This window comes from Pleuronectes platessa, chromosome 19 (assembly GCF_947347685.1).
Source record: "Pleuronectes platessa chromosome 19, fPlePla1.1, whole genome shotgun sequence".
NCBI classification, from domain to species: Eukaryota; Metazoa; Chordata; class Actinopteri; order Pleuronectiformes; family Pleuronectidae; genus Pleuronectes; species Pleuronectes platessa.
Window position 1 is genome coordinate 12,247,424 of NC_070644.1, and position 121,896 is coordinate 12,369,319.

Genomic DNA, 121,896 nt, shown 5'->3' on the forward strand with positions numbered 1-121,896 from the left:
TGCGCTCTCACATGCGCATCCACACCCTGGACAAGCCCTTCGTGTGCCGCTTCTGCAACCGCCGCTTCAGCCAGTCGTCCACGCTGCGCAACCACGTCCGTCTGCACACCGGCGAGCGGCCCTACAAGTGCCACGTGTGCCAGAGCGCGTACTCGCAGCTGGCGGGCCTCAGGGCGCACCAGAAGAGCGCGCGGCACAAGCCGGTGGTGTCCAACGCCGACGTACCCTCGCGTGTCACCCCTCCTCCCCCACAGATGACGGCCATGGTCCACCAGCACCAGATGCCCCTGGTGCACCACATCCCCACCATGGTGCTATGATGACACCACCAAAGAGGGACAGTCGCTCAGAACAGCGTTGCACTTTAGATTAGAGCTGTTGGGGAGAAAAGGGGGGGGCTCCTGATGAGACAGGTCTTTATTAAGGAAATAAATGAGTTCATGTGAAAGTAAAACGTCACATAAAGACATTTCATTTGTTTTTTTATTCCAGCAGAAAGACGTTTTAAAGGGGCTTTATTGGGAAACTGAAATGTACTGAAGAAACACCACTGTCCAGATTTTGTTAATAATTATCAGTGTCTGATCTTATGAAAATGTGTCAAATATCAAATGAGAGATGAGATATTTTCTACACTTTTACATCATGTTTCTGATCCTCACCAGCTCAGGTGAACAGTTCCTTCAGTCAGAGGTTTGTCCAGTTTCCACCTCGTCTTCATCGATCCACACTGTAAATTCAACATTTGTCACTTTAACCCTGTACAGACTTTGGAGAACGCCGTTATTGTAAAGTTGTCTTGTATTGTATGCCACTCTACATGTCAATGTAAATACACTTGTGCTTTTTTCTATTTTAAATAAACGATATGACGTGATATTACACAGAGTGTGATATTGGTTTGTGATTTCTAACCGACGTAACTGCTGCATCCATCCAGGAATTATGAAGGAAGAGAAGGAAACATAACCAATCCCGAAACAGACTGATATTCATTCTGATAGTGCAGCTCCAAGTTGAGTTAATCTGATCATGTTGTCCAATTCAATTGTTTACTTAAGAACTAACTAGAAGCTTTCTTTAAGATGATATGCTTAAACTCTTTATATAAAACTTCTATCCACTTTATAAATCTGTATTTATCTGTTCTGTTATTACGATTTCTTGTTGTATATACGTGCAAGGGATAAATCTGAATAATATTTCCATTCATTTTCTAAACTGCCTTTCCCATTTAACATCTCAGTGGATGGAGAGCCAGAATCAAAACCTTTTTTTATTTGTATAGTCCATATTCACAAATCACAATTTGCCTCATAGGGCTTAACAAACTTTACAAGGAGCGACAACCTCTGCCTTGTTATAGCAGCAAAGGGAACAGTCAAAAAAAGACACCAGAACAGTAATAATAAGTACATGTAATACTTATATGAATGCAAGGAATTATAAAAAAATATTCTAAATACAATTAGAAAAGAATAGAATAGGATAGAATAGATTGTCTTGTTGTCTTTGTGACGGCCCTGATCTCCTCAGGTCAGGGTCAAAAGACAGAAGGTAAATAGATTCATACAAGTGTGTTTGAGGCAAACCACAACAATTAAAGGAAAACCACAAAGAGACAAACAAAGAGACATAATACAACTCAATAAGAGACAAAACAGAAAACCATCTCTGAATCTGTGGCTCTGGTTCTTGTGTAGGCGTAGGGTGCATCCTTTCACACGTCTGTGCCCATAATCCCAAGTGTCTCATAATCCGTCCACAGTCATGAGCCTGGCATCTTGCTTAAGGCGTATTCTGTCTCTGCCTGTAAGAGTAGTGTTTAACCACCCTCAGGAATCTCTCCTCCTCACTACGTTTAAAAAAAAATCTTATTTCTTACTTTACCTAAGGCCTATTGTGCAGTTTATTACTTGGAGTAGCCACACTGCCATTGCTGGTTTGTGGTGTGTGTTTGTGGATGTTTAAATGATGATGCTTGAATAAACTGCTGGATGGGCCAGAGAGGAAAGATCAGTTTTAAGTAGCACCATATTCAATTTACAGTAGTTTTAAGTAGGGTTGGGTATGGCGAGGGGTTGGTCACCTATTAATCCAAAGGTCGGTGGTTCGATCCCTGTGTGACCTTATGCATGACGCCGAGCCCTAAGTTGCTGTGCGAGTGTTACACAATGCACTATATGAATGTACATGTATGTTTGAATGATGACCTGTAATGTAAAACACTTTACAGATCAGAAGAGTGCAGTTCATTTGCATGTGTTAAAACTTTAATAAGAAGAATCACAGCATTGTGAAGTTAGATTTTTTTTTATTCTATGCAAATTATGTGCAAACAACTGATGATTTATATGATCAAATTAATAAATATATATTCAATTTTATTGTATTATATATATTTTGTATTAAAACTGACGGTGAAGTGACGACTGACTTCAACGTTCTGTTTTTCCTTTAATCTGAGCAATCTCATATCAAAGGATACAACAGAACTTTGAAGTCTGTCGTTACTTAAGCATCAGTTTTCAGTCAGTTTTCAGTCAGTTCTCTTCGGAATACTTGGCTCGTTGCACCTGAACTCTGTTCTTGCTCCTGAACTCTGTTCTTGCACCGGAACTTGTTTCTTTGGATTTGCCTTGAAGAGAACTACGATTGATTTGAATCAACATGATCCCAACACACGTGGACTTTCTCGGCGCTGCCTCCTACGAGGCCGTCAGCTGCGTCACTGCAAACTTTCAAGCCTTCGTGACGGATCTGAGTCACGAGGACTTGGACGTTGAGGAGAACCTGCAGGAAATGGTGGAACTCATTTTCAAGAGGGCCGTGAAGAAACCAGACTCTGCTGCAGTCTTCGCGGAGCTGTGTCAACACCTCTCAGAAGTAAGTGATGCATCTATGACTGGAAGCTACTTTATCCTGTTTCTTACTTAGTTGGACAACTTGTATTTGTATGCAGGTTTTATCCTTAATTGAACACACTGATCACTATGTATGTATGTGAGTTACATTAGTGTTAATATTCCTTTATGGTTTTCTCCTCTTCAGGTGGAGTTCCAATCCTTGTCTGACTGGTCAGCCAGCGTCTCCTTCAGGTCTCTGCTGGTTAAACACTGCCAGGCAGAGTTCAGGAAGAGCTTGGAAAAGGAGGGCATTGTTCAAAAGAGTGGGTCCTGCCTGAACCCAGTCCAGGACGTGAGGGTCATCGACCGGCTGAGGGAAGAGCAACAGAACACCAAACCTTCCGGTCGCTTCCTCAATATGCTGAGGTTTATTGGGGAGCTGTTCCTCTCCAAGGTGCTGGCAGAGAAATCCATGCACTGCTGCATCAGGAGGCTGTTGCAGAAAGGAGACGGGCCGTCTCTTGAGGGCCTCTGTCAGCTCCTCCAGATGATCCAGCAGGACCTGGAGGTGGTGACGGAAAAGGAGGTGATGGACACCTACTATAACCAGCTGGACCATATCGCAGAGAAAGGGAAGAGGGCACCAAGGCTCTCCCTTTTGCTGAGGGAAACAGTGAATGCCAGGAAGATGGCATACTCCACCCCCCACTAAGTTTTTAATGAAAACTCATGTGGGAAATATTACTTGAAATAAATAAAATGTTCATATTTAATTTGTTTTTTTTCCGGTTCTTCCTCACATTTCAATTATTAAAACATACGTGGGAACTATAACTTTACATTTCCCCTTTTCCCAAGAATCAACAAAAACCACTGAGGACTGCAGAGTTCCTGGGACAATATTTGACAAAAGTACAATACTGAACTGTTTTAGACCGAATCTAAATGAGAATTCAAGTAAAATAAAATATTGGATCTCCTTTCAGATTCAGCTGGTTGTGTTAGATAGTTTTCATTCAAGCTGTGAGCATATTCAATATAAGCCTCTGGACTGATATGTATAAAGCAACAGCATGGTGTTATTTGACTAGGAAAGACTAAATGCATCTTTATCTATCTCTCTATCTATCTATCTAGCGATCTATCTATCGATCTATTGATCTATAGTAGTATTTTTTCCACATGATGGCGCCAGATATTCAGGAAAAGAGGGTCTCGGAGGAGGACCCTCTCCCTGAGGGAGTACAGTCAGATAAAGAGATGAACTCAGAGGCCATTTGTTTAATTCATTGGATTATTATATCACATTATAGGTATAGTTAGTAAACATGTGTCTATGTCGTACTGAAGAAACACCACTGTCCAGATTTTATTAATAATTATAAGTGTCTGATATTATGAAAATGTGTCAAATATCAAATGAGAGATGAGATATTTTCTACACTTTTACATCATGTTTCTGATCCTCACCAGCTCAGGTGAACAGTTCCTTCAGTCCCGAAAACAGACTGATATTCATACACTTTCTGATAGTGCAGCTCCAATCTGATCATGTTGTCCAAATCATTTGTTTACTTAAGAACTAACTAGAAGCTTTCTTTAAGATGATATGCTTAAACTCTTTATATAAAACTTCTATCCACTTTATAAATCTGTATTTATCTGTTCTGTTATTACGATTTCTTGTTGTATATACGTGCAAGGGATAAATCTGAATAATATTTCCATTCATTTTCTAAACTGCCTTTCCCATTTAACATCTCAGTGGATGGAGAGCCAGAATCAAAACTTTTTTTTATTTGTATAGTCCATATTCACAAATCACAATTTGCCTCATAGGGCTCAACAAACTTTACAAGGAGCAACACCCTCTGCCTTGTTACAGCAGCAAAGGGAACAGTCAAAAATAGACACCAGAACAGTAATAATAAGTACATGTAATACTTATATGAATGCAAGGAATTATAAAAAAATATTCTAAATACAATTAGAAAAGAATAGAATAGGATAGAATAGATTGTCTTGTTGTCTTTGTGACGGCCCTGATCTCCTCAGGTCAGGGTCAAAATACAGAAGGTAAATAGATTCATACAAGTGTGTTTGAGGCAAGCCACAACAATTAAAGGAAAACCACAAAGAGACAAACAAAGAGATATAATACAACTCAATAAGAGACAAAACAGAAAACCATCTCTGCATCTGTGGCTCTGGTTCTTGTGTAGGCGTAGGGTGCATCTTTTCACACGTCTGTGCCCATAATCCCAAGTGTTTCATAATCCGTCCACAGTCATGAGCCTGGCATCTTGCTTAAGGCGTATTCTGTCTCTGCCTGTAAGAGTAGTGTTTAACCACCCTCAGGAATCTCTCCTCCTCACTACGTTTAAAAAAAAATCTTATTTCTTACTTTACCTAAGGCCTATTGTGCAGTTTATTACTTGGAGTAGCCACACTGCCATTGCTGGTTTGTGGTGTGTGTTTGTGGATGTTTAAATGATGATGCTTGAATAAACTGCTGGATGGGCCAAAGAGGAAAGATCAGTTTTAAGTAGCACCATATTCAATTTACAGTAGTTTTAAGTAGGGTTGGGTATGGCGAGGGGTTGGTCACCTATTAATCCAAAGGTCGGTGGTTCGATCCCTGTGTGACCTTATGCATGACGCCGAGCCCTAAGTTGCTGTGCGAGTGTTACACAATGCACTATATGAATGTACATGTATGTTTGAATGATGACCTGTAATGTAAAACACTTTACAGATCAGAAGAGTGCAGTTCATTTGCATGTGTTAAAACTTTAATAAGAAGAATCACAGCATTGTGAAGTTAGATTTTTTTTTATTCTATGCAAATTATGTGCAAACAACTGATGATTTATATGATCAAATTAATAAATATATATTCAATTTTATTGTATTATATATATTTTGTATTAAAACTGACGGTGAAGTGACGACTGACTTCAACGTTCTGTTTTTCCTTTAATCTGAGCAATCTCATATCAAAGGATACAACAGAACTTTGAAGTCTGTCGTTACTTAAGCGTCAGTTTTCAGTCAGTTTTCAGTCAGTTCTCTTCGGAATACTTGGCTCGTTGCACCTGAACTCTGTTCTTGCTCCTGAACTCTGTTCTTGCACCGGAACTTGTTTCTTTGGATTTGCCTTGAAGAGAACTACGACTGATTTGAATCAACATGATCCCAACACACGTGGGGTTTCTCGGCGCTGCCTCCTACGAGTCCGTCAGCTGCGTCACTGCAAACGTTCAAGCCTTCGTGACGGATCTGAGTCACGAGGACTTGGACGTTGAGGAGAACCTGCAGGAAATGGTGGAACTCATTTTCAAGAGGGCCGTGAAGAAACCAGACTCTGCTGCAGTCTTCGCGGAGCTGTGTCAACACCTCTCAGAAGTAAGTGATGCATCTATTACTGGAAGCTACTTTATCCTGTTTCTTACTTAGTTGGACAGCTTGTATTTGTATGCAGGTTTTATCCTTAATTTAACACACTGATCACTATGTATGTATGTGAGTTACATTAGTGTTAATATTTCTTTATGGTTTTCTCCTCTTCAGGTGGAGTTCCAATCCTTGTCCGACTGGTCAGCCAGCGTCTCCTTCAGGTCTCTGCTGGTTAAACACTGCCAGGCAGAGTTCAGGAAGAGCTTGGACAAGGAGGGCATTGTTCAAAAGAGTGGGTCCTGCCTGAACCCAGTCCAGGACGTGAGGGTCATCGACCGGCTGAGGGAAGAGCAACAGAACACCAAACCTTCCGGTCGCTTCCTCAATATGCTGAGGTTTATTGGGGAGCTGTTCCTCTCCAAGGTGCTGGCAGAGAAATCCATGCACTGCTGCATCAGGAGGCTGTTGCAGAAAGGAGACGGGCCGTCTCTTGAGGGTCTCTGTCAGCTCCTCCAGATGATCCAGCAGGACCTGGAGGTGGTGACGGAAAAGGAAGTGATGGACACCTACTATAACCAGCTGGACCATATCGCAGAGAAAGAGAAGAGGGCACCAAGGCTCTCCCTTTTGTTGAAGGAAACAGTGGATGCCAGGAAGATGGCATACTCCACCCCCCACTAAGTTTTTAATGAAAACTCATGTGGGAAATATTACTTGAAATAAATAAAATGTTCATATTTAATTTGTTTTTTTTCCGGTTCTTCCTCACATTTCAATTATTAAAACATACGTGGGAACTATAACTTTACATTGCCCCTTTTCCCAAGAATCAACAAAAAGCACTGAGGACTGCAGAGTTCCTGGGACAATATTTGACAAAAGTACAATACTGAACTGTTTTAGACCGAATCTAAATGAGAATTCAAGTAAAATAAAATATTGGATCTCCTTTCAGATTCAGCTGGTTGTGTTAGATAGTTTTCATTCAAGCTGTGAGCATATTCAATATAAGCCTCTGGACTGATATGTATAAAGCAACAGCATGGTGTTATTTGACTAGGAAAGACTAAATGCATCTTTATCTATCTCTCTATCTATCTATCTATCGATCTATCTATCGATCTATTGATCTATAGTAGTATTTTTTCCACATGATGGCGCCAGATATTCAGGAAAAGAGGGTCTCGGAGGAGGACCCTCCGAGGGAGTACAGTCAGATAAAGAAATGAACTCAGAGGCCATTTGTTTAATTCATTGGATTATTATATCACATTATAGGTATAGTTAGTAAACATGTGTCTATGTCGTACTGAAGAAACACCACTGTCCAGATTTTATTAATAATTATAAGTGTCTGATCTTATGAAAATGTGTCAAATATCAAATGAGAGATGAGATATTTTCTACACTTTTACATCATGTTTCTGATCCTCACCAGCTCAGGTGAACAGTTCCTTCAGTCCCGAAAACAGACTGATATTCATACACTTTCTGATAGTGCAGCTCCAATCTGATCATGTTGTCCAAATCATTTGTTTACTTAAGAACTAACTAGAAGCTTTCTTTAAGATGATATGCTTAAACTCTTTATATAAAACTTCTATCCACTTTATAAATCTGTATTTATCTGTTCTGTTATTACGATTTCTTGTTGTATATACGTGCAAGGGATAAATCTGAATAATATTTCCATTCATTTTCTAAACTGCCTTTCCCATTTAACATCTCAGTGGATGGAGAGCCAGAATCAAAACTTTTTTTTATTTGTATAGTCCATATTCACAAATCACAATTTGCCTCATAGGGCTTAACAAACTTTACAAGGAGCGACAACCTCTGCCTTGTTACAGCAGCAAAGGGAACAGTCAAAAAAAGACACCAGAACAGTAATAATAAGTACATGTAATACTTATATGAATGCAAGGAATTATAAAAAAATATTCTAAATACAATTAGAAAAGAATAGAATAGGATAGAATAGATTGTCTTGTTGTCTTTGTGACGGCCCTGATCTCCTCAGGTCAGGGTCAAAATACAGAAGGTAAATAGATTCATACAAGTGTGTTTGAGGCAAGCCACAACAATTAAAGGAAAACCACAAAGAGACAAACAAAGAGACATAATACAACTCAATAAGAGACAAAACAGAAAACCATCTCTGAATCTGTGGCTCTGGTTCTTGTGTAGGCGTAGGGTGCATCCTTTCACACGTCTGTGCCCATAATCCCAAGTGTTTCATAATCCGTCCACAGTCATGAGCCTGGCATCTTGCTTAAGGCGTATTCTGTCTCTGCCTGTAAGAGTAGTGTTTAACCACCCTCAGGAATCTCTCCTCCTCACTACGTTTAAAAAAAAATCTTATTTCTTACTTTACCTAAGGCCTATTGTGCAGTTTATTACTTGGAGTAGCCACACTGCCATTGCTGGTTTGTGGTGTGTGTTTGTGGATGTTTAAATGATGATGCTTGAATAAACTGCTGGATGGGCCAGAGAGGAAAGATCAGTTTTAAGTAGCACCATATTCAATTTACAGTAGTTTTAAGTAGGGTTGGGTATGGCGAGGGGTTGGTCACCTATTAATCCAAAGGTCGGTGGTTCGATCCCTGTGTGACCTTATGCATGACGCCGAGCCCCAAGTTGCTGTGCGAGTGTTACACAATGCACTATATGAATGTACATGTATGTTTGAATGATGACCTGTAATGTAAAACACTTTACAGATCAGAAGAGTGCAGTTCATTTGCATGTGTTAAAACTTTAATAAGAAGAATCACAGCATTGTGAAGTTAGATTTTTTTTTATTCTATGCAAATTATGTGCAAACAACTGATGATTTATATGATCAAATTAATAAATATATATTCAATTTTATTGTATTATATATATTTTGTATTAAAACTGACGGTGAAGTGACGACTGACTTCAACGTTCTGTTTTTCCTTTAATCTGAGCAATCTCATATCAAAGGATACAACAGAACTTTGAAGTCTGTCGTTACTTAAGCGTCAGTTTTCAGTCAGTTTTCAGTCAGTTCTCTTCGGAATACTTGGCTCGTTGCACCTGAACTCTGTTCTTGCTCCTGAACTCTGTTCTTGCACCGGAACTTGTTTCTTTGGATTTGCCTTGAAGGGAACTACGATTGAATTGAATCAACATGATCCCAACACACGTGGACTTTCTCGGCGCTGCCTCCTACGAGGCCGTCAGCTGCGTCACTGCAAACTTTCAAGCCTTCGTGACGGATCTGAGTCACGAGGACTTGGACGTTGAGGAGAACCTGCAGGAAATGGTGGAACTCATTTTCAAGAGGGCCGTGAAGAAACCAGACTCTGCTGCAGTCTTCGCGGAGCTGTGTCAACACCTCTCAGAAGTAAGTGATGCATCTATGACTGGAAGCTACTTTATCCTGTTTCTTACTTAGTTGGACAGCTTGTATTTGTATGCAGGTTTTAACCTTGATTGAACACACTGATCACTATGTATGTATGTGAGTTACATTAGTGTTAATATTTCTTTATGGTTTTCTCCTCTTCAGGTGGAGTTCCAATCCGTGTCCGACTGGTCAGCCAGCGTCTCCTTCAGGTCTCTGCTGGTTAAACACTGCCAGGCAGAGTTCAGGAAGAGCTTGGACAAGGAGGGCATTGTTCAAAAGAGTGAGTCCTGCCTGAACCCAGTCCAGGACGTGAGGGTGACCGACCGTCTGAGGGAAGAGCAACAGAACACCAAACCTTCCGGTCGCTTCCTCAATATGCTGAGGTTTATTGGGGAGCTGTTCCTCTCCAAGGTGCTGGCAGAGAAATCCATGCACTGCTGCATCAGGAGGCTGATGCAGAAAGGAGACGGGCCGTCTCTTGAGGGCCTCTGTCAGCTCCTCCAGATGATCCAGCAGGACCTGGAGGTGGTGACGGAAAAGGAGGTGATGGACACCTACTATAACCAGCTGAACTATATCGCAGAGAAAGAGAATAGGGCACCAAGGCTCTCCCTTTTGTTGAAGGAAACTGTGAATGCCAGGAAGATGGCATACTCCACCCCCCACTAAGTTTTTAATGAAAACTCATGTGGGAAATATTACTTGAAATAAATAAAATGTTCATATTTAATTTGTTTTTTTTCCGGTTCTTCCTCACATTTCAATTATTAAAACATACGTGGGAACTATAACTTTACATTTCCCCTTTTCCCAAGAATCAACAAAAAGCACTGAGGACTGCAGAGTTCCTGGGACAATATTTGACAAAAGTACAATACTGAACTGTTTTAGACCGAATCTAAATGAGAATTCAAGTAAAATAACATATTGGATCTCCTTTCAGATTGAGCTGGTTGTGTTAGATAGTTTTCATTCAAGCTGTGAGCATATTCAATATAAGCCTCTGGACTGATATGTATAAAGCAACAGCAAGGTGTTATTTGACTAGGAAAGACTAAATGCATCTTTATCTATCTCTCTATCTATCTATCTATCTATCGATCTATCTATTGATCTATTGATCTATAGTAGTATTTTTTCCACATGATGGCGCCAGATATTCAGGAAAAGAGGGTCTCGGAGGAGGACCCTCTCCCTGAGGGAGTACAGTCAGATAAAGAGATGAACTCAGAGGCCATTTGTTTAATTCATTGGATTATTATATCACATTATAGGTATAGTTAGTAAACATGTGTCTATGTCGTACTGAAGAAACACCACTGTCCAGATTTTATTAATAATTATAAGTGTCTGATATTATGAAAATGTGTCAAATATCAAATGAGAGATGAGATATTTTCTACACTTTTACATCATGTTTCTGATCCTCACCAGCTCAGGTGAACAGTTCCTTCAGTCCCGAAAACAGACTGATATTCATACACTTTCTGATAGTGCAGCTCCAATCTGATCATGTTGTCCAAATCATTTGTTTACTTAAGAACTAACTAGAAGCTTTCTTTAAGATGATATGCTTAAACTCTTTATATAAAACTTCTATCCACTTTATAAATCTGTATTTATCTGTTCTGTTATTACGATTTCTTGTTGTATATACGTGCAAGGGATAAATCTGAATAATATTTCCATTCATTTTCTAAACTGCCTTTCCCATTTAACATCTCAGTGGATGGAGAGCCAGAATCAAAACTTTTTTTTATTTGTATAGTCCATATTCACAAATCACAATTTGCCTCATAGGGCTCAACAAACTTTACAAGGAGCAACACCCTCTGCCTTGTTACAGCAGCAAAGGGAACAGTCAAAAATAGACACCAGAACAGTAATAATAAGTACATGTAATACTTATATGAATGCAAGGAATTATAAAAAAATATTCTAAATACAATTAGAAAAGAATAGAATAGGATAGAATAGATTGTCTTGTTGTCTTTGTGACGGCCCTGATCTCCTCAGGTCAGGGTCAAAATACAGAAGGTAAATAGATTCATACAAGTGTGTTTGAGGCAAACCACAACAATTAAAGGAAAACCACAAAGAGACAAACAAAGAGACATAATACAACTCAATAAGAGACAAAACAGAAAACCATCTCTGAATCTGTGGCTCTGGTTCTTGTGTAGGCATAGGGTGCATCCTTTCACACGTCTGTGCCCATAATCCCAAGTGTTTCATAATCCGTCCACAGTCATGAGCCTGGCATCTTGCTTAAGGCGTATTCTGTCTCTGCCTGTAAGAGTAGTGTTTAACCACCCTCAGGAATCTCTCCCTCTCACTACGTTTAAAAAAAAATCTTATTTCTTACTTTACCTAAGGCCTATTGTGCAGTTTATTACTTGGAGTAGCCACACTGCCATTGCTGGTTTGTGGTGTGTGTTTGTGGATGTTTAAATGATGATGCTTGAATAAACTGCTGGATGGGCCAGAGAGGAAAGATCAGTTTTAAGTAGCACCATATTCAATTTACAGTAGTTTTAAGTAGGGTTGGGTATGGCGAGGGGTTGGTCACCTATTAATCCAAAGGTCGGTGGTTCGATCCCTGTGTGACCTTATGCATGACGCCGAGCCCCAAGTTGCTGTGCGAGTGTTACACAATGCACTATATGAATGTACATGTATGTTTGAATGATGACCTGTAATGTAAAACACTTTACAGATCAGAAGAGTGCAGTTCATTTGCATGTGTTAAAACTTTAATAAGAAGAATCACAGCACTGTGAAGTTAGATTTTTTTTATTCTATGCAAATTATGTGCAAACAACTGATGACTTATATGATCAAATTAATAAATATATATTAAATTTTATTGTATTATATATATTTTGTATTAAAACTGACGGCGAAGTGACGACTGACTTCAACGTTCTGTTTTTCCTTTAATCTGAGCAATCTCATATCAAAGGATACAACAGAACTTTGAAGTCTGTCGTTACTTAAGCGTCAGTTTTCAGTCAGTTTTCAGTCAGTTTTCAGTCAGTTCTCTTCGGAATACTTGGCTCGTTGCACCTGAACTCTGTTCTTGCTCCTGAACTCTGTTCTTGCACCGGAACTTGTTTCTTTGGATTTGCCTTGAAGAGAACTACGATTGATTTGAATCAACATGATCCCAACACACGTGGGGTTTCTCGGCGCTGCCTCCTACGAGGCCGTCAGCTGCGTCACTGCAAACGTTCAAGCCTTCGTGACGGATCTGAGTCACGAGGACTTGGACGTTGAGGAGAACCTGCAGGAAATGGTTGAGCTCATTGTCAAGAGGGCCGTGAAGAAACCAGACTCTGCTGCAGTCTTCGCGGAGCTGTGTCAACACCTCTCAGAAGTAAGTGATGCATCTATGACTGGAAGCTACTTTATCCTGTTTCTTACTTAGTTGGACAGCTTGTATTTGTATGCAGGTTTTATCCTTAATTTAACACACTGATCACTATGTATGTATGTGAGTTACATTAGTGTTAATATTTCTTTATGGTTTTCTCCTCTTCAGGTGGAGTTCCAATCCTTGTCTGACTGGTCAGCCAGCGTCTCCTTCAGGTCTCTGCTGGTTAAACACTGCCAGGCAGAGTTCATGAAGAGCTTGGACAAGGAGGGCATTGTTCAAAAGAGTGGGTCCTGCCTGAACCCAGTCCAGGACGTGAGGGTCATCGACCGGCTGAGGGAAGAGCAACAGAACACCAAACCTTCCGGTCGCTTCCTCAATATGCTGAGGTTTATTGGGGAGCTGTTCCTCTCCAAGGTGCTGGCAGAGAAATCCATGCACTGCTGCATCAGGAGGCTGTTGCAGAAAGGAGACGGGCCGTCTCTTGAGGGCCTCTGTCAGCTCCTCCAGATGATCCAGCAGGACCTGGAGGTGGTGACGGAAAAGGAGGTGATGGACACCTACTATAACCAGCTGAACTATATCGCAGAGAAAGAGAAGAGGGCACCAAGGCTCTCCCTTTTGTTGAAGGAAACTGTGAATGCCAGGAAGATGGCATACTCCACCCCCCACTAAGTTTTTAATGAAAACTCATGTGGGAAATATTACTTGAAATAAATAAAATGTTCATATTTAATTTGTTTTTTTTTCGGTTCTTCCTCACATTTCAATTATTAAAACATACATGGGAACTATAACTTTACATTGCCCCTTTTCCCAAGAATCAACAAAAAGCACTGAGGACTGCAGAGTTCCTGGGACAATATTTGACAAAAGTACAATACTGAACTGTTTTAGACCGAATCTAAATGAGAATTCAAGTAAAATAAAATATTGGATCTCCTTTCAGATTCAGCTGGTTGTGTTAGATAGTTTTCATTCAAGCTGTGAGCATATTCAATATAAGCCTCTGGACTGATATGTATAAAGCAACAGCATGGTGTTATTTGACTAGGAAAGACTAAATGCATCTTTATCTATCTCTCTATCTATCTATCTATCGATCTATCTATCGATCTATTGATCTATAGTAGTATTTTTTCCACATGATGGCGCCAGATATTCAGGAAAAGAGGGTCTCGGATGAGGACCCTCCGAGGGAGTACAGTCAGATAAAGAAATGAACTCAGAGGCCATTTGTTTAATTCATTGGATTATTATATCACATTATAGGTATAGTTAGTAAACATGTGTCTATGTCGTACTGAAGAAACACCACTGTCCAGATTTTATTAATAATTATAAGTGTCTGATATTATGAAAATGTGTCAAATATCAAATGAGAGATGAGATATTTTCTACACTTTTACATCATGTTTCTGATCCTCACCAGCTCAGGTGAACAGTTCCTTCAGTCCCGAAAACAGACTGATATTCATACACTTTCTGATAGTGCAGCTCCAATCTGATCATGTTGTCCAAATCATTTGTTTACTTAAGAACTAACTAGAAGCTTTCTTTAAGATGATATGCTTAAACTCTTTATATAAAACTTCTATCCACTTTATAAATCTGTATTTATCTGTTCTGTTATTACGATTTCTTGTTGTATATACGTGCAAGGGATAAATCTGAATAATATTTCCATTCATTTTCTAAACTGCCTTTCCCATTTAACATCTCAGTGGATGGAGAGCCAGAATCAAAACTTTTTTTTATTTGTATAGTCCATATTCACAAATCACAATTTGCCTCATAGGGCTTAACAAACTTTACAAGGAGCGACAACCTCTGCCTTGTTACAGCAGCAAAGGGAACAGTCAAAAAAAGACACCAGAACAGTAATAATAAGTACATGTAATACTTATATGAATGCAAGGAATTATAAAAAAATATTCTAAATACAATTAGAAAAGAATAGAATAGGATAGAATAGATTGTCTTGTTGTCTTTGTGACGGCCCTGATCTCCTCAGGTCAGGGTCAAAATACAGAAGGTAAATAGATTCATACAAGTGTGTTTGAGGCAAGCCACAACAATTAAAGGAAAACCACAAAGAGACAAACAAAGAGACATAATACAACTCAATAAGAGACAAAACAGAAAACCATCTCTGAATCTGTGGCTCTGGTTCTTGTGTAGGCGTAGGGTGCATCCTTTCACACGTCTGTGCCCATAATCCCAAGTGTTTCATAATCCGTCCACAGTCATGAGCCTGGCATCTTGCTTAAGGCGTATTCTGTCTCTGCCTGTAAGAGTAGTGTTTAACCACCCTCAGGAATCTCTCCTCCTCACTACGTTTAAAAAAAAATCTTATTTCTTACTTTACCTAAGGCCTATTGTGCAGTTTATTACTTGGAGTAGCCACACTGCCATTGCTGGTTTGTGGTGTGTGTTTGTGGATGTTTAAATGATGATGCTTGAATAAACTGCTGGATGGGCCAGAGAGGAAAGATCAGTTTTAAGTAGCACCATATTCAATTTACAGTAGTTTTAAGTAGGGTTGGGTATGGCGAGGGGTTGGTCACCTATTAATCCAAAGGTCGGTGGTTCGATCCCTGTGTGACCTTATGCATGACGCCGAGCCCCAAGTTGCTGTGCGAGTGTTACACAATGCACTATATGAATGTACATGTATGTTTGAATGATGACCTGTAATGTAAAACACTTTACAGATCAGAAGAGTGCAGTTCATTTGCATGTGTTAAAACTTTAATAAGAAGAATCACAGCATTGTGAAGTTAGATTTTTTTTTATTCTATGCAAATTATGTGCAAACAACTGATGATTTATATGATCAAATTAATAAATATATATTCAATTTGATTGTATTATATATATTTTGTATTAAAACTGACGGTGAAGTGACGACTGACTTCAACGTTCTGTTTTTCCTTTAATCTGAGCAATCTCATATCAAAGGATACAACAGAACTTTGAAGTCTGTCGTTACTTAAGCGTCAGTTTTCAGTCAGTTTTCAGTCAGTTCTCTTCGGAATACTTGGCTCGTTGCACCTGAACTCTGTTCTTGCTCCTGAACTCTGTTCTTGCACCAGAACTTGTTTCTTTGGATTTGCCTTGAAGGGAACTACGATTGATTTGAATCAACATGATCCCAACACACGTGGACTTTCTCGGCGCTGCCTCCTACGAGGCCGTCAGCTGCGTCACTGCAAACGTTCAAGCCTTCGTGACGGATCTGAGTCACGAGGACTTGGACGTTGAGGAGAACCTGCAGGAAATGGTTGAACTCATTGTCAAGAGGGCCGTGAAGAAACCAGACTCTGCTGCAGTCTTCGCGGAGCTGTGTCAACACCTCTCAGAAGTAAGTGATGCATCTATGACTGGAAGCTACTTTATCCTGTTTCTTACTTAGTTGGACAGCTTGTATTTGTATGCAGGTTTTATCCTTAATTTAACACACTGATCACTATGTATGTATGTGAGTTACATTAGTGTTAATATTCCTTTATGGTTTTCTCCTCTTCAGGTGGAGTTCCAATCCGTGTCCGACTGGTCAGCCAGCGTCTCCTTCAGGTCTCTGCTGGTTAAACACTGCCAGGCCGAGTTCAGGAAGAGCTTGGACAAGGAGGGCATTGTTCAAAAGAGTGAGTCCTGCCTGAGGCCAGTCCAGGACGTGAGGGTCATCGACCGGCTGAGGGAAGAGCAACAGAACACCAAACCTTCCGGTCGCTTCCTCAATATGCTGAGGTTTATTGGGGAGCTGTTCCTCTCCAAGGTGCTGGCAGAGAAATCCATGCACTGCTGCATCAGGAGGCTGATGCAGAAAGGAGACGGGCCGTCTCTTGAGGGCCTCTGTCAGCTCCTCCAGATGATCCAGCAGGACCTGGAGGTGGTGACGGAAAAGGAGGTGATGGACACCTACTATAACCAGCTGGACCATATCGCAGAGAAAGGGAAGAGGGCACCAAGGCTCTCCCTTTTGCTGAGGGAAACAGTGGATGCCAGGAAGATGGCATACTCCACCCCCCACTAAGTTTTTAATGAAAACTCATGTGGGAAATATTACTTGAAATAAATAAAATGTTCATATTTAATTTGGTTTTTTTTCTGTTCTTCCTCACGTTTCAATTATTAAAACATACGTGGGAACTATAACTTTATATTTCCCCTTTTCAATTCAAGTAAAATAACATATTGGATCTCCTTTCAGATTCAGCTGGTTGTGTTAGATAGTTTTCATTCAAGCTGTTAGCATATTCAATATTAGCCTTTGTAGTGATAATTATAAAGCAACAGCATGGTGTTATTTGACTACAAGAGACAAAATGCAGCTTTATCTATCTATCTAGCGATCTATCTAGCGATCTATCTATCGATCTATCGATTTATTGATCTATAGTAGTATTTTTTCCACATGATGGCGCCAGATATTCAGGAAAAGAGGGTCTCGGAGGAGGACCCTCTCCCTGAGGGAGTACAGTCAGATAAAGAGATGAACTCAGAAGCCATTTGTTTAATTCATTGGATTATTATATCACATTATAGGTATAGTTAGTAAACATGTGTCTATGTCGTCGCTGCTGCTGCTGCACTTGTCAGCTCTCAGAGTTTATCCGGCTTCCCAACAGGGAGTTTACAGACAAATCATCATTAGAACAACTGCGCAGCAACACGGACACACATAGATTACAAACTTCACTGATGGATGACTGGGCTTAGAAAAGAAGGCATATCCTCAGTCCACTCTGCTGGGATTTTAAACTGGTGGTGGTTTCTCATCACTGGAAACTGTCCACACGTTCTGCCCTGCACAGCGAGCAACATAAAGACAGTTATACCATCAAAACAACAACAATCCTTATTTCTGATAAGCATCATATGACACGGTTGAGTGATCACCTTTACACTGTGACAGACATCCGGCTGCTGGGCTGCTCGTGTTTGAGGAGACACAGCATGATGAAATCCACCTGGCCACTCTACACAGTGCTGCAGAGAAACAGAGTCAAACAGGCAGAGATGATTATTCTATCTGTTTGTATCATCAGCCACATTGTCAGCAGGTCTTACCTGTCGAGAAAATGCAGAAGCAGGAAACATGATCCAACTATCAGGTTTAACACACTCTGTTTTACACATTAATCCATTTTCATGTTGTAAAAAATCTGTCAAAGCATGAAGCTGCATGTGGGACCAGTTCCCTGGTCCTTAAAACCTGTTGCTACTAAGCTTCCCTATTTAAAAACTCACTTTAATTTGGTCTCATCTCTAAAAAAGTTGTACTTACGACCAAGTATTAGTCACAACATCGCTCCACTTTCAGTTTTTCTCCCCACACGTTCGTCTTGCAGAGCAGGTCTGTTGTTCCTGTGGAGTCTGTGTTGTCAGGAGTGACCACCCACACAACAATGATAATGACACAGCGTTTTCCACTGACAGAGCCTCTGAGGGTCACATGACTGGTGCTCCCGGTTGGAGGTATCTTGCTGCTGCACTGACACATGTGTTGTTCAATCATTGCCCCCAGTGATTAGTTCATGGACACAAAAACAGGGAACACAATTATATTATGATGTTATTTCTGACCCTAAATATGATCACAACAATGTATAAATTAATGATAATGGATATTTTTATTCAATGCAGCCTGCATAGATTTGAATAAAAGTTATACGTTCTCGTTTTTGGAAGGTAATATTTTATATTTAATAGGAGATATTATGATATTATTTTTTTCATTTCTTTAAATTCATAAGTCTTCATTACCTGCAACCTTAAGCAACATGCGCCTGAAAGGCGAAATGAGGTTGTGACAAATGATGAAAGTAATTATTTTAGTGTTTTGTGGTCTTTTGTCACAATTGTTTCAAACATGTTCAGCCTAACCATCATCATTAAAATTGGTGTATGTTTAATATTAATAAATAAATGGAAGAAAATTAGAGGAAAAACACAGTAAATATGATTCATACTTTTCTCCTCAGATGTATGTTGTTAGACGTGTTTAAATCTGTTTTGTGGCACATTTGAATGTAACATTAATGGCAGTTCAACATCTTGAAGCAAAGTAACATTCACTTAAGTACTTACCCTTTTCCACTATAATTCAACACAAACACATTTATTTCTTGCCAGACAAACCATAATGATACAGATTATATTAAAAAATCCACTATTATAGATTCCACTACCTATAGCAGCATATAAAGTAAGTTAAATTATCCCTATAACATCTAGTCATATCATTAATAATATAACATGAATTAATAATCCTGCACAGTACTTACATTTGTCTTATATAATTCAAAAATATACTGATACAAATACAATATTGTATTCAAGGTCACTTGCAACATAGGAGGTTAGCTGAATTGTCACCATCATCTTTTATTTTTATGTTACTAATACTGTATTTATCTTATTAATTATTCTGTAAGACTTTAATACTTACTTAACTTATCATTGTTGTTGCTATTGGAGCTTTTGCTAAACATCTTGAATCTTGATCTGATTCAAAAAGATAAGAAAAATAAAAATCCAGAGGGTTTGAACTTTAAAATACATTTAACCCAGTGATGGTGTTTAACACATCTTTAACAAACACCTTGTTGTTCTTGGGATGATTTACTGGTGATGAACATATTTCATTAACCTCCGGATGGATTGAGTTGGTCTATCTCTTGTGGCATCGAGGCTTCTGTTATCTGTTGGTAGAGTCTGGCTGGTTCGACACAACACCGGAGGATTGTTGTCATTTCTGCGCGGCTAGCTCTTAGCGCTAGCTAGCTGTTCCATTTCACCCTCTGCTTATTTCGATCCAGCAGGTGAGTCTCCGGTCGTGTCAGTAACTTCGCAATGAACTACAGTGGTTAACTACTGCCGCCATGGCGCCGTTTTATCAAACCAACCGCGAGTCGGTGAAATTAAGTCGTCGGACGGAGCGAAAAGTTGAAAACAAATCCAGGCTAATAGCTAGCTTAACGTTAGCTTGATAGGTGTCCGTGGCTAGCTTTGCAATAAACCGACTGGTTTACAACAAACACACTCAAACATCCGCTTGTTATGAGGAGAGGATCTGGTTAATGTTTCCCGGCTCAACACCGAGCCTCAGTAGCTTCCTCTATCTCTCGATACGAGCTTTCACGCTCAGGGACTGAAATGTCCATGTTGGGTAATCTGCGCACGGGAGGTTTGTTTCAGCGAAGATCAGAGTGAACGTGTCCACAGCCACATGAGACCCCTGGTTATATTTATAAAGTGATCGCCACACGAGGCGGTGAATGTCACACGGTTGTTTGAGGTCGCAGTGGAGCTAATGCCACGCTAACATGGATCTGCTCACAATGAGGAACACGTTGTAGAGGATTTAGATGTCGGTGATCTGACATGTTGATGGTATTTTGGGGCTGCACGGCTCAGTGCTGACTGTAACTGCAGGGGTGGGAACTATCAGCTGTCAGACACAGATTACAGAGGATTGACCTCGGGCTCTTCATGTTTGCACACATCGAGAGTTATGAACATTTCTGACTGACTTCATGCCTTCTTCAAGTTCACATCTGTTAGTCAATGTTAGGGCTGGGTTATAAAAACAAAATATATGAAAATAACAATTTCTGTAGCAGTCTAAATGGAGAATTACAATGATAAATGTCACATTATTATTTCGTTGAAGTTTAAAGACAGATTTTTGCTCCTCTGTGAAGGTGTTTGTGGTTTTAAAACTCTGCTTAATGAGCAGATAATAACAAACTCGATAAATAGTAAAGCATTTTGTAAATCTGAGGTCTATCAATTGTGTTATTCTTCCTCAGTCGGCTTGATAAATATTGGGCTCATATTGTGATAATTATTTATATTGTTTTATTGCCCAGCCCTAGATAATATGCTCAGAATTGTCTTTTTAGAAAGGTCTTGATTAAATATGATATAGGCGGCTGCAGTATGTGGTGCTGTTGTGTTGCATCATACATACATCATTAAGAATGGCGTGATTAACAGAAACATCTCTCTCACAACTACATCATCCTTAATTTTCTTACAGTTGGATAATCATATTGCTCCAATGAAAAGTAGTATAAGCTAAAACGATGCAGATCAAGATGGAATACGATTGATCTTGAAGATATTAAAGGAGAAACTGAGTGTGAAGAGGTTAAAATTGCTTCAATATAATATCAATAATGTGTGTGTGTTGTATAGGATGTTATTATGGAGCGTGGCCCAGTTCTGCCTGACAGCCTGGTGTTGGAGATCTTCCTGTGTCTGTCCCATGATGCCGTGCTGACAGCTGGTCTGACCTGCAGACAGTGGCTGGCTGTCTCCAGAGATGAGTTCTTGTGGAGGGATTTGTTCTACAGCTACTACCGCATCCCCCGCTATGTACCCCGACACCCAGGTAAATATTAATAACTATAGGAATTATAAGACAAGTTATGTATTCAAAAAATACACTTTTTAATACAGATGTTTAAAGCAAGGGAAGTTTTAAAGAATTTACAATCTCTCATTTGCAGCGGCGGTGTCATGGTACAGGGAGTTCAGGCGTCTGTTTGACTGCATCCCCTGTGTGGAGGTTCAGACGCTGAGAGAGCACACCGACCAAGTCCTCCACTTGGCCTTCTCTCACAGGGGGCACCGGTTCTCATCCTGCTCCAAAGACTGCACTGTTAAGGTAGGGATTTAAAGTATTGAATAGATTTTTACATTTATCCTGGATCTTATTTACTGACTTTCTGCCAATGTGACAGGTGATTGTGTTCCTTGTTTGGTTACTTACTCAACTGCTGGACTTCTTTCTGGTTCAGTGATAGTCCTGTTCTACATTTTTAAATCTTAGAAAAGTAAGGCACAACAGATCAATGTAAACAAATTATTTAATTCAAAACAGTGCCACTTGAAGTGCTGCAAACATTATAAATAAGAACTGTAAAGAGCTCAGTGTTTCAGGTATAACATTTCTTTCTGATGCTTTGATACTTTATACTAAGGCAACTTTATTTTATTTTCTCAAGCCTTAAACTCTATTTTTTTTATTTGAGTGAAATTATCTTTCTATCATATTTGTGGTTTGAAATGTTGAAACTCGCTGGTGCTGGGCTGTATTGTGAAAGCAACTCGAGTGCCCAACTGGAGACATGCAAGGAACACTTTACCACTGTACTGTTTAGCTTTCATGTTGTTTCCTCATCGTTTTACCGCCCCTCAGCTCTCCTCTTCCAAATTATCCACTCACCTATTTCCAATCCTCTTTTCTGCCTCCTCATGAGCAGCTGTGGGACACGGAGCAACCAGATGGCAACCTCTCATTGGTGCACAGCTCCAGCATGCGGGAGTTCAACTGGGGCTACACTCAGTTCTCCCAGTTCAATGCTGACGACAGCCTGCTGCTCGTGTCGGGGGTTTACCTGGGCCCACACCACTCCTCTTCGGGGGAAATCGCAGTCATCAGTCTGGGTAAGAGTCAAAAGAGGAAATGACTTATAAGTCATTTTCATGTTAATATTAAGACGTTTTTCCCTCTAAAACAAAGTCATTCATTATGTCTGATAACCTCTGAGAGTAGATCAAGTAATAACAGTCTCATGATATGTTTGCTTCTGGGATGAAGAGCAGAGTTTACCAGTCATCTTTCACTTTACTTGCGGAAAACCATCTCTTAGATTGTCCAAATGTGTTGAGGAAGTATATACATATAAGCAGCTATGTTTTAATATCTCTTGTTTCTCCTTTGCGCCATCACAGAAAATTACACACTGTTGTCGCGGGTTAGGAACAAGCCGTACGATGTGTTTGGGTGCTGGCTGAATGAGACCCACCTGATCTCTGGGAACTTGCACTGGATCGGCCAGATGACCTCCTGCTCCGTGCTGTGGCTCAATAAAGCTTTCCAGGTGAGGACAAATATATAAATTAAATTTCCAAATCTCCTTCAAAGTCTTTCTCTCATTCTCAAACTTGTCTTTTCTGCGACAGGATGTCGAATCAGAGAATGTCAACGTGGTCAAGCGCCTTTTTAAGATCCAGAACATTAACGCAAGCACCATCCGCACAGTGATGGTGGCCCACTGCCGTCGTCATGACAACCCGGACTTGGTGCTGGATTATGAGGCCCAGTCTCAGGCTCAGAGGCAGAAAGGGCCACAGCGCCCGCACCAGCCCCTCCTCTTTGACCTGGGAACCTCCGGCAGCGAGGAAGACGACGAGGAAGCAGCAGATGACGAGTCTCAGAGGGAGGCGAGGGCTCAAGGCTGTACCGCCGCCCGTGCCCCTCAGTCCACTATATCAAACCGGGAGCATGTTATACAGGTGAGGTGCGTGGAAACTCTCCTCAACATTTTGTTCCATGTTGTTAAGTATGATATTCTTCATTGTGCCTCTTCTTTTGTCCCTGTCTCTCTTCTTCAACATTTTTTGTCAGAGTCGTAAAAATATCGGGCCCAGGGACCTGGCGATTGAAACCCACGTGGCTAAGATGATGGGCAGAACCCACACGAAAGCACCCGACTGCAGCTTCAAAGAGCAGCCTGAGTCCGGGGAAGAAGACAAAACCTACTTGCTCTTCACCACCGGCAGCCTTACGTACTCCCCTCACCAAATAGGTATAGTTTCCAGGCCGAGAGGAAATGATGACATTAACACTATGCAACACATTTATGAAACCTTGTGAAGGAAGAATCCGACAGACCCTCATGTTGTTCTGCGTTTCCAGGTATTAAGCGGATCAAGCCCGACCAGATGACAACGTCCGGTCCCGTCCTTGGTGAAGAGCGTAGCTCGGAGGAGTTCTTTGATTCCCTGGACCATGTTATTGATATCCACGGACACATAATTGGAATGGGCCTTTCTCCAGACCACAGGTAAATAAACAAACATAACGAAATAGATATTGATTAAAAAACACATATTTATATACATATGTAGCTACACTTTCTTGATTCCTGTTGTCCTGGGTCTGTACCCTCGGGGTTGAATGCACTGGTTGTAAGTCGCTTTGGATAAAGGCGTCAGCTAAATGAAATGAAATGAAATGTAATGTAATGTAATGTAATGTAATACATAACCCACATACCTTTTGTAGTTGTTAGGATTTTTCACCAACGCTCTTCTGTCAATGGGAAATACACTTAACAAAGGGTTTACATTACTGTGGCAGTAGTAGTAATGAATGTCCATAACCTTCAATGAGATATTCAGTCATTCAGCCTTGTAATGTAGCCTCACATTATATTTTCTGAACCTAAAAAGCTCAAAGATCGATTATTAGTACATAGTAAGTATCGACAGTATACAGATGTCTGAGTCTTACTGCAGCTGATAAGAAATGTCTTTTCAACTCTACCTTTTCTCCTTCTCTTTGTTGAGCAGGTACCTTTATGTGAACAGCCGGGCTTGGCCTGCCGGATGCGTGATCTCCGACCCCATGTCGCCGCCTCCCATCGCCGAGGAGATAGACCTGCATGTCATCGATCTGAAGAACTTGAGGGAGGAGAGAAGAAGCCTGCGCGCTCACCGAGCCTTCACCCCCAACGACGAGTGCTTCTTCATCTTCCTCGACGTTAGCAGAGACTTTGTTGCCAGGTGGGACCGTTTACCTAGTGGTCATGTATGAATAGCAGCATTTAGCCGCTGACATGGTGGGAAACCTGTCACCACATTATCACTGCTCATGTTGTACTAAAATCACATATGGCTCTTTTTATAATAATCATATGAGTCACACATTCCAGCTTTACACATTTATAGATTTTCCGTCTTTTATATTTACATTACCCACCTAAAGTAGGGTCGCCAATACCAAAGCTATTATTTTGAAGGGTTTGTTCATGATGAATGTAATCCTCCGATGTAGCCCATATAATGCCAGTTGGAAACACATAATCTGACGGCAGTGTTGAAATCATTTAGTTGTGAAGGCTGTACTGACCCGTGCCTCCGCTCTCCTTCCTGCAGTGGAGCTGAGGACAAGCACGGCTACATCTGGGACCGTCACTACAACATCTGCCTGGCGCGCCTGGCGCACGACGACGTGGTGAACTCGGTGGCATTCAGCCCCTCCGACCAGGAGCTGCTGCTGTCCGCCAGCGATGACTCTACCATCAAGGTGTGGCGTTCGCCGCGCATGGACCGTCTAGCACAGGCCCCCGGGCGGCCGCCGAGGCCCCGCAGCCTCCTGTCGTCCTGGTTGAGCCACAAGAACTCCACTTCTGCCAGCAGCGTCAATGGGAAACCACGAGTCAGGTTGGAAAACACTCTGAGTGGGTGGGAGCGAGGAGAGGAAAGTCAGACCTGACTCCTCTGTGGTGGGAATATATATGCACTCCATGTATATGTACAGTGTGGTTACAGTCTGTGGTTTTGCTTGAGCTCACAGTGTTGTGAGCTACGGCGGCGCTCGGCAGCTGGCAGGAGACGAGATGAACCTCTGTGTTGGACACAAGGGTGCGCTGTTGTGCCAACAAAGGACAGAGCTTTGAATTGACATGTGGAGCTAAGACCTAACTCGCACAAGACAGACATGCTGTTTCCTGAGAGACGGGTTATTTCTGTTTTATCAGTAAGGTGCGTCTGAACAGGTCAGACACCGAGCTCCTGGACCTGAGGTGTAAATGTGCTGCAGAGACGGCACCTGATGATCAGAGGAAAAGTGCTGCACCAGAAAATGTTTTCAGAATTTATCCCCCTATTAATGTAGTTATATCCATTTGATGTTTTGAGTATACACCCGCCCCTCCCTCGTTTTTGAATTATATACCTTTAAAACCAAAAGGGAAAAGACGTTGAGCTGCATGTTCTGCAGTCTGCCTTGGTTTTTAACGACCTCCCTTCCTATTGTTTTATTGCCCCAGTAATGGCCGATCCCAATTCTATTCAACATAGAATTATTGAGTGACTGATTCTAAAAGAAAAAAAAATTTTGGCGTGAAGCATGACTGTGTTACAAAAAGTTGTTTTGTGTAGCCAAAATCTTTTAGGCCGATATTATGTAGAAATGTATTTAAACACCTTCAGTTATTAGTAGCACAAACCTGCACCCAGTCATTTTGTAACGACACATACGGGGAAATCTCAGAAATTCATGATTTCGGGACTTTTTCATTAAAAAATGTGTTTTCTTTCCTTACAACAACTTGTCACAAATAATTTTCCATTTGTTTTCAAGAAGAACTTTTCGCTTCATGCCCGAAAAACTCAACATAGAGTACATAGACGTATGGGCACTGCTGAGCATTTCTTAAAAATTTTGGTCATTTTAGTTGCACTGTTTTCTAATCCCTTGTTTTTGAGGTCATCATTTGAACACTACATTTTAATTGAGCAAATAACCACCATCCTTTTAAATAGTGTGCACTTTAGAACAAGCAATGTTACATTACATATTTAAATGTGTTTTATGTTCAGGACGCACACAGTGGGAGATAATCATCATATTAACATGGCACATATTTAATTCTTACATTAACTAACGTTTTAAAAACACAGTTGAACTATTCAGTTTTCAGTTTTTTTTTTAAATAATAGTAAATCTGTTAAAAGAAAGGATTGTACATTTTATTTTCAAGATAAAATATCAATAGATGGAATTCTTGGATATTTCAACTCAAACTAATGTTGCCCGAGAAGTTATCTGTGTGATACACCTTAACTGTGGCTTAAGAACAATCAATACCTACAATTACTCCTTCAGAAAGTATCTCATCAAGGCCCTTTTACTTTTGTTGATCTCAGTGTATTCTCAGAAAAGCGAACAAAAACTAAAACATGATAAGTGAACCATGAGACTTTGTGCGTCAGCTGCGGTTAAACCATAACACGAAGCCGATACTTAACTCGTTAAAAGATAATGTTTGGATGGAGAGTCCCTGCTGAGCAAGGTGTTCCTTTTAGCTGATTAAAAGCCCTTCAAAGTTAATTTCCTGAGAAATCTCTTCATCAGATCAGTGTCGCCACCAGTTGTGCAGCCTTTTTTTTTACATGTGTGCAATAAGTCTTGAACCCTCTTGTTGGTCCCAACAACCAATTTAAATACTTTTTCATTATCCCCATATTTCTGATCATGTTTACTGCCTCTTCTCCCCTCAAATAAAAAGTCTCAACATGTGTCCGATTAATTTCCTTTGCTTCCCACAGACGTGGGTTGTTGTTCGGGTTATGTCGGGGAAAGTTTGGGGCGGTGATACTTGAGAACTTTACGTCAGTTTTCTTGACAAAAGACATTGGATCTTGGTGACGCTGACATCGGAAAGCAACCAAAGGCAGAGACCTGATACAGACACATAACAATGTGCCTCTGTCACACTGAAACAATGAGTCAGGATTCCTGTTTGGTCTATCAAATGGGCGACATAGGTTATCACAGGAACTGCAGGTTTCCCTACAAAACCATTGTTCATGCAGTATTCTTCCTTTCTAGTAGTTTGTGACATTTTCTCATTTGTCCACTTGTAAACTAGACACTGGTACTACTAAACACAGCTTAGTTGTAAAAGTACCCAATTGCCAAATTGTAAACAAATACAGGCCAGATGTTCCAATCCATGAGTACTTCATAGTCATATGAAAGTATTACGAGTACACAGTAGTTCATTTTTGTATTAGTACTGAACTGACAGCTGAATGACAGGCTGGAGGGAGAACCTTTCAAACTACAGGAGAGAAGGTTGTGATTGGATGAAAAGCAGGAACTGTGCATGTGACGTAAGAGGCAAGTTTCTGACTGAACTGTTGTTCAGCTTCATTCATCAATTATGAAGGGACTCAGAGAGAGACACAGGAAAATGAGTCAATTAGAATGAAATGACATTTATTGTGAACAGGGGAAAACCAGATTTTTCCAACTCCGCCTTCATGTTGATCCCTCAGCTTCACACCAGTAATGTTTCGTGACAGCGACCTGCTCAGTTGTGATGGTATCAATGAACTGTCTGTTCACGCACTGGCACGCAAGAACCAGGTGGAAAACAACCAACCAGTCAGGCTGGTGTGACGGAACAAAAGCACATGTATCTCGATTTGTCTGGGGTGTGGTTTGGGGGGGGGGCGATGCGATGTTATGTTAGACTTTATCTCGACCTCCAGCAGTTTCCTGAGCTCAGAGAGATGTCGGGCTGATGTCGAGTTTTGTTGAATAGACTTCAAAATCAGTGAGTGCAGTAAAAGCAGAGGAGTAAGAGAGAAACTAAAAGGAGGAAATGCATTTTGAGTGACACTTCTTTGGGCTTTTGTTTCCTCAATCACATTCATCGCTTAGTTATTTAAGCCTCAGGTCTCACGAGATGAATGTCTTTGTAGAGAAACATAACCACTGTGTTGCTGAGAAACAGGAAGACGCCCTTCCCCCCCCCCCCCCCCAGCAGGAAGGAACTTTCCACTCGCCCCGGCTCGGTCTGCTGAACCGCTTCGAGATGATGAGGTGTGACCGCTTCTAATCTATGTCGTTCAATCATGGCAGAGGATGTGTATGTGGTTGAAAGAAGCACGTCGTTGGAACTGTCACATTGAGGTTTTCATCAGAAAGGCGGGAACTTATAAAAATAAAATGTTCTTGATGCAATGCTTCAATATATTTACCACTTAAACAGTTTAGACAAGTAAACTCACACACTTAAAAAATATGATATTCTAACTATTGTTTTAACATTAAATATATATTAAGGGGCTAGTTGAGTTACTACAGCCACTAAGATGCTCAGAGTGGTGAAGTGAACAAGCCTGTATTAAGGAGGTATAAAGTTACACATCTTGTTGTAGCATGTTAGCAAGTTAACATTTGCTCGTTAGCTCCCAAACCTAGACACAAAGTACAGTTGAGGCTGATTGAAATGTTTTGCAGGTACTTGGTTTAAAGTGAATAAATTGGACAAATGTTTTATTATTCTAAAACAATTTTACCATTCACATTGATTTACATTTTGCACGAGATGTCTTTAGTATTTGGATTAATGATTAACCAATAGAATATTGATAAAATGGTAAAAGAAACATGCTAATGATTGATCATTGATATTTGACCATTAGCATATTTAAAAAAACTAAAAACATTTGACCATTAGCCTTTCGAATGAGTCATGTGAACGTGTGTTTCTTTTCTACCATGCTACTCTTAGCATTTATGATACAACTTTAGCATGTTTTATTTAAACCATATACATGAGGTCTTTCTTTAAAATACCTTTATTCTAAATGTGACTAAGAACGAAACTCACTGGCAAATTTGCACAATTTGCAAAATCTGTGAAGGAAGCTCGGGAGACTTTCTCTGCAAGGAAGGATCTGAAACCCTATTCACTGAGTCAGTGCTTTGAATCAGGCTTTGTGCAGAGGTGTGGGGAAATGCCTTTCAGCAGGGGCGTTTCTAGGATTGAAAGAAAGGGGGGGCTTAGCCCCTAAGGATGCTGAAAGTTGCTCATTTGGGGCTGCGGATATCCATGTTTCATACAGTTCATAGATTGGTTCAATCAGAAAGAGTGTGATTTTTCTGTTTCTTTGCTTGCATTCATTCAGTATAAGATAACAGAAAAGACGGAATTTCAGGGTCATTTTGAAATTTGACAACACAAATATGAACTGATTATAAACAACATTCTATAGGCACTGATATTGTTTTAAAATACTAGAGATAGATATTAATGCAAAGAATAGAGAGCTGTCGATAGTTATTTGTTACATTTCAAATTTGCTCGTTCACACTCTTGCTCACTGGAGACATTTTCTAACAAAATAGCTAGCTAGCTAGCTTAATGTTAACATAGCTCATTACAATATTCCCTTTCATTTGCCTCAAGTAAACCTAAATTTAAGCAGGTAACAATCGTTAACAACTACAGATAGCCACATTCTGTAACTACCTGTACTTACAATTTCACTCCGTGCATCATTTACTATGAGCTAAACTCCTTGGCTGTAATCCTGCTGTCTTGATGAGAGACGTTACTTGGCAGAGTGAGAAAGCTAGCGCAGCAGCGATGCAGACTCCCCAAGGTCATAGTGCCCGGGCTTTTATTGTTAAGTATGATGAGAGGCTATTGGATTGTAATTTGAAGGGGGAGAAAACATACAAACCAGAAACACACTTACATATGTAGCATGTTAGAGTTATAAATAACTTGCGTTGCGGTCTCTCATTCTGTGAGACAGACCTGAAAGTGTCTCTGCTCATAGAACCACATGTGTCGGGGTCGCCTACGATGGCCCACAAGGGGAATTCAGTTTTTAACCTTTACCCATAAAATAAGGGCAGTTTATTCCACAGACTATTGGTATACAATGAACCAAGTGTCTACACAATGTGTTTGAGTCGAGTAGGGCTGCGTCGAGGACTTGAGTTTTATCAGTCGGCTGATTATTTTCTTGGATCTATAATGTGTGATGAAATAGTAAAAATACATTTTCTAAAGACATAGAACTCATTTTAATCTACATCATGTTAATACAATCCCACAATTTGTTGCTAGAAATCTTTTTCTTTACACTTTACACACGTCAGGTGATAAATTTACATTCTATGAATGTTTAACCAGAAATACATGAAAACAGAAATAGAACAAAGAGAACTCGTATATAGTTTAGAATATACTTGTGAATATTATATAAATATATCATCACTATGAGTGATCAAGACGTATGGTTACTAGTACAGCTGAGTTTAAAATAACTGAGTTAAAGTATAAAGTATAATAGTCTTTTTTATATTGGAAAACTGCTATTTACAAAAGATTAGACTCCAGGTTTGAACTTGTTATTTGTTTGTTAGCAGGATTACGCAAATACTGGAAATTGCAAGATGGTACATATTTTTGGGACAAAATCTCAATGAATTCTTCCTCTTTCTGTAAAATAGTGAGATAGGATCCTTGGTGGAGGTTTGCGCTCCGAGTGCCATTCTAGTTTATTTCTTTAATTCACTTAGAATATATTTAAGGGATAACTGTTTGCTTTAGAGTTACTTTGTAACGTTTAGTCAACCAGCATCTACTCATAAGACAAAACATGTGTAATAAAAGTAAAGGTTATATTCAGTGTAACACTAAGAGACTAGAGATAAGTGATAATTGATACGTTACCCACACGTGATAAATAGAGGCTTATTCCATTTACCTGACACAAAAACACTCAAAGTTGCAGAATTTAACTGTATTCAAAAAACCTTGTATCTAAATGCAGTGAGGAATTCCTGACAGCATATATATATATATATATATAAATATGTATAAAATAATATTTTTTACTAGATTTATTTAGAGCCTGTAAGTTTTTATAATTACAGAACTATTGAACTCAGCAGCTGTTAATGTAACTAAAGCCCAGGGGTCTCATTTCTCACCATTGGGTACGTGATGCTGATGATCAGCTGATATAGATTCTATAGATCTGCGATCTTTGTGCTGAGTACCACACAGATCGAATCCTCCCAGTACAAACACAAGCATATAATCCTAATTCTGATAAATCTTTTACACTGTAAAAAGAACAAGGATAAATATTGAAATAATAGTAACCTTTACATAATAATATTGTTTTGAAACACTTAGTAGAATTTAATTGCATTTTTTTTAGGAAAGTCTAAAGTTCCAGAAAATTGATAAATTGTACTAATTGGGAGGTCTTAGGTTTTAATCATGTTACACTTCCGCCCCAAAGGAATTCTGAGGCACATGGACATCAAGCAGGATCTGCCACACTTTTCAGGGACTGCCGTTTTCCAAAAGGTAAGACCTGCTCAATTACTTGTAGTTAACGAATAATTTTTAACCCAGATGCCATAGCAATTGAACATTGTTTACCGGTCTTGAGAATTATCAAACATGTAGAGGTGTCCCCCCCCCCTGTTGAAGAGCAGTGGAAACAGTGGCAGTTTGCTTTTTGTTGTTTGTGTATTCAGTACTTTCCTGACGTAATTGTGCATGATAAACTTTCCAAAATTGATTATTTCACTTTTGTGACGTTTGTAAATCTATAATAAAATTGTATCTGCTTTATAATCACATCACTCTTACCCCATAAAACCGCTCTTCACCTCCAGCTCACTAACAATCACTCAACAAAGTGCACGTTGCGTTGAGGTGTGCGTGTGCACGGTTTTATGAATTTGAATTTTCTTTTGCGAAAAGCCATTTCCTGCTTTTGTGCGAATGTACACTTTTAGTATGAACTGTTTTATAAATGAGACCCAAGAGCTTTAGTGTTGTTCTTCATAAAGCCTGCTGAAAGCTTTACACACTAACAGAATGCATTGATATATATATTCTAATAACACAACAGATCAACCTCCATAATGTGGGGGTTATACTGTCTCCATCATAACATGACTTTCTTTCAAAAGCATCAATTATAGGATTCTATATATCTATAGATCATGTAATGTTATGGTCACATACTTAATATAGTATGATGCATATTAGTATGTGATATTATTATTAGCATTATAATTCATTTTAGACGTCTTCATGACACTTAAGTGCAGCTTCCACAGCCGGAAATCTATAAGCCTGTGAGGTCGACTATGGCTTTGATGAAAATTGTGTCATCTCTCAAATAGGGGCTCTTGCCGGCCAATTTAGCCAGTGGGCAGAACAACGGGCAGCCACTGGCGATGTTCATCTCACTGATCGGCCGCTGGAAGGATGTGGAGGTGACATCAGGGCGGAAAGCGTCGATAATGTGCTCCCTGTTATTCTGATCCAAGAGCATTAGAGTCACCTGGGGAACAGGAGAACGTATTAATTCATCTGGGATTCAGGATTTAAATGAGTGAACGTGTGAGTTTTGTTTCTCCTACCTTCTGACTGAACGGCCATTTCATCAGAGCGTCATACCGGCCCCTCATGACCACAAAGAACAGCGAAAGGTGCGTTCCCCGTCCCGTTCCATCGCCGTTCAGATACAGCCTCAGACACATTTTGTAGCCGTACTTGCTGGAGTAGAACGCTGCGAAGGCGAAGAAGAATCCAGAATGTAAACAGAGCCTAAAAACAGTGTCATGTGAGAATAGGAGTGACAGGCACACTCCCTTAAGGAAAACAAGGGTGTACTTCAGTGGAAGTCCCCCCGTCCACATGCCAAGAGTTAACATCATGCAAACCACGTGAACTCGGGTGCGTAGGATGTGCAGCATGTACAGAAGAGCTTTGAATCTGGTGTCTTACCAGGTGAGAACATTGCAGGAGTCCGCCCACCAACAGCGTCCTGTCTGCGGCGCGCGAAGTCGGAGACTTTCCAGACAAATATCCCATCGTAGGTGCAGAACTGGAGTTCTCGCAGCAGGTGTTCGGTCTCCGACAGCTGCAAGTCTCTCATATTCAGCGTCCTCTCCAGCTGTCGTACTTTGTTTGACAGATCCTCAATCTTTTCCTGGTCTAAGCGATGTTGATGCGAGAAAGCTTCCAATGTCACAGTGCTGCGCTCCACTTCACGGTTCAAGACACACACTATGTTTTCTAAAGCAATCACCTGTAGAGAAGGTCCAACAAACACAAATGCATTCAGACCCTCATAATAAGACAAAAGTGGGTAACAAAGAGACTTAGATTGACTGGGACTCACCTTCTTTTCCACGTCCACCGACTGTGGGGAGGCTGCAGCGCCAGTGTCCATACTGACTCCCTCCTCAGGAGCCCTGTACAGGCCCAGACCAGAGTCCTCCTGCCACTCGCCGGGACCTGAAGCCTCGGCACGTACCCGACCCACTGACATCACCATGGGCAGCAGCAGACGCAAGTGCTCCATGGTGCTGCTGTGCTCATGGTCACTGAGCTTCCCGTTGTCCAGCTGGGAAAAACAACAGAGCTCATTTAGCTGACACTGTAATCAGGTCCAAACTTAAATTTCAGAAATGCAGGTGTTTCGGTCAGTTTCGTGTTGCCCTGCTGTAATGTTAAGTTTGGAGGGGGTTTTACTTTAGAGGGAAGGAAAGGTGCATTTAACCTCGTGCCTCTCTCGAATTAGATTACCTTATAAAGAGAAGCTATATTAGGAGTTAAGAAAGGAGAACCAAGCTGCAGAGAAAATCCAGCTCCACTTACACAAAAACTTTATTCACAAAAGAAGATACGCACAAGATAAATGGTAGATGGTGCTTTTAATTTTTAACCCTCACTAATCACTCTCCCTTCGAGGGGTGTGTTTTTCCTGCACGAGAGAGAGAGGAGGGGACTTGTTTTTGCTGCCATGTTTGTTTTTTGTTAAGTAACTCTTCAGTTAATTAGGCATTTTCTTTCATATGTAAAAGTCAGTGGTCATTTGCATTGTGTATACAGTAAGAAATGTTCAAATGTCAATAATGTTTATTGTGTTTCACTGGAGGAGGGGAGAGAGAGGGGGTAGAAAAAGCCGGTTGAGAGATCACTGTGTGTGAGAAGGAGGGGGGGGTTCAAGAATCCTACAACATAGAATATATGAATATTTTTTGCTCACCTGTTTAATTGAAAAAAATTACTCAATAAAAGCATCATATTTTATAAACATACATACCACGAATTTGCAGCCCACTTCACTGAATGGACAGGCACTCTTGGACTTGGCACAGATTCGGCTGTGGTCAATGAACTGGAGGTAGAATGGACATAGGAAATGTTACCGAACCAGATCCAAGCAACGCATCGACTCAACTAAACAGAGAACTGGACATTAAACATAGGATTGAGTATAGCATACAAAAGCCAAGGAATTTGTAACCACACAGCTTTTATGTAAAATTAGAGGTTTATTTGAGAAATCGCTCAAACCTTTTCTCTTGGGATCTTTTTCTTGCCACAGTCTTTACATTGTAATGGGAACTTCAGGCAGATTTCATCATGGGCCTAAAACACATCGTGGAGGAGAAAATTAGCTTGTGCACATTCATGGAGACACAACCAGCAGATGCCTTCACTTCAGAGGGTCTCAATCTCTCACCTTGATTTCTTTAAAGTTGAAAGTCATCTTGCAGTATTTACAGTTGAGAGTTCTGGCCTCACATTCTCTCTCATTATGGCGGGACTTGTCCGAGAGCAGGATCGAGGTGTTGCAGGCCTCGCACTGAACTCGATCAAATTCGCATTGGCCTTCATGCTGAGCCTGAAAAATGCAGGACAGCTCTTTAATCACTGCAATCTTACAGTTTGTGTTTCCCACGCAGGGCGTATGAGTTCATTCATTATCTTACATTGATCTTATCAGAGAATGACAGTTGAACTTAAGTGTTCCGGGTAGTTGGGCTGTAGGTTTTACAATAGAGTCATATAAGACCTGTGGTTCTTTTGTTGTATGTTCTTATGAAGGCACTGCACCCTTGTCGATCACTGTTAAAACAACTATTGAGATTAAGAAGTCCTTTATTAGTTTCGCAATGTTACAGCAGCGGAACGACATCACATAAGTAATGTGCAGTGTAATGAGTCCAGTAAAGGCAATATAACCAACACACCCATTTAACACCGGTAAAGCTGCAATGTGGAAGAACACGTTGTTCTGTTCTTACACATCCATTTATCATCTCCACCAACAGGGTGTCAAAGGTAAGACCAGTACAGTGATTTAATAATGCATGTGATATTAACTAATTATGATTGTTATTATCAATGCCTTAGTATTTTAATGTATGTGGTTGAAAAACAGTATACTAAAGAAATTAGATATAAATATATGACTCCAAACATTGTACCTAAAAACAAATGAAAACAAAACCATAAAGCTACTAGAAAATGTGAATATCAAAGAAGCCAGTATTTAAAAAGAAGTCCAGCAATAAATATGGGGAAATAATTTAACTTTTTTTTTTTTTTTGAGCTGGCAAGGCCAAGTCCCAGGAAAAGAAAGGGGGCGGAGCTGGATGCGAGGTGGAGTCAACTGACCCGGAAACGCAAGACCCCTTCAAAATGTCTACCCACAGCAGCACGCTGACGCCTCGCAGCCACAGGTAGGCTAACCTATTTTCGCTTTGCCTGCTCACTATCTGACACGCTACACTGAAATCACCTTGAACTAAATGTCCAAAGTAAGTGTGATAATCTTTAACGGCTGATCAGTTGGATCCCCGTCTCTGCTACGCCACCCTTGCACCACATTCAGCTTCATAACACTTCGATATGGGTGTGGGTGGCTAGCTAATGACAGCGCAGTTCTTTCAAGACGACAACGCCCGAGACCGCATCCAACGAAAAACAAAACATAAGTGTTGATGTGTCACAGACTGTTGTGATCGTTCCATGAACTCTGTGGTAAAACTACATTGCACTTTGAGCCCATTGTTACATAGAAAACAAGCACATCTTGTGAAATGAGGGAATGGTTCATTGGAGAGCGAGGCTAGTCAGAGCCGACTCAGCAAAACGTGCAAAAACAAAAAGATATGCAAACATTTCCTGCCATCACACCTTTTTAATGTTTCCTGCGCCAGTACTCATCAAGGTCACAAAACCACATAGGATGACGACAACAGACCCCAAAATAAAACATCCTGTACACAGAATTTAAGATATGGATCTCATTTACTAAACAAAAACTGACTTACTTGCCCAGCACCGAGATATATACAGAAGAGACAAAACTGTAGACACATGACGCCCATGCAAACACACCAGAAAGCAGCTTTATGATTCTCACAGGGTTTTTCTGTAATTAGTCAAACCACAGTCTGTGTGAAAGACTTGTCTCATCGCCTAAATCTGTTTCTGTTTCCTTCCTTGCAGCCTGTATATATTCAGTAGTTCCCGAAGTTTATTTTCATGTAATGCTCATTTGGTACACGATGGTACTTTCCCGCTGAGCTGTTGTTGATAACTGGGTTAGAATTTAGGGACTTTCCAGGCCTGGTAAGTTTCACTTCCTGTTTCTCTGTAATTTGATCACCCTGCTTAACTTGCTCAACCATAAAGAGAACTGAAGGCTTAAAGGGGAAGGGGAAAAAAACTGAAACTTGTACAAGGTTTAATAAAGGCTTGGTAGAGAGAGAACACAAACTGTTTAAAGCAGTTAACGCATCAACAATAAAATGAAAGTTAGTACTATACTTCACCTCATACTCTTTTATAGAGCCCGTCCAATTGCAGCCTTGGTTCAAACACCTGGCTGGAAGACTGGCAATTTCTCGACCTGCTGCATTGTCTGGAAAGGCCTGGAGGAACAACAAAGAACAAAGAGCTCAGTGAAGCCAGAAATAAAACCAGCAGGCAGACAGAGTATGATGCATTGTCTAAGGCTGTGGTGAAGTATATGACCATCAAAGTCGGTGGAATTTGGGACTGGAGTCATTTCCTTTCAAACAGAGTGGGGGTAAAAGATGGTTTACTGATTACACAGAGGATGGTACACTAACCTCATTACTATGCAGGATGGACATAGGCTCCTCATATATTTCCTCCTGGCGGCAGGCCTCACAAGGCTTTGGCCCAGAACTGATAAACAAAACAGGTTTGTGACTTTACGGTAAAATAAAACAGCTCGTTTCCTGCTGATCCAGAACTGGAACAACTGATAACCGGAATGAATGACAACAGAAGTGACAGGAAGCAGGAAACCAATGAAAGCATGTGAAATATTCCTTATCTCAAGAATCTACGTGTATCAGGTTACTTTCAAAACATCTACTTCACATCAGGGATCAAGTCATATGTCAAACAGCAGTTCACATGACCCAGGCACTTCTTGCTGTTAGACTTTTCATAAGTAGAAACACAAATGTCAGATGAGCTTTTTTACTGTGGTGTGAATGTCTGCACATCCATCCATCCATCCATCCATCCATCCATTATCTATACCAGTTATCATTTGAGGGCAGCAGGGGGAGCTGAAGCCAGCCCTGGACAGGTCACCGGCATATCGCAGGGTCGATCATACAGAGACAAACATCCATCCACACTCACATTCACAGATATGGTCAATTTAAGATAAGACTTATTAATCTTGAAGGAAAGCCTTGTTTATTTAGTCTCTAATCAACCTTAAACCAATCTGCATGTCTTTGGACTGTGGGAGAAAACAGAAGCTGGTGTTTCATTTATGTTTTCTTTAAAACTGTTCAAAACAATAATTTTCTTTCATCTTATATCTAATGATACTGGACATAGCAGTGGCTTGTATTCACAACATAATTAGTGCATTACTAAGCAACCAGTGAGTCAATGAGAGGGAAAAAAAACCAATGGACACCTTTAGCATGAGTGAACCAGATCCTTGTGATACACTGACATCAGTATTAGAGTCCAGTCATCTGAGGGATGAGTATGCATTAAGTAACTGATCTTGGGAGCACCAAAAAAGGAAAAATAATCCACAGAGGCGAGCAGAGATAGGCACACAGGATGGGCTGAAGCATGTCCAATTAGAGAGTAAGCATTAGGGGGTGGAAGGATTTGGGGGGGGGGGGTTGCATGCCACACGGTTGTCGGTGGATCTCCAGTCTACCTGGTGAGCTGCTTGAAGCAGTGTACACAGAAGCGATGGCCGCACTGAGCCTGAACGGGCTTCCTCAGGACCTGGAGACACTGCTGACATTTGTATTTATTCTCCATGGGCACTGAGAGAACACTGAGTGGGATTCCCGGTAAAGAGTTTGCACAGTCCAGCGATATTCGGGCCATCCTTGTCCCTCCACCTGGGGCTCTTCTGTGAAGAAATACGAGACACAGCACATGTTAACAGCCAACAAGTCTTGAGCAATATCCAGAGACAGCCAATCGATCACAATGTTTGCTTTTTTCTCAGACATGCCAGTAATTGTTCATATACCACTAAGTAATTATTAGTTATACCAGGGTGACACCTACTGGGTTGGTTAGATGGAATTTAAACAGCGTCAATGCCCTTTAGCAAATAGTTGCACATGGCGGTTAAGGCTGGGTTCATAACTGCTGTCAATTATGGGCATGCCAACTTGACAGCAGTAATCTCTGGGTGCAACAGCCTCAAAGATGTGTCACTCCCAATTGTATTGTCATTGCACAACAGAACCATGACATTTATAATACTATTCCAGTGCAAACATAAAAGCACAATAATCATAATACACATAACACACTCACACACAAGCTGAGGATCATTAAACAGCTAAAATATGATATGTTGCCTCAGTGAGGCTATTGCACCTAGTACAGTAAATGTTTGCAGAGGCATCATGCCACATTAAATGTACTGGTAAGTGTGTGGGTTCCTGGCAGAGGGACTGGTGATGGATGGGTATGGGTGTGACAAAGTTCAGTTCACAGATGGCTCGGGTCCTACAAGCCAAAGATTTTATAGCCATGAGGCACTTGCCAGATGTCAACAGGCCAAACAGGTAATATGGTGGGATGAATCTTTGGCTGCTCTGCTAAGCCAACAAGAAGGAAGGACAACTCTACATATACCATGGCCATAATACCATATATACAAATATCAAATGGTTTCACGTACATGTTTTAAATGATGTTCGACTGCTCAGTGGACAGTGGAGTTAGTGGAGTCTGTGTTCAAGCACAATCTGCTGAGACATGCTGCTAGGTAAATAGTTTGGTTTTTTGGCCTTATCTGCAACGTCTATGTGAGATGCACGCAAATTCTTCCACCTTATCGGCTGAATCTGTGGGGGATATGCTGATCTGTCACAAAATAGATATGATGGTGACAGGTTTATCTAACGAATCCTTCAGAGAATTTAAAACTGGCAGAGCTAAAGAACAGTTGATGAAACATCGATGCTACGAGAGCTTTGCCAGAATTTGTGTTACTTCAAAGAAGAAGGAAGAGGATGCCACTAAATAGTACAGTCTTACTCAACACATGGATTTCAAAACTTTTGTGAACTTATACACACTTTAAAAATACTACTATACTAAAGCTAAATGCAACCAGGAGATATAGATCAAAACTTCACACAACCATGTGTTCAGTCTGTCTGCGCATAATTTTTTTCTTAGGTAAATGTAGATAAAAAAAAAAAAAGAAGTATAAATGTTCAAAACATTTCGCTACAACCAGGGTATCCAACTATTTAACATTCAACACTTGGGTAGGCTACTGAAAAGTTGGAATTTATTCACTAATAACTGATAATGATGCCTGCACTACCATCTAGTGGTTATTTATACCCCAATGCACAGTGGATCACAAGTGGGTGTCGTCACAAGGAAAAAATGAATTTGTGACGTCACAGTGACCTTGACCCTTGGGCACACAGACTAATTTCATCATGGCTCATCTTGCGTCCAATTGAACATTATAACACATTTAAAAAAATTCCCTGAAGGGGGTCTTGATATATTGTGTTCACAAGAATGGAATTTAATGCCATCTAGTGGAAGTATCAAGTATGACACTGGTGACAATGAAGGCTTTGAACACAAAAAATCGTCCATGTCGTCAGGTGTGCACAGTTTTAATGAGGTATCGCCATCCGGCAGCTTTTCCTTTCCATTTAAACCAAGATGATGCAACGGTGGTGGTAAATGCACAGGGGAGCTCATGTATCAAGTCTTTAAGGGTAGAAAGACAATGTTGCACTGACGTCTATGGCTGAAAAGAAAGTGAAAATGTTAAAATGCCGAATGGCTCATTGGATTAAGATCATGGGGGGCCGGTAAAATCTTGTACTATGAGTTGTACAATAACAGAGTGAACTTCACTGATGTAATGATAAGAAATCAAGCTCAATCAGTAACAGTTTAACTTTCCATTAACACTTTTTAGTTTGTCTCCATTTGACCTGATGCAACTTCGACTCAAAATGCATTCATAATATCAAAATGCAAGTTTCTTAAAAACCCTTATGGCAGATGTCCTCATACAGTTATATGCCACATGTCCTACAAACCTGGTTTTACAGGTTCAGAAAACATCATACAATATATATAAAACTTCATCGTTAAGAGGGTCCTTATGGATTTCAGTTTGCAATGACATGAAAATCCAACCTTTGAAATATTTCTGCTTGTTGGCAGAGGGCTAAAGGTTGCATGATAATGTTTCTATGGTTTGAACTCTGTGCTGTAAAATAATCAAACCGCTTTCTGCAGTGTCTGCACCAAACCACTGATGACTTCAATGATTAAATCAGTCATAGATTAGTATTCAGTGTCACTCAAAATGTCAGTGACATTTGTGGGGGAAATACGACCTGCCTACACATGTTGATTATTATCTCTATATTTCCAACCCACATGTACATTTGAAGTGTTGCTTGGTTACAAAACACACTTTTCATCTTACACAAACTGCCTGGGAGTTTTTTTTGGGAAATGTGCCTGTGTAAGGAGACACCCATGCAAACTATCAGCATTTTGGGATAAACCCTGATGGTGAACTTTTTGTTGCCACAGAAGTAGAAAAAGATTCAAATCCTCTTTTTTGGTGAACTTCCTCTTAAGCCCATTCTCCTGGTTTCGAGAAATAAGAGAAACATCTTCTAAAACATCGTAAGTGAAGTGAGATTAAGTCAAAATATAGAGCAGCAAGTCATTTTCATAAGTGTACTATTATGCGTCACTTAACTCCTCATGCTTATCATGAGACATGGGTCCAAACTCAGCATATGACCAGTAATTAACCCTCATCCAATAGTAATAACTGTGGAACCAGTCAAGCTACAGACAAGAGATCTACAATCTCTCAAGTAAGATTCATTTATAAAAAGTTATGTTCCAAAGTAAGCAATTATCTTAACTACCAATGTTTAATATCACATTAAAAAGCATTTTAACTCTACTTGAACTATTCATTATTACTGACATTTTGTTATCCTATCACAATTGTAAACAATGTTGGTTCATATTTCTATAGTTTTGTCTTGTTTATTCCATTTTTAAATTAATATTACTAATGTATGTAACATTCCGCCCCCTAACATGGAGAGTGAAACAGCAATACTGACTTAAGATCAGTAATTCATTATTCAGCTGCCTTGATCCACTTTAGGTGTTTTCTCATCAAGTTCAAGAAAAACCCCAGCGGAGGTGGTCAAATGTTTGACACCTCACATCTCAGAAAACCCTGACGTGGTTTTAAATACGCTGGAAACTCCTTTTCCCTGTCATACGTTTCCCTGTCATATAACGTACAGAACAGAAATCCGAATTTCAGAAGAAAATGGCAACACTAGTATGATGACACATCTCTCTGTAGAAGACCAACCTCGTTATTTCACAATATCCTCACACATGTCTCTCCTGCTCAGACAGGTTAAGTCTGAACAGCAAGGGTAAAGGAACACTGTTGACATGACAAACACTTGAGCAAAGCAACCAAGCCTCGTTAGATACAAGAATACACCCAAGCTGCTGGCCAGGGAAGTGTACCCACTAAACACTGAGAGGGTAGAAACGAGAAAACCAGTGGGAACAGCTGTTAAACCAGCCAGTCTCATGGAGAAACCATGCGCTGAGTCCCTTTGTCCCACTCCACCATCCTGTTGAGACTAAAGGGAAGCTGTGTGTGAGCACTGAACACTGCTCAACTCTGAGCACTGAGCTGTGTGAACAAATAACAGTGTAAACACACACAGTCATCCAAAGTTACAAAGTTCACAAAGCAGTACGTAGAGGATAAACCAAGCTGCCCAAACCCAACCACTGCCTTTCAGCAAGTCCATTTTAGTGTTTTACCAAATAAATGCTCCAGTCTGAAATCTAGCTCAAACTATTACTAACACACACACACACACACACACACTCTCTCTCTCTCTGTGTGTATGCGTGCTCTCCGCCATGTTCTTGATGTGCCCCTGCAGACGGACACACTCTGTCTCTGCTCTTCCCCTGCAGCAGACCTCTCGTCTCCTCTCCCCCACTCCGCTCCCTTCTCCCCGTGCACGAACCAAACCCTGATAATCTACTCACCGAGCTGCTGAGAGAAGATATTTCGTCTTATAGCCACACGACTGTCGGGACAGTATTTGACACACGCACACAACCAGTTCCTCCCTCTTGTTCCACGTCACGCAGTATAAAAGCTTGAACACTCGCTGTGAGACGCACAGTAGGTCTCGGGGCAGCTCCCTGCGGTTGTCTCCTTGCAGGTTGACGTGTCCATTTTATCAGGTTTACTCATTTCCACCCAACTGACTCAACTTGCTAGTTTTTAACAGCTACGCAACTTTGTGCGGTTTCTTTACCACGAAGTGAGGCGGTGCTTTGCTGTAACTTTAGCCAAACTACTGACAGGTTAGCTAACTGCTAACCGTGTTGCTTGGGGGGTAAGAAGGGGAGCTCGGCTCACCGACCTTGCCGGGGTTGTCGTGTCTTTGCCGGCGGACGGGAACACGTCCGTCCGTCACCGCATGATGAGAAGGGCACGGCAACCTTTACAGGGCTGTTTACGTTTCTCACAGGGTGCGCTCCCTTCCCACAGCTGAGGTGGACGGGGTCGTCTTCTCCTCTTACTCTGCTCTCAGACAATAAATACAACTGCCCACCGCGGTTCATGCCCAATTGCTGCCCCCGGAGTACAAAACGAGCGCACCGTGCCCCGCCGCGCATGCGCAGTGGCGGTTCACCATGTGGCGGAGGGCTAGTAAGCGTTTCCACGGGTTGACTCAGCGACATCCCGGTTTGATCTCGAAAGGTACGAGTTTCTAAACGTGCGATCTGCCTTAGTTTAGAATCAGACAAGAAACTAATCATTTAGCTTCTATTCACCGGACATGTCGGCTTCTTTAAATGTGCATGAATGCGAATGCTAAAGGGTTAGCATAGCACGGTCGTAGATGTCAGACAGCAAGTGGAGTGACTGTTTTTGACTGAAGGGACAGGCAGCGTCTCTTCGAGTGTGAAATATATAGAGTACAAAATGAATACGGTTAACAAGAATTACATCAGATGAACACTATTATCTATTTAATTCCATATTCAGCTGTTTTCATTTTAGATTCTTTCTGTCAATCAGCTGTTCAGTGCAGCCTGTATGAGGGAATATCAGCTTTTTTTAAGACCTTGGTTAACACCATTCAATGTGGTGTTGAATTGTTTTAATATGAGGTAAATAAAAACACAGTTTATTATCATATTGTCCTTTTCTCGTGAAATAAATATGATCAAATAAACTTTATTGGAGAAATTCGCATGTTACAGCAGCAGATTGTCCAGAAGAGCTGGACAAGTGAACAAAAAGTATACAACAGAATAGAATGTTCTATTGAAAAATAAATCAATATTAAAAAACTTCATGACATAACGATACAGAATATATAATGTCCGCCTTTCACTATAGACAGAAATATTTGTTTCGTTGATAAAGTGCAGTGGCAAAAGATGATTTGAACGAGAACGTATAGTACATTTCTGCATTATGTATTATAAATATTGAGATTAATATACATATATATATTTATATTTAGACTGCACGTGCATGCATATTGGCAGGTATGCTATATAATGTGTGATTGTATCATGTAATTTTGCAGTATTTTACTAAATATTAGTATACTTAGTATAACTACAAGCATGTATACCTATGTATAAATTCTGTTCATATAAATATATTTATATATATATTTCAAAAATGTTTCATATGTCGCTCCACCTGTGTCTCTGAAGTGTGCGTCCAGCAGCTGTGCAGCAGCAGCAGCAGCAGCAGTGAGTTTACAAATGGCTGCTTTAATGGGCTGTACACCGGTCACATTCCCACCACCCCCGTCCAGAAAGCCCTGCTGGCCGTTGGGTCAGGTGTGGCTGCACTGCAGGACCCCTACAGACATGGTAAGGCTCAGCAGTCAGGCTTCATTCTCTGTCATTGTTCAAGCTCATCTGTTTTATTAAAGATGCATGGGAAGCATGGAGGAGTTCAACTATGCCTGAGGAATTTGGTTGCTGGTCCCAACCCCATCCGCCCCCTCCCATTTCCTGTCATGATCTCTATCAATAGTCTTTCCGAGATAAGAATACTGTGTCACAAATGACCAGTCATTTCATTTACTATTTCTCTAGCAGTAAAGGCAAACTGAATACTAAGAGTCCAGCTATTTGCCTTGATGACTCAATTATGAGTCATTGTTTCATTATCCACAGGGACTGTACTCAGTTTGTTTCTCAATAGAAGTTTGTGAACAGTTGCTCACTCAGTCGTGCTGTCACATGACGATGAGAATGACTCTAAAAACTCTCATGGGAAAAGCCAGCACCAAAATCTGTCATCTGACCTTTTGTTTGGTTGCAAATCCTGGCTCGGGGTGCATAGTATCGGTCGACCTCTTATATTGCTGGATCCGGTAATTTTGATTCCTTTTTCAGAAGATCCCGTCCGCCTGGTAAACACCACGGTCATTCCAATCCCACACTCAGTTTATAATACAGGATTCTTCATAAATAATTGTTTTCACCAAATCCAGAAACAGACATAACTCGAACACCACCAGACTTGACATTTTCACACATTGGAAAAATCTACAGACAACTTCTACCAGCGGTTTTCGCAGACAAAAATCTAATATGGAGATAAATCTAAGATTTATTATAAGCAACTTAAACATAAACTTTACATGTTGGAGAGTCCTTCAGACAAAACATATTTTGAGGAAATCGATATAAATAGTTTGGCCGAAAGCTAGAAAATCTCTTGATTGTCTCTAATTCTGTGGCACTCTGTGCTCTTTACAGACATGGTGGCCGTGCTCGGAGAGACGACGGGACACCTAGCCTTGTTAAATCTCAGGGACAGGATGAGAAATGACCCTGAAGGCCAAACAATCCTAACGTGAGACGCTGCAGCAGCGCTGTTTGGAAGCTTTCTGATTTAGAACGTCAAACCTTATTTTTTCTACTGGAATCGAATTTCAGCGTTCTCTTGCTGGTTGTTGCAGTGAACGGCCCAGGATCCGACTGTCCACGCTTGATCTGACCACGATGGCTTCGCTGCCCGAAGGCTCCTTTGGGAGAGAATACCTCCGTTTCCTGGAGGACAACGTGAGTGTTTTTCTCAGCATTCAACCCTGGTCTCACATTTCAGAACACTGATTTAATCATTTAAAAAACCCATTGCTTCCGTTTTTGGACATTTCTATTATATCTTCACTTACATAATTGCTATGTCTGTTCTCGCAGCACGTGACCCCTGACTCGAGGGCAGACGTGAGGTTTGTGGACAATGAGGAGCTCGCCTACGTCATGCAGAGATACAGAGAGGTCCATGATTTGTTGCACACCTTACTGGGCATGCCTACAAACATGCTGGGTGAGTGTGACCTCACGTCATCAGAAAAGGCTGCTCACAAAACCAATGCTGATCTGGCATCTATGTTCAGATTGTGTTATTTATTGTAACTACTAAGCCTAGAGAAGCTTTTTTGACATTCTGATGGTTAATTACTGTGTGCATGACGGACATTTGAGTGTTGACAGAACAATTGAATTCTCTCCAGTACTTGTGCCTCTCCCATGTTTCCCTTTCCAGCAGTCTGCAAATATCCTGCTTTTTAAAACCATTTGCTTCACAATGTTGATCTGAACTTTCTGTTGTAAAAAGGTCAATTGAACTGATTGACTGTCAAAATGCCTCTTTCCTCTCCGTTCATCTAAATCATTTTCACGTCTGTCTCTTTCTCCTGTTGTTTTCAGGCGAAGTGGCAGTAAAATGGTTCGAAGCCGCTCAGTTAGGGCTTCCCATGTGCGCCCTCGGAGCTGTGCTGGGGCCACTTCGGCTGAGCACAAGGTACAAATACCTGCGGTTTCACCTCAGTGTCGATTTTAGTGTATGACCAGACAGATGATTAGTAAGATCTGAATAATCAGTGTGATCGGAGGTAGGTAACTCCCTAAAAATCTCTCAAAACCGTTAGTGAAGATACAGGGGATACGTGACACAGTTCAAATTGGCCCACACTTTGAGTCAGCCTGAGCCATTTGTAGCATCTCAGATGTCAGACAATAGTCATGTATTGAAAAGCTCCAGCACAGGTCCCCCAACGTACAGCTGCCCAGGTGTGTGTGGCGGGGGTTTCTGAATTTAGTCATCCGTCTAGCTCAGTACTTCTGAAGCTGGTAGTTTTGAGCGTCATGATGCACATGAAAGGAGCTCTGACACATTGTATCCACACTCGGCAAAGTGAATGTCTGTTCTTTATTTTCAGGAGTAATTGATTAATTGTTTGTTCATGGGGGAGAAAAAACAACCCTAAACATAAAAACATCTCCAGCATTCAAAATTTATAATAGAAGATGAAGTATGAAGCTGCAGCGGGCGAGGATCCTCTGCACGGAGGCTCTCACACGGTCCACCAAGCGTGTCAGAGTGCGTCCGTGGGAAAGTGACTGTAAATGGCAGGTTTAGGATCACAGACCTGTTTTTCTGATTTTTTTTTACCATCCTCACACATTACTGTATATGCCACTACATATCAAGTACATAGTGCATATTACACTATATCTGTAGACCATTGGGAGAAAAGTGCCACAGATACTTCCTTCTCTTTTCACAGAGCCAGAGGTCAGGTTATAGATAAAGGGCCAACAAACAGCACATTGTAGTGTTGACGCTCAGGGACTTTCATGTATAACTCAAATGTCCCAGACAGAGAGGCACCAACTCCATCTCTTTTGCATATTAGACCCATGGCAAGACATAAGGAAACAGTGTAATGTAGGATTTGCATACTTTAAGATTTGCTATTCAATAGGATGCAAACTCTCTATGTCACACGTTACATAGAGAGTGACAGCGATTCTAGCCTTTCATGGAGGTGCTGTTGGAATGGGTGATGCAAGTAGAGGGAGATATACTGGGATGCTGTGGGAGACATCTTCAGACTTGGGTGTGACAATTGCTCAAGTCTACATTAAAATCTTCTGCATAAGACATCAGCTGCTGCCTGAGTTCTCCTTTTACCAGCCGCCAGAAAACCTCCATAACAGACCTGAGTTATTGACTCCAACTGCTTTATCATGGCTGGCGTCACAAAGAACAAAGGGCTGTATATAATTTCTACCTGTAAATCATTAGTCCTTCCTTATTTTTGATTGCTTATTACTTCCCTTGTTCTAGGGGAAGTTACCCATTGCTCATTTGTTTTAATTTCCCTGTTCACTGTATCGTGTTGAAAATTTCCCATCTTATGTCACCTTCTCTCAGCCGTTTGCAGACACTGTTCACGTCTCTGGGGCCCTGGGCGCTTCAGAATGGTCGGCGGGCCCGATGCGTCCTCAGCGTCTTCTACGAGAGACGGTGGGAACAGAACCTCGAAGACCTCCGGCAAGAGCTCAACATCGACCCGCCCCCGGTTATACCGAGTGCATCCAAACAGAGGAGCACCTGAGGAATGGGTCCGGGGATCACCTGCTAAAAGGCTTTTAAACGGCAGACAAACCGTAAATATTGGAGGTGTGACTGTGACACTGTGGATGTTTTAATATGATCCACTGAGGAAATTCCCCACTTGACAAACACTGTCTTGTTCCTTCTTACAATACAGATTGATCTGCCTTGGCGTCACGTCATTTTGAGTGAAGCCATTTTAGCTGATAGACATTTTTTGTGATTTCCTGATGCAGGTGGACAGCAGGTCAACATGCCGCACTGAGCCACCATCTTTTATTGAAACTTCATTTTTGTCTTTAGCATTTAAATTAATTTAAAAACGGAATGATCTTTAATTATGCACTTACCCATATACTGTAATAAGCTTTGAAATATATTTGTATTGCTATAGTTTTATAATCTATTGTAATAATTGGCCAGATGTGAAATGTTTCCTCTTCATTACAGTTATCGTATTATTGAGAAACCGAACAGTGTGCACCTGCAATTGTTTAAACACCAGTTGGTGGGAAACGAGCAGATGCTCTGTTATCTTTTGACTCACTATGTTGTCAAACCCTGGGCTTTCCTTTTTTACAGTGGTAATCTGTACAAAATAAGATCCTTTAAAAACAGGGTCCGTCCAAACCACCTTTAATTTATCTACTTAAAAGCTGCGCTGAAAAAATTGAGTGATTGTTAATTTCACAGCTCAGAAAACATGTGATCTATTAAACACTGCAAAATGGGTTTTCTTTGTTTTAGTTACATTACAGTGACATTTAAAATATTAACACATTTAATATGACACCAAATTAAGCAGTAAAAACCTATTTTTTTACTGCCTCTTTTACTTTATTAATTTTATTGCTTTATCACATTTCAGTAGAAGTGCTTTTGATAGACTGCTGAGGGAAGCATGGCCAGTATGACTGGGCTATTTCAGTCATGAACCACATCACACTGCTGCACCCGAGGTTTAGTCCTGATCACATGTCTATCCCGAGGATATTAAATTCACATTGTGACCACACATTTAAATGCAACAGCTCAAAGTTTTTTCTGCAGGGATACACTGTACCCATAGGTTAATGACTATGATATTACATAACTGATCATGAGTTGGGAAAATCACCATAATGTTTGATTTTGTTCCAGTTTCACCGCAGTGCCAGTTTCAGTTCTATTTAATGCTTTATTGTGGCATTCAAATGACAGTTGATGTTTGTTTATTAATATTTAACAAGTGTCACACATGTGTCCCTAAGTGTGTTATTATGAGTACCTGTTGCTGTCCATGGTCCTGGAGGAACGTTTCCACCTAATACTTTACTTTTCTGATTTAACAGGATCTGTCAGTGCTTCATATTTATCATGTCGGTCCTGAAAGTTACATTTGACATTTGCCGCCCTCTAGTGGTTTTATGCATAAACTACTGAGAAGAGGCAGAGGTGTTGAAGTCTACTCTGAAATAACCCATCAACCAACATAATAAAATATAAAGTCGGGTTTCCAAATGTAAGAAAAAAGGCAGAGCTTGACAACAATAATTGAATTAACTCAGATTTTAATGGCATATTTGTAGATAATAGAAAAAAATATCTGGAATGTTGCAAAGTTAAAAAAAATTATCTTTGCAAGTATCTGTGCATTTCCTTTTGGCCAGTTATGTGTTTATCCTTTATGTTTATTCTTTTTGTTTTTGTGTGTGCATGTGTGAACCATTATTGGTTTATTCTTGCAACATTGTATTCACAGGCCTTTTTCTCTAACCTTTAAGCCCCTATATATGTTGAAGAAAAAACATCTAATATAAGTTTGAGACCGGGAAATCAAAGTTACGGGTTTTTGTAAACAAGGAACACCAACCTCAAACTTTTAATTTCAGATTGAGACAAAACTGAATGAGAATTAGTGTTTATGAGTTACAATCATTCTGTTCAGACGTCTTCCTGCAGAGTGCCATGTAACTGCAGGTAAAACTAAACCCTGCTGTTTCATCACAGAATGCACAAACACTATGATTTTCATCCCAAAGAAAATGTTATATTAATAAAACAAATGACAAAAAAACAATCAGTTAACTGAGAATATGCCACATAACATTTACAGTAGTCCTTGATCAACCAGTGTAATCAATATTTTCTATAGCATTAAACAGATCAAAGTGATTATATAAAGAATCATATTAAAAACGTTATAAAAAACAATCACTGTCAGTCACAATAGCACAACTACTGTATAATATGATCAACAGATAAATTATCACAACCAGTAGAAAAAATCTCTAAGAAGACGGAAGAATAAATAGAAAAAGTCTGGAGATAAAACAAAGTCTCTTCCTTGCTTTTCTTCACATCTTTAAAGTCATTTAGAATTTGATGGTCATTCGGGACAGTCAGTGTACTATGGTGATGCTGCGGTCCGTCACGGCACACGCCAGCAGCAGCGGGGCGGTGAAGTGCTGCGTGATGCAGTGCAGCAAGGTGCAGGAGTCTGGCTCATAAAACAACAGCGTCTGACTTGGCCAGTCCAGCAGCACGCCGATCCTCTTGGGGGTCCTCACCACCTGCAGGGGAACCTTCTGCCCAGCGTGGCAGAAGGAGTAGTCCCCGTCATAGCGAGACAACACCCAGGACTGAGTGTTGTAACCGAGCCGCGCGTTGTTCCCGGAGCCTTTGCGTTCCAGAGAGGCGTAGCAGACCCCGACCTTAAAGGCGCCACATTGGCCGACGTCCACCATCCAGCTGTGGGTGCCGGAGGACACGGACAGTGAACCCAGCGCGTTGGGCCAACAGTCGAATCGGGCCGGGTCATAGAGAGGCGATTGGCGAGTTTTTTTGGTGAGGAAGGTCAAAGTGCAGGAGTCCTCAGACAGGGACAGGAGCGGGCTCACTGTGCGCCCATCAAACTTTAAACACGATGATCCATGAGCTGTGGGAAGAAGATTATGAATATATGTATGAGGGTATTTCATAAACTGCTGCATAACAGTTGAACTCCTGCCTGCTACATGTATCATGCTTGTGCTCCATGCAGGAATTCCATGACATAATCTTAAATTTTGTGCAACGTTTGATTCTCTTGAGGTCTTGTCACCATGTTTTGTTGCTATACGCTGCTTCTATCACTGCTGCTTCTATAACTGCTGCATCTAACTCTAAAGCAAACTACATTAGGACAGTGTTGTCGAATACATGTGTTCCTATGTGTGATGTATCCCCACAAATTGACTAACCGTTTGGACCGAGCAGCACCGCCGTGGCCCACAGACCTCTCAGCAGCTTGCTGTCACTGCAGCCTGGGTTCAGGTTGAGTTGCTCTGTATCGCAGGGCTCCCCGACCCCTTCTGCCTCCTCCACCCTGACACAAACACAGAGAGGAGAAGACACATTACCTCTCTGGTACGTCCAGAGCAGATAATGAAAATATTCACAAGCCTCTCATGTGATAAAAGATTACCTTTCAACTATGTCCTGGACGCTAGTCTGAAAGACGAGACAGGAAACGACAGATTACTCCACTGGACATTAATGTAATTCAGTAATTTACGACCATTATCATTAAGATTAAGATGCATTTATTCGTCCCAAACACATGCACAGTCATGCAAAGGCACACTCATGCAGGTAGGGAAATTTAATCTCTGCTTTTGACCCATCTTGTGCAGTACACACAGAGCAGTGAGCAGCCGCGTACAGGCGCTCGGGGAGCAGATTTTGGGGGAGTAAGGTGCCTTGCTCAGGGGCACTAGACAGGGTAGGGAGACTCTTGGATTTTTGGACAGATCAATCCAGGTTTGTCTTTTTGTTGTCTCTCCGTGGAGTTGAACCAGAGACGAACCAGAGACCTTCTCTGCCCATAGTCCAAGTTTCTGCCACTAGACCACCGTCTCTCAATGATACTATCATGATACTAATTCCATGATACTGGACCCCCCTTCCTGCTACAGCTACCCCGCTCTCTTACCACTAGCTGTGCATCGGGAGTGTGCGTAAGCGTATGCACCAGACGTGAACGTGTTTGAGACAGATTCACCAGGGCCTGGCTCCAGTGGGCCCTCTGGGTGAGGAGACACTGCTCCACCCGCTCCTCCTCCCTCTGCACCTCCTCCAGCAGACGCTGCTCCTCCTCCTCCAGGGCTTCCCGAGCTGCGCTGACCTGAGCCAGCACATGCTCCCTCGCCCTGCTCGCCGATGCCTGCAGAAAGAGGCCGGGAGAGAAAGAGAAATGTTAAAGACCAGAGTTAGGGGAAGGAACCAAACAAACACTTGATTAACAGAAGTCATTAATGACATTTCACACTTCTGTAATCCTGCCATGTCACCAAGTTCCTTTCTTGTTTTTACTGTCACAGAAACATATTAGGTTGGCGACTTTGCCCTGATGGTGGGATTTGTTTTTTCTCTGCTGTCTGATTACTGTCTGGTTTGCTCTGTTACCTGTTGCACTACACATGCACACTCAGCAGGTCTGACCTCTGCAGACCCATTCTGTTGACAGAGGTTAATAAGTACAGGTGCAGTGAAAGGGAGACAATCTTTGCTTCGTTGCCTTGTCGTGATAAATTGACGAAATCAGCAAACACAATATTTATTTCAAGGTAAATGTTAATAGTGACCAAATTCTCTTATTATCTTACTAATCAATTTACAAGTGCAACTTATCTCAGAAATGTTCAAAAGATCTGATATCACACATATGCCAATAATAAAATGTTATCAAACATCAGAACATTTTAGACTCAAGGAGCATGATCAACATATTGATACTTTATCCTTAACAACTATGAATTATTATACTCTCTGAGTGCTGAAATGATTCATCCAATAATTGATTAGTTGATTAAGTATTTTATATGTGAAAATATTCTGCATTTCTCTGCTTTGTATCATTGCAAACTGATCATTTTTGGAACAGCTGATTGGATCCTGTGGTATTTTTCACTATTTCACTATTGATGATCATATGAAACTCTCCCCAGATTAATTGTTAGCGAAAATAGGACTTTGTTGCAGCTCTAATCCAACAAGTCTTATAAGAGAGCAGATAATCCACGTACACAAACTCCCTGCGTGTCCACAAAACGCACAATTGGGTTGTCACAGGTGACTTGATCATAAATATGAGCCACCCAATGGGCACCACTGAGCAACGTGTGCTCATTAATAGACTTCAGCTACTTGTCTTTTTGATTATTATTGTTTTACTGTGTGTGGTATGAGAGTGGAGTATGAAGTTATTTCTTACCTGGAGCTTCTGCTCTTTGACTATCAGCGTCTGGTTGATGAATCTTTCCATCCTCAGCGCCTGCAGCTGCATTTTCTCACACACATCCACCATTTCATTCTGGGGACAACACACAGACACACACACACACACACACACACACACACACACACACCTAAACACTTTAAAAATCAGTTGGAAACACAACAAGAATATCCTGTATTTTCAAATACCATGCAGTGGAATCAGAGCCACATGACAAACATGACACTCCCAAGAAAGAATGATGAAGTTAACACATATAACACTGTCGAATATTTTTTTGTTATTTATGAGCACACTTGGCTTATTATCATCTGCCGTCATTAACACAGGAGTTGAAATGGGCAAATCCACATTTGTTCATGTTGATCCTGCAAAATATGTCATAATAGGAAGTTAAACGTGAGACTTGTAAATCAAGTTGATGACTTAAATAATGAAATACATGAAGGGATCTCTATTCATTTGAGTAAGGAACCATCATGGGTTATTTTTAACCACCCCCAGTCAAGGGTTGATCCAAGGGCCAGAAAGGCACTGGCCCCCGTCGTAATCTGATTGGCCCCTGAAGTGCTCCTACATACCTGTCAGTAGTCTTTAAGAAAAACTTATGAAGAATACTAACAATAAACATCAGAATAAGAAGATTTATTTTCAGTTTTTTGGTTTCCAAATTATATTCGGTAATGTGTAAAGCCGGTCAAAGCTGAGAGGGCTGCAGCAACACATATCGGCAAGGAGTGTAACTACAAGGGGGGGAAAATTTACTTTAAAAGTTTCATTTAGTTTCACTTTTTCAAATAAGAGTTTTAGAGTTGCATGGTAGCGTGTATTTAAAAGGATTTGATTCGAGTTTTAGAACAATCAGTGTATTTTCGGTTTAGCCTATCTGATGCACAAATGTTTAACGTAACGCAGATCGTTTGTTGCCATGTCAGAATGTTATAAAATGGGTGGAATAGGTGATGACAAAACTGTATCAACTTCCTCTCAGACTCATTGAGCCTGGATGTTGCACATATGATTCTGTGTAAATTGTGGCCCCCCTTTATGGCCCCCTCCCCCCTTTATTGCCCTGATATAGAAAATTCCTAGATCTGCCTCTGCCCTCAAACTTCCAATCAGGCAAAGTCAACACAATATGACAGAAGAGGAACCACATTATGAACATGTTCGAGAGCCGGTCCACACACTCACCCGGATCGCTGAGACCCTGGTGGCCAGAGGGGTCACCGTGTGTCCGTGGCAGGGGCCGACGATGGCGCAGTGGGAGCAGATGAGCTTCTGCTCGGTGCCGCAGAACCAGTCGAGCTCGGACTCGTGCTCCACGCAGAGCTCACACTCACCGGAGAAGATCCCGGACTCCGTGTCGGAGGTGGCGGAGGGGGAGGCTGCTCCTAAACCGCCGCCGCCGCCGGAGCTCTTCAACGCGGTGTCCCCCTCCGCCGCCGCTGCCGCCGTCCTGTCCTTGGCACCGACGCTCAACACGGAGAAAATGGGCTGTTCGCGGTCCATGTTCGTGCTCTCAGTCCTCGGAGAAGCCCCCGGGGGTTCCCTCGCTGAGCTGGAGCATGTTAGTTCACACGTTACGAGCTCCTCCGACATGACGCGGTAATAACGCAGCAGGTGCAGCGGCGGAGAGTCGCACCTTCACACCGGTGCAGCAGGTGAGCGGAACACGGAAGTAACGCGGACACCAGAGGTCAGAGCTCCAGCAACAATGCTCTCTGCTCCAATGCCTCTTCTCGGGTCTCACCTGGGCGTCAGCGGCTACTTTGAACAAATGGGTCCTTGTCCCAAACAGGGAAACGCATTCTTATATATAACATAAATATAACATAGATATAATATATATAAATAATATATACTGTCAACAAAATAGTCCTTAAATTAAGGCTACGGTTCCTACAAAACAAAACAAAAGTGCAAAATACAGGAAACTAGAAAAGGTTGCAAAATGGCTAAACCGAAAATTAAATTAACAAAAATAAAAATATAAATAAAATAAAAAAGAAAACATACAAATTAATTTAAATTATTTTAATTAAATTAAATCATTCGCAGATGGGAAGTGGACTGGGCAGGAGATGCCAATTTACATATTGTGATGTTGTTTACATTTTCTTTGCATCAATGATCTTTCTAAACAAATTAGTAAAACTGTCATAGATCAAAAATAAATACAGACTATTAAACTATATAACTCTATAGGAATCTATTGTGTCTGTAAGTAATATACTTATCTTTGGTGAGATATAAGACACCTGCATGAAATACCAATGGTTAAAAATGACCACATCGATCTCCACGTTAGACAAAACTTTTCACACTTGAAACTTAGAGTGATATGGAGTGTTGTCTGTGTGTGTGTTAACACTTTCCTTTGGCCGACATACAATGGATTTAAATTTCCATTTTCTGACTATAAGATGTTTTGCGTGCCCTTAAAGCAGTCTCATATTCAAAGACACCAATGTTTGTCATAAGAAAACTGAGACTGATTACATTTTCCAGGGTGGATCTCTGAGGTAGATACTCATGTTGTTGCTGTTTCATCATGAGTACAGCCAGGGATGAGAAGTGTGGCCACACCTCAGAGAGGAGACATTTCTGTTAAGCAATAATGAGCAACACCCAGTGTCTGGAGAAGCTCCAGACACTGGGTGTTGGGAGGATCCTGAGAGGAAAATTTACTTCCTCTAATAAATAATCTGTGTAGTCTGGTTGGAGCTGGAGGTGTTGATGTGTCGGGTGTGGCACCACAAAGATGTAGCAATAGATATATCTAGAAACACTCTGCTGATGAGAAATTAGGGTCATATAAAACTAAAGAAAATAAAGATATCCCATAAACGATATACCCTCTTGTTTTTATCATTTTCTCTAATCACCTCAATACCCGCTCCCAGAGCTGGCTTTCATTATATCTACCTCATGTTGACACTAACTTGGGGAAGACAGCTTTCTGTTATAAGGCACCCTACATCTGGAATGAGGTCCAAAAATCTTTAAAGTTGTGCTCATTTATTTCATTAAGGGAATTCTTGAATCCTATTTCATGTACAACCGACTTCTCCTTCAGTGATTGTAACTGTTGGATGGGTTAGGCTTAACCATAGTATTTTATTGAATCGTCAAAATTGATTGTTTATGACCTTTTCCCTTGTATTACTGTATATATATGCATATTTGTTTCATTCTTATTTATTTATTTATTTTCTCAATTCATTAACTCTTCATTGTAGCCTCGGCACCATTGTAAATGAGGGTCTTATTCCTCAATGTGTTTTCCGAGGCTTAAATAAATAATCAATCACTTCTCACACTGAGCTAAGATCAAAGATTTCTTGTCGAAGCTTCAAGTAAGTTTGAGTGGAAAAAACTCCAAAGTCCAAAAATTCAAAGCACAAGGAACAAACACTCCTCTCAGCCCCCCGTCTGTGGATAACTTGATATAGCAGTTATTGACAGAATCATGCCTTGGTTGGGTTTCCACACATTTCACTTTGAAACAGGAACAGTATTACACAGGGGTATGTGAGAATTCAATATTTTAGCTGTTCTGGGGTCTAACTGTATTCTTTGCAATAAAGACAGGAGGGGGGGTCTTGAGCAGTTTAAGCCAGATAAGGCCTTTATACAAATGATTTATAAATAACCCTTGCTGCATAGTGTTAATAATGAAGCTTATAATTGTTCTGAATTCTAACTTTTGGTATTAAACCATTATTCCCTTAGATTCATACATCACATATATTTCATGCAGCTGTCTGATAAGTTCTGGAGGTCAGACAGAGTGACTTTGTTGACATTGTTTTGTTCTGTTGTTTTGGTTTCGAGGATCCTAATGTTTACATCAACAGGACATTGTTTGGATATAGCAGGAACGTCATATTCCTTTCTCCAATGGCCCACATGGCATCAGCTGTGTCAAGGCCTTTCATGAAGAGAACATTTTGCTTAGCAACTATCAGAGTAGTAGAAGCGTCACAGAGAGCGGCTTCTTGTCACTTCCTGGATTCCTTGACAAGAGGCGGGGGACTACAGCTGTGGACCAATAAGGGAGAACCAAATTGATTTGCGGTGACTCCCCTTCAATCTTTCATAACCAATCATATTAAATCTACTGTTATAGTTATATCAAACCCCTTATGTTCGGGGCCATTATTAACTACCTATTGCTAACTGATTTAGCCTAGGCTGTGATAATTGTCCATAGCTATGTTGGTCAACTTTCATTGCATCTCAATAAATACTTAAATTGGACCAGTCCGGCTCATATCTTATTTAGGATAAACCAACACGCCTGACAGGTACCATTGTTTCACTTTCATGAAAGGCTGTTTTGTCGATGGTAAATCTAGTAAAGACAAAACTTATGGTGCAGGTGATCAGATCGTGTGTCAAATAAGATGTTCCTGTGTTTGTGTTGGGAAGAGATGTCTGAACACAGGAATCTCACTGGTATCTATCTTGACAGGGATGCAGGAAAAATAGGAAAAATTATCAGTATTTAAATGAACACAAAATAATGTTACGTGTCTGATGAAATGCTGAATATTCACCAAGTAAACTTGACATGTATTTTAAATTTACATTATTGCATTTTTCAATGGATTTGTCTTACATGTTGCAAGTAATTATTTCCATTAATATTATTACATGCAATATAAAAAGTCCCCGTCTGCTACGTAGTTATATTCACCCACCTACTATGTTTAGTCAGAAAAAAATTACTGCAGACTTGTTTTTGACTGTTCAATGGTGTTAAAAAATATAGCAGCCTACTTTTAAACTAGATATAACTCGTTTTTTAATCACACACTGATTTGCCTCTAATTATTATTTAATCCTCCTAAATAAACTAATTAAAGTAGGCTAAGTAAAGTGGTGAAAGTAGATGCAGGTGTTGAGATGTTTATGATTCCAGACCATCTATATCAATTTACATTTTTGAAAAGGATCGATTTGGAAACACCACTTCACTGATGATGGGCAATATGAGTGCTGTGCTAACACCAGTTTAAACCTGGTGTTGACTGAAGATCATCCTAATCCACCCATTTACTCTCTGTAATACATTTCTTCACCTCCAGAGGGAGCTCAACCTCTTCACCGACTGAAGCATGAATTCCTCAACACTGAAGAGATGTGCTGGGATTTTTTATTTAAAATGTTCTTGTGCACATGACTCAAGTCAGGCTATGAAGATCATTAGATGAATGCACAGATGCCTTAAGATGAAGCTTGTTGAGCCTCCATGTCCATCACATTGGTCGCATTTAATTCATTGCACATCCCCATTTAACCCACTGCTGCTAATGTGGATCTTAATGTGGATCATTGGGTTACTTTCACGTATTTTCTCATTTTATTTGCAGGTTTCCTTTTTATCGAGAGTGACTTTACTCTACAAGGCACTGATTTTGCTCAAATAATTTGACTGAAGTTCCCCCACCTGATTTTACATTTCCTCTGTTTATCAGGGTATTTGGGTAATATTAGGAGCAGGATTTATAGAATAATAACCCATCATGGAGCCCCAGTGGCCTGCTGTCATGTTTGGGAATTGGAAGTTAAATTCTTCCCTAAAATAATTACATAAATACAAGATGCCATAGCCCACAGAAGCAAAACAACAGAGCAAGTAACTTGGATCTAAAGGGTAATGTGCCTTGGCTTTTTAAAGTTCAGACAACATTACTGGCAAGATAAGAATAATCAGTGTTCACAGGCATTGATGTCAACATCTAATATTTAAAAAACTTCACTACTTTCCTTACCCACAATCGATATTTAACGGGTTTTAATTATTGTTGTTTTAAATGCAGGGAGCTATGACTTTGAAACGTGATTGGTTTGCTATCCAAAGAAATAAAACCAAATAGCCAATTGAAAATCAGCATCAATTAGGCCCACGTGAATAGATCAGGAAAAAAGTGCAATATTCTTATCATCTGCACTGAACTTTGAAACCCGTGGTTATGTCTCGTGTACATAAAGTTAAATATTTCACAAATAACTGTATGCTGTATTTCTGTCCTCATTTATTCGCGTGCTGCCTCAAAGGAGAGTGTGTGATGTAGAGACACATTCTCTCAGCCCTGCGTCAGGCCTAAATCCACAGCTAACGTCATGAACAGTGACGTCCTGTGTGATCATTTTAATAAAGGTCCGTGATCCCACCCAGCATCAAACATTTCGCGGGAAAATGGATGGACGTGGTCACGAGTGTGGTGATGTAGCGCCTAAAACAGACGCTTCTCGGAGATACTCGTTTCCCATTGGACAGCGCCATCGTGCGTGTGGAGTTAAAAAACCCAGCGTCGCTTTTGATTGGACGCAGCGGTTAGCGGCTGGTCGCGCCCCGCCCCCTCCTCAGCAGCTCGCTCGGCTCTCCTGCGCTAGCAGCGGTGTGTGTGTCACCGAGGCTGGGCTGCTGCTGCCGGACAGACCCGGAGTCAGCGCGAACACCCGACTGGTCCACCCAAACTGGCATCGGGGCCGAGGGGCTGGCCCGGCGAGGTTTAGACCCGAGCGACGTTCAGGTCGGACCCCGCGCCTCTCTCTGTCACCGCCGCCCGTCCCTCCCGATGTCGGACTTCAAGCTGGGGATCGTGCGGCTCGGCCGTGTGGCCGGGAAGGTGAGCAGGATCTCAGGGCTGCCATGTGCGGCCGGGGGAGGGCCCGCGGGGATCACAAAAACACGCCGCAAAAGAGACATTTGGAGCCGAGGAGTCGCCGCTTGTCTCCCGCGTCGATGTTTATCAAGCCTTCGCCGACGCGGGAGCAGTTAAACGGCGCCTATTTTAGCCGCTTTTGAGCGGATTAGAGAAGCCGGCCGTGCCGAGCCAGACTGTTCCTCCGCCGCCGCACAGTGTCGCTGCGAAGCTAACGCTAACTAGCACGTTAGCTATGTTGGCCAACATTTAACGATGAAATAACGTCCCGGGGGTCCACGCATTGTGTGTTTTGTGTCATTCCCAGTGTCGGCTGCTGTAGAGACGGTGCAGACGGTTGTTAGCTCGTCGGCGGTGGCTCGTGTTGACGCTCGGCGGCTGAGCTAGCAGTGCCACGCTAGCTGTTATTTGGATTACACGGGCTGCTCATGAGGAAGCCATCGCCATGCTCCATCAACTGATTCTTTTGTGCAACGTGACAAAGCGCCGGCAACACAACACACACACGGCTCAACAACTGTGGCTATGAACCTGCATTGTGTTGTTATTATAATTATATCTGATTAAAAACTACGCAAGTTTCGCGACGTTGAACTACGACTGAGCACAGAACCGCTCCTGGCTGCCGGTGTCACAAGACTCTCACACTGGGGATAAACGGTGCAGACGGTTCAGTTCGCCCACCTGCGGAGGAACACTGCTCCTAAGCTGCACTCGCACCATCTACTTCACATGGCGTCACCGATGGTCCTTTTTAGATCGACACACTTTCCCTTGGTGCGGCAGTGTCACGTTTCGACCTTTTGGTTTGTGGACATCACCACGGCTGAGTTGACCCCTGCTCCACGGGGCTGTCATGTCCCACTAACTCAGCTCAGGCTGCTCTGGAGTGGATGAAACCAGTTGCTCCTTTTGTATATGAATTTGTTGCATCTCGACTCCAAATGTGGTTGGTGTAAGACTTGTTATGATGCATGCAGTTTGGTTTGTTCCACCAGGTTGATTCCGCCTATTTTCTTGTTGATATGGAGAATGATGATACTCAAAAGAGAACCCCCATCTTTGTTTATGCCTGTTCACAACTGTGACTCAAACGGCAAGTTCCGTAATAGGAAAATGTGAACATCCCCCTCAGTGGCTGGTCCCTGCAAACAGGCCACCCTTTGAGAAGTTGTGCTGTTTCTGTGTGAACTAGTTAAACTGTGCACAGTTCTGAATGGTCTTTGCTGGAGGTGGTTATACATTAGGCACAAACCCCCCTCTGGAAGAATTTGCATTTGCCTATCACTTATAATTTTATTTATTTAATGTGTAGTTCTTTGGGTAGAAGGCTTCAAACAAAATCTATTTATGAATGCCTGCAGGTGAACGTTTTAAATACACATAGTTATTTATGAGAAGGCAGACTCAGCATGTTGCTCATATGCTATTATGCTATTTTATGAGTTATATGGTTCTCACACTGGCAGCGCCTATTGTAAAGTTTCTATTAAATATTGGCACAGTGTTAAATAAGACTGTGCTGCTCTTGTAAGAGTTGTGCTACTTACAGGTTTCTCTAATCTCTAAACTTTCTCATTCCAGACAAAATACACACTAATTGACGAGCAGGACATCCCGCTTGTGGAGAATTATGCCTTTGAGGTAAATCCATTCATGTGCAAAGTTATTATTGTGTTTGTTTGACCTCTTTTCTGATAGTAAACTTTTATATTCAAATCCTAGGCGCGCATGGAGGTAGATGCAGATGGCAACGGAGCTAAGATCTTTGCCTACGCCTTTGACATCGGTAAAGGCCGCTGGGCAGGGAGGCCGCTGCACGAGCTGCTGTGGTAAGTTCATTCTTCATTCAAGTTCATGATACACAGGTTCTTTTGTTAGAGTATCTCTAGTCAACCGACTGTGCAGGCAGACGTCCTCTCTGTGGAATTGTCCTTGAGGGATTGTTGTGGTTGTGATCAACTAAAAACGGAAGCTGCCTCCCCCTCTGCCGTCCAAGATAACTTCTTTCAACTATCGCAAAAACTTTGCAATAAGTCAGTATCTTGCAAAAAAAAAGTGATTGGAGAAGGGGTGTGTAATTTTTTTTTTTTTGCCGATTGGTTGCTGTGAATGTTATCATCGATCTTTTGTAGGGTGCGCTTGTGCTTCTCTTCCACTTAAGTCTCATGGTCTTGTAGAAGCAAACCTGCATCACCGCATCCATAAATCTGTGCAGTGTCAGTAGCCATCTACAAAAATGTTATAGCTCTAATGAGCTCCAGTTGGTATATAAGTGACAACACTTAACATCTGGATCCATGTCTTGACCCAGGGAGAAGCACAGAGGAGGCATCGCACCCAGTTTCCAAGTCATCCACATCAACTCTGTGACAGTGGACAACCGGCTAGACAACCTGCGACTGGTGCCAGTGGGCTGGAGCCCCAAACCGGAGGAGATCTCCAGCAAACAAAGGTAGGACCACAAGTTTTCTCCATAAATGAAACCAGTGTGATTTATTAAGGGCTCCAGGCTGGCTTGTTCCTGTGCCTGAGAAAAACAGATCATTTCTCAGAAAAACAAATTTGCAGTTTTCCCCCCCGTCCCATATCCTTTTAAACAAATGCTAATTATCGAATCTGACGTCCGCTCTAGCTGAATGAATTTTTTCTCATGTCTGTTAATACTTCGCCTAATGCCTTGAATTTAAGAACTGTCGGGTTTCCACTAGGTTCTGTGCCGTATCACCCTGCTGCACGTCCTCCCTCCACACAACATAGATTTTCTAATGGCGGCTACTTCTGTTCATTTTTTTGCTGTAATATTTTTACTCGTGTTCCCTTACTTGTGCAGAGAGCAGTCTTTGTACTGGCTGGCCATCCAGCAGGTGCCGGCCGACCCTGTGGAGGAGCAGTATCTGGAGCTAAGCCGCACACGCTACTACAACGCTAACGGGGAGCTGGTGGAGGAGGAGGAGTGCTCGTGCACCTACTATGAGTGTCATTATCCTCCCTGTTCACTCATTGAGAGGAGGGTATGTACTATAACTATCTTGATAATTATACTTATACCGGCATGATTCTTTTTGTCTCAAAATCAAATGTTTTAATCCCATTCACACGGTTATTTGTTTTCTTATCCTAAATTGTTCCTTGTCTTCTCCCAGCTCCGGGAGTTCAACATCTGCGGTCGCTGCCAGGTGGCCCGCTACTGCGGCTCCCAGTGCCAGCAGAGGGACTGGCCCGCCCACAAGAAGCAGTGTCGCGAGCGCAAGCGAGTGTTGGCCCTGGAGTCAGAGCCCGAACGATGATCTGCCTTCATCCTCGCCTGGGAGAGGATGGGGGAAGAACTGGGGTGGGGGGGGTCTGGGTTTGACTTGTGGCAGGGAAGCAGGTATGGAGGGCTAAACGGGAAATTTGCTGGCGAGAGACTAACGACAGAGGACAATGTTGGTTGCTTGATTGTTTGGATTCCGGGGGTAAAGAAGACCGAGGAGAGGAAAGAAGAATAAAGCAAAAAGACATCAGCCACTTCCCAGAACTGGTAGTTCTCCATAGCTTGCTTTTCATTTGGATGACGGGGAAAGTGTATTATTATTATTAATATTATTATTTTTTTGTTTGTTTGTTTTTTGTCTTTATTTTTCTCGAGGGGGCACACCCTCGAGCTCTACCTGCTGCTATGGTTTTGTGTGTGAGGGGGAACAAGTCGTCTTGTTGTTGAACTGGACAAGCTTCTTTGGACCACAGTCATAGACGCACAGTTGTCGTCATCCACTTTTTCGCTCCTCCTCCTCGGCCGCTTGGGTGCGGCGACGTCTGTGCGAACGGGGGATTCCGTACCCGTCTTTCAAGCTGGTACAATGGGACATGGACCTTTTCACTGTATCGCTCCCTCTCTGACCTCTCTGGTGTGCACAGCCGCCGTCTTCATGGTCACGCACACCTTCGCCGCCTCCCTGTCTTGTCGCACTCTCCACGCAGCAAACCACGACACGCATCAGACAGATTTCACTGATTGAACCACACTTCCAGTATTGAGTGTGAGATAGTGTGTGTGTGTGTGTGTGTATGTATGTTTGTGTATGTATGCTTCTGTGTATTTGCTGCCAATATGTACTGAAGGACATTGAAATGCTTAACGTGGTTTACAGGCCGCACTAACGTTATGTCTGTTCTCTTCTTAAAGGGGCCATATTACGCAATTTTAAATTTCATATTTAATCAACTGGTGGGTTAAAAAATTTCAATGTTCTGTAATAAAGTAGTTGCCAACTAAAGGCTTTAATTTTTTTCCGATGTTTTCTCCACCCATTAGTTTTTTTTTTAGGTCACTTTGATTAGACATATACATCACAAAATCTGCATTTTCAAAGTTACTATTTTAGAAGCGGTTCCTGATGTTATTTGGTACTTGAGTCCATCTTTTTCCATTATCACAAAAATTAAATGAATGAATTATCCTGTCTTCTCAAGACATGAGTTCCTCAATGATCACATGGAAACAAAAAGGAAGAAATGATCTTTACCAAAGTCTGCTCTTCTTCTGTGGTTTGACACACTGAATCCCTCCAGTCAGTCTTACTTTGCTGGATTTTAACACGCTCCAGTCTTCTTTGCGGTATTTTCTTGCATCTGCAGGGTTATGGTGTGTGTGTTGTGGAGTTTGCTATAAGGTTATTTTTTTGAAGAAATTTAGCTATATATTTATTTTAAACTAGCGGTTATGAAATGTGCTTTTGTCCTGATGATATTTGAAGGTAAACAGATAATAGAGTGGGGTCCTTTTTCTCACATCTTATGGATGGGGGAGGGGGACTGAACATTTCATCCCTTGTTACCTGATTTGTGTTTACTTTTCTCATCCTGAATGAAAGAGTCTCCCTGGTTGTTGCCCCTCCAGATGTTCCATGAAAACACTGCACACCATCCTCGTCACTAAAATCTTCCACGTGAGAGACGTCTCGGAGTGTAAAACTTGAATTACCCCACTTTTATTTTGTACAGTGGTTCTACAGGCAGAAGCATTTCCTGCTTTTTTATCTAAGACATAGCGGCCCGAGTTAAATTGTTCCGTTTCCAGATTTGTCCTTAAAGGCCTGCCCTACTTGTATTACCCACAGTGCACACCTGCTTAGACGTGTCTTAGGTGAAGAGTCCAGACACTACGCATGTTATTCCCACGTGTACATGCGACCTGTTGATTGTTTCTTATGTGTGTGCGTGCGTGTGTGTGTGAGTGAGAACAGGTTTTCAACACTGCACTAAACCTTGGCTCCCATTTTACCGTATTTGTCGTAGATGGGCTGAAGGGAGGGGGGGGGGGTGATTTGGATAGCGTGTACAGATTGTGTCTGAAATCTTTTTGTTTTGTAAGAATATAAGCATTAATCACCTAGAAATAAAGAGCTACAATATGTGAATGGAAGTACAGTTGGGGATAACTGACAGTTGCTTTTCCAATGTAAAATGACAATAAATAAAATTAAACCTCATCTGTTGGAGTTGAGTATTGATAGGTGTAGGAGAAGAAAATATGTGATAACTTACCGGTTTATGAATATGATTCAGTGAATGAGATGAAATATGTGATAACAACATGGTCATTATTTAAAAACAATGATTTGAATTATATTCATCCCTTTTATCTCTAAAGTCTTTCAGCTTTTTTCCTTCAGTTTCTTGAATGTAACAAGTGACAGATGTTCAGCTGCATCTGTCTGGTAACTCGAGCCTCTGTGTTGTTGCTCGGGCCTCAGCAGCAGTTGGATTCTCTTCTCTCCAGCTGTCACATCTTCCTCTCCTTCGCCTGCTCGCTGGACGAGACACTTTGCGGCTGAGCCCTCCAGATCACTGCGGTGTCAAAGTTCAACAGAGGGGGTAACAGAGGGTAGCGTCTCATGGCAGCCTGATTTCTGCGCATAGCAGAAACAGGTCATGGCGATAACTTTATTTAAGCTCCAAATCTCGTGTGACCATCTGTTTGCTGAAGCTGTTGCAAGACCCATTAATGGACTAAGATTAATTTATAATGGTGATTTCATAAAAACAACTAATACCCTTATTTACTCTGACAGGATAATAATGGAATCTCTAAATTCTAAGTTTAATGTGTGAAAACTAGACCAGATTACCTTGTAAATACTCGATAACAGATTATCTAAATTAGTTTAATACATTCATATGTTTATATATTTCTTTATATTCCTTACACTTAGGTATTGCATGTAACTTATTACTTGCTGATGTCTTTTTTACTCTTGCTGCTGTAGTATTGCAAATTTCCCAATTGTGGGACTAATAAAGGACTTCTTATCATATCTTAATAATTATCTTCATGTTTTTACAATAGTCAAGTCATGGCTCATTGAGAGAGCATGGTTAAACAACCACTGTTGACGAAAGTGGCTTAAAATGTGGAAAAAAGAGTCTTAAAATAAATAACAATTGCATTGAAACAAAATAAATGTTTCAAACATGTTACTCATGATCTGCTCGTCTTAATTCCTAAAGATTCATTATCTGTCCTTCTGAACTTCTGTAAATACCAACAACAATAGTTAAGACTGATTATGTCCCTCAAATATCTGCAACAGGATAATTATTTATACTTTTCATATATTTTTGTGACTGTATCAAAAGTGACCTGTACACATCTTTGAAAATGTACTGTATTGAGCAGTTGAAGTACCTCCTCCTCTCCTTTAGATGTCGCTACTGGTTCAAGCAAACTGCTGCTCACTTCTCTTGATTAGACTCTTTTCTTTGCAGCACGGAAGTTGTATAACATCACAGAGAAGTTACACAGGATGGTTTTATAATATCAAACAGTGTCACCGAGACAAACTAATAACCGTGACTTTAACTGGAACAGCGGGAGGAAACATGGTGAATATCGGTGTGAGACGAGTGGAGGACGCGCTGGTCGCTAAACATCCGGTGGGTTTTAATTTGCTGCCCCTTGTTCCTGGAGGACACTGAGCACAGGACACCTCTGTAATATATTCATATATAAGAAAACTGTGTATATGTGTTACAGCAGAACCAATCATGTCTTGATAAGTTTGTCCTCCTCAGGGTTTAGAGACTTATGCTGCCTGTCAGTCTGGTGCCTTCATGAAGGGAACTGGGACCTTTATACTGGGTAAGTTTCATTTCCCCTGCACTCCCATTGTCTTATCATTCATATATGTATATTCATATACATTATTATCTGACTTAAAAAATGAAACATCACTTCCAACTTTAGTTTGTTTTATTGCTTTATTTGATACGTTTTTAATTATTAAATGGCTTTGAAACAGGTGTTTGTTGCTCTGCATGTATTATTTTGTCTATGTTTGTAAATGTGTTTACGCTTAAGTTTTTGTCAATATTATTATTATTATATTGTTGTTGTTACTGCCTTTGTCCCAGTGTCTCTAAATCAGTCCCTGATCTGGAAAATCTTCTGTTAAATGTTACTGATGAAAATGTCCAACAGTGAGAATAAAGACCAATGAAATTTACAGTGAAGAAAACACACACATTCTTATGACCAGTGTTCACCAGAGGGGGGAGCTGTGCTCTACGAGTGCAGATTCCTTGTTTTCCTTTAGATGAGGAAGAGTGCTGATGGTCACGTTTTTATTATTTCAGTTTTATTATAGTATAAGCTCTGATGTGCATTGTTTATCACTATTGTATTAATAATACAGAAAAGTTCAAATAAAAATCACAATTTACATGAACTTTGTCTAAAGTCTGCTTGACAGTAGGAACTTCGCTCTGTTACCTGATTCTCGCTTTAGAAATACAGTCATAATCCCCCCTCCCTCCTTTTTTTTTTTTACATGAACTCGAAACATTTGTAAGATATAAAGGTTTTTTACACCAGTTTTATTCCAGAAAGGCTGCACGTGTGTCCTGTGTATACAAAGAAAATATGTAGGTGGAGGGCCAAGGATAATATGTATCAGTGTCGAGAATAACACGTTAATGCAAGAATAATTCTACAATAGACAATAAGATATGATATGATCCAAATTCACTTGTTACAGCAGCAGCTTTTCAAAGGTAGACAAAAGAGTAAGTGAAAGTACAAAATAGAATAAATAAATAAAATGTAAATATAGAGATATGTCCAATATATCAACCCCTGCCTCTTGATGGACGTTTAAATGTTCATCCTGTGCCTGGATGTCTTAACTAAACAAACATTCAAGTATCAGTGGCGTGAATTCACCTCATGTGGCGTGTGCTGTGTTTGTAGGTGCTGCTGGTTTAATTGCCGTTCAAAAGGTTATACAGAGGAAACTTCCTTACCCTCTTCAGTGGAGCCTGCTCATTTCAATAGGTGAGAGGTGAAACCTGGACTTTAAATGGACACTAACAAGACAAAAATGTATTTGAATACAGGAGAGATGTTAGTGCAGCTTCTAAACCTTCCCTCTCCTCCCTCTTTCAGTGGCCTCCTCAGTCGGCAGTTACGCTGTGACGCGCTGGGAATCACAGAAATGCTCAGATCTCTGGCTGCTGCTGGAAACAGGAAAAATCCCGGACAGATCCCCACCAGAGCGTGAGTAGAGTGTTCGGCTGCAGACAGGCTCGTCTTTATTCATGGCTATCGTCTTCATAAGAACATGTATTTATCATCTTTTGGTCCTCGGCCCTATATTCCCCAACAGATGTAGCTATGCCCGCTCTGTTCTTCAGTCATGCCGAACCAAATGAGGACAGATCACTGACCTTTATGCTTAAATTTTACTGTTCTCTTTGTTTCTTCCAGTGCCTAAACCGGAAGAATCGAAGGGACCCGTGAAGACAAAATATGGCGATGTAATAGATTGAACGTGATCATAAATAAACATATTTACACTGTAAATAACTGATAAAGAAGTATCTTGAGGCTCAGTTGTTCTTGAATATATGAAGATACTTGTTTTAATGTACATGCAGACAGTCAAACCAAAATGCTTGAAGTACAGAAAAGAAATTCATTATTATGCTATTCCAGACACGTCTTTTAAATCCCAACACAGGCACATACTGGAGACTGGCACCAAACACCTAATCTATGGCATAGAGGCCCCTGTGCCCCTTCAGGTCACCCATTTGTGGGATTTCCTCAATAAACCCCATGAATGAAGTGTCGGTTTTGAATTTAATAACAAATAAAAAACATTATATTATAAACATTTTGATTGGTTCCTGAATCAGAGGTGCAGAATTATTTGGCTTTTCTTTTATGAGGAATCAGATGTTAAGCTTATGATCCGGTATTATTATCATTCGGACATGTTTGTTTGACATGCAACAGAATTAAAGCGGTGCTGCCAAAACCAGATTTTAGTTGTCACTGTATACCTCATGTGATCTGCAGAGCTGTGTGTTTCATGCCCTTTTGGATAAATTCACCCAGTAAATGACCAGTTTTCTGTTTTCAAGCACGTTATATAAGCTGGTGCTTTTAACGTGACGTGTTGGATGTTGAATGTAAGAATATTTTGTGATAGATACGCTGCAAAGATCCATCCTCTCCCACAGACATAAAGACGCCCACATGTTCATGTTTTAGACTAAACAAAGGGGGGAAAATAGGACAAGATGCTCTGTGGCTATCAGAGTGAACTGGGTTCTCCGATGTCTGTAAATCATAGCACAAGTATTAAAATCTAATTCAGATGATCAAATATATACTATATTCTTGCTACCTGTTACATTGGAATGTGACTACTTTAAAAAAGATGCCTCTCCTACAATTCAAAATGTTATAATACATAAACAACTCCATATCTTTCTTATTGCATGCAGGATCAGAGGTGGATCAAATATAAGATCACCAAAATGCAAATAATAAAATAAATTATACATTTGCATACTGCTTTTTAGACAGATCACCATTTTGAACAACTGCCAACCTTGTAAAAACATACAGCTCTGGAGATGAGCCTATCCAGGTGCAGCTCCCATCTCCTTCACAAAGACAAGTGCTGATAAACAGCTTTAAATCACGAGAGCTTTGATTTTTTAAGTGTTAAAATCTAGAGTGAGTTTCCATCAATATACAGAATCGTTTTTTTGTGGTTGAATGTGTCCACAAAAGGGAAATGAGTGATGATTACATTCTGATATTGGCGTAGCTAAGCTCATTTGTACAATAAGGTGTTGGTTACACAGATTTTGCACCGTGCAGTGCAGGCCATTGAAACAAAAGAGTCTTTCAAACGTACTTAAAACACCTCGAAAGAACGAAGTGACCAAAGTCCAGGCGCTTGGTTCACGGAGAACAAGCCAAAGGAATTCTAAGAGCTGAAAACACGAGCTGCAGTGGAGAGAATCTCTGACACAGAATAGGAGAAAAACGCCTGGATGGGAAATTCTCATAGTAAAGAAAACGTGCATGAGGGGAGATTTCTTGACTTTGGTTTAATATTCCTTTTCTCTCTCCATCTCTGTGCAGTCTCATTCCACTCCGACTCCAGCTTCCTCTCTTGTCCTCCCCCTGACTGCAATTCAAATCTGATTTAACACCTCCAGGATTTGTAGGTTTTGAAGTCTCTTTCTGTGTGTGTGTCTGTCTCTTTCTTGCTGCTTTTTGGAAAAAGCAGGCTTCATGAATTGAATAAGCTCTCAGATCCTTTGTCACATGCACACTGATACGGCTGAAGGGAATGACTTAGAGGAACAGGGAGCAAACAGGAGATAATGAGGGAGAAGATCTGCGTGTGCGTTGGTTGACAGGACTAACTGGACAGTGGACAGTGACTGACACGATCAGCGGTATGGACGAGGATGCTGGATGCTTGGCATGGTTAATAAATCCTACAGAGAGAGAGCATGAGTGTGTGTGTGTGTGTGTGTGTGTGTGTGTGTGTGTGTGTGTGTAGCTTTTTTTTGCAGCACTGCATGCGTGACAACATGAGACCAGAGGAGCAGGAGTGAGTGTGCACTTGTCTAACTGTGGGTTGAGTGATCGCACTGAGCTGAGCTGCAACTGGACTCCGTGTGTGTGTGTGTGTGTGTGTGTGTCTAACTCCTTGTTCCATCACTCTCTGACTCTTTTGTTGTGTAACAATCGACCCTGAAAATGCTCAAAAAGTCCAAAAAAGACAGAAAGAAAATACATTTTTCAGTGTTTCTCCAGCCCAAGGTGGAAGAACCAATATTGTAGCAATACTCTGTGACCTTTTACAGCATAAACACTGACCTTGTGAGGACCAGTAGACCTCAAAGGGACCAAATCAATCAATCAATCAATCAATCAATCAATCAATCAAATTGTATTTGTATAGCCCATATTCACAAATTACAATTTGTCTCATAGGGCTTTTTTTAACATGGTATGACATCCTCTGCCCTTAACCCTCAACAAGAGTAAGGAAAAACTACTAAAAAATCATTTTAACAGGGTAAAAAAGAACGTAGAAACCTCAGAGGGATCCCTGGTCCCGATGAGGGTAAACATCATTTCTATAGGGCCTAGTTGAGATAAGGAATAAGGCTCTGGTGAGGCTCTCTACACTTGATGGTCGTCAATACAAAGTCCCAAGATAAGCTCAGCAAACCTGTTCCACCGCAGAATGGCCAAAACTATTGAGCCAAGTTTGAAACAGTGTGTGTTGAGGGTTGTGTAACTGTATTCCAATCCCTGTGTGCGTAATCAGTCTTATAGAAGTGTAAAAAATCTGCAACAGCGGACTATTTGCGAATGAGTATGCAAATGTATTCATGATCTCAGTGTGTGTTTGTAATCAGATTTGTAAATGTGTAGAAGAAGAGCCCCATACAAAACCACTGCTGGACGAAATCCATACTCTGAAGCGGTATTATTGGGTATTTGAGCATGTGATCCCTTGGACCTGCTCTCCAGCCCGGAGTCATTATCAATTCCCCACAAATTAATGTGTTAACTAGAACAACTGGTTTGAGAGTGATTGTCAAACGGGGCTCTTGTGTTTGCTCTGAGGGGATATATTGATTGTGCGTTTTATGTCCGCCTCTGCACAGTGGACTTAATGAACATACTGTAATAGGGAAAACATATGATTCAATATCAGGTCTGACAGGAATAATTACCTGAGTGGGAAGCATTAGGCCTGAATCACAGGGAGGCCTTTGTGACATTGTCTTTACCGGCCGTTGCTGCATACGTCAGTGCATGATGGGATGGGAGATTCAGGTCTGGGCATGTCGCAGAGAAACACAGGGTTGTGCAGGGGCCGAGAGTTTCTCTCTCTGTGACTCACCGCTGGGAGAGGAGAAAGAGGAAAAAGTCTCACTGATGTGCCAGATATGGCTGCAATGTGTTTGGACTGTGTGAAGGTTGAAGTAAGTTTTGTGCAGGGACCGAGTGCAGAACGGATGCCTGATGAAAGGGTTTATTTTGATAGTATTGGCTGTTGTTTTTATTGTCACTGGATAGTGGTCTCGTCAGGGCTCTTCTGTAAAGTGTGACCCAATCGATAATCAATGGTTGTTGATTGGATTAACATCTCATAGAATTAATGAACTACATTATTTTTAATTTTAGCATAAGAAGAATACATCAGAGGTCATTCAAAGATCATGGGTTTTTATACAAAATCTTACATTGAAGACTGATTGTAGCTCTGATGTAAATGCAGTGAAATCAAATGCACAGGAATGGGCACCCATTATATTTATATCGGTGCAGATCCAAGATTTTCTTTAATATTGTGAGATATGGTGTGTGAGGGGCTGTTACTTTGAAATCCAACATGCAGAAAGACCATCTGTCAATGGGCAGAATGAGCAACTAAAATTACTTTATTACACACAAGTGAACCTGGGGGTTGTTTTATGACTTTGCACACTTGATAAATTGTGGACTTTATTTCATTGGGTTTAAAGTCAGACAAAAGGATGGTGTTCCTCGTGGTGACCGTAGTGTGTGTGTGTGTGTGTGTGTGTGTGTGTGTGTGTGTGCGCGCGCGCGTGTTTGTGTTACGTCCGTGTGTGTGTGAGTCCGTGTGTGTAAGGTGATAGTTAGCTCAGCTCTTTCTGATTAAGAGTAGAGGGGGGAGGGGAGGGGGATATAATATAATCCAGATCTTTATGAATAACGTCTCAGCAGCGTCAGTGATAACAAAAGCACAACTCAAACTGGAGCCCACCTCGGGGCTGCGCCAATCAGGGGACGGCTCGTGCGCATCGCGGCCAATGGCAGGCCCCGGGACGCTCGCGCACGGCCGTTTGAAGGGCGGTCCTCGGCAGAAAAAGGAAAGTATGGATCAGAGCGGCGGCGGCGGAGGCTGGACCCACAAGACCCGGGAGTTATAGACCGATTCCAGGCTAAAAAAAAAAACTCGTAGAGACATGAGCCCGGCTTCTCAGTGAGCGGTAAACCGGTGTGTTCTCCTGTTTGTGTTGAGGGTTGTGTTTCCACTCTGTTAGCGGACTTGTGCTCGCGTGTTTCTGATCGATTGGATCATCAGTCTCTACCTCCATGGCTCTGATAGCGACTGACCGCGGCTGCAAACTCAACGGGACGTCGGTGATCTACGGCAGAGTTGGGCCGAGAAAAGAAGAGTTCCAGGGGAAGAGTGAGAGCTTTAAAAGTGGCCAAATGCAGCCGAAGGAGACGGAGTATTCAACAGATGGTCTCCCCAAAGCCTTCCTCCACAGCCTGAGGACCCTCTTTGACATCTTGGATGACGGAGGTCGAGGCTACGTCCACATCTCGGAGATTGAGAGCCGCTGGCAGGGCGCGGACACCCGGGCACTGCCCGGCGGTGTGCTGGGCTGCCTGAGGAGGGTCACCCCGCCGCATGGATGCCTCACCTTCGAGCGGTTCGTCGCGGGGCTGCGGTACTCCATGCTCAACCCGGAGAACAGCTCCCACTTCAAGGCCCAGGCCGCCGTGCACCCGCAGAAGCAACCGCAGAAACCCGCGCCGCTGTCCGCGTGTGGCGTCGGGACCCGGGTGGAGAACAAGGTGCGACCGCTGGGGCCGAGCAACGCGTCCAACATGCAGCCGCAGCAGCACCGGGGATCCTCGCTCCAGAGCCGGGTCAGGTCGGAGGAGGGGCCCGGGTACCCCGCGTGTGGGCCGGCGAGGTACGGCGCGGTCTTCGAGAGGTCCGGGCGGAGTTTGGAGCGGATTCCCGGCGCTCCCGAGGGAGGGTGCTACCGGACCGAGCCGAACCAGGCCGCCAAACCGACACAGCCTCAGCAGAGCCGTGTCCGAACCATCGAGTCACTCGCTCTGGAGTCACCGCAGCTCCAAGGAGCAAGTAAGTGGCACCATGTGATGTAAAAGAATAGTGGAACAATATATTTTCAGTAGTTTATGTTTAATAGAAGAAAAGTGAAAGATATTCCAGTTACAAAGATGTGTCACAACATCGGTGACAAGCTTCAACAAGCTGTTTGGACATTCGTCATACAAATAATATGTGTTGTCGAATCATGTTTTGTTGATTTCAAAATGTCATAATCTCAAATATCATCATCATGATCAGGGTTCGTGCTAGTTGCTTCTGTCACTTCTCCTCTCTCTCTCTCTCTCTCTGGGTTTGCACATTTCTTCCTGTTGCTCCAGAAAGTAAAACCAAATCTTATCTGATCACAGAAGTGCTGGAGGGTTGGATTCCGAGTACCAGAGCTCCACTTGAGACCAAACTCCCATTAGCAGGCCATTTGACTGCATGCATAACTGAGCTGATGTGTCCACTGCAGCCTTGCCAGCTTTGCTCTTGTATTATAATTTGATTGGAGGCAGTGATCCATGAGGTGCACACGCACACGCAACTGCACAGTGGATGCATCCATGGTGCTTGTGTTTTTGTATCTCATTCAGCAGGAGTCTCACAGGACATGACAACTGTCATTGTTCCCGTTCTGACAGCGACACTTCCCAGGTATCACCATTACGTCACAGCTTCAAACAATCACGTTGAAGGGGGTCTGCTCCAAACATGGGTGCCAAGTTGAATAGTGGCCGTTGTTAACCCCAGGTCAGGTCAGGTCAGACATCACGTCATAAATTCCTGCAGAGATTTATCCACCCAGCGAGGACGGAGTTATCCCCGCCTTGGCACACTGATTGGGGAGCAGCCATCGGTCAGTTGCATGCATGCTTGCATTTTCAGTATTTCCCCCTTTTGTATCGGATATCGGAGGAGTCACTGCAGAGAGAAGTGCTCATCATCTCTCTTACAGGCTCACCGATGTTCATCTCCCTCTCTCAATTACTCTCCCTTCTACCTATCTCTCTTTCTTACACGCATGCATTCACACATCTTAGTTTGCATGCTCTCTGTAGCCAGGTTTGTCTGGAATCGTAAGAGTGTAACTCTAGCTCTCTCAGTCGAGCCCTCTAGGCTTTCACCGCTTACACAAATTCACTGTTGTGTTTTCAGATAGTTGAATAGATGGAGAAACAGATACAGTAGATGGACAAACAGAAGTTTGTATTCTCCTGTGTGCCTTTGCACAGCAGCTTAGTGGGGTGGTTAGTTCTAACCTCGTTGCATCAATCTGAGGACACGATTGTCCCTTTTGTCCCTCGGAACTCAAGCCCATCCGACACCTTTTTAGGATGAATTGCAATGATTGCGAGTCAGATCTTATCGCACAAGAAGCTTAATTGAAGTGAAACCCTGCCGTCAGCTTCCAAAATCTTGTGCAGACCCTTAAAGAAGATTAGAGGATGTAATAGATGTGTGTTCGTGCCCACAGTGTCGTAATGAAATTCTCAGTTGTCACACACGGATGTAACATTTGCGTGTCCACACACTTTTGTCCATATACTGCTAAGAGGCGGGCAGACCAGCAGTATTCATGTTATAATCTCTCCCATGCAGCCAAACCGGGATTAGGCCAGATTACATCAGAAAGGCCACTGGGCTCACTGAATCACTGCAGCAGTGAAAAACCCTCCAACACCCTGGACATCACCAAAATTCATCACTCCCTCTCTGACTCCTCTCAGTTTTTTAATATTCATATACAAACTCCACACACAGGAACAGAGCAGAGCTTTAAGGGGAGTTGAAGAAGGGAAGCAAACAGAGAGACCTTGTTCCAATAACAGAAAACTATGTTAATTTGGGGTTAGTTGGCTTCCTATTATCTCCTCATGGTGCTTTGCAGCCTCCAGCTCAGATACTTCACATATTTCCTCCTGCTCACTCTAGTTATCGGTCCAGAGATCGTATCTGACTAAATTCACCCATAGAGATGCAGAACTGACCGAAGCAACTGGCACCAGCCTTGGTGATGATGATGGAAATTGTACAATCAACAAAATGTGATTTGACAACACGTATTATTTGCATGTCAAATGTCAAAACAGCCTCTTGAATCTTGTGTATGTTGTGTTGTTTAAAGTCTTTGTAACTGGAATGTAAACTAGTGAATGGGGACCTGTGATGAAACGTTTCCACTGTTCTGAAACCGTTTGGATAACTGAACTTTGTTCAACTATTTATAAGGAGCCTTTTCATCATCACTCTCTACAGAGTTCAGTTAGTATCACATAATAAAGTCATTCTACCCTGTTTATCAGAAACATTGGCAGAGTACAGCTCCCTCCTGTGGCTCACACGGGCAATCCAGATGCATTATCAGGCCAATTTGATATATATATATATTTTTTTTTATCCTCAGGTTTTCTTGATCTTCCTCATCATTTTCCATCTATAGATGTTGAGGTGTTTTCTTATTAGACTGATTTAGAATCAGATGAAGTGTGTGTGTGTGTGTGTGTGTGTGTGTGTGTGTGTGTGTGTGTGTGTGTGTGTGTGTGTGTGTGTGTGTGTGTGTGTGTGTGTGTGTGTGTGTGTGTGTGTGTGTGTGTGTGTGTGTGTGTGTGTGTGTGTGTGTGTGTGGCACAGCTCTGTTCATCAGGGGACAAACCAGACTGCGGTGATTACAGAGCACGTTTCCTGGCTACAGTGTTGTGTGTTTAAAAAGATTAAAACAGTCTGTTCCTCATTTCTCTCTGGAGGTGTTGTGAAATCCGGTCTACCAAGATCTCAGAGTGAATCTGCAACAGGATTTACTGGCGGCTCCAGGCGACACGGGCGGAGTCGGGACGAGCAGAGACGGCATACCATATCCAACGGGGTGGATTATGGCATGGTATGCATACCTGCGCACTCACACACAAACGCACCGTCTGTTTGTGATTGATGATGTTTACAGACATAACGTTGTTCCATTATTTACCTGGTTGCTCAACAATCCGGGTTCTGTGTTGACATTAGCGATGAGTGGGTTTGTTGTGGATTTGTATTAATCCGCTACACCTGCACTACACCCTGTGAGACCGCTTCGCCCACCGTTACAAACCCACTCCCTTTTTAAGTGTCACAACTCGTGTTCACGGGTAAAACCAAAGACCCTGCAAATCTAATCGGGCTGTAACGCTCACCCGGTTGATCAGAACGGTGACTGAAAATGAAAATCGAATTCAGATGTGTTGCTGGATTTGATATTTGAGACACCGCTTTTCACTTTTGGTCGACATTTGCACAAATTCACATATGGTAGCAATCAGGGAGTTGGTGCTGTTACCGTGGCTACTGAGATCATCTTACTGTACAATGATAGTGCATTTTATAAAGCACTTTTCTAACTGAAGCATTTTTGGAGTGTTCAAATCTGAAACCCCTGAAATCCCCTTGTTGGGTACACGACATGTGGAGTTGAGACTGTTAACTGATTTATCTACACTATAACCCTCATATAATTATAGTTAAAATAATTGTAGGTTTTACATTATTGTTTGGACAAAACGTTCTTGGATTTTGCTGTCACTTTTGGCTCAAAGATATTGCATCACTATTTTTCTCTACATTTTTAATATCTGTGTGAGGAAAATCAGAAAAAGCTTATCTGTTTCAAATATGTACTGTAGTCCAGATTTTCCTGAAATATTGTATATTTTAAGGGGATTTATGTAAGAACGTAAATATCCAAGTCATTTGTTGGGGACATTTTCCTGAACTTTTCCTGCCAGCCCCCAAAAGTATTGTGTCCGGAGTGAGCCCATGTGAGAAAACAGCAGGAAAACGTCAGTAAAATGTACAGTGAGTGAGTTATGTTTTTAATGTGACTTAAAAAAAGGAATACAAATATTGCAGGATATACAAGTGGAGCCCTACACATAGAGGACACGGACAAAGATGTCAAAGAATTGATTCGAACACTTTTGGTGATATAGTGCTGACGCGTCAATGTGCTATGGACAAAAGATTTCCTGAAGGTTCCAGGTTTTTTCCTCCTGTTGTCAATGCACCTGACCTGGACCATCTCCTGCTGCGTTCTTCATATTTGACAGGAAAACTCTGGAAAGTGTCCAGGCCCAAATTTCCAGACATTTTCTGGAGCTCATGTCTGAAAGCGACTTAATAGTCACGAAAATGTGACATTAGAGGAATAAGCAGCTTTTCTGGATCATTGGTAAAGACAGAGACTTTATTTATCTATGTTAAGTATGATTGGATAATAGAAGTTATAGACAAAGAATAGAGTAGGTGTGTAGGAAAGAGTATAGTTAATAATTACCCTGAAAGTCCTGAGAAAAAGTAAAAAACAAAGTTTTTCAGTGGAGGCTATTCTCCATTTCACTCACAGTTGCCCCCCCCCCCCCCCCCCCCCCCGTATGCCCCTCCCTCCCCCATGGCCCCTGCCTCCCCCCTCCCCCTGCCCCTCCCACCTCCAGTCCCACAGCTCGTGCCTCCTCTCACTCTCCGTCTCTGCCCCCTGCCTCACCATTTCTCTTTCTCTCCAGCTCGCCTCCTCTCCCTCCTTCTCTCCCCGTCCGTGTCGACATCTCCGTCTCTCTTCTCTCCCCCCCCCCACCCCCCTCTCGGCCTCTGCATCTGAAGAGGCTGACTGACCGACTCCCCCCTTCCTTCTCCCTCCCTCTCTCTCCCTGCCCCTGTCCTCCTCCCCCTCCCTCGCTGTCCCTCCCACCAACATCACCAACACCCACCACCACCCAGGCCGACTTGGCCCGCTTCTGCCCTGATGGTAGTGAGCCGGGTCGGGCCCAGGGGCCTAGTAGAAGTAGAGGACTCGCTCGGTCGGCCCGGGACGGCCTGGACGGCTGTGTGGGCTGCCTACACCACCGTCTTCATCCCACTCAGCAGTAGCCTCTATAGCAGCAAGGCCCTGCACTTTTTCCTCTGGGTGAGTAGGGAGAGGTGGAAATGGAGGTTAGAGGGAGATCTCTTATTGAGGAGAGAGAGAAAGGTTCTATAATGGGTCCATTTCAGGATCGAAAGATGTTTATATGTGTAAAGGAAAGTATAGGAGATAAAAAGTTGTGTTCAATTTGTGTGACGACCAGGGTAGTAAAAACAATGTGTCTTTCTGTTTAGTTTTAGAAACTGTGCGCCAGGTTTGCTGATTTTATTTTGGAGCCTCAGGGTGTGGACTTCTGCTGTGATGAGAAGTGAACGACAAAACAACAGTGTTACAACTCATTTATCAGACAAGATGACAGTTGCAGTTTCCTGAATTTGCTGCAGTTTTATAGCTCTGTATGTTGTATCGGCCCTGTTTCTTTTTCATGACCTCGACAGATCAAAAAGGAAACTAAATCTATTTTCTTTAGGGATTGTTCTTCAGTCAGAACCCTAACGGAGTACTGCCGAACGTTGGGCGGGAATAGTGCTGAGTCAATAAGCTGAATAATTGACATTAAGCTAAAATACCAAACACTCCCATGTTTTGAAGATGTTTGGTTTTGCCGCTACTTTCGTCTCTTTTAATCTAAAACTAAAACCTCTTAAAACCAAACAAGAAAATTCAAGACGTTACCTTTTTGTTTTTCTTACTATTTTCGGACATTTCAAACTAAATGTAAACATTTGTTATTTGCTTCCTTAAATTGGCCCTTTTCGATGGATGTTGCCATTTGTTTTTCTCTGACCTGCTGCTGTATTGTGCAGCCTTGTGTATGAATATGAAAGGCTGTTATGTTCTTCTTTGTGTTTTGGCCAAACAGCTTCTGCAGTGAGTGCCATGTTATTGTGTGTGGTGCTGTGTGTATTCATGCCTGCCCATTCAGTGCTTACAGAGCAGACAAACATACATGCACAGACTTTTTCCACAATCGTTCAGCCACTTGCTGCTCTGCTCCCTCTGTGTTAATTCTCTTCTCTCTCTCTGTGTATTTTCTCTTCTCTGCTCCCTTTCTTTCTTATGGTAGGTTTCCTGCCTGTGGCCCTCACACATTCACACAGCCTGACACTGGGTCATGCTCCATTCTAAGCACAGAGCCCAAGAGGAAGAGGAGGGGGGACCCCCCTCCTCCTCCTCTATCCCCTTTCACTCTGTTTTCTCTCTCTTGTGAAGCCTTATGGGGAAAGAGCACCAGTGTGTGTTAAACAGAGTGGATTTCAGTGTTGTCCTGTGTTTGTTTGCGACATGGATCCGGGGGTATGAGCGCTGGTCAGTGGAATGTACTGAGCTACTCAGCGGACGGAGGGATGGAGTGATGTGAGGATAGAAAGAGGACACACCATGTGGCTGAATGCCAGCAATGAGGCCTGCAGTGTGTCACATAGACAGCCTGGTCAGCACAACTCAATGCAACACACACACACACTAGGGCGGCCATAGTTGAAGTGGGTCCGCTGTTTACCCCATTCTTGCGTTGCTGCGCAGTTGCCATGACGCTGGACTGATTGCTCCTCTGAACATTGTTCAGGATGGGAGTGAGTGCGGCACAATCGGTCTGGCGCCATTGTCTCCACCCGCACAAAAGTGTTTGCAGCAGATGCCCTTGTGAAAACACGGGAGTCAGTCGGCATGGCAGACTGCTGGCAGCCCAGTGTCAATGATTCGATTAAATCTTGGCAGAAATCTGAAGGCTGTCTCACTGACTGCATGGGAAATGTTTTCTTTCTGTCGCGTCTCCTTGAAATCTGGTTTGTTTTCGTCTGGTATTAATAGAACTTTTTCCTTCCTCTTCCTCCATTTTGCCCCTTTCCTGTCCCCTCTTGTCACTGTCCTTCAACATGCCATCCCCTTTTCAACTCTCACAGTTGAAGCAGATGAAGGAGCTCGAGCAGGAGAAGGACTCCCTGCTGGCGGGCCTGGATGTGGTGGAGCGGGCCCGAGACTGGTACCAGGGCCAAATCCACAATGTCAGCGAGAGACAGCGGCAGGTCGGCCAGAACTCGCAGTGCACGGTCAGTTCACTGTTGCAGCTCAAAGACTAGCAGAGATTCAACCTGTTGCTTTTAGGTGATGTAGATAACTGGATAAATGCATATAATATAAATTCGTGAGGAGATATTTCCCTCACACAATGCAGATTTCAAATTTAGGACCTTATTCCCTCATAGTAATCCCAAATCAAACCATGAAATACAACACAAACAATAAAATCTGTATCCAGTAAAGCCAGATCTATACTGGTTTCTATGGAGAACATTTCTATATATTATAGTATCCATATATTGGCAATAATTCCTAAGATGTTGTTGTCATATCTAATGACAAAGAAATGTAATTGAGGCTGGATATTTAACAGTCTAACAATAAAGTTTATTATAAATAACTATAAATTTAAAAGAGAACCTACAGATTTTGAAATTTAATTTGGATTAATGTATAATACAAACATAAATGCACATCTTTTCTTCATTGTTTATTCTGTAAAATACAAGTTTTCACACTGGCGCATATCTACAAACAAATTCAGACACCAATATGTCTGTGAAAGGCAGACTTTTATCCTTTTTAACCTCAATTGTAAAACTCATCTATTTTTAGTTCAGTGTGTCACTGTCCTGACATGTCTCAGACCTTTTAACTGCTTTGTTTATTTCATTTTCTCGGTGTGTTTTCTCTACTCTTAGGATTTCTTGACAGAAGCCAATCAGAGTCGCATGAATGTTCTCATTCCCAAACTACAGGAAGTCAACCACTGCCTTAGTGACCTTATTTCCTGCACTGGTATGGTAAGTACAAACTGCTGAAGTTTAATTTACCTCTACGATTAAACCGGGTGTTTTAGCATCGATTTTAACTGCAGATTCAACTTCGTCTCTGAGCAAACAAGCGGTAAATGTTTGAAGTCAACACAAGGTGACTTTTCACTCTAACATTCATAAAAATGTCCAATTATATTTGAAAAACTACAATAAACAAAGTTGAGTTTACATTTCATGATAATTCTATTTTATCAAATGGCCAATTCATATTTTAAATACATGCTTGTTACTTAGGGAGGGTTATTTAATAGTTCATTAAGCAGTTCTACACAAAACGTTCCTATAAGCTTCTACAAGAAGAAATCTTACTTCTTTGTTCCTGGAAAATCTTTCTCATCTGTAATTTAAAACTATTTTGAGAATAAATTACGACACGTCATAACAAACCGTTTTTCTTGGAAAGAGGACATGAAACCCCTAGATGTGGAGCTTTTCTAATAATTGATCACCCTTTCCTCTTTGTTAACTCAGCAGTCATTCCCTGCCAGCGGCGGCCAGACTGCAGCGCTGTCTGCGAACTCGCAGCCTCCACCTCCAGCTCCTCCACAGGCCATCCAGAGGCTGAAGGACCAGAACCGGCTCCTCACACAGGTTTAACACCGCCCACGCAATAGATAGAAGTCGCAGTAGCCTTTAGGAGAATGTGTGACACTCACTTAATTTCCATTTCTGTCAATCTAGGAGGTGACGGAGAAGAGCGAGCGCATCGCCCAGCTGGAACAGGAGAAGTCTGCTTTGATAAAGCAGCTGTTTGAGGCTCGAGCCCGCAGCGCACAGGACACCAGCACCATGGACTCCACCTTCATCTGAAAACACTCCACCCCTCGACATATCTGTTCTGGTCAGGAGCAAACTTTTTTCTGAGACTGGCTATTTGTTTACCCAGCCAGACGCACCTTTCAGCCATGACACGCCAAAACCCTCGACTTCAACATGTCACCACTACACCCCAATCTAAACCATGCACTAACTAGACATGAACACTCCCGAATGACTAGACCCAAGAGTCGAAAGGCTCTTTTACTTGCTACCTTCCCTCTTCCTGCACCTAGCAAGGCTGCAATGAAAAAAAGAAAGGGGCTCATGAGCTCCCATCACTCCCTTTTTTTTTTACTTTTTTTTTTTTTCCACCATCTGCAAAATCTCCAAACTCACTCCTAAAGAATTGTTGTTGTTCTCCTGCTGCTTCACTCCACAAGAAGCATTAAGTGCTAAGCGGTCCATAAAGGAATTGGACTTTGGGGGGAAATGGTTTCCGTTGGAATACAATGCCATATTCTTACAGTTTAATATGAAAACTAATCACCTGCATCTGTTTGCTGTGACCTATCACTTACTTTTTTGTTTTAAATATTTTAAGTTTGGTACTTAAATCACGGTCATCATAAGGTACACTTTACTTTATGCTTGTCGTTCAGTATTCCCTTCCTCTTAATGTAATGCTTACGTGTTTGTTATTTTAATCTTGAACACAAAGAACAGGTATTTACTGTGTTTTATAATGTACCATGTTAAATGTTAAGACCTTTTTGAGATGTTTTTTTAGCTTGAAACAAGAGATGAGAGGAGAGTTTACAAAACCAACGAGATGTTGCGGCGGAAACAGATGAGAGACGTTTGCACGTAGAAAAGAGCCGAGGAGGATGAACGCGGTAGAGGGAGAATGTGACGGAGATGTGAAAGGAAAACGATCAAGAAAAAAAAACATTTGGTTTGTCAATGCTGCAGCCAATGTCTTTACAGTGGATTCTTTGCATGGATCATGACATATTTATCTTGTGAAGAGATTTCTGTTTGAAACCTGGAGATTAAAACGTAGAGTACGTGGAAAAATCCCATGATGTCTTTGTAAGTGTCCCCTTTTCCTAGGTTCAGCCTGGAAACCCTTGACTTTAGATCAAACTGAAAAACAAAATAATACATTTAGCCATCCACAAGTTTACAAGAGAAATATTTAGTTTGTGGGTGGTTGTAGAAAAAAAAAAATCGTAGTTTTTTTTACTGGGTATGTACCGTTCTGATGGGTTGTCTGCACATAACATAGTTATATGCTGTTGATGTTTGTTTTCCACTTGTTTGATTGTACGTTTCTTGCTGCTCAAACTTCATTATGTGTGAGTGAAACTCTTACTAGAGTTCTCTGATGAAATGTAAAAAATAAATACGACAAATGAGCTGTGGTTCTGTGTCAAGTCTTTTTCTAATTTATTACAACACTGCACTGAGACAAAACCAACGACTTCCGTTACTTTAGGTCTGTACATTTGTCCTATTTGCATATTGCTCCTTCCATGTGCAGATGACTGATTTGGATATTTTCTTAGAAAATTATAAATACGAGAATGTATATATAAATATCTTTTTTTTTAATCTGCAAATCTGTTCACTAAAAACATCCAGTGATATGAACTTACAAATTGAAGAAGCTTGAGTGAATCAGACCTGTTAGGACAAACGCAGATGTGTGCTGCTGCAGTGTGTGTGTCTGTGTGTTTGTGTTTCTATTCTGATGCCGAATTTAACAAACCTGTGAAAGTCTTCTTCCTCAAAGAAATAAAACACACAAACTGTGAACCTGACACCAAGACCAACAGGATCCGAGACACAAACACAGACACACACACACAAAGGTGCACAAACCTGGGTCGAATTACAGACTGATAAGACACTGTAGCATGTTCATAAAGGGTCATACATGGACTGTGTCAACATGGTTTGAAATAGTCACTGTACACTGTAGATGACTGATCGCCTTAAGTCACACAACAGCAGACAATGTGTGACACAAACAAAATGTACAGTAATAGTCATGTACAGTTTCCTGTCCCTGTATCAAACCCACAGACAGACATGACACAGTGAAACGTGTCGGCCTCGTGTAACATGTTACTCACTGTTACACCGAATTGAATCAGAAGTCATTTTCTGGACGGTTGCATCAGTTGTTTACAGCCGATTTTCCGTCAGGCACCGATGGTTTGTTGCATCATTGCCAATCGGTGAGAATGGATGACGGCACACAGACCTTATTACTCATATCTACTTTTTAATGTTTTTTTTTCTACTATACCTCCAAATCATCTTTTACACTTTAACACCATTCCTGCTTATTGTTTTACGATTATTTAATTTGTCTAGTTGAAAGAAGTGATGGAGGCACAGGGGCCACACAAGACCTCCAGCTTCCACACACGCTGTGATTGGACGATCAGACGGAGCAGACTCCCTGGAGTGTTTCTCAAATGCTCGTTTTTTCTTTCTGTTCATTTTAGGGTGAGGGCTCAGCGTTTGCTCACACTGGAACTAGGGGCAGAGTGGAGGCCACGTCAGGAAATTGCTGCAGTCTCCTACAGAACAGGTGAGTGTCATTTTGCATAAAAAAGGGCACTCTGACCTTTTCATCTGAATGCAAACATTGGGACTTTACATAACTGTCATCCTGTGGTCCTCGGGTTCACATCTTTTTGCAGCGGCTCCACAGACTTAATTAGTTCACTTGTTCTGCAGGAGACAATGTGCTGTTTATGGTCAGGGTGCACATTTACATGTCACCCTTAGATACAGAGATAGTGGGATATGTCTTTTGTGTGGTTGACCTGGTGGAAACACCCAGGAACCATCACATTCAACACGAAGACAAGTCGCTGTGTGAACCTCACAGAGAGAAGAGGAAACAGAGTGAAAGGGTGTGAGGAAACTGTTACAGCCGGGCGGGAAATAGTTCAGTTCTATGAAAGATAAATTCAGTATAACAAGGTAAGAAACTTGATTTACTAAAGAGAACGGCACAGAAATTAAAATGTACAGAAACGCGTGTTTAAACTGTAAAGCTTAAATCTGCAATCTGCAATTTTTAAGAGTTCCCTCTTATGAAAAACAGCCTCACATTTCCATTTCACTATTTTTGAATCTCTGCATTAACTATTAAAATACACGCTTTCTTTATTCATATTTTAAGAACAATGCACAATGAGTAACACTAACAGGGAAGTGTATTTTGCTTAATAAAGGTACGATGTCTGGTAAGAGTTTAGAGCTCTAATAATCAATTTACATAGTGGCTTGGTGGCTCCATATGAATAGTGTATGTGACAATCTTCAAACACTGGTTAATCTGAGATGGCTGAAATCCTAAAAATCCCCAGCAATCTCCAGTAGATTATTATAATGTGAAGTGAATGTGTTCTGTATGATTTAAATCATGCTATCACAATAACTGTAGTCATAAATGAGTTATTCGAATGAAAAAGGATGATACTAGGATTTTAGTTATTCAGCATATTGGTAGATACATGTCACATGGACCAATTTGGAAATAGAGCTTAAGGAGGCTAAAAGAAGAAGTTGTCGAACAAACTACTGTGGCTCCGGAACTCTTCGGCATTTTGGTCCCTTGGAATTGCAATATTTTTTACGTGTTGAACAAAGTTAATCTCTGGAGTTGACTGCAGAACAAATTCAAAAAAGGAGCTTTTTAAAAAAGGCAGCTCATCAGGTTATTGAAGTGACAGAAGAACAGACACACAACTGGGTGACACGTCATGTGCCTGCATTCTCTCTCCCTTCATTTCCTGCCATCTCTTGGCTATTGACACTCTCCACCTCAGTCAACTAATTTCTTCTAACACAGATTATTTTTCCACTTAACTGATTGTGTGTGAAGGGAACTTTGCTGGATGTGTTTTTATACTTTAACTATAGACCAAGACCTATATGTCAGTTTACATTGAATTATGGTAATGATATCTTAATTGATTTGGGGTTTTGCTGCCAAAAGAGTTTTGACTAGTGAGCGTTGTGAATAATTAATTAATTATTGTGAAAGGTTGTGATCAATAAAGACTCGGAAATAATGATTATTTGTGTGTTGTTAGGATTTAGCATGTTGTGTTTGTTTATTCTCTGTACCTGTCTGACATCTAATCAAATAACATTTTATGACCAATCAATGGACGAATGGATAGATGACTGATTGATTGATTGGTTGATTGATTGGTTGAATAATTTATTGATTAACCGAACAGTGCACATTCCATATCACTTCATTACCTCTGTTTCTCTGACAGATCTCTGTTCCTCCTGCCGGTCTCCTCTGAGGACTTCACTGTGATCAGGCCGTCATGGAGGTTCCATACCCCAACTCCTCTTTGCTCTACGTCTCTCTCAGACCCTATAACCACAGCGGTGGGGAGGAGACAGTGTACGAGCAATGCAAAGACATGCCCGCCGCCATCATTTGGTACCTGGGCCTGCAGTTCATTAACATGTTCCTGGGCATCCCGACCAACCTCACGGTGCTGTGGCTCATCCACAAGAACAAGGGCGACTCCTCCACCTCGGACATCTTCATCCTTCACCTGGCAATTCTAGATGTGCTCTTCTGCCTCACCCCTCCTCTGGAGCTGGCCAACATAGTCTTCATCACCACCAGCAGCACCTGGTACGTCCTGCGGTTCTTCTACGGCATGAAGGACTCCTCGCCGCTCTTCCTCTCCTGCATCTGCCTGGACCGCTACATGGCTGTGGTCCACCCCATCACCTTCACCGAGCTCAAGGACCGCCAGCACAGAGCGGTCCTGGCCATGCTGGTCTGGCTGTTCATCCTGGGCTACGCTGCCGCCAAGTGCGTGGGCAACATCCCCAACTTTGAGAAGGTCTTCACGGCGATGATCCTCGCCGCGTTCGCCTTCATGGTCTACTGCAACATTGCCATTCTCTGGGTGCTGCGGCAGTCTGGGCCCGGCAGAGACGAGATGCACCCAGTGAAGAAGAGGGCCTTCAAAATGGTCCTCATCATCCAGGCCATCATAGTGTTCAACTACTTCCCACCTGTGGCGCTGTTCCCCTTCCAGGACTACTTCTCTGCCGACGTGTTCCGCTGCTACATCCACTACGTGGCCTTCGGCCTGATGGACTTCAGCAGCACCATTCAGCCCATGCTCTACCTCTCCAAGGAAAAGATGCCACGGAGCCTCAACTGTTGTCTCACCAGCACGACTCACAACCTACAAGTCTAAAGGCGCGGCTTCTTCCTCTATGCCACCCGAGTGTCGTGATGTGCAAGATGAATGCACCGATATGGGGAAATGCAAGATAATAGATTTTGAGTTCTTCAATTACGAAACCTTTGAATGTGTTCGTTTTTCCGATATCTATTTTTTTACTTTCTGAAACTTTCATCACTTCAGCTAGAGACGTCATTTCAACTTAAAACTGATCACAAGAAAGATTTTTTTATTTGGATTCAGCTTTTTTATAGCTTGTAACCTTTTGAATTGTTGCCGTTTGTTTTTTCATGCTTTCAGTCGGACTGAGTTTATAATATACAATATGCCTACTCACATATCTACTATTACTGGCAATAACTCCTGCGTCATTGCTGCACCCTTCATCTCTATCAGACATTGTCTTATGTGTTAATACTTTATACACTGACACCCCTTTCCATGATGTTAGAAACTTGTTGGTAGTTTTTACTCACTCTTGTTGAGGGTTAAGGACAGAGGATGTCACACAGTTAGTGGCCGTCTGTGGAATCAGGTTAGAATTTGTGGTGCTTCGGCTGCTCTGCTTTTATTAAAAACTTTGGATATTAGCTCTTAAAGTGCTGAGCTTTTCTCAATTACAATAACACAATTTAAAGATTACATTTTAGGATAGTTTGAACTGTTTCACACGGTGAGGATTTATGCACTTGCTGGTTTTCAATGTTCATGGCTTAATCAACAAGTGGAGCCATCAACTGCTCCATATAATTCAATGTTTTATCACTTCTGGGGCATGGGCACATATGTTTTAGCGTCTCTGTGTGCACCAAATGTGTAAAGAAAATAAAATAATTTGTACATTTAGTTTATTTGCTGCACTTTACCTTTGATTGTACAATAAAACCACAACTGTATGGGGTAAAAGAGTCAAAACAATTCTTTGGGTTAACGGTTTTACTTTTAATTTAGACACAAACCACACAAAGTAAATCACAATAAATTGCTAGTAGCAAACAGTCAGTTCAATGTACATTGCTATGCAGGTATATCAACCAGTCACCACAGGAAACAGTTGCTCTGTATGTGTCGGTCGTACAATATTTATATATGTCCTCGTATCATTACGGGGAATAACCCTCTAGGAGCTGGACATTGTTTGAGATCAGCGTTGCTTACAAAAAAGGTTACTACTGAAAGCTGGTCAATCGGTACGGATTATCTGCAGTGATATTATTACACAAATACATTCTCGTCGGGTCAATAGATCAGACCTCTGACTCTATAGTTAAAGCTATATACAGTGTTATATTAACTTTAAATCACAGAGCAGAACACATTTCTAACTCTCGGGCTACAAGTTGTGTAGATGTATCTTCTAAGACAATTTTTTTTTTTTTAATCAACCCTGTGGGAACATTTGAGCAACTTATCGATCTGATAGACGTTGCAATCAATCAAAAATAGATATTTTCCTATAAGGCATTTCATAAACACACAATCTACCACAGTTTGGTAACATACAGCAGATTTCAACGTTCTTTCAGGGTCCTGTTTTACACTGAGAAACGCTTACAAGGAAAATATTAGAGTTAATCAATCAAATGTATATATGTCAGTATATAGTATTGCTGACTAAATATTTAGTCCTGTTAATACAGAATAGGGGGGTGCAATGGTAGAGTGTATTTTTACAAGTACCAGTTTGACTGCATCACATAGGATTTAGGAAGTAGAGACTGGGTAACAGATGAATGAGTTTTAGAGGTTTATCAGATGCCAAACACTGGCAACAGTTTGTACTCTGCGTCAGGATTTTACAACAAAGTTATCACAGCATAGTAGAACTACAATATTCATGTTATACAGTAATCGAGCACAGCTTTAGAGGCATTTTCACATTTGAAAGTCTGAACCAAGCTTCATGTCTTAGACTCTGTGTTTACATTAGTTTTGGTTTTACTTAGGGAGCGGACTAAGGATTTTTTAAAGACATATATAAGTCCCATTGTCATCACCTAAATAAGCTGTATGTGAGGGCGTCATGGTGTCAAATCAAGGGGCAGTAGTATTTCTGTTGGATAGGTGCAAAAGTGCAGGAGCCCTGTGTGAAGGAAACACCATTAATCTCAACAAGGCTGAAGAGGCTCCAGCCCAAAAAGAAAAGTGTGTTGTTCTGGGGCCTGATAATGTCTCAAACTCATGAATCTGTTACTGGTCACACAGCTGATGTGGGGTTCTGCTGTTCATTCATTCTCCTGTCCAGTGTTCTTATTGTTTTACTGGGTGAAGTTCATCTGTGGGTCAAATGTAGCTGATGTAGGAAGTGAGATGTGGTTAAAAGATTTTTAAAATCCGCTATGTGCATTTTGAAGCGCAGATTGTATATGATTCAACTGCTACAGTTTCTATCAGTGTCTGAATGCGTCTCAGAGGCTGAAGGTGGGACGGCGTTGGTCTCAGCCTCGCTGGTGCTTCCCTCGCTCTGAGCCTTATGCTCCTTGGTCGTGTGCATCTTCAAGTGTTTCTTAAGGGACGACTGGTCCGTGTAGCTCTTTCCACACTGGTTGCAGAGGAAGACCTTCTCTTTGGTGTGGACCAGCTCGTGTCTCTTCAGGTGTCCCGACCGGCTGAAGCTCTTGCTGCAGTAGGAGCAGCTGTACTCCTTCTCTCCCGTGTGCGTCCTCTGGTGCAGCTTCAGGCTGCTGGCCACCGTGAACTTCTTGCCGCACTCACTGCAGCTGTATGGTCTCTCTCCTGTGTGCATGCGCATGTGTATGGTGAGGTGTCCCGCCTGGCTGAAGGTCTTCTTACACAGCTCGCAGCTGTAGGGCCTCTCTCCAGTGTGAATCCTGTAATGCGTTTTGAGGTCACCCAGGCCATTAAACCTCTTCCCACACTGAGCACAGCAGTACGGCTTCTCGCCTGTGTGGATCCTCTCGTGTATGCGCAGGTTTCCCGCATTGCTGAATGTTTTGCCGCACTCCTGGCAGCTGTAAGGCCTCTCCCCAGTGTGAGTCCGCAAGTGGACCTTGAGCTGGTTGTGCTCGTTAAAGCGCTTCCCACAGTGCGAGCAGCAATACGGTTTCTCTCCAGTGTGTATGCGCTTGTGTATCCTGAGCTGACTGGGGTGGGCGTACGTTTTGCTGCACATGTTGCAGCAGTAGGGTCTTTCTCCTGTGTGGGTGCGTTTGTGGGATTTGAGGAGGTCGGCGCGGCCAAAGCGTTTACCGCAGTAGCTGCAGCTGTGGACCTTCTCGCCGCTGTGAGTCTTGATGTGGACATTGAGAGAGGCTGCGCGGCTGAATGTTTTTGGACAGCTGGGGCAGCGCAGGAAGTTGTCGCGGTTTTCCACAAGCTCGTCTGCAGGAACAGCGGGGGGGTCGTCCTCCTTATGCGTCGCAGCCTCTGGCTCTGCCACCTGACCACTCGCTTCCTCTGGGTCTGCATTTGATTCGGGGTAATATTGCAACACATGCGTCAACTCCTGCTTGGAGAAACTCTCATCGTCACTGTACTGCAAAACCCCATTCTCCTCCTCCTCCTCCTCTTCTGTCTTAATATACGGTCCATCCTGCATGTAGCTGTCAGGGACCATGTTGACGTTAACTTCACAGTCACTACCTCTGGAGTCTGGTTCAGGGCCTGAAGGTGGCAGCAGAGGTGCATATGCCTCTGGACTGTCACAAGTGACCGCTGTGCTCTCGTCTTTTAAGGGCCTCATTGTCAGATTGAGAAGAGACGAGGGCTGGGAGAGGTCAATGGCGCAGTTTTCCTCCAGGCCGGTCTCTTCTTTCACAGATACCAAGGTTCTGTCTATACTTACCTCAGCTGTGTTGACACATGGTTGTTCTACCTCAGGATTTGCCTGCAGAAAAAATGAGTCAGACGACACAATCTCCCTCATCTTGTCTTTTTGCTTTTTCCTCCTGCAGCTCTTCTTGTCGCTGCTGCATATGGACATCTTGAACGTGCCCTGGGTCGTAGCGATCGGATAACTGGTCCACTCCAAGGGCTGATCGGTGACATCTTGCTCTGTAAAAAAAACAAGGTCAAAATTATTAACAAAATAGTATAGACTTTGACTCTGAGTCAGGCATGTCCTTAACTATAACTAAAATAATGAATTAGCAGGAAGGAATACTTTAAATCTGTGGAGACCCACTATACAATCAAAATAGCAACACATTTTGTTCAAGTCTGCGGTGAGCAGCCTCAAAACACTGATATATTAAACTATTTATTTTTGATCTACACATCCAGCAGATACAGGGCAACAAAAGCATTACTTTAGAGCAGTGAGTGCAGCATTGTTTATTGATGTTGACTGTGCTCCAGCTACAGTTTTATTTATATCTGTAAACAGAGATGCACGGGCTCTGCAAACAAAAGGTCAGGGTCTGCACGCAGCTGCAGCCGCCTGTGTTTACCAGCTGCAAACAACGGTACCTTTGGACGCACGCTCCCGGCTCCTGTGTGCAAACAGCAGCCGCTTCAGGCCCTCGTTCTCGGACTCGATCCTCCGTACGGTCCCCTGATACTCGCACAGCGTCCGGTCCACTGAGTCCAGGATGTCGCTCACTGTGGCTCTGAAGATCTCGTTCAGAGAGGACTCCAGGAACACTTTCAGGTCACCGGACGTGGCCATGTTGGACCTGGCGGCTGGCGACGACTCGGTGCGATCGGACCCGGATCAGAGTGTCTGGATCATTTAGGAGGCACAGACAAAAGGAGAGTGTGTGTGTGTGTGTATGTGTGTCTGAGTGTGTGTGTTGCTGCTGCTGCCGTGTGCGGAACAAACAAAGCACACTCAGGCGCAGGAGAGTGACGCACAGGATAAAGCTGCTTCTGTTTCCCTGACACCCCTCAGACCCACAGCGCCTCTCGCCGGCGCGGAGGGAACCTGCTGCATTAGCCGAGGCCCCAGTCGACGTCACACAGTTCACACAAATAACCACGTTATTGTTGATATCTGTGTTTAAGCCACAAACAGCTAATCACCAGGGTTTACTAGTGCTAACTACTTACGACACCACTAGTTCACCTCTACTACTACTAACCACCACTAACAAGGAGGCCCACATAAGTGATAGGTAATGCAACTGTTTTAATGTGGATGCTAATCATGCTAATACCCGTTTACATTTAATTGACACTGATGGAGAAGAAGCTAACGTTGCTAAACATGTCACGAGAAACGACGTTTTATGACAAGCTAACCAAATGCTCCTGTACTTTGCGCATGTGCTAACTGTGGCTAACCGCCAAGTATGTGGCAACAACGCGAACGAGCTAAAAACGTTGCGATCGTTGCGTGTGTTGTTGCTGATGCTGCGAATAATGAGACTGCGACCGATGCTAATGCTAATCCTGATGTGAATAATGCTAAATTGCTTTGAGTTAAGCTAAAACTGAGCAAATATATTAGATTAACTGTCTTGTTGTTTTATCTCATTAGTTGTGTTATCTTGATAGTCTTGTTATTTTATCTTCTCAGTCTTATTGTGATATTATTGAATTGGTCGTCTTGCTATATTATCTTATTATATGGTCTTTTAATTATGTTGTTATATGATCTAATTAAGCTTGTTGTTTTCTGATCTTATAAATCTTGTTATATGATTTAACAAGGCTTTTTCTTATATGTTATCAGTCTTATTATATTATCTTATTCATCTTCTCATATGATCTTATTAATTTTGTTATCTGAAATTATCAATCTTGTTAAATGATTTCATAAGTCGTGTTCTTATATCTTATCAGTCTTATTACATTATCTGATTAGTCTTGTCGTTTAAGGTAAATCCTAAACACATGCTTTATAATAAAACCAAATAACAGTGTTAACTGTAACACTAACCCTGGTCTATCACAGCCATTGGTTAACGGTAAAGGTTACTGTGTCAACCACCCAGTTCTAAGCAGATCACGTAGCACAGTGGAGACTTTGTGGAGAAGTTTGTGAAACTGACGTGTCCGGCCACAGACCAACAGACGTTGCTCAGCTAATTACATGTGCACATTGAATCTGGAAGCCTTCTGGTTCTACCGCATTGCTCCAGATGTATTTTGCAGGAATGAAGCCGGGCCACTCCCCTCACCTGACCTGTATGTGTGCCTGCATGCCTTCAGGGCAGTGGGCGTGGGCCTGGGCCTCTCAGGTGTCTCTTGAGTCATCTGCCAATCACAACGTACCCTTTCTTCCTCTTTGTTGTCACTCAGCTGCTTTCTCCTTCTTCTTCTTCACACATTCTCCCTCCCCTTTCACCCTCCAGCCATTCCTGCAGACGGACCAACAGGACGTGCGGAGACGGAAGGTTGATCAGGATTTCTCCAAAATGGAGAGGAAACATGAAGAGGGAGGAGGAGGACTCAGTCCAGACGGGGACTTGTGACTTGCATGCATCTTTATGCGACACCACAGACTTAAGAGGCTGCCTGGCTTTAAGAGAGCGGATGTGTGGCTGGTTTGTTGTGCGAAGCAGCTTCAGACCAAAATCAGCTGAAGGGGTTTTTGTATGCGTGTGTGCGAGTGCTGGTGAAGGCACAGCTCATTGACAGCAGCATAAACCCAGTGTAACACAGCGATGTGTCCTTCCCTCCCACAAGACTTGACTTAAAACCTCACAAGCTGGCTGATCATATGATGCCGCTTTAGAGAGCCAGGAGGGGGTAAGTCATGCTTCACAGTTGAAAAGATTCTTTCTAATGAGGGGTAGTTTTTAGCTCTTTGAGGTTTGAAAATGTGGAAATGTTCAAGTTTGTGCCTGTGCCATTCACGGTGGTGCTAATGAATGAAACTCTAGACGACAGATTATGCTGTTTCACATACATAATAAGTAATTTCACAACTCTTTCTTTACCCACTGTGGATGTTTTAGTTTCTCCTCTATGGTATCTTTTATTTCATTTATATATATATATATATATATCTGTACTTTAGATTTATTCTGGATTTCTCTTTTATTGAGACTGAAAAGTGTTTATTTCAGGAGACCTCCACAGCCATTTCAGCACTTTGCACTACAGTTTCCTTCCTAACAATGCTGCCGAAGATACTGTCACGTGCAGAAGATTAACGGTGTTATAGTTTCAAACACTCCAGCATGAGATTATCAGCTATACTGTATAATGTCGGTCTGTCCCAAATTATTTTGATGTTCAGTGTACACATCAACGAGACAATTATACATATGCAAATTTTAGCTCTTAAAAGTTTCAGCATCTCCACACAGTGCCTTTCATTTATAGACGAGCTTCCATCCTAATCTTCAGTAACGCTCATGCATTTAACGGAGCACTTTTTGCACCCTGACAGGAACTGAGAAGTGAGCACCCACACAGGAAATGTGGTCAAAGTCTGTCCCGGATGTTGGTTGCGTGACTTGAATAGAATAATCAAGACAGACAAACGTGTGATAGAAATGAAGTGGAGAACAAGAAATAGGATTCAAAATGCAGAACAAGATATGATAAGTGATGCTTTAACTGTTCACTTCCTGTGGCCTTGGTGACATTGGAGGTGATGCCCTTGGTTTGTGTTTACAAGCAACTACAAGTTTAGACTCTAATTCATCGTGGCTTAATCCATCAGCCAGGGTCACAGTGCGCCGCAGTCAAATGATAAACATACGGCACAGACAGTTAAACTGCTCACCAGAAAAATGAAAAAAAAAAGATTAACTCCACCCTCTCTTCTTAATCCACACACATGCACCGCTATCTCGCTGCTCCTTTTCTTTTCGGCTCACTCACTCGGGGGATTTTCTTCGCCTCTGATCAGGAAGTGCAGACAATTTTTTGTGACATTTCACTTGACGTCTTTTGCACATGTGCACTGTAATGACGAGATACTAAGATATTTGACAAATGATCACAATGGAATATACAAACATTATTTACAAACTGGATTATGTGGTAAGTGTTGAGTATTTTTGTCTGAGTGATGTATTTAATTCAAAATGTTTTTCTCAGTAGATTTAAATTGACTTTCTCACAGACGAATAGAAAAATGCAGAGCCCAGTCCCTATCACTTTCCCACCAAATATAGTGGATTGGTATGAATGGCTTTTTTGTCTACCATCTATCGGATTTTCCATCTAATAGACTTGGAGGTTCCCCAAAAAGTTATTTTTAAATGTGTTATTCAAACACTGGATGAAGAAAAGACTTTGTTTCTGTTATCACGCAACATCAGGGTTTTAGAGCCACTCGTGTCTGACCCACAATTTAAAACTTGTGCTGCCTATTCTCGAACATTAATGGGTCCTTTCTTTTTTCACAGAACTGTTAATGGAGCCACTGGAGATTGTAACGTGCCTCAGAGTTTCACATTTATGCAGCTGCACAGAAAGGATCTTCGTATAGAAGAGGGCAGCGAGGCAACATTTACAGAAACTTTCACCAAAACCCACAAAATCCAAAAAAAAAGAGAAAGAAACCAAACCACGGAACAGACTGAGAGAGACCCTAATGGAGGAGGAAATCATCTGCTCCTCTCTGCTACATAGTACAGATTCAGTCCTGCAGCAGCCCCAACAAGACTCGTGGACCTCTGCGGAGCATCAGTACATCAGTGGAGAACAGGAGGTCACTGTTTTGGACAAGACCGAGACGGAGGGGGAGATAATCGAGGCACATGGGACAGATGAACTCACTTCGTCTCCAAAGACAGGACGAGAGACTCCTGATGAGGCAGAGCAATGGGACCACATAATATGCCCTGTACGTCCCAGTGCATCACTCTCTTTCGCCACGGTACAGTGGGACATGCCCGACCCCTTTACAGAAAGGCCCTCGCTCGTGACTGACCGCAGCTTGGCCAATGAGCTGGACTCCAGTGACGTGACAAGTCTAGGTACCACTCCCCCCTCACTTCACCAATCTGAGGATGATATTGCTGCGCTTCTCTTTACGGAGGAGAGAGAGGAACTAGATCGGCTCAATTCACTGCTTCTGAGTGGGGAGTGGTCAGGAAACAGCTTTGAGGTATGTACTTAACCTACAGAGATCGTGTAAAGAGCAGAAATTCTGACACTATTTCGATTTTTCTCTTTTTCTGTGTCTGTACACACCTTTTAGAAACAGTTTCCTGTAATTTCTTACTTCCTTCACTGAGTGTAGCTTGACTTTTCCGTCGCCACCTCGGTCTTTACGTCTTTAAATACACATGTGAGAGTTACTGTAATAGGTTGAGCTAGTTGTGGAGGAATAGAGCAGACATCATGTTGGTCAGATGAGGCGCTGAGTGCAAACTATCTACTCATGAAGCCACTGGCGATCACAAGTTTTTCTCACACTGTTTTTCGCATGCTCATGTTCGATGATGGCCTGTGTTGCAATTTCCAGCCATGTGATGCGGCCGATGTGCAAGAGCCGACGACACAGGAAAAGAAAGATTCAACACAAGAGCTGGTAGACAGTAATAACGGTGCGTATTACTCATAGCAACACATTAAAACCACACTTTTTTTTTTCTATTTCTCTCTCAGTTTTGGAAAATACAGTCATGATTCTTGTTTATTGTGGTAGCCCTGGTGTAGTTTAAAAAAGAAATGATGTGTTAGATTTTACTGCAAAACTATGATGTTTGTCTGTCTCTGGAAAAATCGTCCAGAAATTCCTTTCGAGACTGAGTCAGAAGACGAGGACAGATGCTCAGTAACCTCCGATCCTGCTGAGACGGTGGACAAAACCGAGACTGTTTGGGAGGCTGAAGGCTCAGAAGATGAGGCGAACTGTCTCGCAGATGTAAAACTAGAAGAGGAACCAGAGGAGCTTAGCGCTGTGCTAACTGCACAGGGAGACCCAGAGGAACAACAAAATGCAGTGAATGGAGTAGAGATTGAAGAAGAGGGTGAGGAGGGACAAGAAGAAGAAGAAGAAGAAGAAGAAGAAGAAGACGACGAAGAAGAAGACGAAGACGACGAAGAAGAAGAAGAAGAAGAAGAAGAGGGGAAGCGTGTGACCAACGTGCTTTATGCTGACAACAGTGAAGAGGCAAACACTGTCAGTTGTCCAAGTGATGTGTGAGTATCATGAAAAGGGGAACAGGAAACGTGTGCTGAAACTCAATGACTTCATTATGTTATTCATTTCACAGTTTTATGTAGTACTTTAACACTGACTGCTTCTCATATTTCATGCACTGTCTGTAGGGAGGTGACGGCAGAGCCGCTACAAACAGAGGATGCAGGACTTACCCCAGATAAGCCAATTCATTTGCATCCGTCAGAGCTTGTGGATGAAAGTCGCCACTCAGGGACCGAAGAGGACTTAGAGATACAGGAGCAGTTACAGGAAGATTCCACAGGTCGGACCGAAGAGACAGAAATGTGTAAAGGTGTCGAACATAACGTGGAACCTGAGCAGCCAGAAGCCGTCGACAACAGTGAAGAAGCATTAATGCAGGAGACGGAAAACGCAGAGAAGACAGAAAACTTAGAAGCGATACCAGAGCTGGATGAAGAAGTGGAGGAGGAAAGTCATTTGGAGCGACAATATTGTGACGAGACAACTTCACCGCACCCTGAACGGTCTGAGTGTGAGGAGCTGGAAACGATCAGAGAGCCCGAGCCTACCCAAGCAGAGGTGTCACATCAGATAGAGGAGGAACACTCTGACCAGTTAGGATGTCAACATCTGAAGGAGTCACCAGAGATAGAACTAACAAATCAGTCAGCCCGACCTGAAACTGCAGAGGGAACAGAGGAGTGTACTCAGTCAGATCGGACGGTCTGTGTTGAAGCCAGAGACCCCGAAGTCCCAGAGCAGCAGCAGCAGCAGCAGACGGAGCCGCCCGAGCAGAATGAGCAGTCACCACAAACAGCCGACGTGTCCCAGCCGACAATCTCTGAGCAGCATGTGCTATCAGAGGATTCAGATGAGTCAGAAATAACAGGGCAGCTGTCTGCAGAGCCTGAGGTCACAGAACAGACAGCAGAGGCAGCAGAGGCAGCAGAGTTAAAGCAGGTGGGCTCGCCTGCGTCACATCAGACTGATGAATTAGCAGGTCCTGAGGATGGAGGTGTACGAACAGTGATGGCGAATGGAGAGAAACACAAGCTCCCCGAGACGCCCACGCCTCATATGAACGGAGGGGAGGTGGACAGAGAGATGGCCCGCCGCCTCGCTGAACGGCTGTTTAAGTTGGACGGGATCCAACCTGTAGATGTGGTCAAGCACTTAGATAAAGAGTAAGTGCATCTTTTTACACATTTTAAATCTTTCTGTGTTCATAAGGGATGAATGATGAGCTCCGCAGCCAAACTAATAACTAGCTACAGCTATACGTTTTTCCAAACGGCAGATGTGTGTAAATATCTTCGCAGTCATACAGCTGATTATAAATATTTGAATTTAAAAAACATTTTAAACACACAATATTTTGTCTAACCATTTCTTGGGATATGAACTGTGTGAAATCATGATTATTTATACAATGCAAAAGAAAACCAAACCACTTCTCCCAAGTCCCTGAGACACTTTCTCCTGGATATTTTTCAAATCTGCCAAAACTCAAAAGTGTAAGTGTCCAGAGGAAGAAAATAAAATAAACCTTTAGATAAACAAAATGTAACATGATTAAGATATAAAAGCTGACTTTAATCACATCATGGTTCCATCTCATCAAAGACTGAGTGCTGCTCAGTCTAAGTGTGATTTATTGTTCAGAAAACATTTAAAGAGCACTGAATAGATTTACCACATTAACATCAAATGTGTCACAGTGAGGGCGGCGGCCTGTGAAAACACTGCTGTATTTATTTCTGTGGTTTTGGAGGCGTTTAGTAAAATTTTGGAGAATAACCATGATGATGCCGTCAGGGTGATCTCAGACACAAATGAATAACAGAAAGTCTGAGGGCGGGGGGGGGGAAACAGCTGCATATTTCCAGTAATAAAAAGAATAATGTAATACTCCTTTAACACCAGGCTGAAAAACCATGTCTGTTGAAAAGTGTGAAGTCTTATCACCTCTGACCTCATTGATGTCACTGCTTCCTGGAATACACCTGTACACCAATGCAGATGACAAAATGGAAATTGCTATCGTCTACATCATGATAACTGTTTTAAACTTGTCACTTGTTTTTGTTATTTAATTTTTGGCTGCCAACTTTTCACCTGGCCAGGGACCACAGATGAAATTAGCGTCTTGGCTCACTGGTATATTTACAGTGTTGTTATTAATAAGCACTGTCCCTGATAAACAAACTTAATAAATAAAATTAATAAATAACAAAACAAGATTTTTAGTGGATGTAGTTAATTAATTTGTGGAGAAAGGCCACTGCTGACAATACAAATGTGCTAAAAATTTAGATTTAGTCCATTTGAAGGCTTGTGGGTCATATTTATGACTCATTTATGGTGTGATTTTTCTTCTGTTTCTGTGTAGTAATGACTTCAGTCATGCTGTCGGCGAGGAATACCTCAAGTTCTTTGACTTTACTGGGCAAACTCTGGATCAGGCCCTGAGGTGAGAATTTTCAGAAGCAGAGCTTGGATTGTGGGAAATGACAACGCTCTGACAAAAACAAAAAACTCATAAAACACCTTGTAACATGTGTCCATCCTCCCGACGTCTCTCGCTCTCAGGTCTTTTCTGAAAGTGGTGGTACTGATAGGAGAGAGCCAGGAGAGGGAGCGTGTGCTGCAGCATTTCGCCCGCCACTTCCATCAGTGCAACCCTGACGCCTTCTCCTCTTCAGGTGAGTCTCTGTCACTGTTTACCTTGAAATGTTTGATTCATGCTCAGAGACCCTGCAGTGAGTTGTCACTCGTGGCATTAACACTTTGTTTTTTATATCCTCAGGGGCTGTGTTGGCTCTGACCTGTGCTTTAATGCTTCTCAACACTGATCTGCATGGACAGGTGAGACACATTTATGTCAGTAAAACAAATGTTTAAAGATATAAAATGTTGTTTTGACATGGCCCATGTTCTGTGTGTGTGTTGACAGCATGTAGGAAAATCCATGTCCTCCTCTCAGTTTGTGTCCAACCTGGATGGGATGAACGAAGGGGAAAACTTCAGCAAGGAACTCCTGAAAGTAATGGCTTTATTGAAGTTGTCAGAAACCAATTTTATCGAAAGGTGAAATCCCTGTTGATGAAAACGTTGATGATTTTTTCTTCTCCATCTCCATCTTAGAGTCTTCATAATTCCATCAAGTGTGAGCCACTGGAATGGGCTGTGTAAGTAGATTCCACCCTCACTTGAATTGTTCTCTCTCATGGAGTCTTCCTTTGTCATATCTTTCACATCACGTCTCCTCTCACACATAATAACCCTTGTGTCCCTCTGTGTGTTGAAGGAATGAGGACGAGTTGCAGAGCTCTGTGTTGCTGGAAGAGGACGTTGGAGATGATGCACAGCTGCGCTCCAAAGCAAACCCCTTCCAGGTTGTTGCCCACGACAAAAACGCCTTGGTGGTGAAGGAGGGTTTCCTACTTAGAAAACTCCACGCGGACATCGACGGCAAACGCAGTGAGTCCGACTTATTTAGTCTCTCAGGTTATCATTAAAAGGTTTAAATATGTCATCTGGTACATAAATAGTAGTACCTCCTATGTGTGGTGGGGATTAATCTGTGGGTGGATGAGCAATTTACAAAACCCTATCATTAAATGGTATGCAGAATATTTATAACTTTTTGTGCCTGTGCCTGAAAATATCTAGTTTGTTTCATCTTAAGTACAGTTATGATTTTATCCAAACTTTTATTTTGAAAGAGACAACATTGCATGGTAATTTGACATATTAAAACCTAAATTTACTTTGGAATATTTAGGGTTAATCTTTAATTTGTTTATTTAATAAATATCAAAAAGTTTGAATGAATAGTTGACATGGTTGACAGTATTTGCTCTCATAAGTCCTTCCCTTTCCTGCACTACATACTCTGCTTTTATGAGTTAGAGCGATAATCATGGTTCTATAACCTCTGAATCTATAAATTGTTGAGGTTTGTCTTGAACACTGTGTCCAGAAAGCAGCTTAATTTCCCAATAATATAATATAAAGCATTATCGCATTTTTATCCTTTCAATTCTGAGTTGTGTGTTTTATTGTGAAGGGCATAAACTTGTCTTTAGTCTGGAATCTTTACCTACCTGCTGAATGTTTGTGTGTTTCAGCTCCATGGGGGAAAAGAGGCTGGAAGACTTTCTATGGAGTCCTGAGGGGAATGGTTCTCTACTTACAGAAGGTCAGTGACTCAGCTGACTCTGCTTATTATGTGAAAAACTATTTTGTATGTAAATTATAAATAGATTTCTGACATATGTGCCTTGTGGTGTTTCAGGATGATTACAAGAGGGATCACCAGGTGAGCGAGGAGGTGGTGAGTGTGCACCACTCGGTGGCCGAGCAGGCACAGGATTACACCAAGAAGCCGCACGTCTTCCGTTTGCAGACGGCGGATTGGAGGGTTTTCCTCTTTCAGGCCTCGTAAGTCACAATACAGCTGGATTCAGTATGCAGGATGTATGTGTGTCCAACAGTCAGAGTCACGGTGCTGGTGTTTTGTCCTGTTCAGATCTAAAGTGGAGATGAAGTCTTGGATCAGCCGCTTCAACCTGGTTTCGGCAATTCACTCGTCGCCTCCGTTTCCTGCTGCCGTCGGCTCCCAGAGGAAGTTCTTCAGGCCGATCCTCCCCGCCTCGCAGTCTGCTCACACACTGGTACACACTCTTACTTCTCCTTCTATAATTTACATTTAAGTGAAAGTTATTTTACCTACATTTGTACTTAATTGTACCTGTTTTTATGCAGGATGTGAGTGTGTGCAGCAGTAAACGAGGACAAATACCTTCAGCAAAGTGTTTTTAAGTTGTCAACAGTTGAATAGTTGAAACTTAAAGTCAAATGTTTTTTCTTAACATGTCTGGATGAGACAATTTAAGGAAGTGAAATTGCTGCATCGGTTCATTTGCCGCACAGAAATGACACCCTCTGGGATTACTTCACCCCTGCAGCTAAAGTATGAGAGGGATCATTTATTTATTTAACAGGCATAATACAGTTAAATATTCTTACACAAAAAAACACTCCAGTAGTTGTAATGTATTTAATGTCTAAATGAAGAAAATTTGCAGCTGCGACCTTGATAATAATTTCCACCCTTTTGGTGTGATTGTTCCTCAGCAGGATTTGCATAACGTGTGTTTGATATGTGTAACTTCCTGTGCAGGAACATCAGCTTCAGTTTCATGCAGGAAAGCTGGAGTCCTTCAAAGCCGACCTGTCGAACCTGCAGCAAAACCCTCCAGAGGGCAGGAAAGCCCGAGCTAAGGAGCTGGAGGAGCAGCGAGTCAGAGCAGAGTACCTGCATTACGAGGTAGAGGAGGTGTCATGAGTGAATGTGCATATGTAAACATTGATGTATATGAGTGTCAATGACCCATGAGTGACCCTGCATTCTCTTGCGCAAACCCTACAGATGTGTCGCTACGAGATCTACATCCAGATGCTGGAGGCCTGGAAGAAGGTGGAGAAGATGGGCAGCAAAGTGTTGAGCCCCGCAGAGCTGAACCTGTTCGATAAGGCCCTGTGTGCAGACTCTGTTGGGGAGGAAGAGGAGGAGGACGGCGGGCTGAAGAAGTCCCACTCCAGCCCTTCTCTGGAGCAGGAGATGGCTCCTCCGACTGTGATCAAAGTCAGACGCAACATCTCTGAGAGACGGACGTATCGCAGGACTATCATCCCTCGATGGAATAAAGAGACCTGAGAGGTATTTTTACTCAGAGACTGCTGACGTCACGCCAGGTATTTTTTAGTTTTTGAAGCACTGAACACAGAAGCAGGGAAGACACCAAAGTCAAATATCAAATCCGTCTCGGCACGTTGTTTTGTTTTACGGCATTTTCATCTTGTGCACTTTTTCAGATGTATAACCTCAGGGAATCCCCAGCTCTCACACTCTCTCACCATTGAGGAGAGAACCTGAGCCTCTTGTTGAGTTTATCAAAACGATGCTCCTAATTTATTTAGTTTTATTTGACACAAAAAATGAAAATGTCTTTTTATAAAAACTCAAAATGGTACAAAGTATGTTGCATTTGAAACGTTATCGTTTGGGCAACAGTTGAGCCTTTTTAAAATGTAAACCACAAGAGGGGGCTGTAGTACAGGCCATGTGTGAGTGACTGCAGGGGACAGGCCATTCTGTCAGAAACTTGTTTTAATAATTGCACTTTTGTTGTTTTTAATATTTTGCATAAGTATTTTCTTGCCACTGTTTCATACTATGTTCATATGAAGGATTTATTTCTGAAATGTTATGTTTTTTTCTCTGTCGGGGAAAAATAAAATATCATTTGTGTTTATCAGTCCTATCTTTCCCTTACCCTAACTGGAGCTGTTCTCCCGAGCCAGGTTCATAATCTGGTGTCTGAAACGAGGAGGGATTGTCCTCTGAGGACTTTAGAAGCCTTCCCTACCGTTGCTTGCATGTTGTTGTTTACCTCCATCACCAGCACGAGAAGACGCTTGACGTCATCATCACAGTCTTTGAATTCAAGCTCCCAGAAGTGCACTCTTACTGCATCCTATGTTAAATGCTCTACAGTCCCTTCAGATGGGATCCTTGTTTCGTGCTGAAGCCTTAAAAGTTCAGCCAGCAGTGAAACCTTGACCCTGTAAGGGCAGTTATGACGACAGAGCTCCAGAGCCCATTCATATGTGTGTGTGAAACGGAACCCCGATGGTTTCTGTACATGCTCCCTCTGCTGTTAATCAAAGTCATAGATATTGTCGCTGTATATTTAAAATACTTTACTTTCACCAATAGACTTGAGAGTAGAGAGAAGTTAAACAACGATGACCCTCCAGACCATTCTGAGCAGCAACACACACACACACACAATCACACACAACAATCACAATTATCACACCCTACAAGCATCAACCTTAAACTAAAATTCACTTTTATTTCATTACTTCCTAAAACTTGTTTTTAAGGAAAAAGTCATGTGACAACCTGAACAAATCAGAAGTGACCAACCGAAACATTCCAGTCTACCTGACGGGCAGGTGGCTGCAAATCTCTGGAGGAAGCTGGGATGCAGTGAAACGTTGAGATCTCTTTAAACCCCTTTTGATTTTTGGCTAACTTTTTTTATTCAAAGTAGATTTTTTTTTAAAGTCATTCAAAGTTTTGCGATTTAAGCCCAACCTAATCCTAAAGCAAATCTCAAACAGCCCTTTGAGGAGAGGACCAGTCCGAAAAACGGACCTCACAAATATATATTTATAAGCAGACATACACACACACACACACACACACTCAGAACACACACATTGCTCATACAGGAATGTGATGCGACAATAGGAAACGCAATGAAGAGCACAGACAATGCAGACAGGGGTACACGGTTCTGTCTGAGCTGGGCGGAGGTGATAGGGATATAAGCTGAGCTCTCATTGGTCCTGAAGCTCCTTGTTCTTCCTGTCTCCCACCTGCACCGACAGACATCAGGACAAACTCGGGATCCGATCATCTGCGCTCATAATGCTCAACTTGTCCCCTGAATGGAAGCAGTCTCCATTCATTCACAGGAATAACAAAGGCTCATTAAGATAAAGTCAGATTCTGGAGATGAGGTTGACTGATGGGCCGTAGGAGTGACAGGGGCCCCGGGGCCATCACCTTCAGCGGGGCGGGAGGGGGGGGTGGCCCTGCTAGGCGAAAGGCGACGCCATCTCGGCTAACCTACATGCTCTCGGGGCTGTGACGAAGTTTCGACGACAGGCAGCCATTAGCGGTTCCTGTTTGTTTTTTTTAGATCAACTTGAAATTTGACAATTTGTGTTTAAGGCGTGTGTTTGTGTAGTGCTGGCGTCACAGCACAGCTCTTGACTGAAGCTCTCATGGTCTGCGGACCATGACTTCAACAGCGGTGGTGGTCTTGTTTTGGAGTGCCACCTTTCTCCAGCGCTCCAGCAACGACGACAACAATAATGACCGGCTGGAGCAGCAGGGGCTGCATCAGCGGCTGGGTTCAGAGGGCATCCTTCCCAAGGAATCGGCCTGTTTTTGTTCCATCTGTGCCAGCCCACTCCCCGAGCTTTGTGCGACTCAGTCAGGCCTGGGTGGGTAATTAAAAAGGCAAGAGCTCAAGTTGTGATCATTAGGGGCTTGTCCAGCATGGGCGGCGTAAAAAGACCTCGACATGCAGGGTCACTTCTGCCCCCTTTTTTCATCTTTCTCCGCTTTTCTCTCTCCCCCCCCCCCCCCCCCCCCCACACACACATTGCTGCTTTGAACGTTGCTCAACAATCACAATGACCCCGAAATGCTCAGGAAATATAAACCACAAACAGGAGCTGAGCTGTCGATGCTGTGGGACTTTCTTTTTCTTCCTCTGCCCTCAATCCTCTTCCGGATGGGTATTCTCTATCTGCTGCCGACGCCTCGCACGCTCTACTTGCTACATCTCATCTCTTTTATGCACAACCACTTCATTTCTTCTACTCCTGATATTTGAAAAAACCTGTTTTCATCCCCTCCTCTGTTTCTCTGTCTCCATCTTGAGCTCTTGACTGCTGCTGCTGGGATGTGGCTCTCTCCATCCAGGGCCCTCGAAATCTATCAGCGGCGCTTTCAGGGGTTTTGTTTTTCCACTCAGACTCCGCTGGCCTCTTTCACCGAGACACCGACTCCACTCGTACTCTCTCCCGCCTCTTATCCGGCGTCCACTTGTGTCCACTCCCGCACTTTTCTGTCTGCAAAGACCCAAACACACTCGGTCCGTTCGTTTTACAAATGGGTGTCATTTTCCCTTTCAGTGGGAGTGATATTCTTTTATTGCTTGTAGCTTGTTTTCAAAGAGATGGGAGGCAGTGAAGAAAAACATCCTCCCGTCCCTCTTTTTCTCCCAGACTGCTCCCATTAGTGTAGCTTTTCTCAAACCCAGACATTTTCATTCTATTTGCCAGTCAGACCCAGTCCAAACATGAATCGCTCTTTAGATTTGATCATATCCGAGCCTCCGTGGCCCTTTTTTAACAAATGCAGGCTTTTGTAGCAAAGGAGCGTCTGATTGAAAGAGTCCTGGCGAGTGCCTTGCTTAAGGGCTTTTCAAAGCGTGAACTCTCTTTGCCCTTTCCTCTTCCACACACACACACACTCCTGCCTCTGACAACACTCCCCAGGCACAGGCGCAGCGGCTTTTAAGATGCAGGACAAACACAGCGGACGGGATCTAAAAGTCAGCACTCGGTGGGTTAATGCGACGTATAGGGAAAGAATGCTTGTGGGCCAATCTCCTCCATCTTATCTCGATTTGTTTTCAGCTCTGACTGGAAATCGGGTTTTCACTCCAGGATCAAATCCAAATCTCTGAACATTTGCATATGTTCTTTCTTTACTCTTTTACGTAATGGACTGTGTGCAGGTCGGGGATAAATCAGCACAATCGAGATGTGTATGTGATGTTGAATGAGCTGTTTGTCAGCTCCCCCCCCCCCCCCCCCCCCCCCGGGCCCCTGCAGGTCAACCCTCTCCCTCGGGGCAGTACCTGATACCTGGCAGATTTTATCCACCTCGGTGAGTGTGTGTAGTGTTGGATGTGTGTGTGCTTTGAAAGGTGTGTTTTTCTTGATGTCCCCCAGTCAATAGTAGCTTCCTGCCTTCAGGGCTCGTGTGTTGTTTAATAGGCCGGTATGACACAGGGCACCTGTGTTTCCTTCCTTCTGTTCCTGCACAGAAACAGCCTCTGTCGGTCCCCTTTGCTCCGTTTGACTGGCACATTTGTTCCACCGTGGTTAAAGTGGAGGAGATAAGATAACCTCTTGAAACCGGAGGAATGTGTTGTAATTTGAAGTCCGCTCAGGTGTTCTGAGGCCTTTTCTCCGGCCCGTGATTAAATATAGTCTTTGATAGAGATTGGGTTGTTGGGTCCACCACTTTGGTTCAAACAGAAATATCAATATCAAACAGATTTGTTTTCCGTGCCACCATGAAGGTGACACTTCTGGCTTGCAGTAAAATCTCTTGACAGCTATTGGACGTTAAACTTGTATGTTCCTTTGATGTCACACATGGCTGTTCCAAGGTTTTCTGTTGCGTAAATAGATGCATTAAAAGCTGGAAAGTTTGATCTTATCTCGGCAGGTTTAGTGTCATAGCTTACTGATATTTGCCTTGATATGTCTATTACAATTACTCTGTATATATGTCGATACATGTCAGTGGTTGACATGTCTCCCATCGTACAAAAACTGTAGCCAAACTATCCCAGATACGGATTGCTGCCATCTTGCTTTTTGAGCTTGAGAGAGACGTTCAACTCCTCCACACACCTGGCCATTGCTGTGTGTTTAGCGTGTGCTCGTTGGACTGATGGTTTTGCAAAGTTACAAAAGTTGTCACGCCTTGATCCCCTTTCCAAGGTCACGGTGGGTCACCGTGACGCTGTGTCAAACACTTCGGTTGTCGCACACTGAGCCCTTGAGTTGTGTTCTAAACACATGAAGCCAAACCAAAACGAGTTTGTTTTATCATCGACTGCAAATTCGACTCAGCATCATGAGAATCTCTCACTTTGAAAGAGCTCCAAAGTGTTTGCTAAACATTGAGAGTAAAAAATGGTTCAGAGGAAGGGTTCAGAATAATCAGCCGCGCTTTGTCCAAAACAATTCATAAACAAGGTAACGGGTTCACTCGCGCAATCTGGGTTCTCTCGAGGGCCACAAAAAGCCTGAGCTGGGCGGGGCCGACACCGCAGCGCTGCCATTCACAGTTCAAAACCACGACGTGTCCTGCAGCTCATTTGGACAGACAAATTCTGTCAGCCTGCATAATGCTGATTCGCCAGGCTGGATTGGTTGGCCGGTGTCTCGGGCCCGGAGATAAGTGGAGAACTTTCCAGATGACTGGTGCAGGACAACCCCGACCCGTCATCCCACTGATTGCCACACACTCCTCTGCTGCCTTTTTGGCAGCAATTTCTCCAGGGGCCCCCCATTCTGTCTTTGAGTTTGTCCCATAATGGTAATGGGACACATGCCCTCTCTACACACACACACACACACACACACACACACACACATAGGGAGACATTCTTGCCCTGTCTCTCCGTCACACATACACACAGTGTTAGCATGGCTCTGTGTTAAGTGTAGTAAGTCCCGGTTGCCCCATCCTGCCAGCTTTGTCTGTCCTCAGCTGTTCCGGCCCGGTGCCCGTATTGTGCTGCCGGGCTCATTACCAGAAGCACTGTGGCCCGAATCCTCCACCGCTAATAGGCCCAGAGAGAGACAGAGAGGAGGTATTTCTGCTGCTGTAGCAGTATAATGTTTTGTTTTTTTACTCATTTGGCAGTGAGACTGTTAATGTTTAACGTTTGCAGCCGTTAGTTCTCTGGCCGTCCATCAGCTGGCTGAGGAATCTGAAACTGGGTTCGGTTAAAAGGTCTGTGGCTGTGAGGCAAATCCACTTAAGAGCTCCTCTGTATGTATGAATGTATATGGATGTGTGTGTGTTCTGCATGCCTGAGCGGGGGGGGGGGGGGGGGGTTTGGATAGAATGAGAGTCCAGTCAGTTGATGGGCTGTCTGGAGTGGGCCAGGCCACTTGGACAACAATGGGATGAAGTGCAGCTATTGTTTAAAGTTTACAGGGCGGTACGCTGCGTGTACAGTGTGGCTGCAGGAACGGGATACAAAGAGAGGGTGGAAGGAGGTGAGTCAGGGAAATGTTGAAATGTGAGGAGGGTGAAGGCTTGGAGAGACAGGGAGAAAGACGAGTGCATACTGTAAACAGAGAGACGTCATGGCTGCTCTTCATCAGCGGACAGATGCTCCTCCGACTACACTGATATCGAGGACTCGAGGCGATTGTCTCAGAGGTCAGACAAAAGCCTTCATACAGTCTGGTTCCGGAGTTATATTATTAGGTTTGAGAGATTCCTCAGTGATGAATTAGGCCATGAACCGCACAAAAGTTTGAGAACAGGAAATCTCTGCAGAGGTTCCAGTGGTCTAATGAGACCAAACATGGGGGCCTCCGTGAAAGAGAATAAAACCCCGAGCGGAGACCGAAGCAGGTTCTAGCTCACATTAGTTTTCCTCAAAGCTAGAAAGAGGCAGCCTGTCAAAATTAATATAAATAGGCTATACATTAAAAAAATCTGTTGTATTTAAAATGAAAAATGTAATGTGGGTGAATAGTATAAAGAAAGAAATCTAATACCATTGGTATATTTCATCTTTATATGTGACATATAATTTATATATATCTTTGGACAGGAATATGCTTTTTAAAAATAAACTTTATTACACCTAATACATATGTAGGCCTATGCAGATTCATTGGCATGTTCACACTCATTCATACGTTCATTAATACTCATATCACATGCTTTAATTCAATGGCGAATGAGGAAGATCATGGGCTGTGATGAAAAGCGCCAGAACACCCACCAGTTATGCATATTCACATTAAAGTCCCATCATGGTAGATATATTTAGCACTTATATATTTGAAAGTGTAAATTATTAAAAAAATATGTAAATTTGTTTGATTGACACGCGTAAATATATGTTTTATTATTATTATTATTATTATTATTACTACTACTACTATTATTATATGTCACGTGCTGTGTGTGTGTAGGGGGGGGCTTGAGCGCGCGGCCTCCCTCTCCGTCATCCTCGCGGGGCTGCGCGTGTGGCGGTGGCACCAGGTGGGCCGCGGCACCGGCGAACCGTGGCCTCGTTAACGCGCCGCAGTAATGAGGCCGCGAAGAGCCACGCAGCGACTGCAAATAAAACTACATGATGCAGAAAATAAAAGACCAAATTAAACAGATGCGCGTGTTTTCAGGATCATTGGTTTCGTCCTTTTAAAAATGCTCAGAGCTGCAATAAGAAAAGAAAAGACAAAATAATTTCAGGTTAAGAAGCTCACGACCATTTTTTACAATACTACTACTACTTATAATAATAATAATATTAACAAATGACAAAAAATACGTTTACGTTTTGAAAAGCTTCATTACAGTGACCTTAGAGTGCATTTTATTATCATTATTATTATTAATAATAATAATAGTACAATAAGACAATATACCTATAGTTTTGGAAAATAAACTTCAGCTGCCTGGGTGTGAAACGTTTCATTACAGTAGCCTCAGAGTGCACTTTAATAATAATAATAATAATAATGATAAGACAAGCAAACAATAATTTTGGAGAGGAACCTTGCCATATCACTACACCTTATAGTGTATTATAATCAAAAAATGTTCTGTGTACCCATAAATGCAAATTATATAAAAAAAAGAATTGGATGTTTATTTTTTTTATTAATTTCACAGGTTTAAAAAAAAAAAAGACACAGTAGAAGCAGTGGTAAATTTGTCATGCTTTAATTAAAATAATTCTTTAGAAATTCATTATGTACATCTGCAATAATATTAATAACCGTATAAGAAAAAATAGTCACAGTTCTTACCAAACATCAGAACAATCGGCATGACAACAAACTAAATTTATTTGAAGCAAAACTAACGCAGGCCCATTTCAAGCCCTGTTGGTTTCAGTAGCCAAATCACCCCCCCCCCCCCCACTCACCCTCCTCCCGCCCTCATCAGTCATTCTCTGAGTCAAATTGCATCACTTCCCCATAAGTAATTCATCATTTACAATATGTACACATTGCTGAACAGATACATTAATTGACTTGGAGGGGCATACGTTGGCATTTTTGTGGTAATTGTGATTAAATGTGTCGCCCTTCGGGTCTGGACTCACGACCAGGACAAGCTCTGAATTTACAGTGGAAACAACAACAAAAAGGAAATCACAAAAATGAATTTGCACGCAGACACAGATCAAGAAAAGGAAATTTGACAGGGTTCACAATCAAGGACAAAGAAGCGTTAATTGTAAACAAATGTGGGCATAGTTCATTATAAAGAAGTTGCATATCCCTACTCGCTGAAGAGTCCAGTTGCAGATGTGCGAGAACGAAAGTCTTTGGCCAAAACAGCATTAAAGAGCTATCTGTGTACTGATCAAATTGATATCAGAGTCTCTGCAGGGAACAGGCCCCGCGAGGAGTTCACTATCAGCAATGTGTAAACGTGCACGAGTCAGAGTCAACCCTGGAAAAATGGTGGAGGTCCTGACAAATAAATAACGCAGAAGATGGTTTGGTTCACCATGAGAGGATGTGATTAAAAAAAACAGCCATGTTGCTGGTTTGGTCAGCAGAGTCTCAAGTTCACATCCAGTTTTGACTTTCATGCCTTGGTCCGCATGACGGTGTGAAGGTTCTCCAGTCTCAGCCCGGTGGGTCGAGTCCAGTGCATCAGACATAGAGTCTGTCCTCCATGCAGCAGGGACTAGAGGTGGTCGTAGGCAGATGAAGGTGGTGGGGCTGTGCGGGAGGCGGAGCTGTAGTAATAGGGGGAACCTGCGGGGGGAGACACAGAGGAAGGAAGGTGTTGGTGGTGGATCAGACTTTGTTTATCCCCTCTTATCTGAGCTTTCTCAGCAGATGGTTGAGCTGAGGGTCTGAGCGGCTCTGACTGTCTGTCCCTGCAAGTGTATCGAGTCCATGATTGAGTCTTGACCTCTGATGTGACTCTTCAGGAATCAATGTGCAGGACTTTCCCAGAGATGTCCCCTTTAACCACCAGATGGGCCTCATGTGAAGTAGTTATTATCACAACTGATACGCATTCTGATGTGGATCCATAGATAGTCCGGCTATATTATGTGTTGCATGGTCAAACAATATTTATCTCAGACCGGAGATGTAGTACATCTGCTGCCAGTAAATATATGTGGGGAAATGGAGCTGATTGTTGTGAGATCTAATCTTGAAGGCTTCCTCTTGTTGTGCCTTATTAGTACAAACGTATACATAAATAAATGTATATATATAAATGTAAAGTATGAACAGTGCTGGGAAAGAAAGTATTCCCTTTTTCTGGAATTGTCTGTAAAATGACTTTAAATTGAGTTATCTGATTTTACATTTAGTAAATTACTCCTTCAGTTGTGTAGCTCCTTAGTTGATTTAGTTGTCTTTGGCACTGTTTTGCCATTTGCCTTATTATATATTGTCTTCTCTGCAAGTTGTTATGTTGCATCAGAGTTTTCCAACCTTGAAAAGGTATTTCTCAAGGTTTAATAAAGTTAAAATAGATTCAAAGTAATATTAAAGCAATAACTTCCAAGTAAACCGTCGACAGGGAGAAACTGCATTTGCCTGCAGCTTCCTGAATGTCAGCCAATCATTTAAACACCATTAATCATAAATTTGGCAGAAAAGGTTTTTTCTTAACTTCCAGGGGAGTTTTCTGAGTTAATGCAGACGCTTCTGAAAACTCTTTCAACATCTAAATAATGTGTCTTTTATTGTGAAGGCCCACGTTCATCATCATACAGGAAAAACTAAGTGTATTCCGAGACGAGGTGCTAGATGCATGAGGTTGTCATCTGCAGATAAACAATATATATTAAAAGGCAAGCACGCACGCACGCACACACACATAAAGACACACACACACACACACACACAGTCTATGTTGTCGGCGTGTCCTTCTCACCCAGTATGCTGGAGTTGGTGAACCTCCAGGCCTCACTGTACGAGGTGTAGGGGGAATGGGTGTAGGACTGACCGGTGTAGTCTGCACCTGCTGCGACACAGAAGAAAAACAACTTGATCAAACACTCACGTCCTGCAGATAAAACCCAACAACAAAGACAACACATGTTATTAAAAGGAGTGAGGCTAAGTCATGGCTGAGAGCTCTGTGTGTGTGTGTGTGTGTGTGTGTGTGTGTGTGTGTGTGTGTGTGTGTGTGTGTGTGTGTGTGTGTGTGTGTGTGTGTGTGTGTGTGTGTGTGTGTGTGTGTGTGTGTGTGTGTGTGTGTGTGTGTGTGTGTGTGTGTGTGTGTGTGCGTCCCAGCGGCTGCTCAGCCTTAGCTCATAATTCACCAACAGTTAGTGCAGCCTGTAAACCATTAATCTGTGGTGCAGGTGGATGGCTGAGGGTGAAATCCCTCGGACCAGTGGTGCGTGCATCACCCTCTACGCCCTCTTTCCTCGGCCCCTCGCATCGCTCAGCCTCTGCCCTCCTCCTCCCTCCGTCCTACACTTCCTGCTTCCTGGAACTCCTCTTTCTTTCTTTTCTCCTCGTCCCTTTTTTTTTTTTTTTTTTTTTAACATTCCAATATCTAATTGGTAATTATGTTGGCTGGAATGAATCCCTGAGCTCCCCACCTCCTCCTCCTGTCCTAACCCCACCACCCACCCAACCACCCACCCCTTCACTCAGTAATTGTGTATCAACGCTTCCTCACAGCGAGCCCACCAGAAAAATAATAAATCAGACCCTCTCATTTCGCGCTTCGGAGGGCAGACTTCAAATAAAAAAAGGCACATCACACACACACATGCACGCACGCACACACACACTCTGTCTGGTCGTATGCAGGCATCTTGACAAAGACACACACACACACACAGAAACCCACACAAACATGCACACACACACCACACACACACACACACACACACCGCCCCCTCTTCGTTCCTACCCAGGCTTTACACCCCCTCCGCCCACCCCTGCATCTCCCTCCCGGGCCCCCTGGTTCCCATGGCGATGGGTGGTCAGAGGTGTCTGGGTGGGGGGTGTGGGCAGCAGGGCGGAACCCCCAGCCTGTTCCCTGTACCCCCTGGGCCCGTGTGCACCCACGCACACACACACAGACACACACACAAGTTCACCACCCTGGCAGGGCTACTCATTAACTCAGCCAGTCTCCCTGTTAATCTACAAGCCTCCGTTTCAGCCTTTCCTTTCTCTTTATTCCTTTTCTTCCCGCCTTCATCTCCCTCCCTTCACTTCCTCTCTACCTGTTTGATGTGAATTTATACTTAAACAGTGATGTACTTTAATTCCCTCTGACGTGTTTTGGTCCTTACCTGCGACCATGCCTGTGATGGCAGAGGAGGAGTATCCTGACTGTGCAGGGGACGGGATGTGAGGTGGGTAACCTGGCAGCGTGGAGCTCACCATGTCACGTCCTGAAAACACACACCGCAACACACACAGCTTTAAGTTAAGATGGAAGTTCACGTCAAAGTTTTACAGAGGCTTTGGGCTGAAGGTTTTATTCTGCTGTAGAAAATTACAGTGAATCAGAGCCGTCACAAGATGGTGATTAACAATTTCAATTGATAATAATTTCTATATGGAAAAAAGTCAAATTCCGTGGTTTCAGCTTCACAGATGTGAATATTTGCGGTTTTCCTTTGTCTTCAATTATAATTAATTATATATTTTATAGTTTTGGACTGTGAGAATAAGATTTTTGAACAAGACAAATTAATTTCAGTGTATTTTTCAAAACGAACCATTGAGCAAGTTAAAACCTGATCAATAATCAGCAGATAATCATGAAAATAAACCTTATTTGAAGCCCTACACTCACTGTCCCCCTGCAAACACAAAAATGTTGGTTATGAGTATGAACATGAATGAGGTGAATGTTACCTGAGATGACAGACTGGCTGCTGAACTGCCCGTACACTGGTGCATGATGGGAGAATGAGTTGAATGCATTGGGGAAATGGTTGGAGCTGCAGTTGCTGCCGCTGAGAGAAACAGGTTTCTGCAGCGCCTGCAGCTCCAGGAACGCCAGGTTGGAGGCCGCCATGTTTGGCGATGGGCTCGTGCTGGTCACCTCGGGGGACATTTCCTGTTTTAGACAGAGCGGCAGGGACTGAAGGGGCTCTGAGGTGGTGACGGGCGGGGGTGAGAAAAATAAAAGCAAATGATGAACATGAGTGGAACTTAAAAAAACATGAGTAACGCGTCAACAACAAACAAAGAGTGAGAGGTGTCAGGGTTGTGTAAGAGATGCTGACGCTAAGACTCAGCATGTTGAGGACTTTGTGCCATGCGCTTTGATGGTGGTGGTGGGGGGGGGTCAAAGGGCATCATCGCCATCTTCTAACATTAAGAGTCTCACCGGTCACCATGGTGTAGCCCTGATGCGCCAGATTCCGTCCAATGGTGGAGCTGGATGCCGAGAGGCTGGTCTTGGCCTCGTCGAGGCTGCCGTTGAGCAGGGACAGCGGGTACAAAGTCTGGGGAATGACAAACTGGGATTAGCCATTGGAGGAAGTGAAACGCAAGGACAAAAGATCCAAATTGTGGAAAAACAAATCTGAAAATAAGAAAACAAGATGAAGAAAAATACATGTACAATTAATTGCCTTCCCCTCTGAGCTGTGTTTAAATATGTGTTCCTTGATTACTGTGTGTTTCTCAGTTCTGTGTCGCTGTCTTGATCATTACCTGCTCTGCCTTGCTGCCGGAGGCCGAGCCGAATGAGTCCGGCGGGTAGTGGTGACGATCGAACCCGCAGTCCAGATGTTGCGAGGCGGTTGAGAAGTGATCCAGCCTCATCTGTTTCCTCGGGACGCCGCCGCTGCCCTGAGAGTCCACGCTGTGCCGGCAGCTGTCCTGGTCACCTGGGAGCCACAGAGGGAGGATATGATGTGTGTGTGGTAAAAATGATCAAATCTCTAAAATCCCTCAGGCAGGATTCTAGCCACAGAAAATGGATTGTGTCATTAGTAGACGACTTAACTATTTAACTGTTTAACTTTTTCCCTGACACTAAACTTTCACGTCAGTGACCGATACAGTAGAACAGATTTTTATAGACAGAGTTTATACTTATACATGTGTGAATGTACTGTGAAATAGTTTCCCATTAGCAGGCCTGAAATTGCCTTTCGGGGGTGAATCAGGTATTTTTGAATTAATCCCATAGCTCTATGTTTAATGACTTGAGGCAGAGAAACTTGTTCATCGTGGCAACAATAAAGGTCAAATAAGTGATTAAATAAAGCAATCTGCAGTGTGTAGGTGTGCGTTTCAGCTTCATGACATGATTTCTCAGAGTAAACGACTGCCTGCGAGATGTTAAAATAGTGTTCAGTTCAAATTAGGTCTGAATTAAACATCACATTTAAAAAGAAAGTTGCTAGATTTAAGTGATTGCAAATGATTTCTATGAAAATTGCTTTTGAGTGCTTCCTCTGTTTTGGTGGCAATAGCAACAGCTTGGGCCGTTGATGATCTTCTGATGGACACCACAAGAGCACAAACTCGAACCGAGGACATGCAGCGTCTCACTGGCTTGATCTGATTCTTACTGTCATCGTGGCTCCTCTTGCCCTCGGCGCTGGGATGAGGGATACCCAGCAGGCCGCTGATGGAGTAGGTGGAGCCCAGGGAGTCGGACTGAGGAGATTCGGGAGGGGTGACCGCTGAACTGGGGACTGGGGAGGGAGAAAAACAAAAACAGACAGATTGGAGACGGAGAGCAGGAAACGATGCTGCACATCTCAGTGGTCGGCAAGGTCAGGAGTTTAATCCCACAGAACAATGAGCGCGCCCTATCTTTAACCTTAATCCGTCAGCGTCATGTGAGACCGCAGGCTGATACGGACAATGATACACAAGCTTCAACCTGCATGTGCATGTGTTTGGTGCCGACTTACTTAAGGTTTGTCCGGGACTCAGGCCTTTTCCATCGAGAGGCAGGTTGAACGGCTGTTGGACTTTAGTTCGTATTATTCTGAAACAGAAGAAACATGACTTTTATTGCTTGGAAATAAACATTAACACGATGACAGCATAGCAGTGCTGAAGGAAGAAGTACGTGAGGAAGTTTCAAAGTTTCTCTGCAGGAGCATCTTTGACGGGAAGACGCTGATTTCATAACCACAACACTGCACTTGTCCCCCTTGTCCACCTTCCGTGACTGCTGAGCCACCGGGGCACAAACATGATTTCATTCATGATTGACTTCGTCACCTGTTAATGGAGCTCACGCTGGGCACCGTGTCGCCGTCACACACTCCCTCTGCCAGCAGCCGGTCCCTGATCTCCCACGCGAACATGGTGGGGTTCTGCCTCTTGTAATCAGCGATCTTGTCCACAACTTTCGGGGTGGCCACCTTGGGCTTGGAGCCGCCAATCACACCAGGCTTGATGCTTCCTGTCTCGTAGTAGCTGGAAGAAAAGAGGGCGTGAAGGGACTTTAAATTAAAAGGGAGTAGAAGAGTTTCAGTTGTTGCTTCAGGTGTCGGAGAGCGAAACATTTGTGATAAGTAAACAGACGTCCAAAGCTCAGAGAACACTGACAGGCTGATCAACAGTAACCGGAAGTTGAGTCATGTGCTCGTTGGTGCACTTACCGTCCCAGGATCTTGCTGACGCAGCCATGGCTGACTCGGAGCTGCCTGGAGATGTCACAGGGCCGAACCCCCTGGTGGGCCATGTCCACAATGCGTTGCCGGATCACCTCCGGAAGTGGTCGGCCATTAACAAACATTCCGCCTAGTTGGTTAAGACCCCCATGACCTGGGGGAGGAGGGGGGATGAACAGTTGTAAATGTCTAGGAATCTGAGACATGGAAACGTAACAGCAACTGCATTTATATAAGTCATGTAAACTTGGAAACACACTCTCACACACACACTCACACTCACAGACACACACACACACACACACACACACACACACACACACACACACAAACACACATTGGTCTATACTGCTTCAGGAACGACTCGGACCAGACTACCAACATGAAGACGTAAGTATTTTAACATGTGCTCGTAATATTGAGATTAAAGCCTCTAATTTAGCCCCTGAATAGTTTTCTTTATACAGAATATATATATATATTTAATTTTATAATATATATATATATATGTTTAACAATCTCACACTATAGTCAAAAAACATAATATGGAAATTAAAACCAGAACAGTGTGTCGCAATGGACGTTACAGTCATTGACCAATGTCATGTAACAAGTAAAACGTAAACTAAACAATCTATTACTTTTTTTATTTTATATTATATTTCATACGGTTGTAATATCTTATTTGAAATTGTATTTGGCTTAAATGAATGTAACTAAAATGTACCAGGGAGAATTGGGTAAATTTTTCTGACAAACCAGATTTAACGGGCTGAAGGTTCCAGTACATGATTCCTGATAAAGGATTTAGAGGTTAGATTTATTTAAATTGAGAAAATGAAAGAGGAACTTCCTGATCCAAAAGAACAACTATGATATAAAATGTAAACACGACATAAGTACAATATTTAACGATTTGTTTTTTCTCTTCTCTTCCTGTTTAACGTCACCTACAAATGGCAAAGTCCAAACTCACTTCACAATGGTTTGATTACTTCCAAGTTAATAAGCTTAATATAAAAACTCTTAAAGGCACATTGTTAATGTTCTTTTCTAAATGCCACTAATTCATCTTTTGGTTTCTTATTGAGATTATAGGGAACCATGCCCTTTGAAAAACTGTCATTTTGGAGTTTTCTTATTTGGTCACATTAAAGCGATGTTGAATAAGTTAAAAACAGGCTACATGGAATAATATTTGACATTATCTAACTTGTAGGATATTTTTCTTTTTAAATGTATTTCCATCTTGTGCAGCACATCGTATTATATCTTCTAAAAATAAGTAGACTTGTTGAGGGTGAAGGGCAGAGGATGTCTCACCTTGTCAAGAGACAAATTGTGATTTGTGAATATTGGCTATAGAAATAAATTCTTATTAATGTTATTACTATTATAAGAAGTATTATTACCATTATTTATTTTTTATCTGGGATATAGGTAAAAACAAAGGTTTGGTACAACGCTTAGCATTTATAATTGATGTAGGCTACAGTATCACATCATACTTTACTACTAACTACTTTTCCACTAAGTACTACTACTACTACTACTACTACTACCAGACGTTTATATATATATATATATCAAAATTGAATGCATATGAATCTCATCATATTGCATCTGCAAACATACAGTGTATATAAAAGTAAAGGACGGAGTATTCTATCCCTTGCACCATCAGACAGAGACGCACCATGGAGCGGCTTCCTCCCTCCATCCATCCATCCATCCATCCATCCATCCATCCATCCATCCATCCATCCTTTCCATGGACTGACACACCACGGATTTTAATTTAACCCACTGATCCACCTCTTTCTCTCTCTCTCTCTCTGTCTCTCTCTGCCTTTTCCCAGCTTGCATTTCCACATCAAACAGACCGGACCGGGCCCAGGGAGGGAGGGAGGGGGAGAAGGAGGGAGGGATGGAGGGATGGATGGATGCATGGGGGAGAGAGGGGAGCCTCTATTAACGCTGCCAGCGGAGTGTGGAAAAAAATCTCCCCGCCAAGCTTCATCAACCTGCAGGATATTAAAGCCGAGCAGCCCCCGGGGGGGAGGGACGAGCACGCACACGCGCGCACGTGCATGCAGACACCGCGTGCACGAGGAAAAAAACAAAGCACATAAATAGAATCAAATAGATAGTTTGATAGATCGATCGATGGATAGATGGATTGAAATAGATGTATAGATAGATTGATATGAATTGATTTAGGTTTCAACTAATTAACTTCTTCATTATCCTTCACAGCAACCGGAAGAAAACATCACGTCCCCCCTTCACCAGCTCACTGTGAGGATGAGTCACTTCTCTCTATGACTCTGGATATGTTCAGTGTTTCACAACTAATATGTGTTGGAATGTGACCAACCAGCCTTCGGACCAGGTATTACACACATCCCAAACACTGGTTTTGGTGGTGTGGTGGTTCCAAGTTTTCTGATCCCAAACTTTCAGACCAACTTTTGGATAAATTAATATAAAATGATGTTCAATACAAAGAAATGACCTGTAAATACAAAGAGCTGGAACAAGCTGATACTCAAAATGAAAAAAGTACTTCACTTAAAGTCCCAATTTAACGTTCAAAAACATTACACAGACATTAAATAAATAGTTTATAGCCCAGCACTCTATGCTGTGTATTTCTAAGCACATACAACGTAATATAATATATTTATTTTTGTCAACTGTTGTAACGTCTACTCCCTAAATTGTGTTAACTTTATTTATTAGGTTTACTGTTTATACCCTTGGCCGCAGTGCCAAATGTTATATTGTGTTCTAACAGCTTATAAATGCTAAATGGAGTAAAGTGTTGATTTTCCAAACTTCAAGCTCCACAGGGTCATATCAAATGTGGAGAAAGTGATGATTTATGTTTTGCTTATTTCCATTTCCTGCTAATTTCGTGAAATGCCAGCTGAATTAAAGGTGATCAGTTCCATCCCAGGGGTCTTGAGGAGACCCGGACCCCTGCAGCTTGTCTTGTGTTAGTTACCTCTTCCAGAGTGGCTGGACATATCCCTGAGCATTTGGTCCTCGTTCCACCGGCCCAACGTTTGACGCTCTCCTCCCACACTGTCTTAACTCAGTTAAGGTGCTCTTACTCCTCGGCCTGCCTCGTCTGGCATGAGTGTGCACCGCCGGTCACACGCTGCAGGAGGACACATGCAGGGGGTTTCATGAGACGCGGGTGTTTGTCAGACATGTGAGGCCTCTGAGGAAATAGTCACTGTGGCCCCCCGGGTGTCTTCATTTATGTCTGTACAGAGACCTGTGCACATGTTTCTCTATCAGTACGAACAGATATTTTGAGCCCATTTAACTTTAAATCTTTCCAGAATACGTCTTTTAATCTAAGAAACACTTTCATTTGATGATCAGTATTTGTAAAACATGAGAGTCTTTGTTCCCCTTCGGCCGGATCAGGTGACTGCTCCTGTTAGACATACAATTTCCCTTTGTTAAACACTTTGTAATTAGAATTGACTGGTCTCATTAATCACTGTATACACAGCAGTGTATATCATTTAGGCTCTAAAATAGCAAAACTGAGGAGTAACATATTTGTTATGATGCAAGGTGGTCGTGATCTAAGTGGAACAAG

At 42.3% G+C, this 121,896-nt stretch overlaps 17 protein-coding genes and 1 long non-coding RNA gene across 23 annotated transcripts in view; 13 read left to right on the top strand and 5 right to left on the bottom strand.

The window, feature by feature from the left end:
• The window catches only part of LOC128425203 (PR domain zinc finger protein 12-like), a 3,093-nt gene extending 2,773 nt beyond the window's left edge, over positions 1-320 (top strand). The window contains exon 5 of the mRNA XM_053411734.1: positions 1-320. This exon is cut by the window's left edge and continues 135 nt beyond it. Coding sequence (XP_053267709.1) covers positions 1-320 — 320 coding nt within the window.
• A 2,212-nt stretch (positions 321-2,532) lies between these two features.
• LOC128425226 (eukaryotic translation initiation factor 4 gamma 1) lies at positions 2,533-3,558 on the top strand. Its single transcript, XM_053411757.1, has 2 exons — positions 2,533-2,886; positions 3,052-3,558. The coding sequence occupies exons 1-2, from the start codon at positions 2,671-2,673 to the stop codon at positions 3,556-3,558; spliced, it is 723 nt and encodes a 240-aa protein (XP_053267732.1). The 5' UTR covers positions 2,533-2,670.
• Positions 3,559-6,035: 2,477 nt separating this feature from the next.
• On the top strand, positions 6,036-6,923 carry LOC128425227 (eukaryotic translation initiation factor 4 gamma 1-like). The gene is made up of 2 exons (XM_053411759.1): positions 6,036-6,251; positions 6,417-6,923. Exons 1-2 carry the CDS (start codon positions 6,036-6,038, stop codon positions 6,921-6,923), a joined length of 723 nt encoding a protein of 240 aa, XP_053267734.1.
• A 2,324-nt stretch (positions 6,924-9,247) lies between these two features.
• Positions 9,248-10,284, top strand: LOC128425228 (eukaryotic translation initiation factor 4 gamma 1-like). Its single transcript, XM_053411760.1, has 2 exons — positions 9,248-9,612; positions 9,778-10,284. Exons 1-2 carry the CDS (start codon positions 9,397-9,399, stop codon positions 10,282-10,284), a joined length of 723 nt encoding a protein of 240 aa, XP_053267735.1. The 5' UTR covers positions 9,248-9,396.
• Positions 10,285-12,661: 2,377 nt separating this feature from the next.
• LOC128425229 (eukaryotic translation initiation factor 4 gamma 1-like) lies at positions 12,662-15,175 on the top strand. Its single transcript, XM_053411761.1, has 3 exons — positions 12,662-12,991; positions 13,157-13,591; positions 15,170-15,175. The coding sequence occupies exons 1-3, from the start codon at positions 12,776-12,778 to the stop codon at positions 15,173-15,175; spliced, it is 657 nt and encodes a 218-aa protein (XP_053267736.1). The 5' UTR covers positions 12,662-12,775.
• Positions 15,176-15,996: 821 nt separating this feature from the next.
• On the top strand, positions 15,997-17,024 carry LOC128425230 (eukaryotic translation initiation factor 4 gamma 1). The gene is made up of 2 exons (XM_053411762.1): positions 15,997-16,352; positions 16,518-17,024. Exons 1-2 carry the CDS (start codon positions 16,137-16,139, stop codon positions 17,022-17,024), a joined length of 723 nt encoding a protein of 240 aa, XP_053267737.1. The 5' UTR covers positions 15,997-16,136.
• A 460-nt stretch (positions 17,025-17,484) lies between these two features.
• LOC128424760 (uncharacterized) lies at positions 17,485-18,439 on the bottom strand. The gene is made up of 3 exons (XR_008333052.1): positions 18,279-18,439; positions 17,891-17,980; positions 17,485-17,797 (listed from the first exon to the last, which is right to left on the bottom strand). It is a non-coding gene; the product is annotated as an uncharacterized LOC128424760 (long non-coding RNA).
• Positions 18,440-19,700: 1,261 nt separating this feature from the next.
• On the top strand, positions 19,701-36,421 carry fbxw5 (F-box and WD repeat domain containing 5). Its single transcript, XM_053411138.1, has 10 exons — positions 19,701-19,815; positions 21,194-21,389; positions 21,508-21,665; positions 22,264-22,447; positions 22,736-22,884; positions 22,967-23,299; positions 23,412-23,592; positions 23,703-23,850; positions 24,359-24,571; positions 24,944-36,421. The coding sequence occupies exons 2-10, from the start codon at positions 21,203-21,205 to the stop codon at positions 25,281-25,283; spliced, it is 1,893 nt and encodes a 630-aa protein (XP_053267113.1). The 5' UTR covers positions 19,701-19,815; positions 21,194-21,202; the 3' UTR covers positions 25,284-36,421.
• traf2b (Tnf receptor-associated factor 2b) lies at positions 29,957-43,298 on the bottom strand. 3 transcript variants are annotated; one of them, XM_053411140.1, is made up of 11 exons: positions 43,158-43,298; positions 38,372-38,572; positions 37,284-37,362; positions 36,984-37,082; positions 34,883-35,044; positions 34,714-34,788; positions 34,460-34,534; positions 33,533-33,757; positions 33,136-33,439; positions 32,769-32,917; positions 29,957-32,689 (listed from the first exon to the last, which is right to left on the bottom strand). In XM_053411140.1, exons 2-11 carry the CDS (start codon positions 38,545-38,547, stop codon positions 32,471-32,473), a joined length of 1,563 nt encoding a protein of 520 aa, XP_053267115.1. In that variant the 5' UTR covers positions 38,548-38,572; positions 43,158-43,298; the 3' UTR covers positions 29,957-32,470. The 3 variants fall into 3 exon arrangements, with proteins under 3 accessions (XP_053267115.1, XP_053267114.1, XP_053267116.1); XM_053411139.1 differs by lacking the exon at positions 43,158-43,298 and adding an exon at positions 42,775-42,926; XM_053411141.1 differs by lacking the exons at positions 36,984-37,082; positions 37,284-37,362; positions 38,372-38,572; positions 43,158-43,298 and adding an exon at positions 36,480-36,977.
• Positions 36,569-48,910, top strand: coq4 (coenzyme Q4 homolog (S. cerevisiae)). The gene is made up of 7 exons (XM_053411142.1): positions 36,569-43,498; positions 44,470-44,631; positions 45,529-45,625; positions 45,732-45,834; positions 45,973-46,102; positions 46,486-46,579; positions 47,996-48,910. The coding sequence occupies exons 1-7, from the start codon at positions 43,432-43,434 to the stop codon at positions 48,177-48,179; spliced, it is 837 nt and encodes a 278-aa protein (XP_053267117.1). The 5' UTR covers positions 36,569-43,431; the 3' UTR covers positions 48,180-48,910.
• An 801-nt stretch (positions 48,911-49,711) lies between these two features.
• Positions 49,712-55,037, bottom strand: bspry (B-box and SPRY domain containing). Its single transcript, XM_053411763.1, has 6 exons — positions 54,630-55,037; positions 53,412-53,510; positions 52,131-52,361; positions 51,624-51,649; positions 51,400-51,524; positions 49,712-51,095 (listed from the first exon to the last, which is right to left on the bottom strand). The coding sequence occupies exons 1-6, from the start codon at positions 55,035-55,037 to the stop codon at positions 50,560-50,562; spliced, it is 1,425 nt and encodes a 474-aa protein (XP_053267738.1). The 3' UTR covers positions 49,712-50,559.
• A 4,911-nt stretch (positions 55,038-59,948) lies between these two features.
• zmynd19 (zinc finger, MYND-type containing 19) lies at positions 59,949-65,586 on the top strand. The gene is made up of 6 exons (XM_053410896.1): positions 59,949-60,076; positions 61,697-61,756; positions 61,838-61,944; positions 62,427-62,567; positions 62,946-63,126; positions 63,259-65,586. The coding sequence occupies exons 1-6, from the start codon at positions 60,026-60,028 to the stop codon at positions 63,400-63,402; spliced, it is 684 nt and encodes a 227-aa protein (XP_053266871.1). The 5' UTR covers positions 59,949-60,025; the 3' UTR covers positions 63,403-65,586.
• Positions 65,587-66,836: 1,250 nt separating this feature from the next.
• Positions 66,837-69,416, top strand: tmem141 (transmembrane protein 141). The gene is made up of 5 exons (XM_053411499.1): positions 66,837-67,030; positions 67,169-67,235; positions 68,343-68,426; positions 68,538-68,648; positions 68,859-69,416. Exons 1-5 carry the CDS (start codon positions 66,977-66,979, stop codon positions 68,918-68,920), a joined length of 378 nt encoding a protein of 125 aa, XP_053267474.1. The 5' UTR covers positions 66,837-66,976; the 3' UTR covers positions 68,921-69,416.
• Positions 69,417-73,317: 3,901 nt separating this feature from the next.
• Positions 73,318-84,221, top strand: sapcd2 (suppressor APC domain containing 2). Of its 2 annotated transcripts, none has more exons than XM_053411500.1 (6): positions 73,318-74,325; positions 77,043-77,176; positions 81,094-81,240; positions 81,913-82,014; positions 82,519-82,638; positions 82,729-84,221. In XM_053411500.1, the coding sequence occupies exons 1-6, from the start codon at positions 73,539-73,541 to the stop codon at positions 82,855-82,857; spliced, it is 1,419 nt and encodes a 472-aa protein (XP_053267475.1). In that variant the 5' UTR covers positions 73,318-73,538; the 3' UTR covers positions 82,858-84,221. The 2 variants fall into 2 exon arrangements, with proteins under 2 accessions (XP_053267475.1, XP_053267476.1); XM_053411501.1 differs by having other exon boundaries at positions 82,522-82,638.
• A 696-nt stretch (positions 84,222-84,917) lies between these two features.
• Positions 84,918-88,947, top strand: LOC128425135 (proteinase-activated receptor 3). Of its 2 annotated transcripts, XM_053411654.1 has the most exons (3): positions 84,918-85,046; positions 85,320-85,405; positions 87,114-88,947. In XM_053411654.1, exon 3 carries the CDS (start codon positions 87,168-87,170, stop codon positions 88,062-88,064), a length of 897 nt encoding a protein of 298 aa, XP_053267629.1. In that variant the 5' UTR covers positions 84,918-85,046; positions 85,320-85,405; positions 87,114-87,167; the 3' UTR covers positions 88,065-88,947. The 2 variants fall into 2 exon arrangements, with proteins under 2 accessions (XP_053267629.1, XP_053267630.1); XM_053411655.1 differs by lacking the exons at positions 84,918-85,046; positions 85,320-85,405 and adding an exon at positions 85,674-85,803.
• A 23-nt stretch (positions 88,948-88,970) lies between these two features.
• On the bottom strand, positions 88,971-92,882 carry LOC128425134 (zinc finger protein 436). Its single transcript, XM_053411652.1, has 2 exons — positions 92,481-92,882; positions 88,971-92,066 (listed from the first exon to the last, which is right to left on the bottom strand). Exons 1-2 carry the CDS (start codon positions 92,677-92,679, stop codon positions 90,424-90,426), a joined length of 1,842 nt encoding a protein of 613 aa, XP_053267627.1. The 5' UTR covers positions 92,680-92,882; the 3' UTR covers positions 88,971-90,423.
• Positions 92,883-94,246: 1,364 nt separating this feature from the next.
• On the top strand, positions 94,247-104,363 carry LOC128424672 (PH and SEC7 domain-containing protein 3). 2 transcript variants are annotated; one of them, XM_053410999.1, is made up of 16 exons: positions 94,247-94,703; positions 96,317-97,020; positions 97,381-97,462; positions 97,649-98,060; positions 98,190-99,227; positions 100,433-100,513; positions 100,633-100,745; positions 100,850-100,908; positions 100,997-101,086; positions 101,188-101,231; positions 101,351-101,523; positions 102,174-102,244; positions 102,341-102,486; positions 102,575-102,719; positions 103,229-103,375; positions 103,478-104,363. In XM_053410999.1, the coding sequence occupies exons 2-16, from the start codon at positions 96,505-96,507 to the stop codon at positions 103,763-103,765; spliced, it is 3,405 nt and encodes a 1,134-aa protein (XP_053266974.1). In that variant the 5' UTR covers positions 94,247-94,703; positions 96,317-96,504; the 3' UTR covers positions 103,766-104,363. The 2 variants fall into 2 exon arrangements, with proteins under 2 accessions (XP_053266974.1, XP_053266973.1); XM_053410998.1 differs by lacking the exon at positions 94,247-94,703 and adding an exon at positions 95,759-95,948.
• An 8,021-nt stretch (positions 104,364-112,384) lies between these two features.
• pax8 (paired box 8) lies at positions 112,385-121,309 on the bottom strand. Its single transcript, XM_053411279.1, has 11 exons — positions 121,288-121,309; positions 118,269-118,434; positions 117,886-118,083; positions 117,570-117,646; positions 117,222-117,347; positions 116,356-116,531; positions 116,027-116,144; positions 115,549-115,788; positions 114,978-115,079; positions 113,597-113,683; positions 112,385-112,455 (listed from the first exon to the last, which is right to left on the bottom strand). The coding sequence occupies exons 1-11, from the start codon at positions 121,307-121,309 to the stop codon at positions 112,385-112,387; spliced, it is 1,383 nt and encodes a 460-aa protein (XP_053267254.1).
• Positions 121,310-121,896: the final 587 nt, after the last annotated feature.

What these genes read in the sequence shown, in the direction of transcription:
- fbxw5 (XM_053411138.1), top strand. Translation starts at nt 21,203, where the DNA reads ATGGAGCGTGGCCCAGTTCTGCCTGACAGCCTGGTGTTGGAGATCTTC. An exon ending in ACCGGGAGCATGTTATACAG is followed by an intron (nt 23,300 to 23,411) that starts GTGAGGTGCGTG and finishes ATTTTTTGTCAG; the next exon opens with AGTCGTAAAAATATCGGGCC. An exon ending in GTACTCCCCTCACCAAATAG is followed by an intron (nt 23,593 to 23,702) that starts GTATAGTTTCCA and finishes CTGCGTTTCCAG; the next exon opens with GTATTAAGCGGATCAAGCCC.
- LOC128424672 (XM_053410999.1), top strand. Translation starts at nt 96,505, where the DNA reads ATGGAGGAGGAAATCATCTGCTCCTCTCTGCTACATAGTACAGATTCA. An exon ending in TCAGCAAGGAACTCCTGAAA is followed by an intron (nt 101,087 to 101,187) that starts GTAATGGCTTTA and finishes TCTCCATCTTAG; the next exon opens with AGTCTTCATAATTCCATCAA. An exon ending in CGCAGTCTGCTCACACACTG is followed by an intron (nt 102,720 to 103,228) that starts GTACACACTCTT and finishes CTTCCTGTGCAG; the next exon opens with GAACATCAGCTTCAGTTTCA.
- zmynd19 (XM_053410896.1), top strand. Translation starts at nt 60,026, where the DNA reads ATGTCGGACTTCAAGCTGGGGATCGTGCGGCTCGGCCGTGTGGCCGGG. An exon ending in TGGAGAATTATGCCTTTGAG is followed by an intron (nt 61,757 to 61,837) that starts GTAAATCCATTC and finishes TTCAAATCCTAG; the next exon opens with GCGCGCATGGAGGTAGATGC. An exon ending in GTTCACTCATTGAGAGGAGG is followed by an intron (nt 63,127 to 63,258) that starts GTATGTACTATA and finishes GTCTTCTCCCAG; the next exon opens with CTCCGGGAGTTCAACATCTG.
- coq4 (XM_053411142.1), top strand. Translation starts at nt 43,432, where the DNA reads ATGTGGCGGAGGGCTAGTAAGCGTTTCCACGGGTTGACTCAGCGACAT. An exon ending in TCCCGGTTTGATCTCGAAAG is followed by an intron (nt 43,499 to 44,469) that starts GTACGAGTTTCT and finishes GTGTCTCTGAAG; the next exon opens with TGTGCGTCCAGCAGCTGTGC. An exon ending in TCCGTTTCCTGGAGGACAAC is followed by an intron (nt 45,835 to 45,972) that starts GTGAGTGTTTTT and finishes CTGTTCTCGCAG; the next exon opens with CACGTGACCCCTGACTCGAG.
- LOC128425226 (XM_053411757.1), top strand. Translation starts at nt 2,671, where the DNA reads ATGATCCCAACACACGTGGACTTTCTCGGCGCTGCCTCCTACGAGGCC. An exon ending in TGTGTCAACACCTCTCAGAA is followed by an intron (nt 2,887 to 3,051) that starts GTAAGTGATGCA and finishes TCTCCTCTTCAG; the next exon opens with GTGGAGTTCCAATCCTTGTC.
- LOC128425135 (XM_053411654.1), top strand. Translation starts at nt 87,168, where the DNA reads ATGGAGGTTCCATACCCCAACTCCTCTTTGCTCTACGTCTCTCTCAGA.
- traf2b (XM_053411140.1), bottom strand. Translation starts at nt 38,547, where the DNA reads ATGGCCCGAATATCGCTGGACTGTGCAAACTCTTTACCGGGAATCCCA. An exon ending in CCATCCTGCATAGTAATGAG is followed by an intron (nt 37,083 to 37,283) that starts GTTAGTGTACCA and finishes TTGTTCCTCCAG; the next exon opens with GCCTTTCCAGACAATGCAGC. An exon ending in GCTCTATAAAAGAGTATGAG is followed by an intron (nt 35,045 to 36,983) that starts GTGAAGTATAGT and finishes TGCATTTTTCAG; the next exon opens with GCTCAGCATGAAGGCCAATG.
- sapcd2 (XM_053411500.1), top strand. Translation starts at nt 73,539, where the DNA reads ATGGCTCTGATAGCGACTGACCGCGGCTGCAAACTCAACGGGACGTCG. An exon ending in ACCGCAGCTCCAAGGAGCAA is followed by an intron (nt 74,326 to 77,042) that starts GTAAGTGGCACC and finishes TTCTCTCTGGAG; the next exon opens with GTGTTGTGAAATCCGGTCTA. An exon ending in ACGGGGTGGATTATGGCATG is followed by an intron (nt 77,177 to 81,093) that starts GTATGCATACCT and finishes CAACTCTCACAG; the next exon opens with TTGAAGCAGATGAAGGAGCT.
- pax8 (XM_053411279.1), bottom strand. Translation starts at nt 121,309, where the DNA reads ATGTCCAGCCACTCTGGAAGAG. An exon ending in GTCAGCAAGATCCTGGGACG is followed by an intron (nt 118,084 to 118,268) that starts GTAAGTGCACCA and finishes CTTTTCTTCCAG; the next exon opens with CTACTACGAGACAGGAAGCA. An exon ending in CCGGCAGCAAGGCAGAGCAG is followed by an intron (nt 116,145 to 116,355) that starts GTAATGATCAAG and finishes GTCATTCCCCAG; the next exon opens with ACTTTGTACCCGCTGTCCCT.
- bspry (XM_053411763.1), bottom strand. Translation starts at nt 55,037, where the DNA reads ATGTCGGAGGAGCTCGTAACGTGTGAACTAACATGCTCCAGCTCAGCG. An exon ending in TCAAAGAGCAGAAGCTCCAG is followed by an intron (nt 52,362 to 53,411) that starts GTAAGAAATAAC and finishes CTCTTTCTGCAG; the next exon opens with GCATCGGCGAGCAGGGCGAG. An exon ending in CTCCCGATGCACAGCTAGTG is followed by an intron (nt 51,650 to 52,130) that starts GTAAGAGAGCGG and finishes CTCGTCTTTCAG; the next exon opens with ACTAGCGTCCAGGACATAGT.
- LOC128425230 (XM_053411762.1), top strand. Translation starts at nt 16,137, where the DNA reads ATGATCCCAACACACGTGGACTTTCTCGGCGCTGCCTCCTACGAGGCC. An exon ending in TGTGTCAACACCTCTCAGAA is followed by an intron (nt 16,353 to 16,517) that starts GTAAGTGATGCA and finishes TCTCCTCTTCAG; the next exon opens with GTGGAGTTCCAATCCGTGTC.
- LOC128425227 (XM_053411759.1), top strand. Translation starts at nt 6,036, where the DNA reads ATGATCCCAACACACGTGGGGTTTCTCGGCGCTGCCTCCTACGAGTCC. An exon ending in TGTGTCAACACCTCTCAGAA is followed by an intron (nt 6,252 to 6,416) that starts GTAAGTGATGCA and finishes TCTCCTCTTCAG; the next exon opens with GTGGAGTTCCAATCCTTGTC.
- LOC128425228 (XM_053411760.1), top strand. Translation starts at nt 9,397, where the DNA reads ATGATCCCAACACACGTGGACTTTCTCGGCGCTGCCTCCTACGAGGCC. An exon ending in TGTGTCAACACCTCTCAGAA is followed by an intron (nt 9,613 to 9,777) that starts GTAAGTGATGCA and finishes TCTCCTCTTCAG; the next exon opens with GTGGAGTTCCAATCCGTGTC.
- tmem141 (XM_053411499.1), top strand. Translation starts at nt 66,977, where the DNA reads ATGGTGAATATCGGTGTGAGACGAGTGGAGGACGCGCTGGTCGCTAAA. An exon ending in CGCTGGTCGCTAAACATCCG is followed by an intron (nt 67,031 to 67,168) that starts GTGGGTTTTAAT and finishes TGTCCTCCTCAG; the next exon opens with GGTTTAGAGACTTATGCTGC. An exon ending in GGACAGATCCCCACCAGAGC is followed by an intron (nt 68,649 to 68,858) that starts GTGAGTAGAGTG and finishes TGTTTCTTCCAG; the next exon opens with TGCCTAAACCGGAAGAATCG.
- LOC128425134 (XM_053411652.1), bottom strand. Translation starts at nt 92,679, where the DNA reads ATGGCCACGTCCGGTGACCTGAAAGTGTTCCTGGAGTCCTCTCTGAAC. An exon ending in CCGGGAGCGTGCGTCCAAAG is followed by an intron (nt 92,067 to 92,480) that starts GTACCGTTGTTT and finishes TTTTTTTTACAG; the next exon opens with AGCAAGATGTCACCGATCAG.
- LOC128425229 (XM_053411761.1), top strand. Translation starts at nt 12,776, where the DNA reads ATGATCCCAACACACGTGGGGTTTCTCGGCGCTGCCTCCTACGAGGCC. An exon ending in TGTGTCAACACCTCTCAGAA is followed by an intron (nt 12,992 to 13,156) that starts GTAAGTGATGCA and finishes TCTCCTCTTCAG; the next exon opens with GTGGAGTTCCAATCCTTGTC.